Below are 144,179 nucleotides of genomic sequence, written 5' to 3' on the forward strand. Positions count from 1 at the left end.
TATCATTCCATTTGGGCTGTGGGGGGTGCTTAATGTCTGAAGGAGTTGACTGAAGGCTTCTTGTCCTCTGCAAAAGCATACAATTGGTCCACTGATGGATACATCTTGATATTTGTCTAGTCTAGTGTGTTCATTAGATGGGTGAAATCCTCTTTCAGTGCTTCTCTGCCTGTTTTCGTAGGCAGTTAGCCTCTGGTATGCGTTCCATTAGCGTTAGAGGCCTTTTTTCTTTTGGAAAGAATAATAAAAAATATATATATATTATAAAAAAAAAATTATGTATTCCACTAAGAGGTTGGCAGTCGACTACGGCTCCTTTCGACCGATTAATCGACTAATAGGGGTCAGCCCTAATAATTTCCCCCAATAGTATTGAGTTAACCTACAGTATGATTCCTTCCTATCCCTAGGTGTGTGAGGTGGGGCCCAGCAAGCTTACCGGACGGGGAGACAGAGGAAACCTTGGCGGCTTTGAAAAGGGATCTGCGGAACATCTACTCAGGCATGCAATCTACTTTACTTTTGGTGAATTGACACCTGAATAAACATCCCACATTAAGCAAAAAGGCCACCTTAATATTCAGAATGAGTAATGATGAGAGAGCATACAATTAAAGGTTTCCCAGATGTGGCAACATCAAATCTAATTGTTGTTACTTGGTTTGTATGTCTGTACACAGAGGAAGGGATGGGTGGGACAGCGAGAGCAGAACTTTTGATGGAGAGGACCTACGTCATCCTGCGGCGTTACTTGAACAAAATGCCTGCACCAACGATGGTGGAGGTCAAAGGAGAATGGCCTTTTCTCTTCTCTCAGACGGGGCTTTTCTCCCACTTTGGCCTCCTGACAGACACCGATGTCCTTCAAAAGATCAAAGATGCCCTGTGTCATCGAGGACGGACCATCCTGCAGTTCTGCCAGAAACTGGACAACACGAAGATCAGGGATGTTCTGGCCAGATATGATCCAGAGGTTTCGGAGATCAGTGCCTGCATCGTCCTGCTCCTTATGGTGTACTTCAAGGAGCCTACGGAGAAACTACTGCTCGAAGTTGATGTACGTTTTATTTATTTAAATATAAAAATATTTGAAATGCAAGTGATTACATTAGGGGCGACTGAAGCTCAGTTGGTAGAGATGGTCGTTCATCGACCGTAGGGTTGGTGGTTCGAATCCTGGCTCTGACTGTCCGCATGTCGGAAGTGTCCTTGAGCAAAACACTTAACCCCCAAGTTGCTCCAAATGGGCCGAGCTGATGTGTGGTGAGCTGTAGTGCGTGGATTAGCTTATCTTCATCCTTTCATAATGTTAAATCTGCTATTGTGTGTTACTTTGTTGCAGACCTGTGCCACTGCTGCTGATGTGAATACTGCAGCATTCCCAAGCACCCCCTGTTTGATAATTCAAGGTAATGTAATGTTCAGGGATGAGCTTGTGTTCCTTTGCATCGAGGGGGAAAATGTCTCCATTCCATCTGCGCTTGTAACTGGAGGGCTAGGAGTTGCTTTGTCCTTTAGCCGGATTTTCCTATCTGCACAGGGACTCTTTTACAGGCTGATAAGTATAGCCTAGCCCTATACCCATCTGATGGTGGAGTAGAAAAGTGCTGTCCACCTGAACTGCAGGGTTCTGTGTAGGGCTGACCTTCGATTTTTTTTTTGGAATTCGAAGCTTCGGAGCCGAGATTCAATTTTAATTCGAAGCTTCGAAATTAAAAAAAATATATATATTTTTTATTTTAAATTTAAATGTTTTAATGTTGTGGGACTTGTACAGCACTTTGTTCAACTTTGTCAGTGCTGTAAAGTTTAAACCTTTTAAAATCTTAGACAAACAAAACACTTTGTTTTCATGAAATATTGTAAGCCGTCATTTGAGGCTTTATAAAAGCAGCACAATGAACACAAATCTGAGTGCAACCTCATCTTAAATAACAGACAGCATTGCTTGTTGTTATTAACAAAGAGAGGCAGAGTTGATTTAGCACAAAAAAAAAATATATATATATATATGCATTTTTTATTTTTATTTTTTTTATAATCTAATTTTTTTTTCATATTCGAATCCCATGCCCATCGAACAAAGCTTCGAAGTATTTAAGACAGCCCTAGTTCTGTGTCATGTCCTTGCAGGAATGTATACCTATCCACAATAATGCATGACAGGGTATCTGTTCATTTCAGGTGACACAATGCAGCCTTCTGGATGGATGCTATCCATCGAGGGAGAAGTTGTGATGGGCCCACACCCATTCTTTTTGCATGGGGTAGCTGATTTATTCACCAGCTACTATGTCTTCAACCTGGAGTATCCTTCCGTTGGATCATCCACACTGGAGTTCATCCAAAGGTATTTTAACACTCTGAACACATGATCAATGTCATCAGTAAGACTTATCATGCAAAGACTATCTGGCTATTAAGTCCATTCCTTTCTACAGAGGCCATAAAGTAGATTAAATGCTTTGAGTATGAAGCCTGGAACCAACTATGTGAATTGGGACCACACCATCACTTGATGTTGCTGCTATCTTGTTAAGAAATTGACATAATGGTTTAATTCACATTATAGTATGGCTTCAAAATTCGGATAAGTAAACATTATGTTAGAGGTACCATGAGGCTAAACAAATATTTGTATTGTGAGGATGATCCAACAAGTTTGAACTAGTAGCAGTCTTCATCAGGGTGTGGTGTGGGAAAAAACACAGGTGAGCACCTTGATAAATGCTGAGTCTATTTAAAACTGAAACGTATCTTTGCTTATTAACAGGTGCTTCTTGGGCATCAACCCGGAGAAAGGCTCCAGGGCAAAGAAGCGAAGTGTCATCAACCCTCAAGTGACCACCCTTCTTCGTAAGCTCATAGACTTTGAATGGTCTGCATAGACAATCGTCCTTCTCCTGTCGTCCCCTGACGTGAACACCCTTCTTCGTAAGTAAGCTCATAAACTTTGAATGGTCTGCAAAGACAATTGTCCTTCTCCTGTCGTCCCCTGACGTAAACACCCTTCTTCGGAAGCTCATAGACTTTGAATGGTCTGCAAAGACAATTGTCATGCTCCTGTCGTCCCCTCACGTGAACACCCTTCTTTGGAAGCTCATAGACTTTGAATGGTCTGCAAAGACAATTGTCATGCTCCTGTCGTCCCCTCACGTGAACACCCTTCTTCGGAAGCTCATAGACTTTGAATGGTCTGCAAAGACAATTGTCATGCTCCTGTCGTCCCTGCGCCTCTTTTGTTATTTTGAGTGCCTCTTTTGTTCTTTTGAGTGAGTGCATAAAGTGTATTCATTAGTTCCATTTTCGGGTAAGACCTGGAAGTACTAGTTTCATGGCGACAGTGGCTTGGGAGGTAGAGCAGTCGTCTGGCAATCCGGAGATTCCCGCTCCTCCCCGGGCAGCGTGTCGATGTGTCCTTGAGCAAGACACTTAACCCCTACATGCTCCCGATGAGCAGGTTGTCACCTTGCATGGTTGCTACTGCCGTCGGTCTGTGAATGGGTCAAATGTGCACAAATTGTAAAAAATAAATAAAAAAAGCAGCCATTTACCATTTTACTTACGAATATTATTACTTTGTCTTAGTTCTGCCGTTTTGAGCAGTGTTGACCAGCAGTTTATAAAATAATATTTAAAATGTTTATTAGCAACGCCGAGTTTTCAAACCATTGCGTTTCTCTGTCCGAAACTCTTGTGCAACTGTGAGTACCTTTGAATTTTCTCTGCGATACTTGTACAACGAGCGGGATTTTCCTATGGGTAAAATGTGCACAAATTGTAAAAAAGAAAACAGCCATTTACCATTTCAAGAATAAGAATATAATTCTTTGTAATTTAATTCTTTGTAATAATTCTGTCTTTTTACAATAAAATCCCATAATTAACTCTGAAGAACTGGTGAAACGCTCGTCGTACAAGGCGCATCAGTCAGCTAAAGCTGTTTTGATCAGTGTTGACCAGCAGTTTATAAAATAATATTTAAAATGTTTATTAGCAATGCCGAGCTTTCAAACCATTGCGTTTCTCTGTCCGAAACCCTCATGCAACTGTGAGTACCTTTGCATTTTCTCTGCGATACTTGTACAACGAGCGTTTCGCAGAGGACCAGTTCTTCAGAGTTAATATGGGATTTTCCTATGGGTAAAATGTGCACAAATTGTAAAAAAAAATATTAAGAAAACAGCCATTTACCATTTCAAGAATAAGAATATAATTCTTTGTAATATAATTCTGTCTTTTGACAATAAAATCCCATAATTAACTCTGAAGAACTGGCGAAACGCTCAATGTGCAAGGCGCATCAGTCAGCTAAAGCCGTTTTGAGCAGTGTTGACCAGCAGTTTATAAAATAATATTTAAAATGTTTATTAGCAACGCCGAGCTTTCAAACCATTGCGTTTCTCTGTCCGAAACTCTCGTGCAACTGTGAGTACCTTTGAATTTTCTCTGCGATACTCGTACAACGAGCGGGATTTTCCTATGGGTAAAATGTGCACAAATTGTAAAAAAGAAAACAGCCATTTACCATTTCAAGAATAAGAATATAATTCTTTGTAATTCTTTGTATATAATTATTTGTAATAATTCTGTCTTTTGACAATAAATGCCGGCTTACCTCATGTAATTCTTTGTATATAATTATTTGTAATAATTCTGTCTTTTGACAATAAATGCCGGCTTACCTCATTTGTGCGTTTGGACTGTTGTTTTTAATGTACAATAGCCTACGTGCATTTTTGAAGTCGAGCTCCAGTATACTTCCTGGCAGAAGCTCACACTTTGGTTTCCTGTCGTGATTAAGATAAGATAGATAAGATAAGATATTCCTTTATTGATCCCCTTGGGGAAATTCAGGCATCATAGCAGCATGGGGGGGAGGGGGGGTACAGGTAGTAAAACAACACAGTGTACAGGTAGTAAAAACAACACAGGCAGTGTAAACATTTTGGTCAATATGGTCAATATAATTTACTATCTGACTAGCTGAAGAAATATTCACATTATTCACAGTGTCACATAAGGTGCAGTATGCGTGAGGTAGTGTTATAATTTACTATCTACTGAGTATACATTATTCACAGTATCACGGTATCCACTGAAATATACATTATTCACAGTATCACAGTATCACAGTGTCCACCTAAGGTGCAGTAAGCCTAAGGTAGTGTAGGTTGTCCTCCTTGGGTTCCTATAAGTCCCAGGTCAATGTCTGGTAGCAGTCGTTGTCGCTGCCCCCTGTTGTGGAGCCTGGAGGCTGCTAGTCGCTGCCCACTGTTGTGGAGCCTGATGGCCGCTGGTATGAAGGACTGTCCGAGGCGGTTAGTTGAGTGTCGTGGGGGAATGAGTCTGTGGCTGAACGAGCTTCTCATCTTGACTAGCTCGTCGTAGAGGGGGTGGTAGGGGTTCTCCATGATGGCAGCCAGCTTCCTTATCATCCCCCTCTCTGCCATCACCTCAAGTCTAGGTAGCTCGACTCCCACCATGGAGCTAGCCTTCCTCACCAGCTTGTTGAGCTTGTTGGTGTCCCTTGAGTTGATGTAGCCTCCCCCGCATGCCACAGCATAGAAGAGGATGCTGGCCACAACAGACTGGTAAAAAGACTGCAGCAGTCTGTTGCACACATTGAAGGACCTGAGTCTCCTCAGGAAGAACAGCCTGCTCTGTCCCTTCCTGTAGAGGGCCTCTGTGTTATCCGACCAGTCCAGTTTATTGTTCAGGTGTACCCCAAGGAACTTGTATGAGTCCACCATCTCCACATCCACCCCTCGGATGGAGATGGGAATCGGGGGGGGCCTCTTCTTGCCCCTCCGGAAGTCCACCACCAGCTCCTTGGTCTTACTGGTGTTGAGTTGGAGGTGGTTGCTGTCGCTCCACCCCACGAAGCTCTCCACCAGGGCTCTGTACTCCTCCTCATCATCGTCGGTGATGTAGCTTACGATGGAGGAGTCGTCTGAGAACTTCTGCAGGTGACACCCGCTTGAGTTGCAGCAGAAGTCTGAGGTGTAGAGGGTGAAGAGGAAGGGTGACAGCACAGTTCCTTGGGGGGCGCCGGTGTTGCTCACCAGTATGTCAGACTGACTGTCCTTTAGTCTGATGTACTGTGGCCTCTCAGTGAGATAGTCCTTGATCCAGGCCACCAAGCCGTGCTCCAGCTGCATCGCGGAGAGCTTCTCCGCTAGCAGTGACGGCTGGATGGTGTTGAAGGCGCTGGAGAAATCAAAGAACATAATCCTCACTGAGCTGCGCGGCTTCTCCAGGTGCGTGTACGCTCTGTGGAGCATGTAGATGATGGCATCCTCCACCCCGATGTTTGCCTGGTATGCAAACTGCAGGGGGTCGAGGGAGTCACGTACCAGGGGCTTGAGGTGTTGCAGGACCAGTCTCTCAAACGTCTTCATGACGTGTGACGTCAGAGCGACTGGCTTGTAGTCGTTGAGGGTGCTGGGACGTCCCTTCTTGGGCACCGGGACAATGCAGGAGGTCTTCCAGAGCTGGGGCACCCTCTCCAGCCTCAGGGAGAGGTTGAAAAGATGCTGGAGCGGTGCTGCCAGCTGCTCCGCACATACTTTGAGCACCCTGGGATTGGTGTTGTCCGGTCCTCTGGCCTTGTTTACACTAATCCTGGAGAGCTGCCTACTGACCTGACTGCTTGTGATCGTCAGGGTTGGGGGTAGTAGGCAGCCTGTTGATGTTGGCGGTGGGGTGCCGGTGCTGATGGGTGTGGGTGGGTGGGGGGGCTGCTTTGTAGGTGTGATCTGGTGCTGGTGTCGATGGGTGGGGGGAGGGGTGTGGGGAGGCCACTCTGGTCAAAGCGGTTGAAAAACAAGTTGAACTCGTTTGCACGCTCTGGCGGGCCCTCAACAGCTGTGCCCTGCTGTTTGAAACCAGTGATCTTCCTGACCCCCGCCCACACCTCCCTGGTGTTGTTGGCCTGTAGTCTGCCCTCCAGCCTGTCCTTGTAGCTGACCTTGGCTTCCCTTAGCTCTTTTTTGAGCTCCCTTTGGACAGCCCTGGCCTGCTCAGTGTCCCCTGCCATGAAGGCCCTCTTTTTCCTGTTTAGCAGGTGTTTAATGTCCTTGCTAATCCAGGGTTTATTGTTTGAAAAGCAGCGTACCTTCTTTGTGGGTACGATGCTCTCCTCACAGAACCTGATGTAGTCTGTGATGCAGTGGGATAGTCCATCAATGTCATCACCATGGGCCCTCTCAAACATATCCCAGTCTGTCGATCTGAAACACTCCTGTAGCTCCTCCTCGACGTCGTCAGACCACTGTGGGACAGACCTGGTGGTCGGAGGCTGTCTCTTAATAAGAGGCGTGTATGTGGATACGAGCCTCACAATTAATCACGTCATCCAATAGTATTTGACAGGAAACTATTGTATGAGCTTCCTCCAGAAGTATACTGGAGCTGGGGACTATACAGTTATGCATACCATTGTAAATTGACAGTTATTTTGCCAAATTATTTATAATTATATAATATAATAATTATTATTATTATTCAATTATTTTGTTGGCAAGTCTGAAAAGTAATGCAAAAGACTTGCCAACAAAATAATTGAAAAATAATAATTATTATATTATATAATTTGGCAAAATAACAGTCAATTTACAATGATAGACATGCATAACTCTATAGTCCCCAGCTCCAGTATACTTCTGGAGGAAGCTCATACAATAGTTTCATGTCAAGATACAATAGAATGACGTGATTAATCACGACAGGAAACCAAAGTGTGACCTTCAGGAAGTGTACTGGAGCTGGACTACAAAAATACATGTAGGCTATTGTAAATACACAATACATTGTTGTAATATATATACAACAAAATAATGTGATATCACAGTAATTTCTTACAATTTGATGTTGTGAAGTCACAATACATTGCTGTAATAATATACAACAAAATGTTGTAATATCACAGTAATTTCTTACAATTTGATGTTGTGAAGTCACAATACATTGTTCTAATATGTGTCACCTGGCAGCGCTAGTGACCACAACTCGGCCCGCCCCCTTTTAGTCTAGACGTGAAAACGTTTTTTTTTTTTTTGTGTGTGTGTGTGTGTTTTTTTTTTATATATTATTATAAATTGAATGTATAAGCACATATATACTATAAAAACGAACAGTTAGAATATTTAAAAATAGTAACAACCTTTGTTTAAAAGTAGGCTGTTCACAACATGATTTCAGTGGAACGGGGGCGTAATAACAATTTGCATTTGAATCGAATCTAAACCTTGGGGGGATAGGCAGCCCGCAGCGCAACGCCCACAAGACCTATACACCTGTTGGCATCTGGTGACACTTTTAATGTGTCTTGCGTTGAGATTGAGAGATGGATGCAAAGACGATCGCTGCTGAACTCAACAAAATATCTGCTGCAGGAAGAGCCATCGATGGATCGCATTTAATGAATGGGTACTTAATGGACTTTTTTCACCCAGGTCCAGTCCCCGAACCACCGCCCAAACCGGACTCTTCAGATGAAGAAGAAGATTCGGATGACGAAGTATTGCCTGATATCGATCCGATACAGCAGCGCGCTGATGATTTTGAAGAGGAAGATGAGCGTGCGGATCAATCAGATTTAGAGGATGATTCTATTCACAGCGGGACCGTCACACCGGGCTATTCAACGGAATTAACGATGAGACATGTCGCAGATATGATGTCTGTTGTAACCGTAGACAGTGACACCAATGAAGAATTGGAAAAAATAAGAACGTTTGATTGCAAATGCTATAAAGAGCGGAAAGAGAATTCCGAACGGCAGGCGTTGTCGTGTACAACAAAACTGTCGGAAGAATTGATATACAATAGCAGACTGGACATGGCCTCATTGACGCCGAAAGAGAGGGACATGTGTCTGCTCTCGGCTATACAAACAGGCATCAATGATTCTGAAGTCACACAAAGCACCAAGCGAGTAAACACCATTCGCAAAGCTTCACGGACAGTGTACAGATTCCATAACGTCGTGGTCTGCCGGGCAACATTCTGCTTTCTCCATGGGTAAGTGTGCCATTATTATTCTGTGTGCATGTGTAACTATGACCGGTTAGTACAGGCTAGTATACATTCTGGAACATTCTGAATTGTGTTGTCATAGTAGTGATGTCATAGCAGACCCTTGATTGATTAAGTTTATTAACAGATTGCAGAATGGGTACAGTACAGTACAGCTCAATACATACAATTGTTAAGAGGATGCAGACCTGAGAAAGACTTTCGTCTTGTTTCCATCAGGGTCCCCCATTTTCAATTCATCATATGACACACACAACATACAGATAGACAGTACTGCTACATCTATACATTTATGACATACCAGATTTTCAAATACAGTACTGTTTGTGATACTAAAAAATATACATTTGACATAGAAACATGTGCATTGGGGAGGTTGGGTAGGTGGGGTGGGGCTGTACATTGGAGGTGTGGGGGGGGGGGGGGGGTTGGGTAGGGGGGACACACTGTACATTGGAATACTCACATACATTTGACATAGAAACTGTACATTGGAGGAGGTTGGGTAGGTGGGGTGGGGCTGTACATTGGAGGTGGGGGGGGGTTGGGTAGGGGGGGGGACACTGTACATTGGAATACTCACATACATTTGACATAGAAACTGTACATTGGAGGAGGTTGGGTAGGTGGGGTGGGGTTGGGTGGGGCTGTACATTGGAATACTGACATTTGTAGGGGCCAGTTTTGAATTGCAGTCTCCCGTAGGTGTTCTTTGAGAACTATAGAGAACTACAGTACTATACAATAATATTCTATATAGTGCAAAGCACGTGACTGTATTGAAGACATTATCATTGGCTCTAGCTAGCAGGGACTGTGTGTATGTGTGTATAATAATTATTTCAATTTTTTTTTGTTTAGGATAAGCTGTGGACTTCTCAAAGCTATTATCAAGCACTACAAGACAAATGGAATGACACCACGTGATTGAAAAAAACAACCGAGAACTCACAAAAAGTTTCTCTGTAAAGACGACTGTCAACGTGTTGTGGATTTTCTCACCAATTATGCAGAGGTCCATTCTATTGTCTTGCCTGGTAGACATCCTGGCCACAGAGACTACACTGCCAAGTTACTTCCAAGCAATCTGACAAAAGCGGCACTCTGGCGTCAATACAAACCTGCTGGGGAGGAAGCAGGTATGTGTGTTTGTTATTTATTAATTTATTTCATGACATGAGGTACAGCCGCCTGGACTGCAACATTCCATAATGTTGATAATTTTCTACTGTTCTATAATAAGCATGATCTGTTCAACTGTGAAATGCAATGTTGAAGGAGCCAAGCTGCTTTCATCAAATATCCTTCTCACAATACAATCTCTCCAATGTACTTATTGACATCACTTAAGTTCAAGCCGCCCTCCATAAACCACTTGTGTTTATACATCAATTGTGTAAATTTGCAGCATAGACCAGTCCTGAGTAGCCATCCTCTGGCATTGTGTATATGTAATGTGTACTATTACCAAGACAAAGACATTAACGATCTAACATTCCATAAACCACTTGTGTTTACACATCAATTGTGTAAAATTTCAGCATTAAGAATGCCATTCTTGAGTAGCCATCCTCTGTCATTGTGTATGTAATGGGTACCATTCCATAAACCACTTGTGTTTACACATCAATTGATTAAGTACACCAGTCCTGAGTAGCCAATAGCCAATAGCCATCCTCTGTCATTGTGTATGTAATGAGTCATTTATTTTTATTTTTTATTTTTTATTTATATTTTATTCTAGGACATCGCGTTGTTGGTCAGGGGAGCTTTCTTCAGCTGTGGAAAACCCTTCTGCCCCAGATAACAATCATCAAACCGAGGACAGATTTGTGTTGGGAATGCTACAAAAACAACTACCAGTTGAGTCAAGCGGCTGGCAAGCCGGATAAATTGCAGACAGAAAAATTGCAGGTGCAATTACAACATCTGGCCCGTGTTAAGAGAGAGCGCAAGCTGTTGCAGGCTATGACTGCTTCCACCCAAAAGACCTGTGCGGAATTGCAGCTGAGTCTAGGCCCTGCCACACCGGCAAGCAAAGACATCACAATGCACTACAGCTTTGATTATGCACAGCAGGTGAGAATCCGATCCTATTACAATGTAGCTTTTTGTTGTTAACTTACTTGACAAAAATAGTTTGTTTGCTGTATTACAGCATTACATCATGTTGTGTAATATTTAAAATTACAATCACCATCACAATCACTACAGCACTACGGTACTACTACACTACAACATTATTTCAATGTATCATTTTTCTTTCTTCCGTCAGGTACACTACCCCTCTCACCCTCTTCAAGTTGGGCCGATGTATTTTGCAACACCACGCAAGTGTGGCCTGTTTGGCGTACATTGTGAAGGGCTGACAAAGCAGGTGAATTACCTTATTGACGAAGGGATGGCCACGAGTAAGGGTAAGAGACTCCAAGATACCAACATCTTCCCAGCCATAGCAGAGCTCTTGGTCACTTTATCTGTAAACTGTCCTTTCATTGTGTCCTTTAATATTTCCCATTACAGGTAGCAATGCTGTGATCAGCTATCTGCATCATTACATCAACAATTACGGCGTTGGAGAAACGCAAGTCGACCTGCACTGCGACAATTGCTCGGGCCAAAACAAGAACAACTACGTCTTGTGGTATTGTGCCTGGCGTACACTCCACCGACAGCACCTGCAGCTTGGTCTCCACTTCCTAATTACAGGCCACACTAAGTTTGGCCCCGACTGGTGCTTTGGTTTGATAAAGCAGGTCTACAGGAAAACTGCAGTCGATACCCTGGCAGGCATCGCCGACATCGTGAGGAAAAGCTCTGAGGTAACCTAGTAAGGTTTAGTCGATAAACCAATGTACAGTCCCCCCCCCCCACAATGTACAGTTTCTGCATCAAATACTCTCTTCTTCTTTTTTAACTCTTTTTGTATCACAAACCGTACTGTATTTGTAAATCACACACACACACACACACACAGATGGACCCTGCATCCATACACTCTGTAGACATTGACTTTTATTTTATCTTCCTAAAATTGTTTATTCTATTAGTCCTATACTGTCCAGATAGATGGACCATAGAAATGGACTATTTTATTGTATCTTCCTAATAATAATTATTGTTTATTAATTGTGCACTGTTGACAGCACTGTAAATCACACACACACACACACACACACACACACACACACACACACACACACACACACACACACACACACACACACACACACACACACACACAAAGGAGGGAGGAAGAGAGAGGGAGGGAGGGAGAGAGAGGGAGGGAGAGAGGGGGAGGGAGAGAGGGGGAGAGAGAAACACAGAGAGAGAGAGAGAGAGAGAGAGAGAGAGAGAGAGAGAGAGAGAGAGAGAGAGAGAGAAAGAGACACACACACAGAGACAGACATAGACTGTCTCCACTAGTGTTTCTTCATCAAGATAGAGAGAGAGGAAGAAAGAGAGGGAAGGGATACCACTTATTTTGCTTGATTACAGACAGATTACAGACTTCTGAATGATTGTATTGTACCCATTCTGCAATCTGTTAATAACATTTTCAATCAATCAATCAGGTGAAAGGAGTCAATATCCCCCAACTTGTGGGAAGCGAAGATGGGACAGTGTTTGTCCGAAGCTACGACTGGCAGCAACATCTGGGTGGCTTCTTCAAAAGGTTCCCACAGATAAAGAAATACCAGCACTTCAGGTAATTGTCTATATTTTATTGTATATTGTATATATATTTTATCATAATAAAATAAGTAGAAGAAAGCAGGAAGCCGGACCAGCACACTCAGGTTTTCGCAGCCGAATACAGACATGTTTCGGAACAGGTGTTCCTTCTTCAGTGTATTATTATTATTATTATTATTATTATTATTATTATTATTATTATTATTATTATTATTATTATTATTATTATTATTATTATTATTATTATTATTATTATTATTATTATTATTATTATTATTATTATTATTATTATTATTATTATTATTATTATTATTATTATTATTATTATTATTATTATTATTATTATTATTATTATTATTATTATTATTATTATTATTATTATTATTATTATTATTATTATTATTATTATTATTATTATTATTATTATTATTATTATTATTGTTATCATTATTTTTTTTTTTTTTTTTTTACGAATGAGGAAATGTTTTCCTCCTGTTTTTTCTGTTCTTATCTTAGAGAATTTTGGTTTGCAAATATTGCAATAGGCTAATTTACTTAGTCCTATTAGCTATGATGAAGAAGGTTTATTTTGTTTCTGGTAATCAATGTATGAAATGTGTTGACATGGATGCTTGACTCACAGTGTCCTGGGACCAGTGTTTTCTTTACGAAATAGACAATATTTTAAATGTGTTCTTTATTCTATTACAGCTTCGATGCCAGCAGACCTGGCATGGTGACGGCGAAATTACACCGTGATGATGCTGAACCATTCGAGTTTCAACTGCTGAAAGACCCAAAACGCTACCCGACCATCTCCAATTTTCCAGTGATACCCCCACCCGGACTTGACAATGACAGGCAGAATTATCTTTTTAAGGAGATAAGACAATACTGTTCTGATGCGGGAAAAGACATCACATGCCCGCGACCAACGTCTACAGCACCTCAGAACAAGACTGTACGATGTTAGATACCCTCAAGACCAACGTCTACAGCACCTCAGAACAAGACTGTACGATGTTAGAAGACCCAACACACACAAAGATACAGATAAGTGCTGAGATCACACACACACACACACACACACACACACACACACACACACACACACACACACACACACACACACACACACACACACACAGATGGACCCTGCATCCATACACTGTAGACATTGACTTTTATTTTATCTTCCTAAAATTGTTTATTTTTTATTGTGATGTTACCTACTAAGATAAGATGATCCTTTATTAATCCCCTTGGGGAAATTCTGGTGTCAAAGCAGCATGGGGGGGGCGGGGGGGGTACATAGAAATGGACTATTTTATTGTATCTTCCTAATAATAATTATTGTTTATTAATTGTGCACTGTTGAGCTATATAACGCTGTCTGTATAATGACAATAAAGACTCTAGAAATATTATATTCTATTTAATTTTATTAAAGCACTTTGGTTTGTGCTTAAGGTCAACGAGGTCAAGCTCCTGTCTGTACAAGCTGGCAGAAGACGAGCCAAATTAACTTCAATTAATATCTGAAACTACTAACCTTCATACCATCTTTTACTAGTATCCATCTTACTACTACTACCTACTATGCTAATAATGTCTATACTACTATGCATTGAAAACATTATTAACAGATTGCAGAATGGGCACAATACAGTACAGCTCAATACAAACAAGAGAATGAAGATCGGGTCCTGAGGAGAGATAACTGCCATGGCAGCACTTAATTATGTTAATGTATTCAGGTGAGGGGCGTTGCTGGAGGGGGTTTGTTGACGCCCAGTTGAAACTGTCTGAAGTGTGAAAAGTTGCCTTCCTTTGAGACACCTTTTCACCTCTTAGGTAATCTAGAACACAGCCAGTTTTAGAAGTTATAATTGAGCACATCGTGTTCAAAACATTCTCAGATTTCAACATATGACACATCATTTGAAAGCTTAGATTCTGTACTTTAGCAATCTGGAATAATCTGAAAAATGAAAATGTAGAGATCTGGCATAAAGCGCTGTGAGGTGACACATATATATACAACCAAATATTGTAATATCAAAGTAATTTCTTACAATATGATGTTGTGAAGTCACAATACATTGCTGTAATATATATACAACAAAATAATGTGATATTACAGTAAATGTCTTACAATTTGATGTTGTGAAGTCACAATACATTGTTGTAATATATATACAACAAAATAATGTGATATCACAGTAATTTCTTACTGTAAGAAGTTGTGAAATTACAACAATGTATTGTACTACCATTACTGTGAAATTACAACACATTGCTGTGAAGCCATTCACAGTAAATTATTGTGAATCTTACTGTAAAAGTCATGCAACACATTGCCAGTAAGTATTGTAATATCACAGTAATTTCTTACAATATGATGTTGTGAAGTCACAATACATTGCTGTAATATATATACAACAAAATAATGTGATATCACAGTAATTTCTTACAGTAAGAAGTTGTGAAATTACAACAATGTATTGTACTACCATTACTGTGAAATTACAACACATTGCTGTGAAGCCATTCACAGTAAATTATTGTGAATCTTACTGTAAAAGTCATGCAAAATATTGCCTGTAAGCTATTGTAACTTTTGGTGAAAAATCTCGGTGGCTTAGCAAAAAAAGTTGGACGCGCCGGACAAAAGCACCAAATTTTTCCCACGTGTTCCTCATCATCATAGCTTTCATTTGGGGGTAGGGGCCACGTCATCATGATGGATTTCAAGATGGCCGCCATGTAAAATCAAGGTTCTCTCCATTAATAAATATCTTGGTCCATAGCGTGCTCAATATTTGAGCGAACACAAAGGTATTGGTATCCCTGTACACTAGAGAAGCTAAGCTTTTCATTGGTATCATTTTCATTAAGCCCAACTGTTGGGAAGGGGGTTTTAATAGGCAATGATTCAAAGTTATGTTCAATATTCGCCTAGAAAAAACTGCCATGCTCATCTTCCAAAAGGTCCCTTGGCCGTTCACATGAATATATCAGAGTGAACATTGGTTTTATAGGTACCCACAAGCCTTTTCTTTCCAGACATACCCACTTTGTCCAACTTGCATGCTATTTGGGGAGATAATCAAGCAGGTTTGTGCATGTGGTACAAATGTGTCGAACATTCGAACAACTGCCAAAAATGTGAATGTTGGGTTAGGGTTTGTTGTTAGAATGTTGAACATAGAAGATCAATTTTGGTGTCAAACTACACATTTTCTGGGTCAATAAATGTGTTAATGCTATGAAGAATGTCACCAGATGAATATTTGTACCATTCTAACAACATATTTACATAATTTTTTACTTGTTTAACAGTCAGACATGCATGAATCGAATATACATTTAATTAGGATCACTCGTTACTATAAGAACAAATTATCTCGTAAAGTTATGGCGGAGGGAGGTGGCACAGACATAGGAACTTCAATAAATTACATGTATTATTATTATTATTATTATTATTATTATTATTATTATCATAACTCTTTAGCCTGTATAGGCGTATTTAACTGTTATGGAGTGTGGAACTAAGTATATGGTGCAAACACTATGTGGGAATGATGTTGCGTATGACCAATATGCATAGGTGTGTGCAAGAGTCACACACACAAGAGTGTGTGCAAGAGTCCAGCATGTGTGCATGTGTGTGAGCAAGAGTCCAGAGGTAGGAAGGCTGGGGTCTGTGAAGCACAAAGGAGTGGTCCAGGGAAAGTTGGTTGGAGGCGTCACTGGGGAGCGAGAGGAAATATGAGTAAGTACGAGCTTGTAGCGAATGCGAGGCACCACAAAATACAAAACACTGGAAAAGCTTAATAGAATCAAGACTGTACAGTATATATGTGTCTAGGTTCTGGCACTAGACCCATGGCATGCTGGCCTTGATCCTGGTCAGCATCCTCATCAGCGGGCAGGCGGTAGGAAGGCTGGAGTCCTGGAAGCATGAGGGAGAGGTCCAGGGAACGTCTGGTGGAACGTGAGGCTTGAGAGGGGTCACAAGGTGTCTTGACAGGTCCAGGGGAATCACTGAGGAGCAAAAGCAAACACTGGTAAGCGCGGGTTGTAGGTTGTAAGGCAGCACAAAATACAAAACAATAAAAGAAGCTTAAAGGTCAACCTTCACGTTGTATTTTTGTTCAATAAACAATGTGGACTAGGCCAACAGTGACTTTCATGAAGAATGGAAAAAAAAGTATTGAAATTGACCCAGTTTTAGTGTTTTTATCAAACATTTTGTCTGCCCAACACAATCACCACGCACGTGCATATTTTAATCAATGGTTCATAACGTGCGTGTGTAATCGAAATGATCGTCACAACAGGTGCAGGGCACCAGGGGGCTCACCAGGGGGCGCTGAGAGTCACACACAGCTAGTGGCAGGCACTGATATATGCTTGCTACTACTAGCCGAATGAAAATGTATCTGTTTCACCTAACACTATTGCTCCGTGATTATAGCCACCCATCTCTAAAGCCACAACCACGTTACCATATTTGTAATAATGTAAATCATTGTGTCGTTGTACACATATTGTGTTTATAACGTTAGTAGCTAACATAGCTTAGCTTGGTAGCTATTGTGCTAACAAAATATCCCGACATCCGGCTCGCTGGCCGGCATGAACGGCCGACCCAAAATGGTTCTCTCCTCTCTGTACACCCCGTCCCCACGGGTACCCTGCCAGGGGGCCATGGACGCTACAACGGCGACAATGGTGGCAGCCTGTAGGGTGCTCGAGCCCGTAAAGGCTAGTGGTACAAACACGATAGCTATGAGCTAACAACGGCCGCCGCTGTTGTCGCGTCCACAAGCTCCTCCGCAGGACACCCGCGAGGACGGGGGCACACAAAGAGGAGAGAACCATAGGCTAACGTCAGTGTAGTGGTCCCAACTGTAGGCAGCAGGGACGGCGGAGCTATATAGGCTAACTGTGATGCACCGAGTGGGCCACCATTGAACTAGTACTATGACCCGGACGGGCAAGGCATTTCCTGAAGTGACGTCACGGCCGTGCTAGCTTTTAGATTCGGCTCATTAATATGCACCTGTAGTGACGTCGGCGTTTGATAAGCTTTTTTGATTCGCGCGTGCATGTTATTCGTGCATGGACCTTTTTAACTCTTTCAGAGTGGCATTTCCGGTGTCAAATGGAAAAAAATAAATAATGAAATTATATACCAATGATGTAAACTACCCATAATTGATCAGTAGGGTTTAACCTGGAGGTTGGACTTTAATAGAATAGACTAGAGAACTAGACTGTAGCCTACCATATGTGGCCACGGTCTGGCACTGGGAACCATGGCACGCTGGCTTTAATCCTGGTCAGAATCTTCCTCAGCGGGCAGGCAGTAGGAAGGCTGGAGTCCAGGAAGCACGAGAGAGAGGTCCAGGGAATCTCCGGGTGAGTGCACAGAAGCTGTGACATATTTGCACAATGGCAGCTGCAAAGATCTGTGCATTTCCAATGTGCCTTCTTGCATGAGCACCTTGCACCACAACCACTTCAATTGCACTTCACAAGTTCATTGCAGGCTTTTGATGCCATGGGTAGATTGCTCCACACAGGAAGCCAGACCTCTCCATCCAAGGTCTATCCCCATCCTTCAGGACTAAGTGCCGGCTGTTGGGCCAGACATCGCCCAGATCCCAGACTGGTAAGCAATTCGCTTTACATTGCAGAAGTGCATCTTGGGTAGGTGGAATGTGTTCCATGGATCTGTTTCTTTGACAGAACAACACTCGCTGTGCTTCATCGACAGGTTTCAATTCACTAGTCTTGTCATAGAGGATGATGGTAAAGCCCTCCAGAAGGTGAAAGTGCTGGGCTTCTATGGTCACAGGAGTAAATGGATTTTCTGCCATGAAGTTGAAGGCCTCTGTGACTTGAGGGTAGGCATTCCAAGCCACCCATGCAAATTTTGAAGTTGTGTCACAGCCTGTGTATGAATGGAAGATGGGAAGTGCTGTGGACTTGTCTTTCCCAAGAGCATGGCAGATGGTGGAGGAGCCAAAGCTATATTTAGGTTATTGTATTATATGAATAACGTTTGTTTATATGTTTATTTATTGTTTATATGTTTATTTTTATAACCTTACATTGAAACGGCATTAGGAATATTGATTGGATTTAGATAAAGTCATTGAACCATCTTATTTGTCATAATAGAACATTCTAGAACAGTATGATGTCATGCCTGAACGTTCTAGAACATTTGTGATATCACAGTATGATGTCATGATCGAACGTTCTGGAACATTTGTGATGTCACTGTATGATGTCATAACCGAACATTCTAGAACATTTGTGTCTCTAGTCCACGACAGGGCAGCCAAGAAAGGGTGCAGGAGGGCATGTGGCAGAGAGGGTAGAGCAGGAGGATAGAGAGAGGGTAAGGGAGGAGAAATTAGGTATTGTGGCCTTCGTGGCAGGGGTAGTTACTGGTATGGCAGAGGCTAAGGGTAGAACAGAGATGGTGAAGATGATTGTTAGGATAGCGCAGGGGTGGCCAACCAGTCAGAGACTAAGAGCCACAAAAAAATTACTGTGGTACCACAAAGAGCCACACCATATACCAGCGTTTCTCAACTTTTTTTTCAGTCACGGCACCCTTCATGTGTTTATAGGTCTCACCCTCTGGCCTCTGAAGTTGCTAATGTCTTTTTTATTTGGGCCTCACAGGGTTAAAAGTACCCCGTGAGACCCACGGTTGCAAAATTACAAAATCACTTTTAGCCATTTAAAAAAATAATGTTTATTTAAAAAATTTTAAAGGGGAACTATTTTACTATTTCTTTCACTATTTGGGCACTTTTACACAATTCCTGTGAGTCTATGGAACACCTAGGTTTTTTTCAAAAAAAATGCATTGTTTTGTATTTCTAATCAAGTACTAAAAACCGCATTTTTCTACCTCAAGATCTTAAGCCGTTTTGAGGCTGGGCTCCAACCACTGTGTGGCCTGGTGCCAACTGCCACATCAACTGCCACATTATTATGCAGCTGAGAAATCTCTGACATCACAGATATGCACATTTTCAGATGACTCAGTTCAGTGAGGGTGAATATTGTGAGAGGAGAATTGGAAGAATTCGCCAATATGAGAATTAGAGACATATATCCTATTAATATAAGTCCACATAGCTAAGAAACAATGGTAAACACTGAAAAAAGCCATTTATAAGATAGTTCCCCTTTAAGCACATGTATAGTCAATTGGTCCTGTTTCACAATGCTATTTGATAGTAAATGTGTTTATATGTCCCACCCTCTGGCCTCTGAAGTTGCTAATTTCTTTTTAATTTGGGCCTCACAGGGTTAACCTCTTAAGCCCGAGATATACAGTAAAAGTGTATATTTTCAGCATTATGTTTGTTTACCAATTATTTTAACTGTTATTAGTGAAATATAAGATTATAGAAATCTCAGGGCATTGAGTCGGAAACCTGCGCATATTGACAGGAGGAAGTGGCACAGCCAAAAGTGAGTGTAGTCATTTGAAGGAAGAGACTCAGGGCTTTCAAATTTCGAAAAACTACCCTACCCAGCTCACACCAGCCCCTGTCAATCATCTGACTTCTGGATTTACTTTTTAATTTCTCTTATTTTTTGGGATTATCTCCCACAAACCTGAACGTTATTGCCATAAAACAGAACGCAGTTAGTTTCTCTACCTTTCTGTGAACGTCTTGCAAAAAACGGTGTTGCAATATGATGAAGAATGGTGGAGAAATTTACATTATAAAAAAGATGGCAGAATTCAGTACTGTATCTACAAAACCTTCTGTTTAATCATCTTCCCTTTATTCATTTGCTTAGATTTTTCAGGTCTGGTCAATTTTAGCATGGTGTTACTTACAGTCAAAGATATTTTTTTTTAAATAGAATTGATATTCTCCTTTGGTTCATTACAATTTACTCAAGCCTAGTAACAGACACACTATTTCTGACACTGATCCATATATGTCCCTAGATTCAGATACCAAGAACATGCAAATGGACCATTTAAAAAAAAATGTAAATGTTTATTCTACGTCCTTATGGAATGAGTGACATAAAAAAAAAAGTAAAAAAAAAATAAAAAGTAATTTTTTTTTTTTTTTTTTTTTTTTTTTAATATTTTTTTATGGATGGAAGAGCCGCACATTGACGGGCAAAGAGCCGCATGCGGCTCGCGAGCCGCGGGTTGGCCACCCCTGGGATAGCGGTTCAACATTTGGGAATGGAAGGTCTGGAATGGGAGGAGGTGGTTAGGGAATTGGGTGAGGGGGCTGAGAGGGACAAAGCAGCTCAGAATAAGATTGCAGGGGGCAAGGAGGGTCCCGCGGAGGGGGGCTCAGACAGTAAGTAGCAGCAGTAACTGCACTCCAATGGACAAAGTAGGGGATGACGGGTTCCAGTAGACTGCGGGAAAAGAAGAAGAAAAAGAAGAAGAGCCCATCAAAAGAATTGCGGAGGGCAGTAATACGCCACGATGCGTCTACACTGCCGGAAATTCAAATAAGAAGAAGAAGAAGAAGAAGAACAGGCAGTGTGTAGCTTGAAACAGGACTGAACAGGACTGAACAGATAGACTAAACAACATAGACTGAAGCCTGCATTTCTCAACCAAGGTGCCAAGCCTACCGTTTTGCTGTGGAAAGAGCCGGCAAGTTGATTTACGGCTTTCCAGTGTGACGTGAATATTTAGGAAAGTAGCTTTAGGACCACTTCTGTAAAGAAATACTTTGCTGTGGAACAGAAATAAACCATTTGGATATCTTTGTTTTACACTGGAGCGGCTGTGGACATTATTTTTTCTTTATCAACGAACGTACTACTCACGAGTAAGCAACTTTAACCAGTAGAGTGGAACGTCTGCCCTCATATTAGTAAGAAAACTCTGTTCCAAGAGGAAAAAGGAATCAACACAAACTACTGGAGCGCTGAAAGAAGGATAACAAAATGTCGGAACCTAAGAAGGTTGAGATGACACAAAGGGTCTATGAGGAAGATGTCCGTCAGGCCATCAATAAGAGGAGAGATAAGTTAGGATAAGATGAATCAATTAATGGATGAGGACGACGACAGTAACTTGGAAGGTGTACAAGATTGGTAGAATTCAACACTCTATTTGGAGAGTTCGGTGAGCTTAAACTTCGGTCCAGGTGGTACTAAGCAAGACATCAGAAGAGGAGAAGAAGAAAGATCAGGTTGAATGGTTCACGCCGAAGGCCGACACATTTTACAACTTCACAGTAAAGGCTGTCACATGGATGAAAGAGGTGCATCAGCGTATAGCGGAGTCTAGGAAGCACCAAGATGAGGTCAGGCCTGAAGACAGTGCATCCGGTGTCGTAAAAAGGAAAGGGTCTAGAGCACCATCCACTACATTTTCCAGAACATCATCTGCAAGCGTGCGTCTTAAAGTTGAATTAGAGAGGGCTGAGTTGCTAGCCCAGGCTTCCGCTCTAAAGCAAAAACCTTACCTCATCTAAGTTAAGAGCAGAGCGGGAGGAACAGGAGGCTCTGTAGAGGATTTACAGGTCCATGCTGCTTTAGCTGCCGCAGAGGCTAAGTTCAAAGTACTGGAAGAGTACGAGGGCCAGCGAGCCTCATCCAGAGTGTCCCGTAGGGATGGAATGAACTCTTACATAGAGAAAAAGAAGCCCTTCGAATCACAAGCTCACGAGCAGGCCGTAGCGATAAAAGGAGAACCTGCTTACAGTAGCAGCTCCAGAGCACCTGGCGGTGCTACACAGAAGGAACAAGAGTCTCCGCAACAAGAGTCCATACGAGCCATGGTGGATTTCCTAGTGAAGCAACAACACCATGCTACTCTGCCCCCTCAACAGATTCCTATATTCAAGGGAGACCCTATGGGGTACACCAAAATTGATCTTCTATGTTCAACATTCTAACAACAAACCCTAACCCAACATTCACATTTTTGGCAGTTGTTAGAATGTTCGACACATTTGTACCACATGCACAAACGTGCTTGATTTTTGCCCCAAATACCATGCAAGTTGGACAAAGTGGGTATGTCTGGAAAGAAGAGGCTTGTGGGTACCTATAAAACCAATGTTCACTCTGATATATTCATGTGAACGGCCAAGGGACCTTTTGGAAGATGAGCATGGCAGTTTCTTCTAGGCGAAAATTGAACATAATTTTGAATCATTGCCTATTAAAACCTCCTTCACAACAGTTGGGCTTAATGGAAATAATACCAATGGAAAGCTTAGCTTCTCTAGTTTACAGGGATACCAATACCTTTGTGTTCGCTCAAATATTGAGCGCGCTATGGACCAAGATATTTATTAATGGGCAGAACCTTGATTTTACATGGCGGCTGTTACAAAGGATCAGATTAAACCGAATATATATATTTATTGATTGATATATATTGCATAATATTTGTATATCGTTTGATATCCCTTGTATATTCCTTGTACATATACACGGAATATCCCTTTAGCCTAGTACAGACCATAATGTTTCATTCTCCTATTGGACAGCGGTCCACAGGCGCCAAGGCCATGCCTCCAGAGTCAGGTTCAAAGCCACCATGAAGACATGTCTGTACATGCCCGGCTTTGCCCAGGAATACGAGACAGAAATAAGGTTGGCACTAGATTATTCCCCGTACATATAAATATGGCGCAGGTGAATACAGAAGTAGTTCGAGTTCGAGTTACCCAAGTGAAGCCTCACCCACGATACGACGTGCGGTGAAGTGGGCCCGTTTTGCCCCAAAATAGAGTCTTGTCTTATCCTAATACGTTTGTTCAACGTATCGTTCGCTCCTTACTAGTAAAGCCTTCATCACGAGTCAACGACCAAGTGAAGTGAGCAACAGTGCGTCTAAATAGAGCACTTATAGCCGCATGCGAATAGGATAGTAAAGTGTCAGAGCTTAATGGAATAACGTCAAGTTCAACCTAGTTAATGCGAAGTACCGCGCACCGGAGTATCTACAACGGTGAATGCAGAGCCCTTTTCCGGCTGGATTATTATTATTATTGCTTTGGACCAGGCTGTTGGAGCGGAGAAGAATCGTCTACACCCACTACTGTGGGATCTACCCGTGAGGAACATCACTCAAGCCCGTCTCTATTGGAGAGGCTGGCCGGCTTTCACCTGTGCTGCACGCATACTGGGATTACAGCTGCTGCTTTTCGTCTGCCGATCAGGGAGTAATATACCGCCTCCCATAGCAGGAGCTTATTGAGTCTCCGCTGATCCAGACTTTGCATTCGAACATTTCCTCCCCCTGCTGGCTTACAACCGGTGGGAACCCCCTACCAGTATCCCCCGCTGCCTCCCCAGAGTACCATAGATATAATTCCCTAAGATTCAGGTTGTATAATTACCTCCTGCGTAACCAGAGAATGGACATTTATTATTGATTTGCCTACGCACATTCCTTTGCCTTATAAGTGCATTCAAAGTAAAATAGAGAAGTATATTATGTACCTTTTGCTGCAATAAATACTTAATTACAACTTTGTGTGGAACCGATTCATTGTGGGAAGTGTTCATCATATTTATATATCATGTACTGTATGGCCAGTAATTAAAGTACATAAGACGGTAGTGGTTTAATGATACCATACTTATCAATACAGTCAGGGAATTGTACCCCTCAGTTACAATTGGTCCTTCGAGCCGGATAAGAATTAGCGTAATATTAATATAATATTAATATTAACATGGCCGATGATGAACACTCCACAAACGGTTCTCCTAAGCTAGATCGCCCGGAGCGCAGACGGCAGCCACCTCTTCACCTAGAGGACTACGTTGTCAGTCCAATACCTAGCTTTAAAAGGAAGTTAAATACGGATAAAGTAACTAAAGCGGATAGTAAAATTATGTCCAACCCTACCGACCAGGCTACCCCGCCAGTAGAGACCCTAGTGGGTTCTAACGTAACTGACCAAGCTCACAGGGGGGACCAGGAGGGACATGACATGACTTTACCCCCCGACAACGCCAACGGGACAGTCCCCGGAGAGCTCCAGGATAAAGAAAGCCCTCCAGGGATGGAACCCGACCCACCACAAGAAGAGACGCGCACCCAGGAGATGGATCTCCTCGGTACGCGACAGGAGAACGGATCTCCAACGAGTACTGCCGGGAGCCGATCGCCTCGACCGGCGTCTTCCCCCAGCGAGGCGGACAAGATGCTGGCGCAGGCACTCATCGCCACCCTGGCAGCCTCCACCGAACGCGATCGACTTCAAGCGCAACAGACGCGCGAGCGCGAACATTCTGCAACCGAGCGAGAGCGCTTCCAGGCGCAACAAAGGAGTGAAGACGACCGCATAAGACTGGAGACCAGACGCCTTCAGACGGAAGAGAACATTGAAAGAAGCCGCGCCGATGCACAGCACGCCGCCGCCAATGCACAGCGCGACGTCGCAAATGCACAGCTCCACGCCGCCCATGCCAGCGCCAATGCCCAGCGCGACGCCGCCAACGCACAGCGCGACGCCGCCAACGCACAGCGCGACGCCGCCCAGGCCAGCGCCAATGCACAGCGCGACGCCGCCAATGCCCACCGCGAAGCAGCGCGCGACGCAGCCCATGCCCAGCGCGAGGCAGAGCGCGACCGGCTGCAGGTGCAGCTGATGGACAAATTGGTTGCCATGGCGACACCCCCTCTCTCCGCACGGAGCTCCCGGAGATCGTCGCGACAAGGGTCTAGGACACATTCCCCTACCCGACCAAGTGACCCGGGACCCCGCCAACAGGAGGATCCTGTCCACGTCTCCGAACCCCCTCCCCGGCCGGTCCATACGAGACCCAGCAACCGGGAAGAACTGGACCACGCCGAGAGACTGAACAGAAGACTCCAGGTCCTAGCAGAGGAAGAGGAAGAGGAAGAGGAGGAATGTCAAGCCGACCAGCAGCAACGTACTCTGGACCAGGAGGCCCAGTACAGCCCCGACCAGCAGCAACGTACTCTGGACCAGGAGGTCCAGTACAGCCCAGACGTCAGCCCCGAGGCCCTGCGCTACAAACCCCCGACTCAACTCACGGGTGAGTTTGACGCACCGCCGGCCCCGAGGAACAGCACCTGGGTACCCGACCTTCGGTACCCACCAAGTACCAGCCCAAGACGACACGCAAGAGGAGACTCGCCCAGGAGGCCTCTCCCCCAACGCTCACCGATGTGCCAGTCATCCATGGCATCGTACCTTGGCACACCGACGTTCCCGGACTTCACACACGAGAACATAGCACAGTACACAGAGCTACGAATGTGCTTAGAGACTATGCTGTCCGACGTACCAGATGAACCGTACAAGTATGCTATCCTACTCAAGCACCTGAAGGTGCCCAGAGTGCACAATATAGCGCTGGCATATTCCAGCTCTACTACCCCATACACCGCGGCTCTAGTAGCCCTCGACCAACGTTATGGACGCATATGGGACTATGTGATACAGGAGATAAGAGACATTGACCGTCTCCCCCCAGCCAGAGACAACAGAGCATTAGATGACCTCTCTATCAAGGTACAGTCCCTGGTAGGGATGCTGGGGTCCCAAAAGGAAAAAGGGATCTATGAACTGTACGCTAACTCTAATGTAGAGAGGATACTAGAGAAGCTCCCTCCCGCCCGACAAGAGCGCTTCAGGCGGCAGAGAGACCACCGCGACCCCAACGGCCCAGAGGCATCCCTCCTAGACCTATCTGAGTTCCTCGCCAAGGAGGTCAGTAGCCTACGACTCGACACGTTCGTATGGAGTGGACCAAGCCCAAGACCAGGACCTCGGGGATCAACAGATAACCGCCGGTTGGTGACCGTTATGCACCAAGCCGAATCAGTACCGCAGCACAGGAACCACAACACCCCCTTGACGAAAGAGGACCAGTGGAAGATTGAGTGCCAGTACTGTGAGGGAGAACATCGGCTGTACCAATGCGACACTTTCGGGAAGCTGACCACGGACGAGGTGAGTCAGTGGATCAAGGACCACCGCCGCTGCTTCCGCTGCGCGCGCAGCCACCTAGCAGCTGAGTGCCGCTTGAAGAAGAAGTGCAGCAGGTGCGGTGGCACCCACTTGGAGGTCCTGCATGACATCAACAGGCGTCAGCCAGGACACCAGAGTGGGCCCGTCGCGGTAATGTACCATGCCGAGGCGGTGGCACCAGTACCGAAGAGCCACCAGACCGCTCCCTACTGTACCTACTGCGACGGCGGACACTGGCTGGCACAGTGCGCCGAATATAAGACACTGAACCCCGTCCAAGTTAACCAGTGGCGTGAGGCGGCCCAGGCGGGCGCCGCTTACCGCGCAGCACTGTTCGGAGCCCACCAGAAGATCCAAGGCAACCGACCAACAGGAGTGCTCCACATTGACCAGCATAGCGGGACCCCCCGAGTGCTCCTCAAAGTGGTCAGAGTGCTCCTGAGCTACGAGGACAAGGTCCTGGACACTTACGCCGTCCTGGACGATGGGTCTGAAAAGACTCTCCTCCTCGCTTCCGCAGCAGCCCAGTTGGGCCTGCGGGGTGTCAAAGATACCATGACCATACGCACCATCAGAAGGGACCAGAAGACCATAAAAGGTGAAAAGGTCTCCTTCAAGATGGCAGCGGTGGACCAGCCCGAGAAGCAGTATAGTATAACCAACATCTTCACCAGCCACGACATAGGCTTGTCTCAGTACACCTACCCCATCCCACAGCTGATGGCTAAGTATGTGCACCTACGTCAACTACCTATACCGCTTATCGACGGCGCCACACCGACCCTGCTCATCGGCTCCGACCACGCGGACCTCATTCTCCCAATTGAGGCGGCCCACATCGGACCCAAAGGATGCCCAGTCGCGGTTCAGACCCGACTGGGAGGGACGCTCCAGGGCCCCCTCTACGGACTTGACAGTCAACCCACGTCTACACGCTGCCTACACACAAAGGCGAGCGACACCGGCCACTCCCTCGTACAGCAGAGGCTATTGACATTAAGCGAGAGGCCCGTGAGAGAACCGTGGGCACCAGAGGGAGTTCGGAACTCCACCCCCCTCAGCTGCGCTCCAGACGTAGCTGACCTCGAACCCAGCACCCCAAGCGACTCCTTGACGGGGCGGCCGGCACCGGCCCCTCCTCAGACGGGGTACAGAGCAAACAAGAGAAACAGACGGAGGAGGAGGAGGCACAGCCAAGCACAGATCAAAGCAGTCTCAGGCCCGCTTCCTCCTAAGCCCCCCTTCATCCCGTCCAGTCGTCATGACCATAGACCAGTCACTACCCAGAGCTGCGTGGCCGGCCGGCCGTGTAAGCAAAGTGACCACTGGTGCCGACGGAAAGGTCCGAGCAGCCGAAGTGCTCGTCCAAGGACGGATCTACACCCGACCCGTGGCGAGGCTAATAGAACTGCCAAGGCTCCACGATACTATCGATGACGACCATGACCCCATGACTTTGTGAACTGCCCGACCCCTCACAACAGACATTGAGTAGTGGACAGTGCGGTTAATCTGTCTCTGCTTATCTAATTAGGTGGGACTAATTAGGAGGCGGCTGTTACAAAGGATCAGATTAAACCGAATATATATATATTTATTGATTGATATATATTGCATAATATTTGTATATCGTTTGATATCCCTTGTATATTCCTTGTACATATACACGGAATATCCCTTTAGCCTAGTACAGACCATAATGTTTCATTCTCCTATTGGACAGCGGTCCACAGGCGCCAAGGCCATGCCTCCAGAGTCAGGTTCAAAGCCACCGTCAAGACATGTCTGTACATGCCCGGCTTTGCCCAGGAATACGAGACAGAAATAAGGTTGGCACTAGATTATTCCCCGTACATATAAATATGGCGCAGGTGAATACAGAAGTAGTTCGAGTTCGAGTTACCCAAGTGAAGCCTCACCCACGATACGACGTGCGGTGAAGTGGGCCCGTTTTGCCCCAAAATAGAGTCTTGTCTTATCCTAATACGTTTGTTCAACGTATCGTTCGCTCCTTACTAGTAAAGCCTTCATCACGAGTCAACGACCAAGTGAAGTGAGCAACAGTGCGTCTAAATAGAGCACTTATAGCCGCGTGCGAATAGGATAGTAAAGTGTCAGAGCTTAATGGAATAACGTCAAGTTCAACCTAGTTAATGCGAAGTACCGCGCACCGGAGTATCTACAACGGTGAATGCAGAGCCCTTTTCCGGCTGGATTATTATTATTATTGCTTTGGACCAGGCTGTTGGAGCGCAGAAGAATCGTCTACACCCACTACTGTGGGATCTACCCGTGAGGAACATCACTCGAGCCCGTCTCTATTGGAGAGGCTGGCCGGCTTTCACCTGTGCTGCACGCATACTGGGATTACAGCTGCTGCTTTTCGTCTGCCGATCAGGGAGTAATATACCGCCTCCCATAGCAGGAGCTTATTGAGTCTCCGCTGATCCAGACTTTGCATTCGAACATTTCCTCCCCCTGCTGGCTTACAACCGGTGGGAACCCCCTACCAGTATCCCCCGCTGCCTCCCCAGAGTACCATAGATATAATTCCCTAAGATTCAGGTTGTATAATTACCTCCTGCGTAACCAGAGAATGGACATTCATTATTGACTTGCCTACGCACATTCCTTTGCCTTATAAGTGCATTCAAAGTAAAATAGAGAAGTATATTATGTACCTTTTGCTGCAATAAATACTTAATTACAACTTTGTGTGGAACCGATTCATTGTGGGAAGTGTTCATCATATTTATATATCATGTACTGTATGGCCAGTAATTAAAGTACATAAGACGGTAGTGGTTTAATGATACCATACTTATCAATACAGTCAGGGAATTGTACCCCTCAGTTACAGCGGCCATCTTGAAATCCATCATGATGACGTGGCCACTACCCCTAAATGAAAGCTATGATGATGAGGAACACGTGGGAAAAAATTGGTGCTTTTGTCCGGCGTGTCCACATCCTTCTCAAATCTGGTTCTAAGCCAGTGGGCGTGTGGGCGATATGGTGTTTTTCTTATTTTTGACATTATAGAGATATGTAACGACATTTGGTTTTCCCTCTATGAATTGCATTGTCATATGATATTGTGGTGTAATTTTATGTGGAGGGGGAGATTAAATAAATGATTAAATAAATAATAATAAAAAATTATGTGTGTGTGTCTATTCTCTATGTCCCTCATGAATTATTTATTATTTAGTTATTTCATTATTTTCAAAGCATAAGCTGTGATTGATCATGGAATTGCAACAAAAGTGTCATAGATGTGAAGTACTGTACCATGAGTGAGCTTCCTTTAGGGGGCTGTGACGGATGCGTCTGTGTGCCGCACCCGCACATATTAACTTGTTCCCTCACCCTATCATTTGTTTGGTTGCTTCAACTCTACAGCCAGCCGTCCTAACTCTGGGCAACCAGAGCAGCTGCAACTGGTCCACCCTAAATAGCCGGATGGGGGTGGTGGACAAAACCATGTCACAGGAGATGTCGAGGGGGGGTTCCTTGTATTGTGATTTAGTTTATTATATGTATTTTCCTTATTACTTAAGATTATTGGTTGTTTAGTTCGGTAGATATGTTATATGTTGTATGTTTATTGTTTATTTGATTAATGTGCATTTTTAAGATAGTAGAGTAAAATATTAATTAATCAATTAGCCTGCCTATGTTTATGTGTCTGGCCAGGACCTATATATAGTTTGAGTTCTCTTTTGTGTGTGGTCTTCCGTTCTGTTCAGGTCTGTTTTTGTCCTGCTATATTATTTGGACCATTTATGTTATATTTAAATTATGTTTTTAAAATGGGTAAAATAAAACCCTTATTTTTTGCCAAAACCACTGTGTCCTCCTTGTCTGGCTGCTTGGTCCGTTACAAATGGTGACAGCGGTGGGATCAGCACGCAGAGTACACAGTGGTTTTTTTTTGTGCAATTCTTTCCCTTGCTTCCCTGAAGAAGATGCGGGAGGAAGGGGTGGAGCAAACCCCGGGCAGCAGTCTGATGTACCAGAAGACTCTGATGTAACCAGTGCTAAGGAAGGTCCAGCATGATGGGGGCATGTGAAAGCTGCTGGTGTGTCTTGTGGAGGAGCAGCGGAGCCCGGTTCAGGGACAGCTGGGAAACCCCTACAAAGAGGGGGTAGCTGTTCTGGTTGCGTGTACCACTTCCGCAACGGATTTGATTTCCGGGGTTGGCCTGATTGGCCGCGACGGCCACGTGGCACGCCCCCGCGGCAGCCGCAGCGGCAACCGCGCTGCTGCTGGAGTTCACTTCGCCTTTCACATCGCTGCTGTTTAATAATATTGTTGCGTTGGCGAAAGCAGGATGAGAGAGCGTAGATTTCGCTGTGTATCATTTAATCATTTATCATTTAACACTTTGATCGCCATGGTTCAAATTCATAATTTACCATCCCTAGCCAGCTCTATTTGTCTATGGAGAAGTTCCCCTTCTTTGCAGGGCTATAACTTTTTAAATTCTATTGCTAAATTGCCATTATTATGGCCCATTCAATGTCCTATATCCATTGTTCAGGGTGTAGCAACGATATACTTTTTCATTCACATATTCATACTAAAATATGGTCTAAAGTATAAGTATGTTTTTATCGTTTTCTGCAGCTTTCTCCAGAACTTGATTTATAGCTCCAAATGCATTATATTGATGATCAAATACAGTTTGGTAGCGATCGTTGCCAGATGAAAATTTTCAACTGGAGGTACTTCTAGAAGTTACTACGTATCATCTGATATTGACCGGATGGGCGAGGGGGCGTTTATAATTCCGTGGGCAACGTTAGATGATTCATCCAGTGTGGGTCATATGATCATCATAGCAGTTTATATGGAACACGTTAGAATATAACGCTGCAACTCACCGTGGCTTCCTCGCGCCGCTGGCAGATGAGCGTGGAACAGATTTTTTTTCTATTATGGGATGGAGAAATGCCCGATCCATTTCCAGGTTGTATAATAGTATATACGTCCAAATCATGTTGTTTTTTCGAGTTATTTGCACCGATCGATGTTCACTGTGTCAAGACGGAGTCTCTCTAACGATAGCGAGTGCCCGGACGACATATGGATGAGCACTTCCGGTCTGACGAGTCGCTTCCTGTTGGCGATCTGCCGATCGGCCACCAGATGGCGCTCTTGAACCGTTAGAGAGTTGAGTGGAGCTTTGTAGTATATCTCTGGTCCCCGGAGGAGAAATATGATTTCGATCACAGATTTTTGAAATATTGATATCAAAGACGAGTTACGGCGTCTTCGGCAGAATGAGCATGGCTAGGAATGACGTCTAAACACGTCATCTGCGATTAAAGTGTTAACATTTGAAAGGCATACATTGTTGTCATACAGAAGTACAGAATACTTTTATCCAAAATGCTTCTTACTGTTACTGTTAGAGACTGTGCTAGACAAATGAATGACTAATTCGGTCAGAAATTGCGTAACTAATAACGTTAGTTATTAGAAATCTGGAGACGCTGGGCTCGCCTGTTCGAGCCCAGCGCTCCATATTTGCTTTCAGTTTAGCTGGCCGTCCGTACTAATACACATTGGCCGTATTAGGGGGTGGGAAACTGATGGGTGGGGATCGGGCGTTGTGGACAGCGACTCCTACAGGTCGGTTGGTGCGCCTGCGCAGTAGAATCAGGAAGTGTCGGGGGCAGCGTGAGCCTCCCACGCGTTACTCCTCGCCACTGAGAGATCGAGCTGCGCAGGTGAAAAGATGCGACCGCTGTTACCTCAAGTACCGGAGGGGACTTGTGCTATGTATGACTTAGTCCACATTGCAGCCGGCTGGTGGGAGGCAAGAAACAGCGTTCGTGACAGGGGAGGGTTGAATTGGATGATACGAAATTGGGATGGGAGAAAATATAGAAAATGGGAGAAAAAGTGGATAAAAAATATATATAGTTTGAGTTCTCTTTTGTGTGTGGTCTTCCGTTCTGTTCAGGTCTGTTTTTGTCCTGCTATATTATTTGGACCATTTATGTTATATTTAAATTATGTTTTTGAAATGGGTAAAATAAAACCCGTATTTTTTGCCAAAACCACTGTGTCCTCCTTGTCTGGCTGCTTGGTCCGTTACAGGGGCAGAGTAGTGAACTGTGACATGACTGACTTTTCACTTTTCATTCAACTTGAAAAATGGCAAACACTCCTGAGCATACAGACATAATAAATACAGGATGAATTAAATAAATATACAATAAATGCAATCAATTACTGTAAAATACCAAGGTATTTATGTTCTGAGAATCACAATATCAGACCTATTCACAGTAGATATATGCAAGTCATTGTAAAGAACATCTTTAGAAAACAACTAACTGGGACAGGTTTAGGTTACCACTAACTTTCTTAAGATATTTAGTATTCAGCCAATCGAGATTGAAGTCACTGCATTAGAACACTGATAAAGTAAATCTGCTACTTTATCAATTGACTATCAGCAGATGGGGGGTCTGTAAATCCCAATCAAATATAAATAATTATTTGACCCCAAATCTACCTTTAACATAAGAAATTCGAAGCATTTTGGAACAGTAATAGATTTCATAACAGTAAGCAAGAGAGACAATTTCACATAGAAACTCCATGTGTTCTAAATACATTATACTGGTCCACGGCTGTGAAGGAATCACTATCAACTCTATCTGTTCTAAATACATTATACTGGTCCACGGCTGTGGAGGAATCACTATCAACTCTATCTGTTCTAAATACATTATACTGGTCCACGGCTGTGGAGGAATCACTATCAACTCTATCTGTTCTAAATACATTATACTGGTCCACGGCTGTGGAGGAATCACTATCAACTCTATCTGTTCTAAATACATTATACTGGTCCACGGCTGTAGAAGAATCACTATCAACTCTATCTGTTCTAAATACATTATACTGGTCCACGGCTGTGAATCACTATCAACTCTATCTGTTTAAAAATACATTATACTGGTCCACGGCTATGGAGGAATCACTATCACACTTTTTCAGCCAGGATTAAGGATCAACACTAATGTCTAGATCTGCCTGATTTTCAAATGGATTTTTTTTTTTGATGTTGTAGTAAGCTTCTTATATCTAAATGGATCAAACCCAGTCCCCTTTGTTCTTTAACCTCTTCCACCCGGAGCCTATTTTCTGAAAATCTATGGATCTCAGTGAATGTATTCCCAGTGTCAGAAATATTGTGTCTATTACTAGGCTTGCTTAAATTGTGATGAAACAAAGGAGAATATGAATTATGATTTTTCTTTGCATCTTTGACAGTGAATAACACCATGCTAATAAGGACCAAACATTAAAAACTGCCACTGATCTCGTTCAGTACCTTCTTGAGATCATGTGTACAGAAATAAAGGAAATTAATATGAATAAAGGGAAGATGATTAAACAGAAGGTTCTGTATAGAGTACTGAATTCTCCCATCCGGACCAATGCAATTTGAAATATTATTATAGAATATAGAATAGCAGGCTTATAAATTACATTATTATAGCCAATTCGCACATTTATATATATACATATATTATCTTTCAAATGGCCGAGTTCAATTTGGATTTAGTATCACCAGGCGTGCATAAGAACAGATAATGAAATCTACTGTAATCTACTGTACTTTTTTATTTTCACCACAGTGCAACCGTTTTTAAACAAATTTCAGATCAAATTGTTGCTGCATGCTAACAATAGGGAAGAGAAACTAACTGTGTTTAAATATTTGTCATATAACGTTACGTTTTGTGGTATATTATCCCGAATAATAAGAGTTATTAAAGAAATTCATACAGAACTATGAACCTTGAACCCGATAGATCCCTTCAGGAAGTGTAGTTTTGAAAAGTTCCAACGCTGATCGACAGCTAGTGTAGCGGGTGTATATATAATATACTGTTGTGTATTTCACGAATAATCCCTCCCTCACATTTTATTTTAATTTGTTTGTTGTTATTTTTGTTCTCAAAGTCTTTTATTTTGAAATCGTCACTTCCTGCCGAAGTGACGTATTTCCCCTTGCGCGTCCCTCTTCACGCCAGTCTATACTGGGTGTTTGAAGAGGTAAGATGGTCGCTCATCATCTCTGGACATGTCTTTGGTCTAGAAGAATGTTATGATGGTTTGAATGTGTGAATAAGTTGCCGGGCAATGACCCAGTTGTATATAATAAGTATCTATGTTAACACTTTGAGTGCCACTCACGAGATTTCTCTGGTTTTTAATAGTGACGTAGAATGCCACTCACGAGATTTCTCGGAATTATTTTTATTTTTATTTTTTTGCGATCTGAAAAAGTATTGCATCACCCGAGCCTACCCGAGTATAGCCGAGGGGCGCCGGCGATCACTGTGGAAAAAAGCGCCCCCTGTCGTCTCCCAGATGATATAAGTGATTTTGGAATGGACTCAATGAAAATGAATGGGGAAAAAAATCCGGTACTCCACATTTTCCAGTTCACTGATCCAGCCGGGGTTACCAGAGTTCATTCTGGAGCCTCAGAGCCCCGCGGATCATGGAGTTCTACTGTATCGCGTTGGATCCATACACGTATCGATTTTTTCGAATGGTGATCAGGAATTGGAATATACCAGTTGGATACCATCTGATGTCAGGTAAGGACTCTATGTTATCAGTGGTAGGATAATCAGAGTAAGTTTGATGAAGTTATAAGCTGTTTTGTGAAATGTCTTCTTTCGGTTTCACTGTAAAAGTCTGTGAGGAAATCAACGGAGCGATTATCAGTGCGTGGCCGTAATGTGCTTGCGTGCACGTATAATATTGATCATCTAGCGTTTATTTGAAAACGATTCATAAAAAGGCAGACGAATATCAACGTTGTGGAATATTCCACTAAAAGACGATTTTCATAGAATGCTCCAGAATGAGCTGTTTTTTATATCAAAACGGGGGCTTTTCTAACTGCTCTGAAACGGAAACGACGCGATAAAAAAACAATCTGCCTTCACAGCACTGACTGGAAAATAGTCTTTGATAATGCGATGGGCAGATTAGACACATAGCCATAATTTAAAACATAGATTAGGCGATATTAACGTTAACATTGGCGCCGATGGTGGCATTCAAGCGGTAAAACGGAAAACCAGGCGTGGCGCTCAAAGTGTTAAGGATGAGCAGTTGTGCACTTTTTGTAAAGCTATTTAGCAGTGGTGACAATCTTTTGTGTATGACACATGTTGTGTAGGCCTCGACCTGACTGTGTGACATATTTTCCCATTGTAGCCTGTGAGCTGAGGGCGCCATCTTGTGGCCAAGATAAAACAAGACAAGACATAACACTGTCTTGTGATATCTGTTTTAACAGGTAAATGAGTGACCCATATTGTTTATTTTGTATTGGTTTATTGTACTGTTTTATTCCATGTGTTATTTCAATGTTGATTCAAAATGGCAGTCTATACTGGGTGCTTGAAGAGCCTGTGAGCTGAGGGCGCCATCTTGTGGCCAAGATAAAACAAGACAAGACATAACACTGTCTTGTGATATCTGTTTTAACAGGTGAAATAAATGGTAAAATGAAATCACGGCCTGTCTTCACTTCCTATGCACGACCGACATTGAAGAGTAGGCCTTAAACCAGCTACATTGATGCCGTTGACCCAGACGACGAAAGAACCAACACCAGCTTGGTCACCGGGAGGTCGTCGAACAGAACTACAGAAGAACAGAAGAAAAATGCAATGAGGGTCAAGGCCAGCTTGATCATCGGAGGTCGGAGGAAGAAGAGGAAGAAGAAGAAAAAAAAGTTCCCTTGGGAGGTTTGTGTCAAAGTGACTGTGTCACAGTTGAGAGGACGTCGTGTTCTTTCTAAAAAAAACAGAAAAGAGGACATCGTGTTCTTTCTAAAAAAAAGAGGACATCGTGTTCTTTCTAAAAAAAAAGAGGACATTGTGTTCTTTTTGAAAAAAGAGGACAGTTGATGTAACTGAGGGGTTACAAAACCCTGACTGTATTAAAGATTGTGATAGATTAAACCACTGCTAGGTATGTACTTTAATTACTGGCCAGACAGTACATCAAATATAGATGGTGAACACTCATAAGAACACGGCATTGACAAAGAAATAGTATTTGAGGGTATTTTATTATTATGCAACATTAGGTTACAGAATGAGAATTAGGGTTGCGCTTGTATGGTGAAGAATATGCATAAAGTCAGTCAGTAGCATGAGTCACTGGGAATAGCAGGATTCCTACGATGGGTCTAGGTTGACGCCACCTGGCGTATAATAGCAATTATAGAAGGCAACGCTGGTACCACCTGGAGAACTGGGTTCCTCTCAGAGTTGTAAGTTCTAGAGGATAGAGGAATGTTCGGATACTCAGTCTGATTCAATGAAGAATAAAGGGACTCCACATACAGAAGTCAGTCCTTGTAAATCCAACGATCAGCAGCAAAAGCAATAACTGTAATCCAAATGCTCGATAGCAAACGATGACAGCTAGCCAGCCTCTGTCCATGAGGCCAGCCCGAGTGTAATCCTCACGAGGTTGAATCCCAAACAATAGTGGAAATCAATGAGGCTCTTCTCCGGGTAACACGTTCCAAATCAATATAATCCAACCAGTAATGGTTCTGCAATCGCCGCCGCTGGTTCTCCTGTGCACATGTCCAACGGTTCTCCGACTAGGCCTCCTCGGGTGCTGGCGACGTATTTAGGCCACACACCCTGGCTAAGGTTCACTAGCTAAACACGAACGAACTGCTGGGTAATGCTACACACGAACGAACTGTGGTTGCACGATATACAATAAATGAACGACTATTTACTTCACATTAAACTAGGTCGAACTTGACGTTACTGCATTAAACTCTGACACTTTACTATTCTATTCGCACATGTTCTCAACGCACGGTTGCTCACTTCACTACCCGCTGACTCGGGATGAACTTGATGAACGAACTGCTGCTGTGCGCACCTTGCGCCGTATATATACTTAAGTGGTTATCTAGTCCCAAACCTCAGTTCTTGTCTGGGATCAATACGCTGTCTCCGGGCATGTTACGACATGCCTGAGCTTGTCTTTGAACCTGATGTTGGGGGCTTGCGGGCTGGCGCCTAGGGCGCTATCCAATAAGGAGAGCGAATATTACTATGGTTCGAACGCAGGTAAAGGGATATACCGTGTATATATAAATAATATACAATGTATATAAAACAATATATGTAGATTCTCAGCTTTAATCTGGCCCTTCACAACAGCCGCCTCCTAATTAGTCCGCACCTAATTAGTTAAGGGAGACAGATTAATAGTCCAGTCAACTGCTCAATGTCTGTTGTGAGGAGTAAGGCAATCTACAAAGTCAGTGGGTCATGATCGTCATCAGGGGAGTCAGGGAGCTTCGGCAACTCTATCAGCCTCGCCACGGGTCGGGTGTAGGTCCGCCCTTGGACAATAACTTCTGCCGCTCTGACCTTCCCGTCGGCACCAGTGATCACTTTGCTTACGCGGCCGGCCGGCCACATAGCTCTGGGTAGTGACTGGTCTATGATCATAACGACTGTGTCCACTTGTAAGTTGTCTCTGTCCTTTACCCACTTCTGACGGGTTTGGAGAGACGGTAGGTAGTGGAGGAGGAAACTGTTCCAAAACTGGTCAGCCAATATTTGACTGTACCTCCACATTCTTCGGCCGTTCGCTTCTTCAGGTCTGTACACCGTCTGTGGAAGAGCAGGGTCCAGCCGCCCCATCAAGAGAGTGTTGGGGGTGACTGGGTCGACGTCTGCTACATCACTTGAGACGTAACCGAGGGGCTTTGAGTTCAATACTCCCTCGATCTCCATGAGGACTGTCGTGAGGACTTCTTCCGCCACGGTCTGGGCCCCAAGCACGGCGTACAGAGCTGTCTTTATGGAACGTACTTCTCTTTCCCAGGTTCCCCCGAAGTGAGGGGCGTTCGGGGGGTTAAACTGGAATTCGACCTGATAGGGAGCGAGGTGGGTCTTAAGTTCTGGGCCCATGGACTGGAAGCTCTCTCTCAGTTCTCTTTCTCCGCCTTTGAAGTTTGTCCCTTGATCAGACAACAACACAGACGGTTTTCCTTTTCTTGATGTGAATCTCCGGAAGGACATGAGGAATGAATCCGTACTCATGGTCTGGAGGAGTTCTATATGTACCGCTCGGGTGGTCATGCACTTGTATACAATGCCCCACCTCTTCTCTGTCCCTCTTCCTTTCTTCACGTAGAGCGGGCCAAAGCAGTCCACGCCCGTGGAGTGAAAGGGCTTCTCGCCGAGTCGGAGGCGGCAGGGAGGCAGGTCGGCCATCATGGGTATACTGGGCTGTGCTCGCCACTTGCGACAGTCTAGACAGGTCCGCTGGAAGCGACGTACTGCTTCTCTTCCTTGCAGTATCCAGTAACAACGTCGGATCTCAGCGAAGACTCTCTCTGCGCCAGCGTGGTGCACATCCTCGTCGTATTTCTTTATGATGAGCTCCGTGACCTTGTGTCGGCTGTTGAGGACGATAGGATACTTGACGTCATCCGTTAAGTCCGGGGCCCGTCTCAGACGACCACCCACCCTGAGGAGGCCATGGGTGTCGCGCTCAGGGGCCAAGTGGAGCAGTCTGCTATCTGAAGGGATTGGCTTTGTTCCCTGCAGGCAGTCTAGCTCATCTGGAAACGAGTATCTTTGGGCTCGCTGTAGCAGAAGGAGTTCTGCCTCTGCGTAGTTCGATGCGTCAATGTCTGTAGTGGGGGGAACCTCAGGGTGGTGCCACAAGAATGTTTTTATTTGCGCACTCTCAAAGGTTAGGCAGTCGTCTATGTTAGGATCAGTGGGTACTGGGATGTGCGTCAGCCCACAGAACATAGATTTCTTGATCTCTGCCTCCTCTTGACTAGCCTCCCGTGGGGTGGGGGTAGGCCACTCCGCCTCCGGGAGCTTGAGGAACTCAGGACCGTCACTGTAGATATTGGGACGTGTGAGGTCATCTAGGGACATCCCCTGTGTGATGACATCGGCTGGGTTCTGTTTGGTGTCAACGTACCTGATCCTACCAGGTCTTGAATCTCTGTGACTCTGACTCCCACGAAGACCTTGTATCTACAAGAATCGGACTGGATCCATGTGAGTACGGTCATGGAGTCTGACCACAAGATTGTTCTTTGCACCGGGATGGTGAGTTCACGTTGTATTAACGTGGCGAGTTGCGCGCCTACCAGAGCTGCGCAGAGCTCTAGACGCGGGATCGTTTGTTGCTTGCGGGGGGCTATTCTTGAACGAGCCAGGATGAAAGCTGTGTGTACTTCTCCTCCCTCCTCTCGGGCCCGCAGGTAAGCCACCGAACCGTAGGCTACTTCCGAGGCGTCACTGAAGACGTGCAGGTCCATCTGGCACGTCTCCAGCCGCACTGTGGGTGGGAAGTAGCTCCGCCGTATGTTCACATTTTGGAGCGAGCTGAGTTCTCTCTCCCACTCTCTCCAGGTGGAAGCTAGGTGGTCGGGTATGGGGTCGTCCCAGCCCTGTTCCTTGTCCCACAGCTCTCGCACAAGCATTTTCGCCCGAGTGGTGTAAGGTAGGATACACCCCAGCGGGTCGTATTGGCTTGCGAGTGTTCTGTATACGCTCCGTCTAGTGGTCGGTAGAGGGGTCGACCTTCCCTGCTCCGGGGTCAGGGGTGTGTGCTTGTAATGGAGCGAGTCTGTTTTGAAGCGCCAGACTAGGCCCAATGTCATTTCCTGTGCTTCACCTGGGGTGGTCGCCATCCAGGTCTCGCTGCTTGCTGCCTTTGTCTCTGGGGAGAGGCTGCGAAGTACTTGAGGGTCACTGCTGGCCCACTGCCGGAGATCGAAGCCGCCTTTGATCAGTGAGGCGCGGAGCTTGAGCAGGAGGGCTTCGGCTTCTTCTGGCGTCGAGACGCTTTGTAGACAGTTGTCCACGTAGAAACTCCTCTCTACGCTTTGTCTGACCTCCTCGTCAGCTTCAGGGTCTTCTGTCACATGTTTTTGTAGTGCGAACGTAGCACAGCATGGGCTGCATGTGGTGCCGAAGGGGAGGACCTCCCATTGGTAGATGGATGGTTGCTCATCGTTGATCCTCTCTCTCCATAGGAACCGCAGCAGGGGCTTGTCCTCCTCCACTAGTCGCACCTGCAGGAACATCCCTTTGATGTCGCCGCTGATGGCCACCTTGTCTTGGCGGAAACGTAGTAGTACGCCGAGGAGGGAGGGGCCGAGTGTCGGGCCGGGCAAGAGTTCTTTATTCAGGTTCTGTAGTCCGATCTGGTAGCTGCAGTTGAATACAATGCGGTTCTTGCCGTTGTGGTGGACCTTGTGGTGGGGCACGTACCAGGATTCAGTCGTCTGGTCGGCCTCTTGATTGTCAATTTTCTTTATGTGTCCCACTGTGATCAGCTTGTCGATCTCAGCGCGGTACACAGTGGCTTGAGTGGGGTCCTTGGCTAGACGCCGCTCGGTGTTCTGTAGATAGCGTTCTGTCGCTTCTTTTGAGGCGTGGAGGGTGGGCATCCCCTCTCGCCTCAAGAGTGGAGTTGCGTATCTCATCACTCCGTCGACCTCGACTCTCTTTGTCTTCTGCTCGAGGAGGGCTATGGCATAAGTGTCTTCCTTTGAACGAACAAGTTTCTTTTCGTTCTCAAAGGGCATCGCGTCTAATGTCCATAGCCTCTCGACGTGCTGCAAGAGGGTGGTGTCGTCTTCGTTTATCCTCGTGTAGAGGCAGCGAGTGGCTGTCGGTCGGTTGGAAGACCCGGAGAGGGGGCCTTGTAGTGTCCAACCCAGGCGGTCTTGACCGCTGCTGGACAGCCTCTGGGCCCGATGTGGACCTGGTCCGTTGGGACGATGAGGTGTGCGTGGTCGGATCCTATGAGCAGGGTCGGGGTGGCGTCGTCGATGAGCGGTATAGGTAGTTGACGTAGGTGCACGTATTTCTCCGTCAGCTGTGTGATGGGGTAGGTGTACCGTGACAGGCCTATGTCGTGGCTGGTGAAGGCGTTAGTGATGCTATACCGCTTCTCGGGCTGCTCGACCGCTGCTATCGTGAAGGAGACATTTTCACCCTTTATGGTCTTTAGGTCTCTTCTAATGGTACGGATTGTCATTGTTTCTTCGGTACCCCGCAGACCCAGCTGGGCTGCGGCGGAAGCGAGGAGGAGAGTCTTTTCTGACCCATCATCTAGGACGGCGTAAGTGTCCATGACCTTGTCCTCGTAGCTTAGGAGCACTCGGACCACCTTCAAGAGCACTCGGGAGCTCCCACTCTTCGCAGGGTCTATGTACATGACGTTCACTCTCGAGCTGCTTTGGGGTACGGGTCTCCTCTTGTTGCTGTCGTGCAGGACCTCCAAGTGGGCGCCGTCGCACTTGTTGCATCTTTTCTTTAGGCGGCACTCAGCTGCCATATGGCTGCGCGCGCAGCGGAAGCAGCGGCGGTTGGCTTTGATCCACTGACTTACCTCGTCAGCGGTCAGCTTCTTGAAGGTGTCACATTGAGACAGCCAATGTTCATTTTCACAGTACTGGCATGCAATCTTCCACTTTCCCTTCACGTGGGGGGTGCTGTGGTTCTTGTGCTGCGGCACTGACTCGGCCTGGTGCATAACTGTCACTGACCGGCGGTTATCATTGAACCTCCGCGGTCCATCTCTTGGGCTAGAGCCACTCCACATGAATGTGTCCAGTCGTAGACTGCTAACTTCCCTTGCGAGGAAAGCAGCCAGGTCTAGGAGGGATGGTTCTGGGCCGTTGGGGTCACGGTGGTCTTTCTGCCGCCGAAAACGCTCTTGGCGGGCTGGAGGGAGCTTCTCCAGTATCCGCTCCACGTTAGAATTTGCATACAGTTCATATCTCCCCTTCTCCTTTTGGGACCCCAGCATCCCCATGAGGGATTGTACCTTGATAGAGAGGTCATCCAGTGCTCTATTGTCTGTGGCTGGGGGGAGGCGGTCGATATCTCGGATTTCTTGGATCACGTAATCCCATATGCGTCCATAGTGCGCGTCGAGGGCCACCAGAGCAGCGGAGTATGGGGTGCTTGAGTTGGAATATGCCAGCGCTATGTTATGCGCTCTGGGCACCTTGAGATGCTTGAGGAGGATGGCATATTTGTACGACTCGTCGTGGACATCGGACATTATAGTCTCTAAACACATGCATAATTCTGTGTACTGTGCTCTGTCCTCGCGCGTAAAGTCTGGGAACGTTGGTGTGCCAATGTAAGATGCCATGGATGGCTGGGACACCGCTGAGCGTAGGGGGAGAGGACTCCTGGGCGAGTCTCCCCGTACTGGTGGTCGTGGGTTAGTACTGGGTGGGTACCAGAGGCCGGGTCCCCAGGTGCTGTTCCTCGGTGCTGACTGTACATCAAACTCACCCTTGAGTTGGGTCGGGGGTTTGTAGTGCAGTGACTCGGGGCTGAGGTCGGGGCTGTACTGGGCCTCCTGGTCCAAAGTATGTTCGTGCTGGTGGGCTTGATATCCCTCCTCTTCCTCCTCTAGGTCTTGGAGTCTTCTAGTTAGTCTCTCGGCGACATAGGCCGGTTCTTCCCGTTGGCTGGGTCTCGTATGGACTGGTCGGGGAGGGGGCTCGGAGACGTAGGCAGGTTCTTCCTGTTGGCCGGGTCCCGTGTAGCTTTGTCGGGTAGGGGAAGGTGCCCTAGACCCTTGTCGTGATGATCTCCGGGAGCTCCGTGCGGAGAGAGGGGGTGTCGCCCTGGCGATCAATTGTTCTATCATCTGCGCCTGCAGCCGGTCGCGCTCTGCTTCGCGCTGTGCATTGGCGTGTTCTCGCTGGATGTTCTCTTCCGTCTGAAGGCGCCTCTCCTCCAGTCTGATGCGGTCGTACTCACTCCGTTGTTGCGCCTGGAGGCGCTCTCGTTCCGCTGCAGAGTGTTCGCGCTCGCTTAGTTGTTGCGCCTGGAGGCGCTCTCGTTCCGCTGCAGAGTGTTCGCGCTCGTTTAGTTGTTGCGCCTGGAGGCGCACTCGTTGTTCGCGCTCGCTCAGTTGTTGCGCCTGGAGGCGCTCTCGTTCCACAGCAGAGTGTTCGCGCTCGCTTAGTTGTTGCGCCTGGAGGCGCTCTCGTTCCACAGCAGAGTGTTCGCGCTCACTTAGTTGTTGCGCCTGGAGGCGCTCTCGTTCCGTAGCAGAGTGTTCGCGCTCACTAAGGGCTTGTGCTTGGAGTTGCGCGTGGAGGCGCTCTCGTTCCGTTGCAGAGTGTTCGTGCTCACTAAGCGTCTTTGCTTGAAGCCGGTCGCGCTCACCCTGGAGTCGATCTCTTTCGGTTGAAGCTGTCAGCGTGGCGATCAAGGCCTGCAACAGTCTCTGGTCCGCCTCGCTGGGGGATGACACTGACGGAGGTAATCGGGTGCTGACAGGGCTTGGTGGAGACCTGTTCTCCTGGCGCGCTCCGAGGTCTATCTCCTGAGCGCGGTACTCTTCTCTTGGTTGCGCGCCGAGGTCTGTCTCGGGTACGCGCTCTTGGGTAGGTTGTGCGCCGGGGTCTATCCCTGGAGCGCTTTCTTTATCCTGGAGCGCTCCGGGGTCTATCCCGGTGACGCTGTGTGGAGGTATAGTCACGTCATGTCCTGCTTGGTCCCCCCTGTGAGCTAAGTCAGTTTCGTTTGAACCCACTGGGGTCTCTACTGGCAGGGCCGCCAAGTCGATAGGAGTGGGCATGCTTAAACTATCCGTTTTATCCGTATTTAATGTCTGTTTAGATAAGCTAGGGGGTAAAACGACAGCGAAGTCCTCCAGATATGGAGGTAGCTGACGTTTGCGCTTCGGGCGTTCTAGCTTGGGGGAGCCGTTTGGAGAGTGTTCACCGCTGGCCATGTCAATATTAATATTATATTAAATATTACTGATACCCTCCGGCTCGAAGGACCAATTGTAACTGAGGGGTTACAAAACCCTGACTGTATTAAAGATTGTGATAGATTAAACCACTGCTAGGTATGTACTTTAATTACTGGCCAGACAGTACATCAAATATAGATGGTGAACACTCATAAGAACACGGCATTGACAAAGAAATAGTATTTGAGGGTATTTTATTATTATGCAACATTAGGTTACAGAATGAGAATTAGGGTTGCGCTTGTATGGCGAAGAATATGCATAAAGTCAGTCAGTAGCATGAGTCACTGGGAATAGCAGGATTCCTACGATGGGTCTAGGTTGACGCCACCTGGCGTATAATAGCAATTATAGAAGGCAACGCTGGTACCACCTGGAGAACTGGGTTCCTCTCAGAGTTGTAAGTTCTAGAGGATAGAGGAATGTTCGGATACTCAGTCTGATTCAATGAAGAATAAAGGGACTCCACGTACAGAAGTCAGTCCTTGTAAATCCAACGATCAGCAGCAAAAGCAATAACTGTAATTCAAATGCTCGATAGCAAACGATGACAGCTAGCCAGCCTCTGTCCATGAGGCCAGCCCGAGTGTAATCCTCACGAGGTTGAATCCCAAACGATAGTGGAAATCAACGAGGCTCTTCTCCGGGTAACACGTTCCAAATCAATATAATCCAACCAGTAATGGTTCTGCAATCACCGCCGCTGGTTCTCCTGTGCACAAGTCCAACGGTTCTCCGACTAGGCCTCCTCGGGTGCTGGCGACGTATTTAGGCCACACACCCTGGCTAAGGTTCACTAGCTAAACACGAACGAACCGCTGGGTAATGCTACACACGAACTAACTGTGGTTGCACGATATACAATAAATGAACGACTATTTACTTCACATTAAACTAGGTCGAACTTGACGTTACTGCATTAAACTCTGACACTTTACTATTCTATTCGCACATGTTCTCAACGCACGGTTGCTCACTTCACTACCCGCTGACTCGGGATGAACTTGATGAGCGAACTGCTGCTGTGCGCACCTTGCGCCGTATATATACTTAAGTGGTTATCTAGTCCCAAACCTCAGTTCTTGTCTGGGATCAATACGCTGTCTCCGGGCATGTTACAACATGCCTGAGCTTGTCTTTGAACCTGACGTTGGGGGCTTGCGGGCTGGCGCCTAGGGCGCTATCCAATAAGGAGAGCGAATATTACTATGGTTCGAATGCAAGTAAAGGGATATACCGTGTATATATAAATAATATACAATGTATATAAAACAATATATGTAGATTCTCAGCTTTAATCTGGCCCTTCACAACAGTTGAGTTGTTGGAAAGGACTGGTGGTCAGTTTTTGTTTTTCTGTTTTGTTAAAGGTGCTGAAGCATTTGGAGAAAAATTGTGATTAGTGGAATATATATAATTTTGTTTCCTTCTTTCCTGATAGCTCGTTTTGTAGTAAGAGAAAGAAGATGGATCCCTATGTCGTAGAGGGGAGTTCATAATTTTTTTGATATTGGTTTAAACTTTATATACATGTACATAGTATAATTGGGAATATGGTTATATGGCAGTGAGCAGAGCCTGGAATTTTATTGTCGTGTCACTGGAACTCTCTGCTTGGTGCAGAGCTGGTGCCCTGCAGCATACAGAGTCGGGAACTCTCTGGCGTGTCACAGGAACTCTGTGCTTTGTGCAGAGGTAAATATTTTTTATTTCACGTCTCCTTGATTTTCACGTCCTGTGTTTGTATCTAAGTGTTTAGGTTGCAGGGCAGGTTGCCGTAGTTGCTGCAGTTACTGTAGCTCACACCGTAGGAGCCGATGCTATGTAAGGTCAATGGGCAGTGTACTGTAGTGACTGCGGTTAGCCTTTGCAGGGCAGTGTACTGTAGCGGCTGCAGTTAGCTCACACCGTAGGAGCCGATGCTATGTAAGGTCAATGGGCAGTGTACTGTAGTTGCTGCAGTTAGTGCATATTTGTTTAGTCTGTGTACACTTGTATCTTGCAATGTGTCACTGTAAGTAGCGTATTTACTGCATGTGTTCACAAATGAGATAGGGGACTCGTATAGGCCGGGTATAGGTTTGGTGTATAAGGCACCAAGCGATTCTAGGAAGAACATAGGACTGAGCACCCTTTTCTTTTCTCTGAACCTGTTTGACAGGTAGCTTCTAGCTGATTGTGAAGATATGTTTCTTCATGTAAACCCGTGCCGGTTCTGACGTGTGTTGGAGGTCCCTGTTAGTGTGTGTCATGTCTGTCGTTCAGGATTTTAGTGAAATTCAGGGGGGGTGTATGTAGCGGGTGTATATCAGTGGAGGTTTCTCTATGACAACACGTGAAACACAAATTCACTCATAATTCATAATTATTATTAATTTACATATACCTGATATATATATATATATTTTTTTTCTTATTATTATTATTATTATTTTTTATTATAAATGTTTTCCTCTGTAAAAAAAAAATGCCAGTGAATTTTTTTTTCTTCAAAAATGTCCAAAATTGACAGCTCTGAGCAGGCCTGCACTGCAGTATTGCCTGCAGTAATTATTCGTGAAGAATAGCTGCACAGGTTGACCCATTGTTAAATAAATAATAAATAATAGCCAATCAAAATAGGCTATTAATGTCATCTAAGCACGGTCTGTGCATTTAAACTCTTGCCATTGAATGGAGGATTTAATGATTGACAGCCCTTGACATCCAATACACGGAGGTTGAATGATTGGCAGCCTTGCAAATCCAATCAGAGTATGGCTCCTACGTCTGCAGCTCTGTAGCTACACGGCTGTTTCTCCCCTCGCGGGATTGATTGATTGATTGATTGAACATTTTATTAACAGAGCACTGAGAGCAGCCACGTTCGAACCCTCTATATTAGTGTATCTAACATTTAGTACTTTAATAGCAACTTATTTTTTGTGGCGGGACATTTACGGAGGACCAGCACAACACACCTGTGGATATTATGATTTAACAAGTCTATCTGTCCAGGAGGATGACAACATTATTGCAGGTATAAGCAGGCAGCCTAGCAGTTTCTAGCTTGGATGCTAATAACTACTAATGTTATCACGCTAGCTTGGATGCTAACTAACGTAATTAAGCTGGTCATGGTTCATGGTGAGCTGTTTGTGTTATAACGAGACAGCAAATTAATGAATGAATGAAAACTTTATTTGGGTGAATCGCTTGGGTGACTGTCTGAGTGACCACCTGTCGGGAGTCGGAGTCCCAAAAATGGAACGTGTGTCACGCATCAACAGAACAATGTTTAGTGGATTTCACAGCATCCTCACGCAAATGAAGGATCGATTAGATCACAAAAGTTTGTTGCATTGCTGGATTTGCAACGGCAGAGGAGGTCATTGAACGTTTCATCAGAAAAGAGCGAAGGATGGATTTCATTTACAAGGAGCGACAGGGACTCTATTTCCTCCTAAGAAGTAACGTCGTCAATGGTGAGTGACATTTTTTTTTTTATATTTAGTAGCTGTGTGGGGCGGGTCTGTGTTGATTATGATTATACAGCCTGGTCCTACAGTACACTATACAGCCTGGTCCTGCATGTACACTATACAGCCTGGTCCTACAGTACACTATACAGCCTGGTCCTACAGTACACTATACAGCCTGGTACTGCAGTACACTATACAGCCTGGTCCTACAGTACACTATACAGCCTGGTCCTACAGTACATTATACAGCCTGGTACTGCAGTACACTATACAGCCTGGTCCTACAGTACACTATACAGCCTGGTCCTACAGTACACTATACAGCCTGGTACTGCAGTACACTATACAGCCTGGTCCTACAGTACACTATACAGCCTGGTCCTACAGTACACTATACAGCCTGGTACTGCAGTACACTATACAGCCTGGTCCTACAGTACACTATACAGCCTGGTCCTACAGTACACTATACAGCCTGGTCCTGCAGTACAATATACAGCCTGGTACTGCAGTACACTATACAGCCTGGTCCTACAGTACACTATACAGCCTGGTCCTACAGCACTCTACTAATCTCTCTCTCCTCTCTCCTCTCCTCTCCTCTCCTCTCCTTAATCAGAGTTTCCAACGCTATAGGTCTATATGACAGGCGTTGTACTCTTAAACAGTAATGTATATTTGTAGATCTGGTATGTCATAAATGTCTGTATGTAGCAGTACTGTCTATATCTCTGTATGTCATATATAGATGTAGCAGTACTGTCTATCTGTATGTCATGTTATGATGAATTGAAAATGGGGGACCCTGATATAAACAAGACGAATGTCTTTCTCTGGTCTGCATCCCCTTAACAATTGTGTGTATTGAGCCGTACTGTATTGTACCCATTCTGCAATCTGTTAAATAAAGTTTTCATTCATTCATTCATTCATTGTCCTTGTGTTACATAAAACCCATCTGTGGCCTCGTGCAGAGGAAGGTGGTAAATACATGTTAAGATATTCCAATGTACAGTTTTGCATACCATTGACTGAGAATGGTCTGTTTTATTGAAATCGTCACAGCAGTATAGTTTGTTTATACTTCAGAAGTATGATATTTAAACATGGTCCCCAAAATGAATGGAAGCGAATGAGGAGCCTGACACCTGGGAGGAATGGGGGTGTTGCAGCGTTGGGGATGTTTAAAAAATATAATTTAATATATAATATAATATAATAATTTGTGCTTCACCTAAAAATTTGGTCAGCAGCCTCCACTGGTGTATATATAATATACTGTTATGTATTTCACGAATAATCCCTCCCTCACGTTTTATTTTAATTTGTTTGTTGTTATTTTTGTTCTCAAAGTCTTTTATTTTGAAATCGTCACTTCCTGCCGAAGTGACGTATTTCCCTTTGTGCGTCCCTCTTCACGCCAGTCTATACTGGGTGTTTGAAGAGGTAAGATGGTCGCTCATCATCTCTGGACATGTCTTTGGTCTAGAAGAACGTTATTGTTATTGTTATTGTGAAAAATGGCGCCGCAACGAACGGCTGCCTCTCTGATCGCTCCGTCGAGACTGTGCTTTCTTTTGTTAATTTTTATAGTATTAAGAGTTTTATTTGCACCTACTGTTGGTGCATTATATGTGTATGACCGTCAGTCAATCATTGACATTGGATTAAAGAAAATTTACCGATTGGATTGCTCTCTGGATCGGATTGCTGAACAACAACAATGGCCAGCGGAGATCCTTTGTTGTGGCCGTGGCCAAAGCCAGGAGACGCCGCGATGAAGAGGGAAGAGAGCCGGGGTCCGGAACAGACTGAGGTCCAAACGACACAGAACCACATTGCCCAGCATATTGTTGGCCAATGTGCAATCGATAGGAAATAAACTGGACGACATCAGAGCACGGATCCAATTCCAGAGGGACATTCGGGATTGTAACGTCCTCTGTTTCACAGAAACTTGGCTGAGTCCAGATGTCCCGAATCACGCAATAGAACCGGCAGACCACTTCTTCGTTCTTTGAACTTGTCTGGGGGGCGCGACCGCTGGCGCCGCCAGTGTCAAGGGCGGTGTCCAATGAGGCGAGCGAATAATGCTATGATTCAAACGGAGGCTTAAAGGTATATAGCTTATATATATAAATAATATACAAGTTATATAAAATAATAAACGTAGATTCTCAGTGTTAATCTGGCCCTTCAGAACAGTTATGATGGTTTGAATGTGTGAATAAGTTGCCGGGCAATGACCCAGTTGTATATAATAAGTATCTATGTTAAGGATGAGCAGTTGTGCACTTTTTGTAAAACTATTTAGCAGTGGTGACGATCTTTTGTGTATGACACATGTTGTGTAGGCCTCGACCTGACTGTGTGACATATTTTCCCATTGTAGCCTGTGAGCTGAGGGCGCCATCTTGTGGCCAAGATAAAACAAGACAAGACATAACACTGTCTTGTGATGTCTGTTTTAACAGGTGAAATAAATGGTAAAATGGAATCACAGCCTGTCTTCACTTCCTATGCACGACCGACATTGAAGAGTAGGCCTTAAACCAGCTACACTAGCGATGTCTATTACAAAATGGCCACAAAAAACCTACAATTCCCATGATTCAAGGTTTTCCAAAATGGTCGCCTCTCGCGGAATAGAACAGACATTTCGAAAAGGAAAATCTATCTAATAACACTTTAACCTATTCCTAAACTAACATATTGATGATAATATACATTCTAAATGCTGTTGTGACATGGTTATGATGTTTATTGTCACGCTTCCTCCGGTCCTGCGGGACCGGACGGCAATCCCCCTCCCGGTTCGGCTAGATCAGGTGTCGGACCGTCTCAACTCCCCTTCCATACACCCCTTCAAAATACAACATCAGCCCACCGGTTGGCAATGTTGTATTTTGAAGGGGTGTATGGAAGGTGAGTTGAGACGGTCCGACACCTGATCTAGCCGAACCGGGAGGAGGATTGCCGTCCGGTCCCGCAGGACCGGAGGAAGCGTGACAGTTTATACTTGAATACATTTGAAAATAAAAACGCTACTTTAATAGAACAATCTGGACATATTGATTTATGACCAGATGTCATTTGAGGAAGAGGTTAAGGGTTGGGGGGATAAAGGCTGAGATTGTGCACCCACACATGGCCTTTTGCCACACCAGTGTCTTATGCTGAACGGTTGTGTCAGCTTTATGCCACTGTTCTGTAGGACTGTGTGTGCGTTTTGTTCAGCATATGTTTTTTTTTTTTTATCCACTTTTTCTCCCATTTTCTATTTTTTCTCCCATCCCAATTTCGTATCATACAATTCAACCCTCCCCTGTCTCGAACGCTGTTTCTTGCCTCCCACAAGCCGGCTGCAATGTGGACTAAGTCATACATAGCATGAGTCCCCTCCGATACTCGAGGTAACAGCAGTCGCATCTTTTCACCTGCGCAGCGCGATCTCTCAGCGTCAGGGGTCTGCGCTTTGGAGGGGCGCCACCCCCATCGCTTCCTGATTCTACTGCGCAGCCGCACCAACCGACCTGTAGGAGTCGCTGTCCACAACGCCCAATCCCCACCCATCAGTTTTGTTCAGCATAAGTTTTGAAGTAATATTAAACAGCTATTTGTAAGGTTTTTGGTTGTTTTACATTGATTGATTGATTATATGATTGTAGTTTTTGTAGTGATAATATTTACTAGTTATTTTGTATCATGATTATGATCAAAGATGAGGGAATGTAGTAATTGTTATATGTTACATCATTTGAACAGCTTATTGGACATGTTTCATAGCTCTGTGTTAAAATACATATTCTCTTACAGACTAATATGGGTCAACTAGTATACCGCTCAAAGACACTAGGGCGACAGTCTGGCGGATGTTCTTAAACAACCTCAAGGGCAAGGACAGTTTGACTTAGATATGACATTTCCAAGTAAATCACATCTTGTTCTTTTCTTGTTTAATCTTGACTCCAGTCTTGTGTCAGGGACGACAAACCCCTAGACCCATCTTTTGTTTTTTATTTTCGCTTCTATGTTAATTATTGTTTACCTGTCTTGTCATCTTATGTACGTCATGTTCAGTTATGTATTTATTAATTGTAAGTCTGACCAGGGCTCTTTCTCATTTCCTGGTCAGACGCTTGTGTACACTTGTCTCTGATTGGTAACTGAGGACTTTTTCTGTGATCACGGAAAATAAATCTATGTTAATTTTTTACAACTCGACTCTGAATTCCTACAGCTCATCGTCTCGACTCTTTTAGAATATTCCATAACAGTTTGTTAACATGTGTGTGCGTTTTGTGCATTTATCTTTGAATTTTTAAAATGTTCTATGACCAATAAAATGTATTTAATCTTTTTGTTATTAGGATTATGGATTGCTTGATTATGTATGTGTTTATGTTTTATGTTTGTGTATGTCTGTCTTGGACCCCAGGGCCCTGTTCCTCGTACCTGGCTAACTGAGTTAGCCGGATAATTTTCAGGATAACTTGACTTAAGCTAGACCTGTCGGTTCCCCGACGCGCAAATGTCTAAATCACTATGGCAACAGATCAAAAAGTTTGAACCTGCTCCAGCGCAGGGTTAAGTTCAGTTAGCTGGATAACCTACATGGCCACGCCCTCGCAAAGAAATGCCAGATCCCTTCCTCACAGTCTAGATCCCATTATACCATTCTGAATTATGTTTTTGTGCTTAGTTTTTCTAGAGGGGGCTTTTGAAATGTAAAATAATAGACCTAAAATTCTGATAATAAATCATATTCAGCCTATGGATTTACTTTGTCCTAAATAATGCACGTCATAGTTATACGGATACGGCGCTCGCGAGTCGCGAGTCGCGACACACACTATGTGGTTATTTTAATAATGGATCATTGCAAATGTGAATCCTGCAGGGATATTTTTAATGAATGAAACCTATCGGGCGTTTGGCTCTGATTCGTTTCATATTCTCCGCTGTGGATGTATTTGCGTTAACGGAGCGCCCGGATTGTGTTTCATTCAAGCATAAATTGAAGCGTCTATGCGTGGATTGTGGATGTGAATTACGACGAATCTGAATATGTGGATTGTTGAATTGTATCACTGTCACTCACACGTTATTGTGATATTGTAACTGGGATTAAAATGTCTGAGGAGATGCGCTGTTTGACGGATTTGATGACGTGGACGTGACTTGAGAAAATGAATGAGAAATTGCAAGCTTTTGACGTTTTGATGAATGAATTTGAGAAAATGCATTTATCTGTTCAAGCACTGTTATCTGATGATGAACAAGAGGGTGATGAACATGAGGTGTCACTGGTATAAACCAAAGGTTAATCAATTCAATGCATGTATGGATGAGTCCGAAACAGATTAAAACCTGATTAATAGTGAAACTGTATAGCCTCCAACTCCCGCTCTGACACGTTATTTTGGGGGTTGCGCGTTGAAAACTTTGGGAACCATGTATTTATATAGTACATGATACCTAAGCACATACAGTACAGATATCCGCATAAGTATCTATTAATTCGTATCAATTAGATACTCTTTGGGCTTGTTTTTATCTACTTATAAAAACGACTAAACTACTAAAAATCTACTTGTTCTGAAAGAGTTGAACTCATTCGATTATTCATTCCATTAAGCCTACTTGTGAGGGTTCGCCTGTCCCTGGACCTTTTTTCCCTGTCTCCTCTGCTCAACAGCCCCCACCCTTGCGAGGACTTTTCTCCTCTACTCTTCACCAGCCCCCACCTTTGGACATTCTTGTACTCTTGGCGTTTGTATTATCTCCTGTGTGTTTTAACTGTGTTCTGTTTGTAGTCTCGTTCCCTTTGTAATTGTTTTATTTGTCCCTTGTATGGTGTTCCCTCTGTAATTGTAATTTTGATTCTAGTCTAGTTTATTCCCCAGTGTGTGTTTGGCCTTTTGTTTTCCTTACCCCTGTGTGTTAGTTCAGCTTTCCCCTTCAGGTGTGTCTCGTTCCCAATTACCCTCTTGTGTCAATCAGTGTGTGTATATCTGCCTTGTTTGCCATTCTCTCTTTGTCGGTTCATTGTTTGGATTCCCTACTAGTGTTTGCTGTCTAGTTCCTTTGTTCCTGTGATCCTGTTACTCCTTCCAGTATTTTTGTAGTAAGTGTTCCTAGTGTTTATTTTGTTTGTTCCTCCCTTCGTTGTTTTTCGTGGAATGTTCATTTTGTTTGTTAGGGTTTTAATTTGTAGTCAGTTGTTCATGTTTTTTCCTAGCCTGCCTTGCAGTGTTTTGTTTGTGCCTTTTGGACTTGCTCTCTTTATGAGATTATTATTTGTTTTTCGTATTTAGCCCTCTGCCAGTTCTTCAGCTGTGCTATTCTTTGTTTTTGTATTTTTGCTGCTGCCTTTGGATGTATTTTTGTAAATATCTTTGTTGCTGCCCTCTGTTTGAATTGGATTATTTTTGTTACACTTCACCCCTGGCTCGAAGTGTTCAAGATTAAAGGAGCAGTGCTCACTTTTGACAATCCATATCTACCTCTCCCTCGTATCTGTTTGCGCTTGGGCCCTCTGCCAACACATCCGTAACAGAATGAACAGACCATGTTTGGACCCAGCGAACAGAACGAGGGAGGCCCTGAGCACCCTGGCTACCCTAGCCATGAGTGATGTCCGAGCCTTCTCATTGAGGGAGAAGGGGGCTGCCCAGCAGCTAATCCACTCAGTCATGGATTGGAACCCTGAGCCGGCCCCACAGCTGGACATTTACCTAAGGACCTGGTAGGAGTACCTATTCCCAGTTTCAGTCTCCAGCCAAGCCTCTACTGCCAGTCCAGTCTTCAGCCTAGCCTCTACTGCTGGTAAGGTATCCACCACCAGCATGGCCTCTACTGCTAGCGTAGCTCAGGCAGCTAGCACTAGCCCGATAGCTAACCCTGCCCATGTGTCTAGCCTAGCCCTTGTAGCTTCGACAGCTACCCCGCTAGTCCCTACTGCTACCAAGTCACGGAGAGTTAGAAAGTCTAGGAAGGCTAGCACTAGCCCGATAGCTAACCCTGCCGCTGTGGTTAGCCTAGCCCTTGTAGCTTCGACAGCTACCCCGTTAGCTCCTACTGCCAGCATAGCCTCACCTGCTAGGGTACCTACTGCTAGCACCTCAGCCCTGCCTGTTAGCCCTATAGCTGACCCTGCCCCTGTGGTTAGCCTAGCCCTTGTAGCTTCGTCAGCTAGCCTGTTCCCTACTGCTAGTTCAGTCCCTACTGCTAGCGTAGCTTCGTCAGCTAGCCTGTTCCCTACTGCTAGTTCAGCCCCTACTGCAGGGGTGGCCAACCAGTCAGAGACTAAGAGCCACAAAAAAATGACTGTGGTACCACAAAGAGCCACACCATATACCAGCGTTTCTCAACCTTTTTTTTCAGTCACGGCACCCTTCATGTGTTTATAGGTCTCACCCTCTGGCCTCTGAAGTTGCTAATGTCTTTTTTATTTGGGCCTCACAGGGTTAAAAGTACCCTGTGAGACCCACGGTTGCAAAATTACAAAATCACTTTTAGCCATTTAAAAAAATAATGTTTATTTAAAAAATGTTAAAGGGGAACTATTAACTATTATACTACTATTTACTATTTCTTTCACTATTTGGGCACTTTTACACAATTCCTGTGAGTCTATGGAACACCTAGGTTTTTTTTTTTTTTAAATGCATTGTTTTGTATTTCTAATCAAGTACTAAAAACCGCATTTTTCTACCTCAAGATCTTAAGCCGTTTTGAGGCTGGGCTCCAACCACTGTGTGGCCTGGTGCCAACTGCCACATCAACTGCCACATTATTATGCAGCTGAGAAATCTCTGACATCACAGATATGCACATTTTCAGATGATTCAGTTCAGTGAGGGTGAATATTGTGAGAGGAGAATTGGAAGAATTCGCCAATATGAGAATTAGAGACATATATCCTATTAATATAAGTCCACATAGCTAAGAAACAATGGTAAACACTGAAAAAAGCCATTGATAAGATAGTTCCCCTTTAAGCACATGTATAGTCAATTGGTCCTTGTAACTGAGGGGTACAATTCCCTGACTGTATGGTTAGATATGATACTTACTACCACTACCTCTTGTACTTTAGACTCTGGCCACCCAGTACTAGGTATGAATATGTTGAACACTCCCACCTGATAAACGGATCCAACACAAATGTACCAAATCGAACGTTTGAGTTTTAATACATAGCAAAAGGTATGTACAACGATCACTTAATTACATTTATGATTTGAAATAGTATGCACTTTTATGGCAAATGAGTATTCGTAGGTAGATCAATATCGAATGTCCAATCTCTGATTGCGCAGGAAGCAAATATACAACCTGGAATATTTAGGGAACAATAGCAATGATACTTGAATGATTATATAGCTGGATACACTAGGGGAAGGTTCCGACTGCTTGTAGGACAGCTGGAGGGGGGGGGGGGTAGAGTCTGGCTGTATCCCGTCTGGCCGAGGGTATCCTGGGAGAGCCCACAGTCGTGCGACCCGGTGCCCAGCGATCCTCGATCCACAGATGAAAGCAGTTGGACTCTCTGTGGCCGGCGTCCTCCGGTCCACGATGGAGAGACGTGAGGCGACCTCGTCGTGTAGAGCGTCTTCTCACCTGTCGTCCTCTCCGGGGGGGGGTATTTCCAACACACCGCAGTGTTGGCCTTTATCCATAGAATAATCAAAGTACTCAAAGCATAATCCAAGCCGGGGAAGGCTAGCCGTCGTCGGTAGAATAATCCAATATACAGGTCCACTCGCTCTTTGGCCTGGAGCTCCTCGGGTGCAGCTTCACGTGGGGTCAACCACCCTGGATAAGCGTCCAGCTGATGCCCGAAACGATGGGGGTGCTGATTACTATAGAACTCTTACCGCACGAGGCACTACATATGAATAGACTATTATTAGCTTAATAGAATACGTCCAACTCGACGATATAGTGCCAAATATGACTATTCAAATATTAATATACACGATGTCTCAATGCCGATACTGGGCCGAATTGGCCTTACTGCCCACACGTGGTTCGCGGGGAGGCTTTTGCGTCTGTCACTCTGTTGGAGGGTAAGGAACTGGACTAAAAGAAAGCTCTACTTTAATAGCGCAGTATATATACGCACTATGAACAAATAGTACCATTAGTGGTGCGGTAGACATATTCCTACGCGGAACTAGGACTTGTCCATACATGTTGAGCGGCACGATTGAACCTGGTCTGAGGGGTATGGCGACCTGGCACCAAGGTCTCGTCCAATGGTAGAATGGAGACTATTATGGGATGTTCAGTAGACTAGAAGGGATATTCAATGCATATTGTACAAGGAATATACAAGGGATATCAGGGGATATACAAATACAATTAAATATATATATATAAATAAATATATATATTCGGTTTAATCTGATCCTTCAGAACAGTCCTGTTGTTCAGCCTCACAATGCTATTTGATAGTAAATGTGTTTATATGTCCCACCCTCTGGCCTCTGAAGTTGCTAATTTCTTTTTAATTTGGGCCTCACAGGGTTAACCTCTTAAGCCCGAGATATACAGTAAAAGTGTATATTTTCAGCATTATGTTTGTTTACCAATTATTTTAACTGTTATTAGTGAAATATAAGATTATAGAAATCTCAGGGCATTGAGTCGGAAACCGGCGCATATTGACAGGAGGAAGTGGCACAGCCAAAAGTGAGTGTAGTCTTTTGAAGGAAGAGACTCAGGGCTTTCAAATTTCGAAAAACTACCCTACCCAGCTCACACCAGCCCCTGTCAATCATCTGACTTCTGGATTTACTTTTTAATTTCTCTTATTTTTTGGGATTATCTCCCACAAACCTGAACGTTATTGCCATAAAACAGAACGCAGTTAGTTTCTCTACTTTTCTGTGAACGTCTTGCAAAAAACGGTGTTGCAATATGATGAAAAATGGTGGAGAAATTTACATTATAAAAAAGATGGCAGAATTCAGTACTGTATCTACAAAACCTTCTGTTTAATCATCTTCCCTTTATTCATTTGCTTAGATTTTTCAGGTCTGGTCAATTTTAGCATGGTGTTATTTACAGTCAAAGATATTTTTTTTTTAAATAGAATTGATATTCTCCTTTGGTTCATTACAATTTACTCAAGCCTAGTAACAGACACACTATTTCTGACACTGATCCATATGTCCCTAGATTCAGATACCAAGAACATGCAAATGGACCATTTAAAAAAAAATTGTAAATGTTTATTCTACGTCCTTATGGAATGAGTGACATAAAAAAAAAAAGTAAAAAAAAAAAAAAAAAAAAAAGATTTATGGATGGAAGAGCCGCACATTGACGGGCAAAGAGCTGCATGCGGCTCGCGAGCCGCGGGTTGGCCACCCCTGCCCTACTGCTAGCGTAGCTTCGTCAGCTAGCCTGTTCCCCACTGCTAGTTCAGTCCCTACTGCTAGCGTAGCTTCGTCAGCTAGCCTGTTCCCCACTGCTAGGACTGCCCCTTCAGCTAGCAAGGTCAGTTTCCCTGGAGTCGCCCTGTTGGCTAAACTCTTGGTTTCAACAGCTAGTACAGCCCTGTCTGATAGCTTAGCCTCTGCAGCTAACCAGGCCTCAGCAGCTAGTACAGCCCTGTCTGATAGCTTAGCCTCTGCAGCTAACCAGGCCTCAACAGCTAGTACAGCCCTGTCTGATAGCTTAGCCCCTGCAGCTAACCAGGCCTCAACAGCTAGTACAGCTCCGTCAGCTAGCTCGTTCCCTATGGCCCCAGTTTATCTGGTCTCGGTTCCTTGGTCTGGCCCTCCAGCCAGTGTTAACTACCCTGCTAGAACTGCCCCTTCAGTTATCAGGATGGGTTATTTCCGTGTTACTCCGACTAACACCTCAGTCTTGTCTGCTAGAGCCCCTGCTGCTAGCACCTCAGTCTTGTCCGCTAGAGCCCCTGCTGCTAGCCTCTTAGTCTTGTCTGCTAGAGCCCCTGCTGCTAGCACCTCAGTCTCATCTGCTAGAGCCCCCGCTGCTAGCACCTCAGTCTCGTCCGCTAGAGCCCCTGCTGCTAGCCTCCTAGTCCTGTCCGCTAGAGCTCTTGCTAATAGCGTTTCAGTCTCGTCTGCTAGAGTCCCTGCTGCTAGCCTCTTAGTCCTGTCTGCTAGAACCCCTGCTACTAGCACCTCAGTTTCGTCTGCTAGGGCCCCTCCTGCTAGCACTAGCCAGGTAGCTAACCCGGTCTCTACTGCCAGTTTAGCCCCTGCTAGAGCGGCTCTTGCTGCCCCTGTTCCTCCTCCAGCTCCCGGGGAGGTCCTGACGTCTGGTCCCGGCTCATCTGGTCCCGGCTCCTCATCTGGTCCCGTCTCCTCATCTGGTCCCGTCTCCTCATCTGATCCCGTCTCCTCGTCTGGTCCCGTCTCCTCATCTGGTCCTGGCTCGTCATCTGGTCCCGGCTCGTCATCTGGTCCCGGCTCGTCATCTGGTCCCGGCTCGTCGTCTGGTCCCGGCTCGTCGTCTGGTCCCGGCTCCTCATCTGGTCCCGGCTCCTCATCTGGTCCCGTCTCCTCATCTGGTCCCGTCTCCTCGTCTGGTCCCGTCTCCTCGTCTGGTCCCGGCTCGTTATCTGGTCCCGGCTCGTCATCTGGTCCCGACTCCTCTTCTGGTCCCGACTCCTCTTCTGGTCCAGTCCGACGCCGTGGTCTACGCCGTGGTATACGCCGTGTTCTGCGCCGTGGTCTTCGGCTGCAGGGAACCCCGTCCGGGGTTCTGCGTCCGGCCCCAAGTCCGGCGTCTGGTGGGTCCCCCATCCGGGGCCCTGCTCCGGGCCTGTCACCCTCGCCCCTTTGCCCTCAACCCCCTCATCGGCCCTCTGTCCCTGCTTCCAGTTCCCCTCGTCCCCCTCATCAGCCCTCTGTCCCCGTTTCGAGCCCCCCTCACCGTGTCCCTGTCCCTGTTCCCATCTCTAGCCCCCCTCTCCTGGCCTCTGTCCCCGTCTCCGGTCCTCCTGATCCCGTGCCCCGTTCTCCCCTCTCCAGCCCCCTCTCCGGCCCCGTTCCTCTGCCCCGTTTCTCCTGTGCACCTCCTGTGTTTCTGTCGCCGCTCCCCTGCCCCGGTGTCGCTCGTCCCGGCCTTGTCCGTCCTGACTTTTCTCCCCGGACTCTCCCTGTGTTCTCCCGGCCCCCTGTCCTGCCCGTTCCCAGACGGTCCCTTTTGACGTCTGGGAGCCGTCCCTGGAGGGGGGGGTACTGTGAGGGTTCGCCTGTCCCTGGAAATGTTTTCCCTGTCTCCTCTCCTCAACAGCCCCCACCCTTGCGAGGACTTTTCTCCTCTACTCTTCACCAGCCCCCACCTTTGGACATTCTTGTACTCTTGGCGTTTGTATTATCTCCTGTGTGTTTTAACTGTGTTCTGTTTTTAGTCTCGTTCCCTTTGTAATTGTTTTATTTGTCCCTTGTATGGTGTTCTCTCTGTAATTGTAATTTTGATTCTAGTCTAGTTTATTCCCCAGTGTGTGTTTGGCCTTTTGTTTTCCTTACCCCTGTGTGTTAGTTCAGCTTTCCCCTTCAGGTGTGTCTCGTTCCCAATTACCCTCTTGTGTCAATCAGTGTGTGTATATCTGCCTCGTTTGCCATTCTCTCTTTGTCGGTTCATTGTTTGGATTCCCTACTAGTGTTTGCTGTCTAGTTCCTGTGATCCTGTTACTCCTTCCAGTATTTTTGTAGTAAGTGTTCCCAGTGTTTATTTTGTTTGTTCCTCCCTTCGTTGTTTTTCGTGGAATGTTCATTTTGTTTGTTAGGGTTTTAATTTGTAGTCAGTTGTTCATGTTTTTTCCTAGCCTGCCTTGCAGTGTTTTGTTTGTGCCTTTTGGACTTGCTCTCTTTATGAGATTTATTATTTGTTTTTCATATTTAGCCCTCTGCCAGTTCTTCAGCTGTGCTATTCTTTGTTTTTGTATTTTTGCTGCTGCCTTTGGACGTATTTTTGTAAATATCTTTGTAGCTGCCCTCTGTTTGAATTGGATTATTTTTGTTACACTTCCTCGAAGTGTTCAAGATTAAAGGAGCAGTGCTCACTTTTGACAATCCATATCTACCTCTCCCTCGTATCTGTTTGCGCTTGGGCCCTCTGCCAACACATCCGTAACACTACTGCCAGCAGGCACATTTAAAGAAATATAATCTGATTGATTGGGGTAATGAGGGACTTAAAATTAGCCTATAGATTATGCATTTAACTTGTCTGCGAGGCTATTGAGACGTACTGTATTGTACCCATTCTGCAATCTGTTAAAGTTTTCAATCAATCAATGCCGTTAGAAAATCAGGATTTCTGCGATCGACACCTGCTGTCTTTTCAGTTGAGGCGGCCGCGCGCAATTATCCTGAGTATCAAGTCTGGTTCGAATGAACGAGACTGAATCAGCGTTCGAGGAACAGGGAAAGCCTGGATTCAAACATCGCGTTAATTGAATCTGGATAATGGGACTTTTGATCGACTTAGTTGAACCAGGTACGGGGAATAGGGCCCAGGAAGACTAGCTCGACGTCAAGGCGTCCAGCTAATGGGGATCCTTTTAAAAACAAACAATAAACTGCTACTCGTAGTAGCTTTATTGTGTCCTTACTGGTGTTTCTACCAGGTAAGGTTTATTGTGTCTTGTGGCACTCCTGTTCTTAGTAGTAGCCTTGTTTTCTCTTGCTGGTGTTGATTGCCATGTAAGTTTGTTTGTGTCCTGTGACACTTGGGTTACTTGTGTTTGTTTAGTGTTTACCCCTTTGCCTAGTGTTGTTTGTCTTATCGTCTATTCCTGTTTTGTTCTCCCTTACCCTATGCCTTGTTTGTGTGTTTACGGGTTTCATTCCCCTTTGATTCAAGATTCAAGAGGTTTATTCATCACATACATACACAAGACATAGTGAAATGAAGGTGGCCATACAATATAATAATTGAATAGAATAGAATAGAATAGAATAGATAATACAATTTTGTTTTAATAAATATTATTTACTTTGGAAAACATGTTATTCTTTCCTCCTGCCTGGGACTGGTGCTACATGCACATGCTGAACGGGTTGGATTCACAACAACCCGGTTCAGATATACAGTTATGGGTCATCTGTAAAGCATTTTCATCATCATTATCAACCTTTGTATGTGACAGGCTTGACCCCCGGCTTGACCCCAGGCATGACCCTAGAACGACCCCAGGCTCGAGTTCTCTGGTTTCTACTGTTGTTCACAAATATTGCTTGGCCACTCCTTGGCCATATGGATAATATATCAATTCAGCTGAGTGGTCGTCCAAGTTCAATTATCTGAAGATTCTCCTGAGGATTTTAAATCAACATTTCAACATCTGCTACGATGCCGTAACACCTCTGCCCTGTGTCTCTCATTCTGTTCTCAGTCACACCCTCTTCTTCTCCACCTCTCTGTCTTGATCCTCTTCTCCATCTGTCTCTGTCTGATTTGTTTTAGGACTGTCTCCTTGGTCAAAGTCTTAAATCTTCTCTCTCTGCTGTCACCTTCCTAGTGTTTAGGCCTCCATAATGCTTTAGGAGTTTACAAATGAAAAGACAAAGATATACATAAATAATAAAAGTCATACATTATCTCCACGTGGCTCAGTTTGCTGCACGTTTTCATCACAAATCATAATATTCACGCTTTCATTGGAATTCTGCTGCTGGAGGCCCAGCTTGGACCTGTGTTTATCTCAGTTATTGATATTAACCATTTCACTACCACACTACCAAATGGTTAACCCTTTCACTGTGACAATACAGACAAAGGGTTAACCATTTCACTACCACACAACAGAAGGTTAACCCTTTCACTACCACACTACAGAAGGTTAACCTTTCACTACCACACTACAGACGGTTAACCATCTGTAGTGTGGTAGTGAAAGGTTAACCTTCTGTAGTGTGGTAGTGAAAGGGTTAAGCCAAAAAGTAAACCACTCAGAATGTTTACGTTGTCAAGTTGAACCCGTCTATATACTTCAAAATGTAATAGTGTAAAAACATGAATGTGTAAATCACAAAGAATTACATGCACATGCACGCACTCATGCTCCCACGCACGCACTCACACACCCACTTCCCATGAGCAACTCCAAATCGCCCAGTGCCAAGCGATGACTGTCTCCGTCGTATTTTTCTCTGGTTTACCGTCTTTAAGGACACCATTCTGTTATAATTACTGACTCCTAACAACACTAGAGGATGCCAGCTGAGTAACCCCACAGCAATCACATTCTGGCAAACCTCACCACTTGAAGCAATATTTGATGTCAGTCCAAGTGTGACCAATGTTTTGGCGCTCAGCATAACGCCTCAGCATCACGCCTCAGCTAGCCAGTGAGAGGGCGGACAGTGCATCTCCACGCAGTAGATCCGGTATGTCAGAGGCTCAGTTTTCAACTGATGAGGGGGTAGGTGACCTATTTCAACCCGTCTCTCTATAAAACCTATACGCCATTATTAACAACGCTTCTTCATTAAAGGTGACTTGTAAGTAGTCTTCTCGATATCACTCCTGAATGTCACTCTGCGTAAATTCATAGGGAAGCTAATCCAGGTGTCATAAATACCGATGTGTGTATGGTATTATATGTTATTGGCTTCAGTGTTCTGCCCAGGGGAATAAACAGAAATGAATATGTTCTGTCATTCTGGAGGATCATGTATTATACAGGTGTCATCACCAGTGACTCAGAGTTGGAAAGCAGGATAATAAACTCTGGTTCAGGCAAATGACGTATTTCACAACCTACATATCAGCTATTCATCATCCCTTACTGAAACCCTGCAGTATTTTCTCACCTCAGTGTGGAGTGACCTAGTGACCCTGACTTAAAGCTGAAAGCTGTGAGATCGGTACCCTGCGGCTGTGACAGGTGAGTGTTTAGACATGAAGGGTGAAGGAAAAAGGCAACAGAAAGACTCTTTTTTAAATGGTGTCGTTCAAATGTTATGCTCCGTAGCATTTTAGATCGTAGCATTTTAGACTGTAGCATTTTAGATCATAGCATTTTAGACTGTAGCATTTTAGATTGTAGCATTTTAGACTGTAGCATTTTAGACTGTAGCATTTTAGATCGTAGCATTTTAGATTGTAGCATTTTAGATCGTACCATTTTAGACTGTAGCATTATATATCGTACCATTTTAGATCATAGCATTTTAGACTGTAGCATTATAGATCGTACCATTTTAGATTGTACTATTTTAGATCGTAGCATTTTAGACTGTAGCATTTTAGATCGTAGCGTAGGTGTGAACTCTCAATGGTGTGAACTCTCAATGGTGTGAACTCTCAATGGTGACTCACTGGGGTGTAATGGTACACAAAAACCACGGTACGGTACGTACCTCGGTTTTGAAGTCAAGGTCGGTACGGGTTTTTGGTACAGTGGCGAAAGTTTGGCTTTCCATGTTCTACTCAGGGGTGATGTAGTGTGCAGTAACTAATTGTACTTGTAGGGCTGTCAACGAATATTCTATATTGAAATTAATAAATCGACTTGTAAAAAAAAAAAATAATAATAATAATTGTTATGGTTTGTAATGCGACCCCAATTGCAAGACACAGACAGGTATTCAGAGTTAGCCAAAACCAAGAGCGTATTTATTAAACAACAGAAAAAGGCAACACTGTTCCTTTAAGGGTACATTTCACTAGAGTCCAGGAATCATGAACAACAAAAAATGCAGCATTGTTCCTTTAAGGGAAAAATGTACGTGAAGAAAAAACGAGTCCTCTCAAGGCAAAAACAGTCAACGTAATAATTTCACGGTTCGGAGTGCCGTCAGTAAGGACTCACCAGGGGGCAACTGCCGAATGGGCAATTGAAAACACGGATCCCAGGAAAGAGAGCGAGCGCCCAGGGAAAACATCCATGGGATGGTGGGGAGCGATGCAACGTCTCACACAGGAGACACGGGAGTATACGGCACAGGGAATCTCCACAGGAGCGGGAGAACGCCGCCGACATCTCACACAGGGGACGCGGCAGCAGGACACAAGGAACCTCCACAGGAGCAGCAGAAAAACGCCGCAGACATCTCACACAGGGGACGCGGCAGTAGGACACAGGGAATCTCCACAGGAGCAGTAGATGGTGGTAACAAGATGACCCGGCAAGGAGTGGAAGGGAGTCTGCAATACTTGTACTCTCATCCGAGCTGATTGCAAACTCCTCTCAGGTGCGTGAAGCAGAAAAACGGCACGCCCCCTCGTTGGGCAGCATGCAGTCCTTTCCAGCCCTCACAGTACCCCCCCCCCCCCTTCACGGGAGCCGCCCGGCGACCAGCCAGGCCCGCAGGGGCGGGAGCGCTGGAAAAAAAGAATTTCAGAGAGGCACCAGGGAAACTGACCTTGCTAGCTGAAGGGGCAGTCCTAGCAGTGGGGAACAGGGTAGCTATCTGGGCATTGCTAGCTACAGGGCCTATGCTAGCTGTAACGCTACATAGCATAGAGGCTGCGCTAGCTGCCGGAGCTAGGCTAGCAGACAGAGCTGGACTAGCATGAGAACACATGGGGTTAGCTGCAGGGGCTAAGCTAGCAGATGGCTGGACTAGCTGAGGAAGCCGATTAGCTGCAGGGGCTAAGCTAGCAGACGGCTGGACTAGCTGAGGAAGCCGGTTAGCTGCAGGGGCTAAGCTAGCAGACAGGCTGGACTAGCTGAGGAAGCCGGTTAGCTGCAGGGCCTAAGCTAGCAGACGGCTGGACTAGCAGAGGAGAACAAGCTAGCTGAAAGGACAGTCCTAGCTGTGGGGAAGGTACACATAAAGTGGAGGCCATGCTAGCTGGGAAAGCTACACGTCTAGTGGGGCTAGCAGAGGGACAATGTTAGCTGCCTGGGCCATGCTGGTAGTAGAGGCCTGGCAAGCTGCAGGGGCTCTCTCATACACTGTCTGTGCCGGCTGGGGTCGTCGACTGGCCGGGTCATACTGTTATGGTTTGTAATGCGACCCCAATTGCACGACACAGACAGGTATTCAGAGTTAGTCAAAACCAAGGGCGTATTTATTAAACAACAGAAAAAGGCAACACTGTTCCTTTAAGCGTAAATTTCACTAGAGTCCAGGAATCATGAACAACAAAAAATGCAGCATTGTTCCTTTATGGGAAAAATTTACGTGAAGAAAAAACGAGTCCTCTCAAGGCAAAAACAGTCAACGTAATAATGTCACGGTTCGGAGTGCCGTCAGTAAGGACTCACCACGGGGCAACTGCCGAATGGGCAATTCAAAACACGGATCCCAGGAAAGAGAGCGAGCGCCCAGGGAAAACATCCATGGAACGGTGGGGAGCGATGCAACGTCTCACACAGGAGACACGGGAGTATACGGCACAGGGAATCTCCACAGGAGCAGGAGAACGCCGCCGACATCTCACACAGGGGACGCGGCAGTAGGTGGTAGGATGTAGGTAGTACGACGTCTCACGCCAGAGACGCGGCAGTAGATGGTGGTAACAAGATGACCCGGCAAGGAGTGGAAGGGAGTCTGCAATACTTGTACTCTCATCCGAGCTGATTGCAAACTCCTCTCAGGTGCGTGAAGCAGAAAAGCGGCATGCTCCCTCGTTGGGCAGCATGCAGTCCTTTCCAGCCCTCACAATAATAATTATATTAGATTGTGAAAAAAACAGCCCCCGGTGGGCGGTCGTTAGTCGTACAACATGCCGTTGTATTCGTTCGGTACACTACACAGCCGTTCGGTACGGTACGGTACACACTGAAGCGGTTCGGTTCGGTACGGATACGTGTACCTTTACACCCCTATGACTCAGTGTTGGAAAGTAATTGCTTAACTTAACATGACACACTAACAAAACAAATGTTTCAAACAATGTAAGCATTATGCCGACAGTTTCTATACAGACCAATACAATGGCGGTCAATGGGAACAGTGTTTGTGTTTTCCCTGAATGTAGGCAGTCAGTGGTTTAAAACCTTTTTGCACAGGGGCACACATCTCAAGAACCAAAATACATTTGGCTGGCTGTCCTGTTACAAAAAAGTATACTGTTAGATTGATGATGTTTTTACCAGGGTACCAGCCTAATGAACCATGGTGCTGCCATGGTAAAAGCTATGTATAGATCGCCATGGTACCACTTTTGTAATAATATGATATATATCCAACATCCAATTTCAACCATGATCCCGATACCATTTTGGTAAGTGATCTTTCTGCAGTCCTGTTTTGGGTCCTGAGTTTTAACCCAGCACTTTTTTCTCCTTGCTGGGAAGCACTCTGACAGTGGCTTGATCAGGGCTGAGTGGAAATGGAGCATGTGTCGTTGTCATTATTGTCTGATGGGTTAGCGAAAGTGAAAGAGCAGACAAAAGTGATTCATACACAAGAGACAGGGGCTCCCTGTGCCACCCAGACACAGCTTAGATGTTATACTTGTATATCTTGTATGTCATAAATGTTATGATGAATTGAAAATGGGGGACCCTGATGTAAACAAGACGAAAGTCTTTCTCTGGTCTGCATCCCTTTAACAATTGTGTGTATTGAGCCGTACTGTATTGTACCCATTCTGCAATCTGTTAATAAAATGTAAAATCAATAAATCAATCAAACCATACAAGCTAGCTGTCTAGTTAGCTTGCGCTAGCTCACTCTAATCAGCTCGCTAGCTAGATCGCTACCCAGATAGCAAAAGATGTTAATTCAATGTTGAGTTATGGTCAAAATGCTTGATTTTTGGTTAAGGTCGACGATTGATGGTGGATCAACCATTAACCGATGAACCACTTGACCAATGTTGAAAACATGTCATTGAATCAATATTGTTTTGTGGTTGAATTTTAATGATTGAAATGCCAAGATCTAATAAATGTTGAATCAACGTATGCTGCTCAACGTATGCTGTCGTCATTGTCTCATCACCCAGACTGCACTGCACTTGTGCTGCCCCGCCTCCCAGAATGCACCTGTGCGGCAGCTTCCTGGCTGCTACCTCATGTCTCTCTGCATCGTTAAGACTGGTGAGTACTGCATGGCAATAATGTCGATTATGTTGTATGTTGTATGTTGTATGTATGCTTTCGTTTGCAAACGCCAGCGGAGTAGTGCCGTGTTCGTTTTTACATGGTAGAGAATATTATATTAACCGTTATTCATGCCTGCTAGCTGAAGCTAATTTAGCTAGTAGCGTTAGCAGTTAGCTATGATGAATGTTTCTTGATTTTGGTGTTTAGTGATATCCACCTGTTGCATATACTGTTATACATTTTATGTAGGCTAACGTCAGTAACGTTTCAAAATGTGGCTTATGATGTATTCTTTAACAGGATACACTGGCACAATCAGTTAGCTTAGCATTGCTGCTACCTTGCTTGCTAAAAAGTCATGGTAAACCAACAACATGGCAGGGTGCAGGCATACAGGCCGGGCCTGTCTCTCTCCCTCCCTCCCTAATGTGTTTGTGCTTAAAACAGTGAATGATGACCGCATGTTCTCAGAGCATTTTCAGAGCACTGTTAAACTGTTAAATGGTCATTTTAAAACTAATATAAGAAATTAATGTATATAGTGGTATATTTATGAGGGAAAAAAAATATTTGCAACAACTTTTAACATTTATACAGGTAGGTTATTGATAACTAATTCTGCTATGAGTGTCATATTACAGTGACATTCATACAGTATCCTTTGATTTCACATAATTTAATTATTATTTCACAATAAAATACTGTAATCAAAATCCTCTGTAATATCACATCAGATTTTGTAATCTCACAATAACATAGCAATATTTCACATTTAATTATTATTTCACAATAATAGTAATCAAAATCAAAAGGCCCATTTGCATATTATTGGTATCTAGGGACATCTATGGACCTCAGGGAATGTATTCACATTGTCAGAAATATTGTGTCTATTACTAGGCTTGCTTAAATTGTGATGAAACAAATGAGAATATGAATTATGATGTTTCTTTGCATATTTGACAGTGAATAACACCATGCTAATAATGACCAAACATTAAAAACTGCCACTGATCTCGTTCAGTCCCCTCTTGAGGTCATGTGTAAAAAAAATCGAAGGAAATTAATAAAGGGAAGATGATTAAACCGAAGGTTCTGTAGATGCAGTACTGAATTCTCCCATCCGGACCAATGCAATTTGAAATATTATTATAGAATATGATGCTTATAAATGACCTTATTATAGCCAATTCGCACATTTATATATATATTATCTTTCAAATGCCTGAGTTCAATTTGGATTTAGTATCACCAGGCATGCATAAGAACAGATAATAATCTACTGTAATCTACTGTACTTTTAAATTTTCCCCACAGTGCAACCGTTTTGAAACTAATTTCAGATCTAATTGTTTCTCCCACTTTGGCCTCCTGACAGACACTGATGCCCTTCAAAAGATCCAAGATGCCCTGGGTCAGAGAGGACGGACCATCCTGCAGTTCTGCCAGAAACTGGACAACCCGGAGATCAGGGAAGTTCTGGCCAGATATGATCCAGAGGCTTCGAAGAACACTCCTTATGGTGTACTTCAAGGAGCCTACGGAGAAACTGCTGCTCGGAGTTAAGTTTTATTTATTTAAATATTAAAATATTTGAAATGCTAAACGAGTGATTAGAAACCCTACAAACACTGTGATAGACCCTCTAAACACTGTGATAGACCCGACAAACACTATAAACACTGTGATAGATCTATCACAGTGTTTAGAGGGTCTATCACAGTGTTTAGAGGGTCTATCAGTGTTTAGAGGGTCTATCACAGTGTTTGTAGGGTCTATCACAGTGTTTGTAGGGTCTATTACAGTGTTTAGAGGGTCTATCACAAACACTGTGATAGACCCTCTAAACACTGGGACAGACCCTCTAAACACTGTGACAGACCCTCTAAACACTGATAGACCCTCTAAACACTATGATAGACCCTCTAAACACTGTGATAGACCCTCTAAACACTGTGATAGACCCTCTAAACACTGTGACAGACCCTCTAAACACTGTAACAGACCCTCTAAACACTGTGACAGACCCTCTAAACACTGTGACAGACCCTCTAAACACTGTGATAGACCCGACAAACACTGTGATAGACCCGACAAACACTGTGATAGACCCGACAAACACTGTGATAGATCTATCACAGTGTTTGTCGGGTCTATCACAGTGTTTTGAGGGTCTATCAGTGTTTAGAGGGTCTATCACAGTGTTTAGAGGGTCTATCACAGTGTTTGTCGGGTATATCACAGTCTTTAGAGGGTCTATCAGTGTTTAGAGGGTCTGTCAGTGTTTAGAGGGTCTATCACAGTGTTTAGAGGGTCTATCACACCCTCTAAACACTGATATACCCTCTAAACACTGTGACAGACCCTCTAAACACTGTATCAGACCGTCTAAACACTGTGACAGACCCTATAAACACTGTGATAGACCCTCTAAACACTGATAGACCCTCTAAAGACTGTGATAGACCCTCTAAACACTGATAGACCCTCTAAACACTGTGACAGACCCTCTAAACACTGTGATAGACCCGACAAACACTGTAAACACTGTGATAGATCTATCACAGTGTTTAGAGGGTCTATCACAGTGTTTAGAGGGTCTATCAGTGTTTAGAGGGTCTATCACAGTGTTTGTAGGGTCTATCACAGTGTTTGTAGGGTCTATTACAGTGTTTAGAGGGTCTATCACACCCTCTAAACACTGATAGACCCTCTAAACACTGGGACAGACCCTCTAAACACTGTGACAGACCCTCTAAACACTGATAGACCCTCTAAACACTATGATAGACCCACTAAACACTGTGATAGACCCTCTAAACACTGTGATAGACCCTCTAAACACTGATAGACCCTCTAAACACTGTAACAGACCCTCTAAACACTGTGACAGACCCTCTAAACACTGTGACAGACCCTCTAAACACTGTGATAGACCCGACAAACACTGTGATAGACCCGACAAACACTGTGATAGACCCTCTAAACACTGTGATAGATCTATCACAGTGTTTGTCGGGTCTATCACAGTGTTTTGAGGGTCTATCAGTGTTTAGAGGGTCTATCACAGTGTTTAGAGGGTCTATCACTGTGTTTGTCGGGTCTATCACAGTCTTTAGAGGGTCTATCAGTGTTTAGAGGGTCTGTCACAGTGTTTAGAGGGTCTATCACAGTGTTTAGAGGGTCTATCAGTGTTTAGAGGGTCTATCACACCCTCTAAACACTGATAGACCCTCTAAACACTGTGACAGACCCTCTAAACACTGTATCAGACCCTCTAAACACTGTGACAGACCCTCTAAACACTGTGATAGACCCTCTAAACACTGATAGACCCTCTAAACACTGTGACAGACCCTCTAAACACTGATAGACCCTCTAAACACTGATAGACCCTATAAACACTGTGACAGACCCTCTAAACACTGTGACAGACCCTCTAAACACTGTGATAGACCCTACAAACACTGTGACAGACCCGACAAACACTGTGATAGACCCTCTAAACACTGTGATAGATCTATCAGTGTTTGTCGGGTCTATCACAGTGTTTAGAGGGTCTATCAGTGTTTAGAGGGTCTATCACAGTGTTTAGAGGGTCTATCACAGTGTTTGTCGGGTCTATCACAGTCTTTAGAGGGTCTATCAGTGTTTAGAGGGTCTGTCACAGTGTTTAGAGGGTCTATCACAGTGTTTAGAGGGTCTATCAGTGTTTAGAGGGTCTATCACAGTGTTTAGAGGGTCTATCACACCCTCTAAACACTGATAGATCCTCTAAACACTGTGACAGACCCTCTAAACACTGTATCAGACCGTCTAAACACTGTGACAGACCCTCTAAACACTGTGATAGACCCTCTAAACACTGATAGACCCTCTAAAGACTGTGATAGACCCTCTAAACACTGATAGACCCTCTAAACACTGTGACAGACCCTCTAAACACTGATAGACCCTCTAAACACTGTGATAGATCCTCTAAACACTGATAGACCCTATAAACACTGTGACAGACCCTCTAAACACTGTGACAGACCCTCTAAACACTGTGACAGACCCGACAAACACTGTGATAGACCCGACAAAAACTGTGATAGACCCTCTAAACACTGATAGATCTATCACAGTGTTTAGAGAGTCTATCACAGTGTTTAGAGGGCCCTCTAAACACTGTGACAGACCCGACAAACACTGTGACACCTCTAAACACTGATAGATCTATCAGTGTTTAGAGGGTGTGATAGACCCTCTAAACACTGTAATAGACCCTCTAAACACTGTGATAGACCCTACAAACACTGTGATAGACCCTACAAACACTGTGATAGACCCTCTAAACACTGTGATAGACCCTCTAAACACTGATAGATCCTGTCACAGTGTTTAGAGGGTCTGTCACAGTGTTTAGAGGGTCTAGCAGTGTTTAGAGGGTGTGATAGACCCTCTAAACACTGTGATAGATCTAGAAGTGCATGGATACACATTGTATTGCCTAGATGGTGTCAGGCTAGGCGATTGCTTCTCTTTCCTGTCCAGTCTAACTGGATGCTGACTGTAGCTTGTTACTGTAGACCTACAGAGTGAGTAATTGAGTGATTAAAAAAAATCGCACTCGTGTGAAGTGAGGGGTGCTCTTCCTCACTTTTTTATTTTTGTGTCTATCAGCTGCTGCTCGACAGTTTGACCCCAAGCTGACCGACCAGGACTACAGCGAAACTGTCAAGAAGTGGCTTCGTTATGCGCCAGACCGGGAGGGAGGCATCTCAAGGAACCGAAGTGACCCAAACTTAAGTCAAGCGAACCAGAGTCAAACTTAGGGTACCCCAGCACACACTGTTTCCCTGGTTCATACAGTACAAGGAATTACCCTCATGGACACTGTTCTTCCATGGACGGCATCTACTTGAATGACTTGCTGCTTCAGCCTGTTCTTGGAACCGAAGTGACCCAAACTTAATTGTCAAGCGAACCAGAGTCAAACTTAGGGTACCCCAGCACACTGTTTCCCTGGTTCATACAGTACAAGGAATTACCCTCATGGACACTGTTATTCCATGGACGGCATCTACTTGAATGACTTGCTGCTTCAGCCTGTTCTTGCAGTGTTTATTTTTTTTATTTTTTATTTTTATTTACCCAGGGTAGGTTCGCTGAGCAAGGATGCTCTTTTTCAGCTACGCCCTGCTTCACATTCACAGAGTTCATTCACACCTGGGAGCTGCCCAGGCCTAACAAAATTAATAGTTGGTTTCAGGTTGCCGACCGACCCTGCCGATTTAGGTGCGACCCAATATATTTTATGAGTTTTTAGAAAAAATTATAATTTTTATTTTTATTTTATTTTTTTTTTAACACTTTGGTTGCCTTGGGTTAAATTAATGATATGCCATAGGTTGCCGGCTCTATTTGTCTATGGAGAAGTACCCCTTCTTTGCATGGCTATAACTTTTTAAATTCTATTGCTACATTGCCATTATTAGGGCCCATTCAAAGTCCTATATGTATTGTTCATTGTGTAGCAACGTTAAACTTTTTCATTCACATATTCATAGTAAAGTATGGTCTAATGTATACGTATGTTTTCATCTCTTTCTGCAGCTTTCTCCAGAACGTGATCTATAGCCCCAAATGCATTATATTGATGATGCAATACAGTTTTATGGCAATCAGCGCGATATAAAAAATTCCAACTAGACGTACTTCTAGAAGTTACTACACGTCATCTGATGTTGACCGGATGGGCTAGGGGGCGTTTATAATTCCGTGGGCAGCGTTATACCAATCATCTAATGTGGGTCAAATGTTGATAATAGCAGTTAGTATCGAAGACGGTAACGTTACACGCTGAAACTCACCCCAGTCTCCGCGCGCCGTTGGGCGATCATCGTCGAGTTGAAATCTTATCATTATGGGATGTAAATTTACCCGGTCCATCTCCAGCTTGTATAATGGTATATACGTCCAAATCATGTTGTTTATCGAGTTATTGGCAATCGATCACTGTGTAGTGTGACGAGCCAGAGTCGCGGGACCTATAGCGAGCGCCGGAAGTACTACGGTCGTCTAGGACAACCTCTATTCAACATCCTGTTTGGCGATTGCGCCGATCGGCCACCAGATGGCGCTCCTGAACCGCCAGAGAGCTCAGTGGGTCCTGCTGGTGGATCTCAGGCCAGCGGAGGGGACATATGAATCTGATCGCAGATTTTTGAAATATTGATATAAGGACGCTGTACAGCGTCCCCCGGCAACTTGAGCATGGCCAGCAATGACGTGAAAAGACGTTTCATGGCAGTCAAAGTTAAAGTTTCATAGAAATCTTAGTCAAACATTTAGTATTATGGATATTAAACATGCTGGCAGAGTACATGCATCCATGTTGTTGTGAACATTTTAATTAAATAAAGACATTCCCTATCCATAGTCGCCGTGGGAAAGAATAAAATAAAAAAATTAAATAAAATAATCCAAAAAAAATTGCTTTTCATTTATCTATTTATTTAACTGTATTAAACAATATAAAACGAATTGGCCATAATTGACTGAGCAAACTAATGCTTACTGCTGTAACCTACTAATAACACTTAAGTAAATCTGAAGATTATTATATAGCAGATGCCTTGGAGGATAAGTCGTGGACAACTGTAGATCATCTAAGCTCCACTGTGTTTAAATTCAAATCCTCTGCCATTGTTATTTAACCCTTGTGTCTGAAAACTAAAGTATTATACTCTTATTAGGGGACTAAATTGAAAAACTCCATAAAAAGATAATGTTTTTTTTTTAATACTTTATTTCTCAGTTTACTAGACAAGAACAGACAGAACAAAAATAAACAGACATAACAAAATGACAAAAAAAAACGAAAAAGACTGCCAGACAGGAAAATAAAATAACAGTGTGACTTAACTCAAAGCATTAAAGTGTGTTGTATAGCCAGGTGTTACAAGAGTACAGGTAAAACAAGAGATATACAGGGGTGCGTCTCTGCAGAATGCAGTTATTTGTCCTTCAGATATTCAATGAATGGGCTCCATATGTCCGAAAACCTGTTGTGCTCTTTGGCTCTGTAATAGCGGATCCTCTCCATCTGTATGATTGCGATCATTTCATTGAGCCATTTCTGGAAACACGGGGGTGTAGGTGATTTCCAATCGGTTAGAATCATTTTTTTTGCAGCTACCATGCCGAGCATTAGCGTCTGTTGTTCCTCCCTCGTGTACCTTAAGGCAGTCTCTGAACACCCAAAGAGTGCCAACTCTGGATCAGGGGGAATGTCCTTTCCATAGACCCTGGAAAACCACTGGAATATTTCACCCCAGAATTTTTGTAAATGAGGACAGAGCCAAAAGAGATGTGTTAAAGAGCCCTCTGCAACTTTACACCTGTCACATAATGGAGAAAGAGATGGATAAATTCTATGTAGTTTGGTCTTTGAATAGTGGAGTCTATGGATGACTTTAAATTGAATCAATTTGTACCTAGCATTGATCGAGCAAGTTTGGATTCTAGTCAAACCTTCATTCCATATGTTCTCAGACACCTCTAGATTCAACTCAGTGGACCAGGCATCTCTCAGATGGTCAGTGGACACAGAGGTGGAAAACAGGGACATAAAGCGAGATATCAGGTGTCTGGAGTCTGGAGGGAGCTTCAGGAGATCATAGAATGGGCAATTCTCTGGCATGGTTTCAAAATGTGGAATTTTTTCTTTGACATAGTGTCTGATTTGAAGATATCGAAAAAAGTGGGAGTTAGGGATGTTAAATTTTGTTTTCAGTTGGTCGAATGATGCAAACTGTTTGTCTATGTACAAGTCTCCAAGGGTCGTGAGTCCCTTGTCCCTCCAGACAGCAAACGCCCCATCTGTCCGAGATGGCAAAAAGGAGTGGTTATGACATATAGGGGTATACATACAGACATTTGGTGGCTTGTGAACACCTCTTATCTGATTCAAAATCCTAAGTGAGTTCCTTAAGATAAAATTGTCACCAATTAGCTTTTGAGGGGATTCTGTTTTAGAAAAAAGTAAAGTACAGAGAGAGGAGCCTTTTACTGCTGTGGCTTCAATGTTTAGCCACAGGGGGGAGTTATTAGATGGTGTCTCACCCGAGAGTCCCCTCTGCCAATAGGTCAAAGCTCTAGCATTGGCTGCCAATAATAATTCCTGAATACAGGGAGGCCTAGGCCTCCCTCCTGTGTTGGCTTCTGCAGATGCCCTTTTGATATGCGATGGGTTTTATATCCCCATACAAATGGGAAAATAATAGAGTCTAGTTTCTTAAAGAATGCTGCAGTGAGGAAGATTGGCAGATTTTGAAATAGATACAAGAATCTAGGAAGAGACACCATCTTGATTGCGTTAATACGCCCCACCATAGATAAGGGCAGGGTCCTCCACTTCTCTATGTTGAGTTTTAACTTTGTGAGCATGTCAGCATAGTTAAGTCTAAATAAGAGTTTGGGATTTCGAGATATTCGGAGTCCTAAATATGAAAAATGGTCATTTACTACTTTAAATGGTAGAGCCTTAAGAAAGTCTGAGTTCAGGCCGCCCGAGAGAGGCATGAACTCACTCTTACCCCAATTGATTGTGTAGCCAGAAAGCTTACCAAATGATTCAATGAAATCTAACAAGGGAGGAACAGAGGTTTCTGGGTCTGAAAGATATAACAATGTATCATCAGCGTAAAGGCTCACCCGGCTTTCCATGTCCCCTATCTTAATGCCTCTGATATTGGGGTGGCTCCTGATTCCTATCGCGAGGGGCTCCAGAGCAACGTCGAATAGTAAGGGAGAAAGCGGATCGCCCTGTCGGACCCCACGTTGCAAGTCAAAAGGTCCAGATTTATCATTATTAGTGAGGATGGAGGATGTCGGGCAGAGATATAGTATTTTGACCCATGCAATAAAAGAGTCTCCAAATCCAAATCTTTTAAGTGCCTCGAGCATGTAGGGCCACTCTATTTGATCAAACGCTTTGGCTGCATCTAAGGACAAAATGGCCGCTCTGGAGTTGTCCTCGTGGTTGGTATAAACATTGTTCAGGAGCCGACGCAGATTACAAAATGAAAATCTGCCTGGGATAAACCCTGTTTGGTCAGGGTGTATAATTGATGGAATATGTCTCCCTAATCTATTGGCTAATACTTTTGTGATCGATTTTTGATCAAAATTAAGGAGGGCGATGGGCCGGTAGCTCCCAGGCTCTGTTTCCTCCTTGCCCTTCTTCAGTATGATACATATATTTGCTTCGTACAGAGAGTTCGGAAATCTGTTATTCTTAATGGAGTCATTGATCATTCTGAGTAGGATTGGGGCAAGTGTCTTGTGAAATGTCTTGTAAAATTCACAGCCAAATCCGTCTGGGCCTGCTGCCTTACCAGAGGGGAATGACTTAATTGCCTCAACTAGCTCACTCTCTGAAAAATCTGAATCGAGTTCTAACCTGGATGACTCATCCAGTTTTGGCAGGTTGAGAGAGTCAAAAAAAATTGTAAAGTCTGCGTTAGTGGCCTGAGACTTTGTTTTGTATAATTCTGAATAAAATTCTTTAAAGCGGTTGTTTATTTCCTTAGGGTTAGTTAACAAATCACCTGTTTTAGATAAAATTTTGTGGATTGCACGGCTCGCCTGTGCTCCTTTCAACTGTCTGGCCAACAGCCTCTCTGGTTTGTCGCTCAGTTCGAAATGTCTCTGTTTGAGCTTCAATAAGAGTTTACCGATGTTTCCACTAAGAATGCGGTTATATTCATACTTTAAATTCAAGATCTTATTATAGTCTTCTTGCAAAAGAGAGTTCCTGTAAGTCTGTTCAAGGGTCGGGAGTGTGTTTTCGATTTCCACCAGACGATGGCGCTGTTCCCTTTTTTTTGAACTTTCAAAGGAAATTATATGACCTCTCATTACTGCTTTAAGAGTCTCCCAGAGTATGGAGTCTGAGACCTCCCCTGTGTCATTGAACTCAAGGAACTCCTCCAAGTGAGCTGTCATACAATTAATAAACTCTTGGTCTGTGAGCAGCCACGGGTTAAAGCGCCAACAGTAGCTTTGTTTGGGCAAAGCAAGCTTTATTTCTAATGAAACTGGACTGTGATCCGATATTATTATATTATGATATTTGGTATTCACAATGTTAGTTATTAATTTTGCATCCACTAAAAAATAATCAATTCTCGTGTATGACTTATGGACATGCGAGAAAAACGAATAGTCTTTGTCCGTTGGGTGTTGTAGTCTCCAGATATCTACTATGTTTCTAGATTTAATTAAATTATTTAATGTTAGGACAGAAGCTATTGCTGTTGGGGTGCGGGAGGAGAGTCTATCCAAATATGGGTCAAGGTAGCAATTAAAGTCTCCACCCATTAATAAATTAGTGGTGCCTAGGTCTGGAATTAAATCAAATACTTTGCGGAAGAAATTTGGATCATCAGTGTTTGGGCCATATATGTTCAATAAAGTGATAGGGAACGAATGTATGTTTCCAGTAATCATAATATACCTGCCATTTGGATCTGTGACTATTGAGGAAAGCTGGAATGGGATATTCTTGCGAAAAAGAATAGCGACACCTCTAGCTTTGGATGTGAAAGGTGACTGGTAAACTTGAGATATCCAGTTAGCCCTCAGTCGCCTCTGTTCTGTAGCTTTTATGTGAGTTTCTTGTAGAAACATTATGTCAGCGTTAAGAGACTTTAAATGCGCAAACACTTTGCCCCGCTTTAGAGCATGCCCAAGACCGCGTACATTCCACGAGACCAGCGTTAAGTTATTCATATCTGTCTGATTTATACGAGTGAATCCTGACATATAGGCTATACAATTGAAATAATGAGAACAGCCTGGAAAAGCACACTAGAATGAAAATTAAACAATGAGTCTGGCAGCTCTGGACAACATTCAACACAAATAACCCCCCCCCCCCCCCCCCCATAGCATTACTCTCCTTACCCAATATAATTTACCATAAATTAAAGAAGGAAAGAAAAGGAAAAATAATTGATCTCCCTGTCTCCCCTCAAATTTAGTTTTTTGATAATGCATTGGATAGTTACTAACACAGGGAGACCAGTAGAAAAAAAAATTCATATTAAAGCCATGTTGTCATTTTTGTTCACACATTTTGGGAAATATGGTCATATAAGAATTTTATTATTATTTATTTAACAATAGTGTGTTTAACAGCAGGAAAAAAACATGTAATGATATGATGTATACATATCAGCAGCAATATTTTAATGTAAAATGTACATTAATCAGTATTGATTCCTTAACTTTACAAGTTACAAGTATAATAATAATAATTTAGGACCTGCTCCGAGGTCATCAATTGGCACACATGCGATGCATGTATGCAATTCGTATCTGCGATTAACCCATCCCGTCGTCCTTCCCCCCCAAGGGCAGCCGGGAGCAGACAGGCGTCAACGTGAGCCGCGCCAGGGGACCAATCCAAGTGCTCCTGTCCGTCTTCGTCAAGGACGCCACAGCGTTAGCGATCTTGTTGTTGTGCATGTTTTTCCATTGGGTTTATCTTATCGGGGGGGAAACCCTTGCGAGCACGGGGAGAACATGCAAACTCCACACAGAAAGGCCTGGGAGATACCCCACCTGGGTAACTGGCATCATGGAAACCTGGTCCCCAAGCGGGAATCGAACCCTGGACCTTCTTGCTGTGAGGCGACAGTGTTAACCACTACACCACCGTGCCGCAAGTAGATGTACAAGTTACAAATGTACAAGTAGAGTACCATTTAGATTATGGTTGAATAAACATTGATGTCTAACATTGATTCAATATAAAATCAACTAAAATGTGCATGTAGATTACCATTTAGATGATGGTTGAATCAACATTGATATAGTATCAGTTATGGTTGACACCTAACGTTGATTCAACATGTAAGTCATAGACAACGATTTGTATAATTTCGATGTCAGGCTTCAACATAGATTCAATATTTCTGCCTAACCCTATTTCAACGTTGCAGCACCAAGCAGGTGTAATTGTAACGGCGTCGCCTGTATGATCCCGCGGCCCGCCTCCTGCTGCTCTGTCAGCTTCACTGTCTTCGTGAAACCAAAATTGGTTAGGCTTACTTGTTTTCGTTTAGACATTATGCATTCCTGAGTGACCTTATTTACTGGCTGTCAAAACGATCACTGTGTCAACAAGTCACAGCCACAGGTTACAAAGTGGGTCAAGTTTGATTTGTACCGTGCAGGCTGCAGCGCCGCCGCGCTCCGAATGGTAATTGCAAGAATAGCATGCATGTTGCCATATTACGTGTGAATTAGTGCGCAAATCATTAATCATACATCCAAAATAGCATACGTTTATTATTATACACGGTGATGATACAGAAAAATTAGAAATGCATGGCAAAAGTAGCATTTATTTTCAGTAATTTAGAGACCCCCAGGGGAGCTTTAGAGACCCCCAGGGGAGCTGATGTCTGATCTAGGGGAGCTATAGCGGACCGAGCTCCCCCCGTGGATCGCACCCTGGTGCAACAGTGTCTTCAAGAACTGTGCTTCGGATACTGGGAGAACAAGGACTTTACTTTACAAAGAAACCATTACAGAGAGAGACAAATATAGTGAAACACCTGAAATTTGCAAAAGAACACAAAAAATGTACAAAGGAAGATTGGTATAAAGTGTTGTGGACTGATGAGTCCAAGTTTGAACAGTTTGGCAACAAGCTATCTGCAACAGAGGGAATCTGTTGGAACATTGAAAATGATGGACTGGCCCCCTCAAAGTTTGGACCTCAACCCCATCGAGCAAATTTGGGGCGAGTTGGACAATAAACTGTATGGATCTATTGTACATTCAAAGGGAAGCTGTAGCAGCCAATCAACTATAGATGTAGGCAAAGAAGTTATGCTTAATTCAAAAATTTTAACTGTGAGCATGACACATTTTTTATATTATTATTAGCCTATTTTAAACTGAATCAAACCGCACTTTTCTATTGTATCTATTATATTATCTAATCTATTGTATTTTATTATCTGTATTACTGAAAAACTGTGATTTACCTTATACCTTCCTACCTCTATCTTTTTGTATTACATTTTTTATGCTCGCTTATGCCTGTATTTTTTACTGTTGTGAAGCACTTTGAACTGCAATTTCTGTATGAAAAGTGCTATACAAAATGTTTTATTATTATTATATTATTATTATATTACTATGTAGTGCTCCACCTACACAAATCGTTTTTTTTGTTTATTGAGCACATTAACTGTACGTAAAACTCTCCAAACAAACAAGCACACGTCGTTCAAGAACATGTCCTCACTTTTGCAAATATACTGAATTATGTGGACCCCAGGTTTACCAACGTTCATCGCCCATGCTCTCGGCATCTGCCCATCCCCCCACCACAGGTGCATTTGATTCAGTATACTGACAGACTAGCGTGGGACAGCAGAGGGGCTGTTGTAGCAGGGCGCAGCAGTACCACATGCCGTACAAACATATCGATATAGGCCAGAGGAAAAGATGAAATGGATACGACGAGGTAAGCAAATTAAAAAAAATAAGCACATTTTGAACTGTTTATTAATTACACTGAGGCTAACGTGTTTCCCGGCTATGAAGCTAATGACATGCTGATGTTTGGTGCTAATGCTAGCTAGACGTAGCTTGTCACCAGAACATGTCCTGACTTGCGCAGCCCAGAGCTGCTTAAAAATATACGGACTTATGTTGGACCCCAGGTTTACCATCGTTCATCGCCCATGCGCCATCCGCCCATCCCCCCACCACAGGTGCATTTGATTCAGTTGGTGCTAATGCTAGCTAGACTTGCATGTGCTAGGTAAGGTAATCAGTGATTCCCGCAGAAATGAAATATACTTTATGGGAACAAGGGGGGGGGGGGGGGGGGGGGTTATGGAAAACTGTAGAAAGCTATCTGGCTTTTTCAAATCTTGCATTCTAGTGAATTTTCATAGTAATACTGCACTTCAGACAACTTACAAACCTCTGTACCCTTGAAGTGCAAAAAGAAAGGATTAGGATTTTCATTCTGCCACCTTGTATGACCAATTTTACCATTTTGAAACCCAAAATTGTTATGGTTTGTAACTGACCCCAATCGCACAACACAAGACAGGTATGAGAGTAAGCCAAAACAGGGCAAATATTTATTATAGAACAAAAAGCGGCACAGTCCCTTTAAGGGAAAACACAAAAACACTAGAGTCAAGGAAATATGGAAAATGCGGCACTGTGCCTTTAAGAGGCGAACAGGCTAAGGGACTAAGGCTAAGGGCCAGGGCTAAGGACCAGGGCTAAGTGTCAGGGCCAGGACCAGGGGCACTGGAGAGGGGGACAGGGACAGAGGCCCGGAGAGGCGGGCTGGAGACAGGGACAGAGAACAGGGTAAGGCCTTGGACAGGGCGAGGGCCAGAGCTGCTTACAGGGATGAGGACAGGGTTCCGACGGCGGAGGCCTGGCACGGGGACAGGGGCCCGACGGCGGAGGCCTGGCATGGGAACAGGGGCCCGACGGCGGAGGCCTGGCACGGGGACACTCCTCCTCCTCTTCGGATGCTGCAGACGGGCAGCGCAGAACAAAGGGGGTCCCAGGGGACCGGGATGGGAACACGCCATCCTCCCGTGGAATACTAGGGAGTGACGACGAGCCTGGGTCCAAGGGGAACGGGATGGGCACACGGCGTCCTCCCGTGGAATACTAGGGAGCGACGACGAGCCTGGGTCCAAGGGGAACGGGATGGGCACACGCCGCCCTCCCGTGGAATACTAGGGAGCGACGACGAGCCTCACCCCAGGAACGAGGATCACGAAGAGACGCCTTCCTCCCGTGGAATCGGGAGCGATGACGAGCCGCCTTGACGTCTGGAGTGGGAACACTGGAAAACCTCCCGTAGAGAATTAGAGAGCGAAGACGGTGTCCCACTCCAGGCAAACGGCGACAGGTGGTGATGGCTGGGCCGTCGTCTCACGCCGGAGACGCGGCAGGTGATGGTGACGTACGGAATGGTAACGTCCAGAACTCCATGAACACTGAACACAGATACAGATACCGAGTCCAGAACACAGAGTCCAGAACACAGAACGACCTGACCAGGACTGGAGGGGAGTCTGCAACCTATGTACTCTCCCGAGGTGATTGCAAACTCCCAACAGGTGCGTGAAGGTAGAGGATCAAGGATGTCCAAGGGTGGGGGCTGGTGAAGAGTAGAGGAGAGTAAATCATCGCAAGGGTGGGGGCTGTTGAGGAGAGTAGACAGGGAAAACACAGGAAAATGCCTACAGTCGGACAGCACAATCTACCAGGTGGAAGATGCAGCATCACAAGAAATGCTTATCCGGGGACATGGAACACGTAATGTAATAGGTCTGTTTTTCAAATGTTGCACATTTAAAAGAAACAATAATGTTAGCGCCACGCATGCAGCCATAGCAGACTATTTCATTCCTTAACCTCTTACAGAACTGAATTCTCCCATCCGGACCAATGCAATTTGAAATATTATTATATAATATAGAATAGCAGGCTTATAAATTACCTTATTATAGCCAATTTGCACATTTATATATATACATATATTATCTTTCAAATGGCCGATTTCAATTTGGATTTAGTATCACCAGGCGTGCATAAGAACAGATAATGAAATCTACTGTAATCTACTGTACTTTTTTATTTTCACCACTATCAATCGTATTGGAGAATTCTGTGTTCACGCCGAAGAGGACAGATATTAGGCCATTATTATTATTATTATTATTTTGTCACGGTCGCAATGAAGACTGAGCAGGCGAGCGGAAGCGAGAGTGAATCCAACGATGATGTCGCCTAGCTAACCCGCACTGTCCGCTTCCATTCATTGTGCTAAGCTAGGCTAATAATAATAACGACTTTGGAGAAGTCAGCCAGATAGCTTTCTACAGAACGGGTCAATGAATGAATGAATTTAATTGAAAATGGGGGACCCTGATGTAAACAAGACAAACGTCTTTCTCTGGTCTGCATCCCCTTAACAATTGTGTGTATTGAGCCGTACTGTATTGTACCCATTCTGCAATCTGTTAAATAAAGTTTTCATTCATTCATTCATTCATTCATTCATTCATTCATTCATTCATTCATTCATTCGTTCATTCATTCATTCATTCATTCATTCATTAATTCACACGCTAGAAATAAATAACGCCTACATGCTGGCTTTGTGTGTCTCTGTCCATTCAGTAGAAAGCTATCTGGCTTCGTTATTAGCCATGATAATGCCCAAGACATCACATGCAACTGTACATATCCCTTACCTACTCTTACTACTAGTTATTATATCTATCTGTACATATCCCTAGCCTACTCTTTCTAGTTACTATATCTGTACATATACCATAGATTTCTATCCCTAGCCTACTCTTTCTAGTTACTATATCTATATCTGTACACAGGGACGTGCACAGGACTTTAGAGGGGCAGGTGCTCAAAGGCTGAAAAGGGCACTATACCTGTGTGTCTTTTAACCGAGCGCGCTACCCGATTTTTAAGGGCCCTTTTCGGGCGGGGGGGTTCATTCATGTTAACTCTACACAAAACGTATACTCAGGTGAAATTGTAATACATATCCTGTCTGTCTATGTTAGCCCTCAGAAAGTCCAGAAAAAGACGGCGCCACAACCTCGACACCGGAACATATATGTGAGCAACGTGCAGCTTCCAAGACATTAGTAAGTGTCAATCAAGTATTTTTTATCTTACTATTAATCTCCTTAATGCCAACACTAAATCGCTAAATTGCCCATTCAGACAGACCGATATGGAATAGCCCATATCCAGGATCACTATGCAAAAAAGGGGGTACAGACAAATGCCTTTTCCTTTAAAAAAGTGACAGAGGAGACAGTGCTTAAAACGCTTCTGGTCTCAACCTTACTAAAGCTACAGGAGTAGACAACATGCCCGCTAGGTTCCTTAGGGATGCAGCTCAGGTTATTTCCCCCAGTATAACGCATATTGTGAATCTTTCCATTGAATCGGGAACGTTTCCAAGTGAGCTTAAGCTGGCCAGAGTAATACCACTTTACAAAAAAGGCAGCAAGCAGGACCATGGTAACTACCGGCCTGTGTCCATCTTATGTGTCATGTCCAAGGTCATAGAAAAGATTATATATGAACAAATTGATCAATATATTACATCCCATAACTTGCTATATGAATTTCAATCAGGTTTTAGAAAGTCCCACTCCACAGACACCTGCCTTCTGTTTCTAACAGATCACAGAAAGAGATAGACAGAGGAAATCTCTGTGGCATGGTGATGTTAGACCTACAAAAGGCATTTGACACAGTGGACCGCAATATCCTCTTAAGGAAGTTAACAGCGATAGGTTTTAATGATATGGCCACAAACTGGGCCAGCTCATACTTGAGGGGAAGGGAACAACGTGTAGAGGTGGGATGGGTCCTTTCAGATCTCAGGACGGTGGACTGCGGGGTCCCTCAGGGAAGTGTGCTGGGGCCCTTGTTCTTCCTCCTTTATATAAATGACATGCAGTCAGCCTGCTCATGTGATCTCCTGCTCTACGCGGATGATTCGGCTCTCATGGTGTCCAGTGATGGGAATAACAGCGCTATAAGTAATGGCGTTACTAACGGCATTAGTTTTTTCAGTAACGAGTAATCTAACGGATTACTCTTCCAATCTTAATAACGCTGTTAGCGTTACTGCAAAAAAATGCGGCGCGTTACTATGAATGAACCCGTTTCTTTCATCAGACAGATCTCTGTGCCAAGAGGCAATAATATGTTCTTCCTTGTTTAGTGGGCAGTGCGCGAGCCAAGCATACATGCTGACGATTGGCTGAGGTTGAATAAAATGTCATGGTAAGCCAATCAGAGGTGGAGGTGGGCGGGTGTCTAAAGCATCCAGAGTCTGACACACAGCGCGACAAGACAAGCGATCACTGATCAGTCAGTATGAGACCGCGGTCCGTGTAGTGTACGTTTTGAGCCCAAATAATCCAAAACGAATCCAACGAACAACACAAGCGACTCAGTCAACATGAGACCGCGGGTCCATGAGCGTTTTGTGTTCACTCTTTGCAGCGCAGGGCACTGAGTGGCTCTACTGCAGTGCCTTATCAACAGTGCTGCACTTCCTGGTTTAATAGCACAGGCTTCAGGTGCTCAGAGATATATATATCTCTGTATGTCATGCATGTCTTAAATGTCATGATTAGATTAGTTTAGATGATTCGATTAGATTCTTATATCTGTATGTTGTGTATGTCATTGATTGATTGATTGAAAAGTGTATTAACAGATTGCAGAATGGGTACAGTACAGTACAGCTCAATACATACAATTGTTAAGGGGATGCAGACCAGAGAAAGACTTTCGTCATAAATGTCATGAATTGAAAATGGGGGACCCTGATGTAAACAAGACAAAACTCTTTCTCTGGTCTGCATCCCCTTAACAATTGTGTGTATTGAGCCGTACTGTATTGTACCCATTCTGCAATCTATTAAAATGTTCAATCAATCAGTATATATTTGTTATTTATTTTTGGTATAGTGCTTAACAAGCATAATTTAATGTTGCCCAGTTGTGGCCTGTTGAGGGGCAATACATATCAAAAGTTCCAAAACATCTATTCTGTTTGTATTTGTATGATCCACTATATAAACATAGTAATTATAATATCTACATACATGGCATTTGATTGGAGGCTAGTCTCACTTTGTCCCACAGCAACATTAAAATAGTTTAGATTTGTGTATGTTGTTTATGTAAAAAAAAATCTTGAAAGTAACGCAATAGTTACTTTCTGAAGTAACTAGTTACTTTTATAATTTGTAACTGAGTAAGTAATTTAGTTACTTTTTGGAAGAAGTAACTAGTAACTGTAACTAGTTACTTTTTTAAAGTAACTTGCCCAACACTGATGGTGTCAAATAAAAGCAAAACGGATATTGAAAGCAGTTAGGGAATGTCAGTCAGTGGCTGTCAGAAAACTGTCTCTCCATTTAGGTAAAACAGAATCCATTTTATTTACTACCACTAGGAAACAGAAAACACAGGAACGTTTCAAAATACAGTTAAGTAGCTAAATGGTCACCAGTACCAAATCAGTGGTGTATCTGTACTTTAGAAAACACACTCTCAGGGGAAGGCATGGCAAAAAAAGTAATAGCCAAGGTCAACACCAGAATAAAATTCCTAGCTAGAAACTCAAAATACCTAGACAGGAAAGCTGGTTCAGTGTAATTTTGACTATGCTTGCTTGTCCTGGTATGACAGTGCCCCCAGCAACTTGAGGACTAGACTTCAAACTGCCCAGAACAAGCTAGTTAGGATAGTCCTGCTGCTCCCCACTCATACTCACCTAGACCAGCCCCACTTCAACAGCCTGGGGTGGCTCAGGGTAAAGAGTATCAATGATAAAGCTATGCCTAGTATATAGAGTTTATAAAGGGGAGGTGCCAAGCTACCTTCAAGATTACTTTCAGTATGTAAGGAACAACCATAGCCATGAAACCAGAGGTAGAGACACAAACATAGTTCCATTTAGATTTAGACTCATTTCCTACGGCCAGCAGACCTTCCTTTACTCAGCAGCAGTACTGTGGAACAACCTGCCCAGCAGCATTAAACAGGCCCCCGGTTTAACTGGCTTCAAAAAGCATGTACGATCATGGCTATCGGCATAGGAAAGAGAGGGTAGCATTTTTATTTATTATTATTTTATCTTCAACTGTATATGCATATTGTATCTTAATGTTTTATGATGTTGTTTTTATGTTGATGTTTTTATGATGTTGTTTTATGTTGATGTATGTCCTGTTTTTTAATACCAGGGACCATGATGGAAATAAGTGCTTGCATTTTATCATGTTTTTATCCCTTGGATGATGTCTCTAAACCACAATAAAATCAATCAATCAATCAATCAAAAAACTCCGTAATATGACTACAGACATGCAAAGCTTCATTCCAATTTCAATTCAAGTGTATTGTTTTTCACCCTTAGGAAAGAAGCCTGGATTCTGAAAGCGACACAGACATAATCAGTGCTGATGGATCACATTCTGGTGAAGCTGATGATGACCCAGATGTAGGACTGAGAAGGACTGACAGCATATTTGTAAGTTTGCATATTGAAAGTGGGACGAATAATGGGGAGCATAGCATACTTTGTTTTGTTTATACAATTACCAGGGATGCAAACTTGTCACCTTTCTGCGAAATATGAGTCACTGTGGCACAGACTGGACCGCTGGTGAACAGCTGTTAGAACGGGCCGTTCAGGTGTTCAGAGCAGAGCGTGATGTGCACTGAAAAGTGTTTGTCGCAATATTATTTAAAGGGGACATGTATTATAAATGGCTTTTTTCTGTGTTTAGCATGAAAATAATCGGGACGTTCGCGAACAAAACATCACTAGCAGCTAGTTTGAATAACTTTGTATACTCCAGGGTAGCTTTACTCCAGGTGGAACTAAAGTCTGATTTAACACTTGATTATATTGACCATCATTCATATAAATCATTCATATAAACTGACTGCTACACAATTAAAATAAATGCTTTAATATATTTCTATTAGATGTAACTCTTTGGCGTTTCTGTTATTATTACAACTTCTGCTTTAGTTATTCTGACTGCTAAAATAATCTGTTATTCCTAATTTTAAAGCCGATATTCCGTGGGGTCGGGGGGGGCTCGGATCCTTGTCACCTTTTGCATCCCTGATTACATTAGTTTGTATTATACATCAGCTTAGTTTGGGATATCACAAACAATTATTCATTAGTGGCTGCCCTAATGTGTACCCAAATCCGAACAGCTGTTGATCTTCCACAGCCACACAATACGTTTTTTTGTTTTTATCAAACATTAAATTACTGGGAGGATTTAATAAGAATTTCAACACATACGTATAATACAAAATGTTTTTAAAGAACATCAACCTTAAACTTGAACTCTGACAGAGCATGTCATAGCCTTACCCTGACCAGTGTTGTCTTCCTGCAATAACTCATGCATCGCAGGATTTCAGCAGTGGTGAAGAATATATTCTGCCAAGTTCCGAGGAATCTCAGTCGGGGGAAGAGGAAACACTTCCCCCACATCTTAAAAGTGAGTTTGATGGAGACATTGTAGATACCAATAAGGGCTTTAAAAATAAATAAATACCAGTGTTTGTTGCGCCTTTCTGTAAGAGAAGGCCAACCCACCCTATCATACAGGACACAATGGTGAGTATATATATCTACATACATATCTGTCACCAGTAATACATCTAAGAGCTGAGTGATATGCAGAATCCAGAGGTTTAAGAGTTGATGCCTATATGATATGGTTGATGACATCACCATAGTCCAAAACTGATAAGAAGACTGATTCAACAATAATTGTTCTACTAAATAGAGGAAAATTGGATTTGTTTCTGTCAACAAAAGGTGATCACTCAAGATGCACAAGCTGTCCTCTTCGGATCGGATCACTAAAGACGGATGTTAAAGTCGGGTCTGAATAGGGCCTAAGTGATAACACCTGACAGCAGGAGATAGTCTGACAGCAGGAGATAGGGGCCTGTAAATATTTACTACATGTACTTTAGCTTTTTAAATCTCCAGTTAATGTTGAATACATATCAGGTTGGCTACCAAATGAGTCATACAATTGATGCTGTTTTAAAAATGTATGTTTGACCTGGTGTCAGAATATCGGCATTCAAGATATTTCTTTAAGAAATTACACCTTTGATCAAAATAATAAGCTCATTGGTCCCTCAATAATGTTTTATGTCACTTGTCTGTATGCCTGATTGTCTTTTCTTTCTTTCACTAGAAACCAGAAAGAAGAGGAGTTGGACTCGTGCGGAGGTCAAAGCTGTTGAAAATACACTAATGACATTTATCAAATCTGGTAAAGTACCAAGAAAGTTGGACTGCATTGCTTGTATTACAGCTTCTCCAGAAGCACTGATGGAAAGAAGCTGGACAGTGGTGAAGTTTTACATAAAAAATAGGATCACTGCCCTTCACATCTGAAATGAAGAAATTGAAGGAATGGTTTGATAGAAACAAATTATCATTGAACTTGAGCAAAACTAAAATGATGTTGTTTGGAAACTGTAGATTGGATACTCAGGTACAAGTTAAAATAAATGATGTGATTATTGAAAGAGTTTATGAAAATAAATTCCTAGGTGTAATAATAGACCATAAAATCTGTTGGAAACCTCACATAAAACATGTCCAATCTAAACTCTCACGAAGCATTTCAGTCATGAGTAAAGTAAAGCACATCCTGGATAGAAAATCACTCTACATTCTCTACTGTTCACTAGTTTTACCATATTTAAATGACTGTGCTGAAGTCTGGGGAAACAATTATAAGTCTACACTACAACCACTTTTTATACTCCAAAAAAGGGCCATAAGGATAGTTCACATTGCAGGTTGTCGTGATCACACTAACATATTGTTTCTGGAGTCAAAGACATTGAAGTTAAATGATCTTGTGGAATTTAAAACGGCACAATTAATGTATTGCAAAAAGTCATGCACTTCCAAGAAACATTCAAGAATTGTTCTTTGAAAGGGAGGGGGGTTATAATCTGAGGGGAGAACACAATTTAAAGGTGCTAAACGTACGCACTACCATGAGAAAACACTGCATCTCAATATGTGGAGTGAAACTGTGGAACAGTCTAAATGTGGTGCTAAAGCAATGTCCAAACATGAGACAATTCAAACTGATGTATAAGGAAATTATGTTCACAAGGTACAGGGATGAGGAAGGGACTTGATATTCACGGGTGTTTACATTTTTATTTTGTTTTCTATTTTATTTTATACATATATAGTTTTTGTTTTTTGTTTTGCATATATATATATTTTTTTTCTTTTCTGCACACACACCATTTTAAATCGGGTGATGTTAGGAGTTTCGAGAATGCTGGCTAGCAAGCTATGCGCCCCGGCATGTTGATACGATAGTAGCCCCTTTGGCCCCACTCGGTGCATCAGTGACGATAGCTATGAGCTAACTAATGCTACAAGCTCAAACACCTTATAACTACTACTATTGTCGTGTCCATAAGTTCCCTGGCATAATACTTGTGAGGACAAAGGTATACAAAGAGGAGAGAACCATTTTAAATCAGGCATTGTTATGAGTTTCGAGAATTCTGGCTACCAAGCTAAGCTAAGCTATGTTAGCTAAATTAGCTAGCTTCTAACGGTGTATACACAATATGTACAACGACACAATGATTTTCATTATTACATTATTACGTGGTTGTGGCTTTTACAAATAGTGGTTAGCTTTAGAGATGGATGGCTATGATCACGGAGCAATAGTGTTGTTAGGTGAAACAGATACATTTTCATTCATTACTCCTCGGCTAGTAGTAGCAAGGCTCTCTGCCTGCCACTAGCTGTGTGTGACTCTCAGAGCCCCCTGGTGCCCTGCACCTGACGTGACGACATCATTTCGATTACACGTGCACGTTATGAACCATTGATTAAAATATCCACGTGCGTGGTGATTGTGTTGGGCAGACAAAATGTTTGATAAAAACGCTAAAACTGGGTCAATTTCAATAAAGAAATATTTCCTTCTTCATGAAAGTCATTGTTGGCCTAGTCCACATTGTTTATTGAACAAAAATACAACCTGCAAGTTGGCCTTTAAGTGTCTGTAGGGCACGTGACGAAACACACACATTCCACTTCTTTTCATATAAACTACAACTCCTTTCCAGGTTCCGGAGAAACGCCTCATTGTCCGATTCTGCCATATTGGCTTCACACTCCAGAATGTCTGCAATCTTCTTGAGACTATGACCTAGCTTTAGAGCTAAGTATGGAGTTTTGTAGGTGTTTTTGTCTTGATCAAAGCCAGCAACATCATTTACTGCTTCGACCACAAAGTTAAAGTTGGAAGGTACAAATAAGTCCTCAACTCGGCTCAGTCGGCCATTTTTGTCTGCCTTTTTTTGTGTGCTTGCCGAATCCATCTTCCGATTTCTTGAATTGTTTGTCTAATGTACTCATGTTTGGTATTGTCATGTCCATGCTTTGCATAAAAATGTTCCCCTAGTCTCAAGATACTTTTCTCCTGTCTGATGATGCATCAGGGGCAGGCTGTGCAAAGGCACAGATAGATTGTATTCGACTTCTTCCTGGTTGGGTTGAGCTGGATTTTTGTGAAAGTCTGCACCTTGACATGTGCCTCCATAATGATTTTCTTTTAAGCAAAGCCTCACAATTGATACAGTGCATGTAATCACTTGCTTTGCCTGGTTTCCCAGCTTGCTGACTTGGGATTAGTGTTCCACTACCCGTTTTTAGGACTTCATTATTATGGGCTCGGTTTCCTTTGTTTCTTATCAGGTCAAAATGCAATTTTCGTTCCTTTGAGTGCAAAGGAAAAGAGATAGCTTTTACTACAGATATTTCATTTGTGTGCTTGCGGATTAAGTGCCTTGCCATTTTATGGCATTGCATGGCACAGTACAGGCAATAATGTTTTTTACTGTAAACTCTGGCACCATCCTTTTTTTGCAGCTTCATTACTGACACTTTTCCCAGGTTTGTGTCAGCGTTTTCACTTTCTTCTCTACTATCCGAAGAACTTGTCTTTCTTCTGTAAGTCCTCTGTGACTTCTTCTGGTTTTTACTTTCCGTTAATGTAACCTGGCTTTTAAGATGTGGGGGAAGTGTTTCCTCTCCCTGGCAGGAGCACTCATTCAGGGGTACTACGACTATGCTTGCACCTCATGGTACCAAAGCACCTCAAAGGCGCTAAAAACAAAATTACAAACATCTCAAAACAAACTGGTCAGACTACTGCTTGACCTTACTCCTAGAACCCACCTCACCCCTGCCCACTTCGACAACCTAGGATGGCTTAGAGTAGACGACAGAGTACAACAACTTGCAATGGGCCTGGTCTACAAGATACACTACACGACCAAGGTACCCATGTACATGTCAAAATACTTCCCAAAGGTCAGTGAATACCACGATCACAACACCAGAGGGAGCTCCACAAATCATGTCAAACCCAGATTCGGCTCAAATAAGGGACTAAACACGTTTCGCAATTATGCCACATCAATGTGGAACGCCCTACCCAAAGCTGTAAAGGAATGTGGATCACTACCCACTTTCAAAACCTCTCTCAAGGGACACCTACGGGAGACTGCAATTCAACACTGGCCCCTGTAAATATCCTAACCCAACCCCCTCCAATGTACAGTCATTTACCTAGTATGGTTTTGTCAATAGTTCAATGTACAATTGTGTTTGTTTGTACAGTGTCTCCTCCCCCCCCTCCCTCAATGTACAGTGTTACTTGTTTATACAGTGTGCCCCCCGCCCCCCCCCCCCCCCAACCACCTCCAATGTAAATTACCCAGTATGGTTGTCAATATCCCAATGTACCCAACCCCCCCCACCCAACCTCCAATGTACAGTTTCTACGTCAAATGTATATACTCCCTTTTCTTGACTCCTTCTGTATCACAAACAGTACTGTATTTGCAAATCTGGTATGTCATAAATGTATAGATGTAGCAGTACTGACTATCTGTATGTCATGTATGTCATATATGTCTATATGAATTGAAAATGGGGGACCCTGATGGAAACAAGACAAACGTCTTTCTCAGGTCTGCATCCCCTTAACAATTGTATGTATTGAGCCGTACTGTATTGTACCCATTCTGCAATCTGTTAAATAAAGTTTTCATTCATTCATTCATTCTCCCCCCACAGAGATTCCTCGGAACTGCTTCTATGTAGGGACCATGATTGGTCATCTATGTATCTAAGTTCTGGTTTCCTGTATTTTTTTTTTGCAAATTAAGAGGAAGAGATAGTTATTGAGTCTCATTCTCTAATGGACTTAAGACAAAAAAGTTGCTCTTAGGGCCATTTAACCGTGTTAAATATCTGTTTTATTGATTAATTATACATTTGAAAGAATGCAGGTTATAGCTATATAAAACGACAAATGTCTGTCCCAATGGGATGTGTGTGCGTGTGCCTGTGCGTGTGCGTATGCATGTGCGTGTGTGTGTGTGTGTGTGTGTGTGTGTGTGTGTGTGTGTGTGTGTGTGTGTGTGTGTGTGTGTGTGTGTGTGTGTGTGTGTGTGTGTGTGTGTGTGTGTGTGTGTGTGTGTGTGTTTCTATCCTGGTGGGGACCATGACCTGAATACAGACCAGATTTTCCTGTGGGGACCCAGAGCCACGAGCATTATAATCAATAGGAAATAGCTTTCTGATATGCCCACCACAATTTTCCTTGAAAAAAAACGAAGGGTCCCCACGAAGTTGGTTTTCCTGACAAGGTGTGTATAACTGTGTACAGTAGTCCATCCCCAGTGGCCATGGGTGGTATTTCAGTGTGTCCCCAGTGGTTAAGGGTGGTATAGCAGCGTATAAACCTTTCACCAATCTAACTATAAATGAAGAATCTCTGTCTGTCTGCGTGTCTGTGTCGCATATCCTCAACTGGCTTCACACTTGGCAGGTGTATTGCTAAGGACCCAGGGGAATGCAGTGTCAAATGTGGCACCATTTGACCAGTTGGTGGCACTATAACAACAAACTTTATGTTTCACATATTCTTGTAGTTTGGGTCAAGCCTAACAAAAATAATGGTTGGTTTCAGGTTGCCGACCGACCCTGCCGATTTAGGTGCGACCCAATATATTTTATGAGTTTTAAAAAAAAATTATATATTAAAAAAAAAAAAAATCCGTTTTTTTTTTTTTTTTTTTTTTTTTTAGAATAAAGTTTCATAGAAATCTTAGTCAAACATTTAGTATTATGGATATTAAACATGCTGGCAGAGTACATGCATCCATGTTGTTGTGAACATTTTAACCCTTTCACTGCCACACGACAGCCGGTTAACCCTTTCACTGTGACAATACAGAAGGTTAGCCCTTTACTATCACACAACCGACGGCGATGCTCCATCATTAGCATCATTAGCTCCGCATCCGCGGAGCTAATGATGCTAATGATGGAGCATCGCCGTCGGTTGTGTGATAGTAAAGGGCTAACCTTCTGTCGTGTGGCAGTGAAAGGGTTAATTAAATAAAGAAATTCCCTATCCATAGTCGCCGTGGGAAAGAATAAAATAAAATAAAAATAAAAATAAATTCCCTACCTACCCATGGGGCCAAACTGACAACCAACCTGAAACCAACTATTATTTTTGTTAGGCCTCAAGTCAAGTGTTCCTTTATTAATCCCATTGAGGAAAGTCAGGCGTTATAGCACCACACGCTGCAAGAACAGAGAGACTCCGGCTCAGCTTCTTCCCCCGGGCCATCAGAACACTGAACACACTGAACTCTCCACTCACAAGTACACATGAGCACACACAGACACACACAGACACACACACACACACACACACACACACACACACACACACACACACAACACTCATGCGGCAACCACTAAAACCATCACTTTAAAACAAAATGTCACTTTAAAAAAAAATAGAAAGTCACTTTAAAGGAAGGAGGTACTGTATAGTATAGTTTAGATACTTTAAGGAGTTAAAGAGTTAAAATTGTAAATTGTATATTGTATAGTAGTGTATATAGGAACCAGTTTCTCAGGAACTTAGCATGTCTTTTTTTACCATGCATATCTTGTGTCTTACGTATTTTATTTTTCTATGCCTATTTTATTATTGTATTTTGCGCACAATCAATGCAGGCATGACCACCCGCATTTCACTGTATGCCCTGGTATGTATGTGACAAATAAACCTCTTGATTCTTGAACATGGGGGGGGAAAGATAACCTGTTAACTCATTCCCGCCAATAACGTTATTGGCCGTCATCGCTTGACCGCCAATAACGAGTATACTATCAATTTTTTTTATCCACTTTTTCTCCTCCTATTTTTTTGTATTTTCCTCCCATCCCAATTTAGTCGTTATGCCAATTCCCCCCTCCCCTTCCTGGTCATTGCCCGCATTTGCCCCCTACTTGCCGGTCTAGGGAGCCCTGAAGTCTATCACATGCTTCCTCCGATACATAGAAGACAGCCAGCAGCCTCTTTTCACCTGGCAGCGAGGACCTCACCCAGATCCTTTCCTCGCTGTGCAGGTGCCCTGACCGACCTGTAGGAGTCGCTGTTTACAACAACCAGAATACTACCTCCCTTCTATGGTCTCATACCACCCTCTAGTGGTCACTAGCAGATGGTGCAGACTTTCTTGTTACCTGTGTTAACAAATATGATTAGTGTAATTAATGCTATAATTAATGTGATTTCATTATGTGTGTTGTCGTTGTAGGCGTTCCCTTCCCTGGTGTGATGTTGTTCCCCTGTCTGGTTGTGTTTTGTATAATGCTATTGTGTCTAGTTGGTTGTTTCTCTGTTTTGGACTGGTTTGCCAGCTGTTGTCAATTTATAATTAGTCTGGTAATTAAGTGTGTGTCTTTCCTCACTTCGTTGTGGTGTCATACCTCCGGTTTCCCCCTGTTCCTGTCCACGTCGTTGTTGCACCGTGTTATTCATACTAAGTAAGTGTTAGTGTTTTGATGTTGCCTGTTTATTTTCTGTGTCTTCAGTTCATTGTTATTAGTGCCAGCACGGCTGCACCGTTTATGTTATTTTTGTTTTGTGTAGTGTTAAGTTGAACTAGTAAAGTCCTTATCTACACGAATCCTGCCGTCTCTGCATCCCTCATTCTTTTCCTGCAAATTGGGTTCTACTCTCCTTCCCTCACTACCCCACCAATCCTAACAGAGCAGAGATGGGGCGTGGCTATGGTGTTGAATGAGTTAAGGATCGGGTGGAAGATAATATAAATAACAATAACCATAATAAATATAATATAAACATAATATAAATAATAATATAATATAAGAATTATATAATAATAATAATAATAATAATAATAATAATAATAATAATAATAATAATAATAATAATAATAATAATAATAATAATAATAATAATAATAATAATAATAATAATAATAATAATAATAATAATAATAATAATAATAATAATAATAATAATAATAATAATAATAATAATAATAATAATAATAATAATAATAATAATAATAATAATAATAATAATAATAATAGAATGGCAGCATATTCTATTGATAATGCATAGTGAGTATAGATGGTGAGATTAGAGACAGACATGCTCCGCCTGGTGGAGATAAGAGAAACGGTATCATCATTATGCACCATGATCATAATCCAGTCACTGAATCTTTGTCTCATATTCTGAATGTCTGCTATGTGTATGTTACGTATTACTTTCACATGGTGGAGGGATAGTTACTGTCTGTGGTGCATATTCACATTGTGTTTAAGTGTGCTGTCACTAATTGGTGGTCTGTGATTGACACACTGTTTCTTCCTGTTGTTTTTGTTTTCCATGTAATTAAAATGGCCGTTCTTGTAATTGTCCCAGGTGTGGTGATGAGGCACCACGCCCTACAAAGCAGAGCAGAGTGCAGGCTGCAGTGTCTCCCACTTCACAAGAGATCTCAGCTCTCCAGAGTCTCACCTGCTCTCACTGCTTCCCTGTCTATTTTTGCTGTTTGTTCTCTTTTGCCTATGTGCATTAGTTCTTGTTATTGAACTTTGGAGTCTGGAACACCCAGCTCCCACTCTTTTTGTCCATTTAGATAGCTGTTCAAATAAATATTGTTATTTTTGATAAACTCTTGTCCAGTGTCCTGTGTGCGTCCACCACTTTACATTCAAGGCCTACACGAGACATATTTTAGGCTTGAATGTAACAGTGTATAAGGGAATGTACATTGCAAGGCGTGACAGGAATGTTGAGTTATTAGTTAAGGACATAATTCCACATGCTCCATCTTTTGGTAATAATGTACAAAAACTATTGTGTTTCAACTACTATGTTCAAACTGTATAATACTGAAAATTATGTATTTTCAAATGTTACAGCTAATACACCAGATGTGGTTGATGAGGACAGTAGAGAGGTCACCATTTTAGAAGTAAAATGTACATTTGATTACAGCCTGGAAGAGGCATTTCTTAGCAAGGTTTTAAAGTAACTGATCAAGGATGCTTCTACACAGCTTGGGTACAAATGTAAATTGCTAGTGTTTATATTTGGAAGCCTTAGTAATGTCCACAGACTATTTGTAATCAGGCTACAGGTGGCAGGAATGTCCAAGCCAAGAGCTAAGCCATTGGCAAAGTTCTGCTCTATATCTGTGACAATTGGCAGTCACCACATTCAGAGGAGAAGTTGCTTCCTGTATCCATAGACTCAGACTGGATACATATGTCATTTTGATATTCCAAGATTCGTTTCAAGGATTTGTCTAAAATGTGAACACAAATAAAGTTATTAAAATCTGTGTGTGTGTGTGTGTGTGTGTGGTTGGGTGTAGGGGAGCACGTGTGAGTGGACATGTGTAAGGCACCTTTCAAAGACCAGAAACAAATTTGTATTATTAAAAGAAGAAACACACAGTCACAAGGTCACCGTCCAGAATGTTGATAAGAGAAGTGCTTTGAAATCTCTGACTGATGGAGGCTTTTCTTTGTCACTTGATGCTTCCATTTTAAGCTCTTGGCTCCATCGCTGACTTGTCAGGGCAAACTAACAGCTTGACCTGTATACCTCTCCTCTGAGACTCCCCTATTTTTACAATATAATGGCCATTACTGCTTTTAAGAGACCGCGTTTAGTGTCTACCAGACTTTATTATCTCAGAGTTGGGAGGTGGGGGGTAGCAGTGAGAGTAATTAAGTGAAATTACTGTCAACTCAATGTAAACATTTAAGACGGTAGAGGACGAGCGTGGCGAGGCAGTGCAAGTGTCATAAAGCCATCTACCTTAACGTTAATATCAACAATGGAGCCGTCTGTTACCCCTGGCAGCTACTGGAATCGTTGTCATTGACGACGCTGAAAACTAAATCTTCACAGGCAGTGCAGCAGGAATCACAGTAGTGTGACATGATGAAGATGCCGTGATGGTGATCTCACTGGTTCCAGACTGTATCTGTACCATATCACAGCTGGCCAAATTAACATAGACTGAAGTTAACTGATCTCCCGGGCAACGGTACGTCCTGTAATAAAATGTTTACTTCTTACTCAGAAGCATTTTTACCTAAACATAAAATCTGGGCCACTTATTTGTCAAACATTTACCCCGACGTTGCAGAGTTCAACCAGGCCAATGCTCTACGGTGAATAAAGTGTTTAGCAAAAGATTGTCAGGTGCTCTAAGTGCTGAACAGGTAAAAACCAAACCTAATAGGAAATCAAATAAAATCTAAAGTCTTCTTAAACGCGTTGTAACTGACCAACCTCAAACCTGAGGAAGGTCCTCAAAACACGATTTATAGGTGTTAAAAACTCAACTGTGTTTGTGGATGTTTAAAACTTGTGTTTGCATGTTGTGGTGCGGCTTACAGTACAACCTTTTTGTTCCGAGTCCCGTTGTGTTCATGTTGATCAACCCTATACAGAAGGAAAATATTTTAAAAAGCCTTTAATTGTGTCGTGGTTACATAGTTAAAAAAGCCAACATGTTTGGACCAAGCTGGTCTTCGTCAGCATTAGTTGCTACAGGTTCACACTTAAAATACAGGAGTTCATCAACACACGTGTCAGATGGCAATCCTGTCATACATTGGTGATTGATTGATTGCTCAATCAGTCAATCAATTATAGACAAGCACATCAATAGAATCACAACATGACATTAAATACTGAACAAAAACTAAAACATTTGAATTGAATGTATTCATTCAGACCAGGGACATTTAAAGCATCAAGACAGTGAATCTCAGTGAACAGTGAATCTGTCTGTTGAATCCAATGTGGCTTTCAGTGAAAATAACAAATCTAACATTCTCATCATTGGAATCTTGAGAAGTTGGACTATTTCAACAACTTTGTGGTAAGTGGCCCGGATTCTATGTTTAGTTTCATTTAAAATGCTAAGTAAAATGAAATGACATAATAATAACTTTATTTGTACAGCACCGTCACCCCGGGAGATCTAAAGTTAGTTTCAGTCTATGTTCATTTGCCCAGCTGTGATATGAAGCAGGCACATCGTAGTGGTACAGATGCAGCTGGGAACCAGCGAGTGGAAATCTAGATTTTAAACCAGGGGAACTACAGGTTTCCTCCTGAACACCTGACAATCATCTAATAGTCTTTCTTTCAGTTGCTTTTTTTCTGCTCCATGAGAAACAAGAAATCAATATCCACCCATAAAACCACAGACTAGCAGCAGTTATTCACAGTTTCCTGTGTGCAAGCGCAAGCCATTTACACTTAACCACCAAGGCACCTCAACAAGTTAACATTCCTGAGGTATGATTGGGCGTGAGCTATATTATGAACCCACCCCTCCCACCCCCTGTCATAAGGGCTGTTAGCCAGTCATTTAGTAAGGTATGCCGTTAGTCAGGAGTATATTTTACCCTAGGGAGGACTGAGTGTACACCTACATAAACATTTGATGGATAGTGTTTACGTAGGTGTGCACTGAGAAGCACGGTGCTCAGCCATAGCTGGGCTTGGTCCCAGTGTATTTGTACCCAACATGTCCTGGTTCTGGAGGGGGAGGTGGTGACCCCCACAGTCCAACCTGCATGCTCAAACACTCACATACTTTCCATCAGTGGATCTGGGTGTGAGCAGCAACGTTATATTTTGCAATTAAAGAACAACAGTTTTCTGCAGATTCACCACTGACAAAAGTTTCGATTGTACTGTATCTGAAAATGTGTCTTAACCCTTTCACTGCCGTACTACCAAAACGGTTAACCCTTTCACTGCGACAATACACAGAAGGTTAACCCTTTCACTACCACACGACCGTCGGTTGTGTGATAGTAAAGGGTTAACCTTCTGTCATGTGGCAGTGAAAGGGTTAAAAACATCACATAAACCCTTGAAAGTCTACAACACCACGCCAACATCTGAGGTGCGTTCGTTTTCCTGAAAAGGTTTAGCTTTTCCCCTGAAATGTTGCTCTCTCCATTTCCAGATGCACTTGAAGCCAATGGCAGAAAATAACGTCTTTCAGCGACGGTAAAATATTATGAACATTTTAAAATGTTTGTATCAGGGCAAGAATGACCTGGAACCCACATGTCAAAAAGTCTGGTATGGTCCTTTTAATTTTTTTTTTTTACAAATAATTCCTTGTACTGTACCTGTACATGTTCTGACAGGTTGTATACGCACAGTGTACAGATGAAGCTCTTCAGATTCGGTGCTCTTCTACTGCTCTTGTACCACCATTCTACCACTTTAGAACTAGCACTCAGGTGTTATATTTCGGGGGTGACTGAGCTGACCCTGGGTCCCCAAGAGAACAAAGGGAGGGTACTTGACTCAAGTGCTCTCCCAGAGAGGGGGTTGGGGGCTCCTGCCCCCAGACCTCCAGAATATTTTAGAAGACAGATTCTGGGAAGTCTGGTTTGGGGTACTGCCCATATGGAAGTGACTCAATGTGTAATAATAATCGTGTGAAAAAATCTGAAAAGACACAAAGGACACATGTATAATACCGACCCTGTCCGAAATCGCCAATAAATCACCCCGTAGCTAATGCTTCTAGGCCTGCTTCAGATCAATAAGCACAGAAGAGTAGTTAGTGTCACAAAACATGAGTCACCAATTAGACCAGGTGTGGCCTGGCCTCCGCTCCGACGTGATGTGTTGACACAGTGAGGATTAAGGCTGATCGGACTGATCCGGCACTCCTCTCAGGAATACCACACATGCCTTATCGGGCCGCAGTTCAAATTTCGGAGAAGTAGAGAGTCAATGTTATTCTTGGAGCCAGCAAGAGGTCCAGGGTTCTTTGTGGGTTTGTTTGTGGGGTTCTTTCAGGAGCTGGAACTTATCAGCCAATCACATCTCTGCTCAGACAGAGAGGTTTTCTGTTTCTGTCCAGAAATAGAGACGTCTGCTCTCTCCTTGACCTGGAGTGACACACACATACACACACACGTGTACGCATGAACACACACGTGTGTATACTGTACACATGTGCACATAAACATGCACACGGTCGTACACACATACACATACACACACACACACCTCCCTCTAAATCTACATTTCAATATCTCTATTGTCCTTATTCCCAATGGGAGTCGTTGAATAGAAGCAACACACAAAGTCACACAAGAGACAGACAGACAAGCTGCATAATATATTCGATTATACCTCCTTGATATACATTCATTATAGCTAGAAACCGCTCTTGAAATATTAGAGCTGTCACGTCACGTGCAATAGACACAAGGCTGAGTTCACAACGTGGGCCGGAGCTGCTGGAGGACAGTGTGTTCATGACACTGTGATTAGAGAGACAACAACAGAGGAGAGACTGTGAGGTACATGGAAAGAGAACAGGATGATCAAGATGCTGCGAGGAGCGAGAGAGAGAGAGAGAGAGAGAGAGAGAGAGAGAGAGAGAGAGAGAGAGAGAGAAGAGAGAGAGAGAGAGAGAGAGAGAGAGAGAGAGAGAGAGAGAGAGAGAGAGAGAGAGGGAGAGAGAGAGAGACACACACACACAGAGTGTACATTTACATTTACATTTACATTTAGTCATTTAGCTGACGCTTTTATCCAAAGCGACTTACAAGTTCTGTACGACAAGCCATCAGGAAGGGCACAACTCTATCAGCTGAGTAACAATGTTCGTCAAAGTGTTGAGTGCTACAGTGTAGGTTAGTTTATTAGGACAAGTGCATGACAGTATGGTTAGTTAGGGTTAGATAATACATTTTTATTTTTAATTCAGATAATGGTTGAAGAAGTGCGTCTTTAGTAGACGGCGAAAGATTGGACGTGTTTCGGCTGTCCTAACTGGGGTGGGTAGTTCATTCCACCATTGTGGGGCAAGGACTGAGAATAGGCGACTTCTCTTTGATGACCCTCCCGGAGCTTGGATAGGAGTAGGTCTGAGGCGGCCAGAAGAAGCAGAGCGTAGGGGTCTTGAGGGTGTGTAGTTAGAGACCATTGACCGGAGGTAGGCGGGAGCAGTTCCCTTTGCCGCACGGTATGCTAGGTCGAGGGCCTTGAAGCGGATTCGTGCAGCAATGGGGAGCCAGTGCAGGTCCCTAAGAAGTGGGGTGACATGGGCCGACTTCGGTAGGTTTGAGATCAGGCGGGCCGCTGCGTTCTGAATGAGTTGAAGAAGTGTAGGTCTGAGTCTTTCCATCCTCAATGGCCCAAACACATGAGTGTGATTCTGTTTGGAAAAGTGCAGCCGGTAAACGTGACTGATGTCCTCTTGCATCGTCCTGATCAGCATGCTGGGATTTATATCTGATATGTGAAGAGTTAATTTGCAAAAACAGATAAAAGCCATTCTTAAAATAAATGAATGAAATGAAAATGAAATGAAAAAGAAATGAAAATGAAATGAAAAGGAATTTGAAATAAAAACATGATTTAGGATAATAGAAATATAATAAATACATAATAATAAAAGGATAAGGATAATAATATATAATAAAGAAAGACACAGATAACTGTTTTTGCAAATTAACTTTTTAAATTTGATTATATTTGGAACAGCTGGTAATCAAAGTAGCCATGGATAAACAAAATAGCTGTATCCAGGTGGGGGAGAATAAGGACTTCCAATGTTATTTGACTGCAAAGGCGAACATTCATCAATTGCTTAGTTAGCGCATGACAAAGTAACCAACAAAGTAATACGCATCAGAAGCAGAAGAAATGGTTGCATTTCAGATTATGGGTATGTCTCACCATATGGAAAATATGTAAGTTATAGCATGCAAATCATGTCATATCTTCCTTCATGTCATTACCGTCCTCATTTCATCTCTGTTCTTCATACTGTTGTATGCTAGATTCATATTATGTATGTTAGATTTGGCTGGCCAGGCTTTATATGGCAGATTCTTTCAATTCCTCATACTGTAAGAATCATACGTGGATTTACTGCCATATCTTTAACTTGCGTTTTTTGGTGAAAAAATTCGTATGAAACCTTCTGAAGGGTTGAACTACGTGTCTCATACAGCCTAATCCATTTCCATACGGATCTCTCTCTTAGTCAGTCATATTTTTTCTCTTACTTCTAATACTCCATTCCTCTATCTGTCTTTCACCTCTGTCCTCTGATGCTCAAGCTGTTTCCCAACTCCAGACGTTGTCGTGACGACTCATGTGACTCAGGTCTCCGGCTCAGGTTTCTAGCTCAACTTTAGAGAGATTCAGGGAAAAGGGACAGGGACAGTAAAACTTGCACATTAACAAAAAGAAAATCTTACAGTGACAGGCACACATACAACTGCTGCACACACACACACACATATTACATTCTATAACTATATGGTGTTTTCAATTATACACAGACTCAGATTCCATCTACCCCAATTTGATTTTATATGCCGTACAGGTTTTTATTGCCACTATATCCTCCCCATGCTGCTTCCTAGCGTGTTGCTGACCTAATTTAAGAGCAGTAGATTTATGCCTGTTGGATGGCAGCCCCCATAGCTGACATATGATCGAGAGTCTCATTAATCTAATTTATTAACAGCAATCATCGTGCTACAAATTAGCTTACCCAGGCCCCCGCTGTGTGAGCGCTTGGCTCTCTGGCTCAGTGCCAGTGGGGGAATTAGTGATCTCTGGCTAACTCGGTTAGCCCGCACGCCGTAATGAGGCCCATTCATCTCTGCACTGGAGGCATGCTAAATATTGTGTTTCTTAACAATCAATCGGCCACATGACGGCTAATCACTCAGCGTGCATATATGTAGACACCTGAATATGTCTAACCATAATTCAATGTGTCTAACCTAATTCCTTGTACTCTACTGTGTTCAGGATAATGTTGTGTAAACTCCCCTTTCTAACATTGACAGTTAATAGTGGAGCGTGCACTGGACTGCCGCCAGGGGGAGCTGGTGTGACGTTGGGCAGGACAGATGACAGAAGAGGAAGAGAGGGCTGAAGGCAGAACTCAGACAGCGGAACACCCTCTTCGTCGTTTCTACACAGAAGCGAGCGGACGTGTAGAGCGGAGCTCTAGACACTAAGGACACGCAAGATATGACCCCGCCACGGGGCGGGTTAGTAATGTCGTATGCGATAGCTTAGTTTCCAGTTAATGCTAAAGAGGCATTGTGAACAGAGAAGCAGACGAGTAACTGCCGAAGAGTGTGGTAGATATTGCACACATTGCGTTTTAGTTAAAGTATAGGCGACAGGACAGGGGATCGTTTCGATCCACAGCTTAGCTTCAGTTAGGCCTAGGGCCACAGTTTAGCCCGCGTGTCGCAGCAACGGACTCCCCAAACGGACGTCGCCGGACTACACCCACCTCCAGCCGTCGCCTGCCTAACGTCAACCCAGCCCGCCCCTGCCTGTCACAGGTGACAAACACGGGACCGTTCGGCGGCCATCTCGCAACGCGGACATTCGTTGCGGGAGCAGGCCGGCCTGGGTTAAGTACACACGAGCCAGTTACAGTGAGCACTCTGAGTGCTGGAGCCTGGGGTAAACATTCTCTCCCCCCTCCCTCTGCCTACTTGGGGATACTACTGCTATCAATTTATTAGTCCAGAACACCAAACCCCTACTCGTTTCTCTAGCTGTTGACAAGAAAACTATCCTCTTAAACTGGAAGACAAGAACATTTTTGAATTCTCTCAAATTACATATCACAGGAAACAATCTCAACCGTGGATCACATCGAAGTCACACAATTTAATAACATCTGGGAATTGCTTGTGGATAATCTAGGCTCCTAATCATAGGAGATTGACCTGTGAGCCATCCACTCCATAACCCACCCTTCTCTCAATCCCCCTCCTCACCCGCTACTTTACTTACTCCCCTCTCTGCCCCCCCTCCTTTCCCTTGTCATGTGTATTCGTTGTTGTCCTTCATTGTCCTTAGTTGTATTTGTTTGTCAATGTCTAGTCTGAGTTCCCCCCCTCCGAGAGGGCAATGAAATATATTTTTTTTTATATTTTTCTTATTTTACTCCACTTTTTTTTTGAATTTTGTACTGTAAATAGTTAAAACGTATAATAAATAATAAAGTTGTCCCGCGAAGGGGGGGGGAGGGGTGGATGGAGTGCCCTCAAAAAAGGGCCGGGAAAAAGGCAGAAAAAAAAGAAAAAAACATTCTCTGCGTGCGGCGCATGCACTTTTAGAGGCGAAGAGAATCAGTACTTTGAACTGGCCCGTGTACCATTGATTAGGGGCGCCCGACGTTTGTTATTTTGGGGACTGCCGGCTTAGATAGGACTTTTGTTTTCAATGTGGGCCAACTGTCTTTTGGTTAAATGTGTTGTGTGATAGCCCAGCATTTCAACCCTTAAAGGGACGGGTTCCATTACTGTGTATTGACCAGTGTGGGAAGAGCTGTACCTATTGTGTTGCGTAAGCGGGAAGAGCTTTAATCATTGTGCCTTGTGTAAGCGGGAAGAGCTTTGGTCATTGTGCCTCGCGTAAGCGGGAAGAGCTTTGGTCATTGTGCCTTGGGTAAGCGGGAAGAGCTTTGGTCATTGTGCCTTGTGTTAACCATATAGTAGTTTCAATAAAGAGAACTAAAAGGGATCACTGTGTGCGTGTCTGTTAATGTGTTGTCTTGTTTAACCCCTTCCTTTCGGGTAAGGTATATTATTGTTTAACCCCTGGGACAGGTCTCTGCTCATCAGCAAGGAGAGGTACTGCTTTGGGGAGAAAGTATATCATCTATTACTACTGCCACCGGGTGTGGGAGGGTGCGGGAAGTATTAGGAGAAGTGTGGGTGTGTGGGGAATTACTGCGAGTCGCCCTGGAGGGCAAGAAGGACCAGCGCACCACCCCTAGGTTAGTAAATCCTAGGCCCCATCCACTCCCTCTGCTAAAGCTCCACTCTAATACTCCTGCACTACAGTCAGGGATTCAGCCGGACTCAGATCTGCTGCGTTCCCACTACCTGGTGACAGTGTACATCTACTCTCATAAAGTAGGGATAATCCACCCTGCTACATATAGATACCAGAGATAAGCCAACGGAGAGGACGGGTAGCCAACTCCAACTGTTCCATTGGGCTGAATCCAGGTTGAATCAGATAAACCTATTTTTTACAGTAAGTAGAGTGTGGCTGCAGATACATTGATCCATTGTGTCTGTCCATCTACGTCTGTTTTAAATTCATTTTCAGTGAAGAGTATCCCTCTCCGCCAGATTTGTGTCCGTTGATGGACACGTTACCATCCACAAAGCTGTCTGCAAAGGCACAAGGCTAGGCTATCTTGCAGCCGGATAGCTTTCTGCTAAACGCGCAGAGGGGACATTGTGTCTTCTTGTCTGACTCTGGAGAAAATGGTAAGTGCATTGTTGGCATCTCCCTTTAATAGGCAGAATCGGGAAGAAACCTCAGATGGGCAATTCAATCAGAGATCCCCCCCCCCGCCAACAGGGACGGTCAGGCTGGTTGAGGTGGGCGACCGCATATACAAGGGAAATTGTCTCATGAGTAAGCAGAGGTAACAGGCGTCTGTCTGTCCGAAACCCTCATGCAACTGTGAGTGCCTTTGAAAATTCTCTGTGACACTTGTACGACGAGCGTTTTGTTGCCGACCAGGTCTTCAGACTTAATTGTGGGTTTTTCCAATGATAGTTTAAGGGACTGTAGAATCACGAGAGCTTTAGCTCGTCCAACGATGTTGGCGTGACTACAGTACCGAAAGGGGCTAGCTGGGGCTGTGGGTCTCCAGTATGATGAACAGCATGGACTGTGCTGATGAAGGACTCTGATCCACAACATCATTGGTAAGTAGGAGGGCTAGCTGTACAATATTCTGAACTGTGTAGTGATTGTACATAATTCACACAGAACTGTTGTTGGGAACATTGGTTCCCCCCGAACGTTATACCCGGTGGCACTTACTTCCACCGGCATTCATTCTATCCAGTAACGTACTGTAGCATGTTGTTTATCAATGCATATTAAATATGCTTCGTTCAGCTTTGAGACACCGCCTCCGACTCCCATCTATCGGCGCTACACTGGTGACCCTCGACATTAGTCTCGTAGAAGTTTCCGAGACCGAGACGAACATGGCAAACAACGCCGTTTTTCTTCGATTGCCAGAGTTTTGGTAGCAGTCGGCAGCAGCGTGGTTTGCTCAAACGCAGGCGCAATTCGCCCTGTGTGGGATTGTTGAAGACGCCGCAAAATATTTCCACGTAGTCTCGAGCCTTGACAGCGCTACAGCAGTCTCCCACCTTGACCGTCAGAAGGGGGGCTATGTGAGACTGTTGTTCATTGACTACAGCTCAGCGTTCAACACCATAGTCCCCACCAGACTTGTGGACAAGCTGATCGAGCTGGGTCTGAGCTCCGCCCTGAGCGCCTGGGTACTGGACTTTCTGAGTGAAAGACCCCAGGCGGTCAGGGTGGGGGGTCAGACCTCCAACACCATCACCCTGAGCATCGGGTCCCCCCAGGGCTGTGTTCTAAGCCCCCTGCTGTACTCACTCTACACACACGACTGTGTGGCCAAGTTCAGCTCCAACTCCATAGTGAAGTTCGCAGACGACACGGTGGTGGTGGGGCTGATCTCGGACAACGACGAGAAGGCCTACCGGGAGGAGGTTGAGGTACTGGAACGCTGGTGCCAGGACAACAGCCTGCTCCTGAACATTGGTAAAACCAAGGAGCTGATCGTGGATTATAGGAGAGGACAGCAGGAGACACACACACCACTGATGATTAACGGGGCTACCGTGGACAGGGTGAGCAGCTTTAAGTACCTGGGGGTCCACATCTCAGAGGATCTGACATGGTCAACACACATAGACACAGTAGTAAAGAAGGCGAAACAGCGCCTCTACCACCTGAGACAGTTAAGGAAGTTCAGAGTATCGGGGAAGATACTCCAGTCCTTCTACTCAGGAGCTGTAGAGAGCATCTTGACCGGAAACATCACTGCCTGGTATGGAAACAGCACGGCACAAGACAAGAAGGCCCTACAGAGAGTGGTGCGCTCAGCCGAGCATACCACTGGTATTGCACTACCTCCCCTGCAGGTTCTATACAACAAGAGGTGCAAATCCAGAGCCTGCAGGATAATGAAAGACCCTCACCACCCCAATAACAGCCTGTTCCAGCTGCTGAGGTCAGGCAGACGCCTGCGAACCCCAGCTACTAGGACAGAGCGGCTTAGGCTCAGCTTCTTCCCCCAGGCCATCAGAGCCCTGAACAATGAACATTGAGTGCCACAGAACACTGAACTATCCACACACAAGCACACATGAACACACACACAACACGCACGCTGTGCACGCTCACACACTAGCAGCCACTTAACACTTTAACATGAGCGGGCACACACTCATGCCGCACACTTATGGCCAAAAGGAAAGGCCACTTTAAATCAGAATAACAGGAACAGTGTATTGCACTACCAAAGCTACCTAGCATGTCCTATATGCTCTGTAAATAACTATGTACAGATACCGAGATGTCACACCATGTTACCTGTTACCTGTTTATTGCACAATGTTGTTTTTTTATTGGATTCTATTATATGTTGTACCACTGTATTGCACATCGTTGCGGGCAAGACCACCCGCATTTCATTGTATACTTGTATGCCGTGACAATTAAAACTCTTGACTTGACTTGACTTGATGGTAGGATTCATTACAGCTCCACCTGCCCAGAACAAATATGAGGCGTTTAAGACGCACCTTCTTAAAATGTTCTGGCTGTCGCAGTCAGAGCGAGCCCGACGCCTGTTTGCTATACGAGGCTTGGGAGACAGCAAGCCTTCGAAGCATATGGAGATGATGCTAAACCTACTGGGCACTGAGCAGCCTAATTTCTTGTTTATCAAGCTGTTCCTCAGACACATGCTGCCACAGGTGCAGACAGCACTCGCCAATACAGCGATTACTGATCCCCGTGCTTTGGCAGAGGAGGCAGACCACTTCTACCTAGCCACTCAACACTTAGCCCCAGAGGTGCTAGCCCCGACACGAGCACACACGTCCAGAGGGGGAGGGGCGAGGATGGAAAGAGGCGCCACTGCCACGGCCGACGACAATAATAACACAGGCCTGTGTTATTATTACCATGCGCGTTTCGGCGCGAGAATGACAAAATGCTGCCCACCTTGCACTTTTATCAAAGCGGGAAACGCCAACACCTGCGCCCAGTAGTGGCCATGGGAGCAGGTACGTTGAACAGGCTACTGTTTATTAAAGACACACTCTCCGGTCGAAAATGTCTCTGCAACACTGGAGCGCAGAGGAGCGTCGTGCCAGTGACAGTGGAGGACACCGCCGGCGGTGATGGAGGTCCACGTCTGACGACCGCCAACGATAACCCTATCCGCCAGCGTCACGGCCGACATTTTGTTCCCACTACTCGGGCGGATTTCCTTTGTGCACACGGGCTCCTCGTGGACGTTAGACACGGCCGCCTAATAGACGCCCGGACATATGGTTCGTTGACATGCATACGCGATGAAGTGCTATACAGCAGGCTAGCCAGCTCGCTCGCAGAAGATGACGTGTACCAACACCTACTACGGGAGTTTCCCAGCTTAACACAGTTTACATTCTCTGCCGCGACCACCAAACACAGGGTCGAGCACCACATCGAGACTGAAGGAGCTCCTGTGTACGCTAGGCCCCGCCGGCTCAATCCCCCCTTTTTTTTTTTACCTTCTCTTTCTCCTATTTTTCTCTGATTTTCTCCCCGTCCCAATTAGTCGTTGTGCCAATTCCCCCCCTCCCCTACCTGGTTGTTGTACGCATGTTCTCCCACGAGTTGGTACAAGGGTGTCCTGATGTCGAACGCACGCTTCCTCCGAGACGTGCGCCGTCAAGCCAGTGACGCTCTTTCCACTTGGCAGCGAGGACTCTCATTGGTGAAGTATAACGCGTGGGAGGGCACGCTATCTCCACCAAGTCCTGCCCCGCTTAGCAAGCGCCGAGATCTGACCTGACCTGTAGGCGTCGCTGTCCACAATTCCAGATTCCCACCCGCCAGCTTTCCCACCCCCTAATACTGCCAATAGACCTATCTCAAACCCTGCCCTCTTTTCTTGATCCTCCAATCACAACTGTCGCTTACCTCGGACAAACTTTGAACATATGAACAGTATGTTAACGGTGCCTGGCAACCGCTAGCGTTTTTCAGCCGTCAACTGACCCCCAGGGAGTGCAAGTACAGCGCATTTGACAGAGAAGTCCTAGGCCTCTGGTTGGCGGTGCGCCATTTCCGATTCATGCTGGAGAGTCGGGAGTTTACGGCCTTCGTCGACCACAAACCCCTCACGTTCTCCATGTCCAAAGTGGCTGAGCCGTGGTCCGCACGACAACAGCTAAGCAACAGTTAAGCTGCACCGTACCACCGCATACCACCCTCAGGCCAACGGGCAATGCGAATGCTTCCACCGGTCCATGAAAGCAGCGCTGCACGCTGGCTTGTCGGACAGCAACTGGGTGGACAAGCTGCCGTGGGTCATGCTCGGGCTTAGGAGTGCCCCCAAGGAGGACCTGCAGTCCTCGTCCGCGGAACTGTTATACGCCCAGATGTTGCGCATCCCGGGGGATTTTATCCCGGACGCGACGACCCCCCTGGTCCGCGGCTGGCCAACGCTCCTCCCTGCGGGAAGCCGCTCAGACTTTCGCCCCGATCCCCACGATCCCCTGTTTCCCGGGTGCCGTGCGGCCTGCACACGGCGGAGTACGCTTTTGTTCGTCACAACGCGCACCGTCGGCCCCTACGCCCCCTTTACGATGGCCCGTTTAGGGTCCGGCAGCACGGTGATAAGGACCTTATGGTCGACATGAGCGGTAGGACGGAGACATAAGTTAAACATCTCAAAAACCAAGAGCCTAATATTGGGATCCAAGCATGCTATAAGAAAAGACGTGAAGCTAAGTATATCTTTAGACGGAACAGCTATTGAGCAAGTTAGAGAGGCAAAGCTGTTGGGTGTCACACTTGATGGAACACTCTCATGGTCAACTCACACCAACAATGTGGTTGCCAAAATGAGCAGAGGTATTTCAATTATCAGAAGGTGTAGGTATTTTCTAGCCGATCTGATATTGAAGCAAGTGATACAGTCATTAGTTCTTTCTCACCTTGACTACTGTCCAGCTGTCTGGTCTAATGCCTCAAGACAAGAGCTCAATAAGATCCAGCTCACTCAGAACAGAGCGGCCCGTCTGGCCCTGAACTGCTCAATGAGAAACAGTGTGGAGGGGATGCATACCAAGCTGTCGTGGTTGAAGGTGGAAGACAGACTGGATTGCAGCCTGATCTTGTTCATGAGGAATATATATATCTCAAGAGAACCTATCTGTTTGTATTCACAGCTAACATGTACACATGATCGACATAAGTATAATACTAGGCATGTCTGTAGGGAAACGTTCACACTGCTACTACCAAAAACCAATGCAGCAACAACAGTGTTATATAGAGCCATGTCATATTGGAATAAACTGCCAGTACATCTTACTCAGATAACCAGTAAGTTTTAAAAATAATTTGAAAAGAGCATTGAGAGAAAAAGAAATTAGTTTATATTAAAGAAAAACACAGATACTGTAGTTTACACTGTAAAGATATGACTGTCTGAGAGTTTAATCCCTTTTATTGTATTTTCTGTGATCTGATACTCTGTTTGTGTACTGTAATGCTATTTGGAATTATTTTTATATGTAGGAATATTGCAATATATTTTTAAATGTATGCTACTATAATGTTATGTATGTATGTACTGTTTTTGTTGTGTGTGGACCCCAGGAAGACTAGTTGTTGCTGCGGTGATGACTAATGGGGATCCGTAATAAAGATAAAGATAAAGACCGTGTCAGTAGACAGGATCAAGCCCACTCACGTGTACGTTTCCCAACCCTTAGAGTTGGCCCTACCCCCCCGCAGAGGCTGTCCACCGTTACCCCGTTACCCCGGGACCCGCCTCCCACTGAGTCACCGGCGACCTCACCGATGTCAGTGCCCCCGGGTGTCGGAGAGGGCACGGGCGCTTGCAACGCTCCCCCTCCCCGCCCCCGGCTTTCCGTGCTCGCCACAGCCGTTTTGTGCCCCCGGTCCAGTAACGTACTGTAGCATGTTGTTTATCAATGCATATTAAATATGCTTCGTTCAGCTTTGAGACACCGCCATCTCTCTGCGCTACAACTTACACTTTAAAGATTCAAATGTACAGTAGGTAGTAGTATGTCATACACCCAGACTTCACATGGCCAATACTATACCAATACTATACAATACTATAGCATTATGGGCTGTGGTTTTGAGTGCAGTAGCTGATAAGAGTATTTTCAGGTCTGTTCCAGTTTGTTCCTGTCTGTTCTCTGTTAAAATTCCTTAAAGCGATGAAGATTGAAACATCTCACTTGCTATGAATCGTTGGCCCCAGGGTATTGGACGGCACTGTGTCGAGAGGGTGACTGAGTGTGTAGGATCACAGGAGATGACACTGTAGATTAAGCTGTTGATGAACAGGTGGAAGGAAGATGATGTATGTACTGACCTGTGAATCCCCACACCTGCACCTCTAATATGCCGTACAGCGTGCGTGCGTGCATGCGTGTGTGTCTGCATGCGTGTGTGTATGTGTGTGTATGAGTGTGTACAAATATCTGTTGTACAGCCTAGAGCATCTTTGTTCCTACCATGCCAACGCTCTAAAAGATAGGAATAAGTGGCAGTGTTTGCAGGGCTATATATATATTCTGTATTATAGCTACGGATACTATACTATGGCCCATTTGACATCACCTATCTATCGTTCAATATGTGAAGAAGAAAGAAAAATTCATCAATACGTTTGCGTGTTATACCGTGGTGAATATGAGTATAGTTTTGGAGGGATCCTGTCTAATCCCAGAAAACAACGATATGCAGCAAAACGTGAATTTCACTAAAAGTGTTGCCGTTTCTCGCCTGGACACGCTACTATTTCCAAATCAAATATATATAATAGGTATTATGCATGAAAGGGGGGGGGGGTAGTTTTTTGATGCTTTGATCGTCACCAACGTTGTGGAGTAACGTTACACACACACATTGCAATCGAGGTGAAATCATGGTTGGATCAAAGCAGGATTGATATAATTTAATCTTTACCTTCACTAGGAGGTACCCCAAAAAGAATATTCCAATTGTCTGATCGCGAGTCCAAGTACCGGTGTCCATCGTGTCGCCAACATAATCCACCACAACAGATGCATTGGAGGCATTTGACGCTACTCAATGGGATAGGGATACCCGCCCGCCTCGCCCGACAAAGAAAAGTGGGCCCGGAGACATTCATTTTGATCGACGCACAGGCCAAGATATAATGTTTCAAAGGGTGCTCGATACTGCCACCTGGGTGAATGCGGCCGGTATTGCGCTTTGGCATTCTCAGGATGATTCCCCATGTTAACCCCGAGTCCGTGTGCCTGTAATGAATGGAAATCTTGAATAAAAGAAATAACGATGAAAACCCGCCTATACTCTGGTTTTCGGGTGTCCGGGCGCTCAACGCATGGCGAGATAACCCGACTATCATCGGGTCTGGCGTCCAAAGAGTTAAGCATGTTGGATGTGTGTGTGTGTTAAGCATGTTGGACATGTGTGTGTGTGTTTTAAGCATGTTGGACGTGTGTGTGTGTCACATGGCCAACAGACGCCACAGGACATGGAGCAGCAGCTAGGCGTGACATTGGTGAACCAGGTCGGCTGGAAGTCAGCTACCATCCTCCTCTTCTTTCTCCTCCTCATCCTCCTCATCCTCATCTCCCTTCATCTCCTCCACTCCCTTCATCTCCCCTCTCCATCCTCTTCTCTCCTCTTCCTTCTTCTCTTCTCTCATCTCCTCTCCCTTCATCTCTCCTCTCCTTTCTCCTACTCTGCTCCCCTTTCTTGTCCTCTCTCCTTTCCCTCTCTTCCTCTCTATCCATTCCCCTGTTCTCTCTTCCATCTCTTCCTCCTCTTATCTATCTCACCTCCTCTTCCTCTCACTTCCTCTCCCTCTCACCTCTTCTTCCTTACCTCTCTCCTCTTTTTCTCCTCTTCACTCTTCTTCATGTATGTCTGTCTCTATTTCTTCACTCTTCTTCATGCAGTCTCTATTTCTTCACTCTTCTTCATGTATGTCGGTCTCTATCTCTTCACTCTTCTTCATATAAGTCGGTCTCTATCTCTTCACTCTTCTTCATGTATGTCATTATGGTCTCTATTTCTTCACTCTTCTTCATGTATGTCGGTCTCTATCTCTTCACTCTTCTTCATGTAAGTCGGTCTCTATCTCTTCACTCTTCTTCATATATGTCATTATGGTCTCTATCTCTTCACTCTTCTTCATGTATGTCGGTCTCTATCTCTTCACTCTTCTTCATGTATGTCGGTCTCTATCTCGTCACTCTTCTTCATGTAAGTCGGTCTCTATCTCTTCACTCTTCTTCATGTATGTCATTATGGTCTCTATCTCTTCACTCTTCTTCATGTATGTCGGTCTCTATCTCTTCACTCTTCTTCATGTATGTCATTATGGTCTCTATCTCTTCACTCTTCTTCATGTATGTCGGTCTCTATCTCTTCACTCTTCTTCATGTATGTCATTATGGTCTCTATTTCTTCACTCTTCTTCATGTATGTCATTATGGTCTCTATCTCTTCACTCTTCTTCATATATGTCGGTCTCTATCTCTTCACTCTTCTTCATGTATGTCATTATGGTCTCTATCTCTTCACTCTTCTTCATGTATGTCATTATGGTCTCTATTTCTTCACTCTTCTTCATGTATGTCATTATGGTCTCTATCTCTTCACTCTTCTTCATGTATGTCATTATGGTCTCTATCTCTTCACTCTTCTTCATGTATGTCATTATGGTCTCTATCTCTTCACTCTTCTTCATGTATGTCATTATGGTCTCTATCTCTTCACTCTTCTTCATGTATGTCATTATGGTCTCTATCTCTTCACTCTTCTTCATGTATGTCATTATGGTCTCTATCTCTTCACTCTTCTTCATGTATGTCATTATGGTCTCTATCTCTTCACTCTTCTTCATGTATGTCATTATGGTCTCTATCTCTTCACTCTTCTTCATGTATGTCATTATGGTCTCTATCTCTTCACTCTTCTCGTGTGTGTGTGTGTGTGTGTGTGTGTGTGTGTGTGTGTGTGTGTGTGTGTGTGTGTGTGTGTGTGTGTGTGTGTGTGTGTGTGTGTGTGTGTGTGTGTGTGTGTGTGTGTGTGTGTGTGTGTGTGTGTGTGTGTGTGTGTGTGTGTGTGTGTGTGTGTGTGTGTGTGTGTGTGTGTGTGTGTTAGACTGCTTTTGTGTCTGTATAATTTGTCTTGTTTCTCTTGATGCTTTGGGAGCAACAGAACCAAACAGAGACAACGCTCTTCTCCTCTGACTCCTACAGGTGGTCCAGTGATGTTACTGGAAAAAACAAACACAACTTCAATCTCAATTAGGCCTACACTGCGGTCTCAGCTGTGGCATCATCTAAAAAAAATAAAACTAATGTATTGTATTCCCTGCATCAAAACATTCAGAGATTAGGTAACATAAGCTTCTAGACGGGAAACATTCAGAGATTAGGTAATATAAGATTTGAGACGGGAGGTTGTGATACAAACAAAAGTCATGCTTTCTGAGGTTTATTGTAGAATGCTGCCATGATGTTTGTTTGTTATCAGGAGATGCCGACTATTCAACTTTAAACACAACAACCTGGACTTCATCAGCAAATGTAGGATAACGAGCAGGAGGGTGAGGAGACTATGCTGAAATGTAGGTTACATCGTCCATAAATTACTGATTTAGAGAAACGTCTACGTTTACGCCCCCTCGCTGGTCTTAAATCCTTCCAACAGTTCATTAAGCATGTTTAACAACTAGACCATTCGTAAAGTCGTACTTCAAAAAGATCTTATCTTTCTGCTGTGTAAATCTCAGGTGGAACTTGGTGAGCCTGTGTGGATTCCAGAGGTTGTTCCAGGGGTTGAGCATGTGAGCCTCCTGTGGGCCTTGGGGCGAGAGGTTTACACAAAACAGTCAGGGTTGTTTTCTGATATGCAGTCGCTGTGCAGACTCAACAGTTGCCATAGAATATCTTAACACCAAACAGCTCTGCTTGTATATAATATATCAAAATGTGTCTGCTTGTATAATATATATATATCAAAATAATAGGGTGGCAAGCTATTCTTCAACCATTCTTTATAGTGTTTATGTTTGACCTAAATTCCTAAATTTATTGGCTTTTTTTTATCATAAAATCTACCATTAAAGATGATAAACATGCTGTGCTGTATAGTCCTCTGTGTAACACTGCGTGTGCGTGCGTGCGTGTGTGTGTGTGTGTGTGTGTGTGCGTGTGTGTGTGTGTGTGCGTGTGTGTGTGTGTATGTGTGTTATGTTATGTGTTCAAAAAACTTTTACTATCATTACATTTACATTTAGTCATTTAGCTGACGCTTTTGTCCAAAGCGACTTACAAGTTCTGTACGACAAGACAGCAAGAAGGGTACAACTCTATCAGCTGAGTAACAATGTTCATCAAAGTGTTGCGTGTTACAGTGTATGTTAGTTTATTAGGACAAGTGCATGACAGTAAGGTTAGTCAGGGTTAGATTTACTTTATTTTTTATTGAATTTTTTTTATCATTTCAGATAATGGTTGAAGAAGTGAGTCTTTAGTCGACGGCGAAAGATTGGACGGGATTCGGCTGTCCTAACTGGGATGGGTAGTTCATTCCACCATTGTGGGGCAAGGACTGAGAATAGGCGGGTTCTCTTTGATGACCCTCCGGGAGCTTGGATAGGAGTAGGTCTGAGGCGGCCAGAAGATGCAGAGCGTAGGGGTCTTGAGGGTGTGTAGTTAGAGACCATTGACCGGAGGTAGGCGGGAGCGGTTCCCTTTGCCGCACGGTATGCTAGGTCGAGGGCCTTGAAGCGGATACATGCAGCAATGGGGAGCCAGTGCAGGTCCCTGAGAAGTGGGGTGACATGGGCCGACTTCGGTAGGTTTGAGATCAGGCGGGCCGCTGCGTTTTGAATGAGTTGGAAAGGCTTGGTGGCAGTGGCCGGAAGGCCAGCTAGCAGTGCGTTGCAGTAGTCGAGGCGGGAGATGACTGTTGATTGGACAAGGAGTTGGGTGGCTTCTTTTGTCAGGAAGGGGCGTATCCTTCTGACGTTGCTCAGGAGGAATCTGCAGGTTCTGGTTGTCGCTGCGATGTGAGCAGAGAAGTTCAACTGGTCGTCGAGGACAACACCAAGGTTCTTGGCGGTCGGGGACGCGGTCACAGCTGCATTCTCGACTGTGATGGAGAGGTCGGTCAGGGGGGAGGATTTGGCCGGCAGGTGGAGCAATTCTGTTTGGCTTAGGTTCAGTTTCAGGTGGTTGGTCGTCATCCAGGCGGAGATGTCGGACAGACAGGCCGAGATCCGCTCAGAGACATGGATATCTGAGGGAGGGAAGGAGAGGAAGAGTTGAGTATCATCGGCATAACAATGATATGAGAAGCCATGAGACCAGGGGCGGGACTAGGGGGTGGCTACTTGGGCTCAAGCCCTGAATGTTTTCTGAAAAGTCCTGAATCTATTAAAAAAAAATATATATATATAATTTTTTTTTTTTTTCTTTTTTTTTTTTTTTACAATTCATCATTGCTACATGAAAATATGTTTGCACCAGATTTAGCAGAAGCTAATTTCCATCTGTGGTCTATCCAGCTGCTAACTGTATTTGAGTGAGTTAAGTCTTGGTGTTATGGGAGACTCAGACCTAAGCTTTAAATCACAATCAACATGTTGACAAAAACTTAATTCTTCCACCTTAGAAACATAGCTACAGTACGGCCATTTATAAATCAAAAGGACGCTGAAAACCAGATCCAGATTTTACAAACCCTTCATCAGTCAATATTATGACTGCCAGTAAGAGAGGTTTAAACTGGTCTGTATTTAGTTCAGATTGCGCGCAGCCAAGTGAGAGATTCGTGCCAGGTTGCTTAACAGTAGGGCTTTCTTAGAATCGGTGCGCAAGACAGTTAACGTTGAGAGACGTCTCATATGCGAGTTGTCAAGACGCAATCCGACATCATTCAGGCTCGGATTCGCCTTTGTCCGAATCTGAGAAATATCGAGCTTGTGGAAGAGAGATAACGTATGAAATAGGAGGTTTGTGGTCAAACTGAGAGCACGATTTGGCAACAAACCTCCATTCAAGCCGACAGGTGGCTCCTACAAACTCTCCGCGAGCTACTTTGTGTGAATGGAGAGGGCCCTCGGGAATAGTAAGACGAATTTCAAAGACCTTGGTATCAGGGACGCGGGAAGGGGGGGTGCGGGGGGTGCTGCAGCACCCCCTCTCAATTATTGCAAAAAAAAAAAAAAAAAAAAAAAAAAAAAAATCAGTATTTATATATTTGTATATACTGTAACTGTATAACTGTAACACTGCATATTATAAGTTTATCCTGCTCAAAGCACGTCACCATTTTAATATTGTGTGTATTGAGCCGTACTGTATTGTAGCCATTCTCCAATCTGTTAAATAAAGTTTTCATTCATTCATTACACTACTGTATGTACACAATCATACGTGTAAAACCGAGTAGATTTTCGAGTGATGACAGACTGTCACAGACTGATTGAATGACAGGTGAAACAACTAATTGTATTCACCTCCCGTCTCCCGCCCTTCCCACGCGCCACGAACCACTGAGCTACTGTGATACAGTGCTTGCGCAGTCAGTCGATTTGAGCTAGTAGTCAGACTTTGCTAGCACAGAATGTCTCACTCGCAGAAAAGAAAAATATCAGATTTATTTTCGAAACGTCCCGCCGGTCCCAGTGACAGTCCCACTAAATCTGATAAACGTCAGAGAGAGACAGAGACGACAGGTTCAGCCTCAGCATCAGGTATTGAAGAGTTAACTGAGTCTGTTCCCCTATACCCCCCCTCGGGCGCCAGGGGCTTCCACTGAGGGGTGATGCAAATAGGGATGGGGTGTTATGGCAGCTGAGCTCATGATGGAAAGAGTGCGCACCGAGTCTGATCCCGAGTTGAAGAATTGGCTCCAAAAGAGAGACAACTGGATGTCCAACAACATCCAAAACGAAATCTTACAGCTGCTTGCCCATGATATTCAGCGACAAATTAGAGGCAAAGCATCCAAAAGCCCAATCTTTGGCTTGAGCGCTGACGGAACCACTGATGTCACTCACTGGAAAAGAACAATTCTCGTGTAATATACAGTTAGCCGATGACAACTTGGAAGCTCAGAACTTCTTTTGGGGTTTTTACAATGCCCGGCCCAGACACAACAGCCGAGACACTGTTTTTGTGTATAAAATACTTTTACGCCTCAACCTGCCCATGGAGAGGCTGATAGGATACTGTTTTGACGGGGGCCAGCAACATGTATGGGGGGTACAGGCTAGACCAGGGGTTCCCAAATTTTTCAGGCCGCGACCCAAAAAAAACGGTGTCAGAGAGCCGCGACCCCCACTATTATAGGAGGTAAAAAAATTATTTTAAATGGAAATGTATGGTTGAAATATGCAAACGTTCAAACGCACACACACTAATAAGCATTGGAGGCTTTTAACCAGGGCTGGACTGGGGAAATCATTCAGGCCAGGAAATATAGCCCCAGTCAGGCCACTTTTTAAGCAGGGGGTCTGGGGGTCCCCCACCAGGATTTTTTTTGTTACAAAGACTTAATTTTCTGCATTCTGGTGCAGGCATTTTTTTTATTTGTACCCTTTAAATGCCAGTGTTTGTGATGGCATCACAACTTATTGTTAAAAAACAGGCTAGCATAATTATGTATGATTAGCAACAACACAGATTTTTATGGATTTTCAGTTTTTTGTAATTGATAAATACAATATTTTATTCAACTTCAGCCCTGATTATAACACCACATATTCATTTTATAATTCTAACCCTTTAAATGCCAGTGTGTGTGATGGCATATATTTGCAATATATCAAATGCAAAGTACATTTTTCTGGGGGGGATTATTACAGGCTAGCATGTGTCAATGAGAGAGAGAGAGAGAGAGAGATAGTTCTCCAACTTGTGTGAGTTGCAGTGATCTCCTGGTTGTTCCCCACCTAGGTTATCTAACTATTGCGCTGGTGCAAATAGAAACACTGGCCTGGCCTGCTTCTAAGTTCAGTGGCCTGACCGCAAAAAAAAAAAAAAAACGTTTTTTTTTTTTTTTTTTTTTTTTATCTGGCGACCCCCCAGCACCCCCTGCCGTTTTATAGTTCCCGCGTGCCTGCTTGGTATATAAAGCACTTGCTGAAGTTGAATGAATGAACTGCACTTATGATTAGGACAAGTTGCATTGTATGGGCGAGGTTTAGGTTAGGAAATGCACTGAGGACGGATGTGGCCATGTGAATGGTATGTTTATAACTAGGACACTGTGTTTTGCTAAATATATATGATTGATGGATGTCTGCTAGAGGTTATGAGTGAATGTCAATGTGTGGGTGAATTTTTGTATCGTTATGAAACACTAGTGACCAAAACGGCCGCGGAGAAACCATAACATTGTCCGTTGTATAAGGAATGTTCGTTTTTTCAAGGGCCGTTGGAACGCAGAAAAGGTTAGCTTGCTAGTTAGCCGCGAGGACAAGCAGGATTAAATGTGGACGCTGCATTGCGATATCAAGTATATTGGATGAATGGCGAGTGTGATGGGGCCAAAATGATGTGTAGTGTACGTTGGAATTTTTGAATTCGGTGGTATTAAGGTCGTTGTGTAATGAAATAGGACTCAAAAGAAGCTATCTTTTGGGAACTGATGACGTCACTAGAAACGTCTGGTCGGAGCGGCTTTGGGAGCGTTGGGTTTCAAATACTGTGTATTTCGGCCAGGCGGGGCCAGACGGACGAGCGGGCTAATGTAAAATTGATAATATATGATCTGTAAACTAGAGCTTAATGAGATTAAAGTTATGTTGCGGGGTATAGCTGTGTTGCGCTAACGTCGCTGTGTGGTGTGCCGCTCGAATCAACGGGATAATGGGCCGTATAGGAGACGTTATTATGGAGGCTAAGCTAAGCTAACTAGCCGCGCTAGGTTATCGGACAAATAACGTGATTGGGCTAAGCTAATTGAGCTAGCGATGCTAAGCTAACGAAGCTAAAAGTGCGAAGCTAACGAAGCTAATATGCTAAGCTACATGTGCTAACAATGTAGCATGATGGAACTCTCGGTAAATATTGCGTGATGCTACTAAAGCAACTTTGCATGTAAACAGGAAGCGCGACCATCTTGGGTAGGGGCGCCGTGGCGACCATCTTGGGACAGGGCGCCGTGGCGACCATTTTGAATTTTTTTTAATTTTTGCGGTTTTCCCGTTTTTGCATGATGGCGGTTGAAGAACGAATGTATATACTATTTGGTTATCAATCTATATCTATTGTTAGCCCAGTATGATGGCAATAGTGGGGTAGGAACGAGACGGATGTGTGGGTTTGTTTGTGGCTTTACTAGATGTTTTATTCCAATAATAAGCAGTAATAAGAAGGAGGTGGGTATGGTTAGAACGTGTAGAGGTATGTGTCGGTTTGCGCATGCACGCCACGGGGCCGTCAGTACAAGGGAGATGGTTGATGAGGTTGGTAGTTGAGCTTTTTGGTAGGACAGTGGACAGTGAAAGTGCGATAGGGGGCGGTATTGATCGAGACGAGATCAAGACGAGTGGAGTGAACAGCGTGCTGTGACGGGAGGCTGCGTGAACCCCCCCCTCCCCTCCATCCTTCTGTCTGTTTCTCCCCCCTCCTCCATCCATCCCTCTCTCTCCCCTTTTCCTTCTGTATGTCTCTCCCCCCTCCTCCCTCCCACTTTCTCTCCCTCTCTCCCACTCTCTCCCTCCCTCCCTCCCTCCCTCTCTCCCTCCGTCCCTCCCTCCCTCCCTGCCACCCTCTCTCCCTCCCTCCCTCCCTCTCTCCCTCCCTCCCTCCCTCCCTCCCTCCCTCCCTCCCTCTTTCCCTTCCTCTCTCTCCCTCCCTCCGTCCCTTAGGGTATAGTGGTAGCTTTTAGGAACTCCATGCACAGACATTAGTTATATTAATGTAGTGTTTACTTTAAGTTACAGTTATGCAGCGAATGCTGATGATAGTGTTTAAAGCCCTGTGGGTTAACTGGACCAGGCGATACGGTAAGGTCTGCTAGTTAATTCTAAAGTTTTGATAATGTTAATGTTCATTTGGGAGGTCCCCCCCCCCCCCTCCTCCGTCTCTCTATCCCTCTCTCTCTTCCAAATCAAATCAAATCAAATTTATTTATAAGGCCCGACAACACACGTTAATGTCCCCATGGGCCGTACAGGTCTTCTTTAAACAAGTCAAGAAGAAAACATAACAATAAGTCAAGAACAGAACAAGAACACCATAAGGTCCAAAAATGTTTAGATGAATGCAAATAAATGAAAGAATGCAAACACTCCCAGACATACCCCACGCGAAGGTAAGGAAAAACTCACTAAAACCTAACAATAGGGGAAAAAAGCTCCACAGGCAGTGTAGAGGAGAGAAACCTTAGAAGGGCCATTCAAGGGGGGATCTCCCTTCTTAGATGTTGGTGATAGTAGTGTTGCAGACGGACAGTTGGTAAGCATGCACTCATGTGTGTAGTGAAACACAGATGAGTGCATGCAATAGCAACTGAACATTTTGAAAGATTAAAGATAGAGCTAATAGCGATAGCGGATCTATTTGAGGCACAGGGGCGGCGCAAAGAGGGTCACGTCCTCCCCATCTTAGTCACGGGACATTCAACACTCCGGTCATTGCTCAGGGACAGCCGGAGACAGGGAGATAGGGGGCGGCGCAGAGAGGGTCGCGAACTCCCCGACATCATCGCGGGACGTCCGGCACTCCGGTCACCACTACGAGACCTCCGGAGACAGGGGGCACGCAGAGGGGGTCGCAACCTCCCAGCCTTCATCACGGGATGTCCGACACTCCGGTCAGCATTCCAGGACAGCAAGTCATAGGGGGACAGGGAGACGGGACAGGCGTTAGACAGCTCATGTGATTGTAGTGGGCGGACATAGCAATAGATACAAGTGGTAAGCATATATGTGAATGGAGTAGATATATGAAGTAAGCATATTATGTGAATAGAATAGAAGTACTTAACCCAGCAATGAAACCGCATTGACTGTTAATCTGTTAACAGTCTGTTAATACTGTTAACAGTCTGTTAATACTGTTAATCAGTTGACAGGACCACGGACAGACAACGGTAAATAACTGATCCAAGGCCTCGGAGGTGAATGTAGAGCAGTCACTACAATCTTGGCCAAGACCCCGAGGCATCCATCACCTTAGTCAGCGCCAGGAGACGGGCACTCAGAGAGATGGGGGAGGGAAGGGGGGGGGGAGGGGGGGGGGAAAGAGCAGACATGTAGTACCCTGTAGTGCCATGTAGTACCATGTAGTACCCTGTAGTGCCATGTAGTACCCTGTAGTACCCTGTAGTGCCATGTAGTACCCTGTAGTACCCTGTAGTGCCATGTAGTACCCTGTAGTACCCTGTAGTACCCTGTAGTGTCATGTAGTACCCTGTAGTGCCCTGTAGTACCATGTAGTACCATGTTGTACCCTGTAGTGCCATGTAGTGCCATGTAGTACCATGTAGAGCCATGTAGTACCATGTAGTACCCTGTAGTGCCATGTAGTACCATGTAGTACCCTGTAGTACCATGTAGTACCCTGTACCCTAACTAAACTAGACAGATTAATCTAAAGGTCAGTCCCCGACCAGGTGAGATCAGGGTAGGTTGAAGGAGAGAGAGAAAAGATGAGTCTTAAGCAGGGATTTAAAAGCTTCGACAGAGCAGGCGCCCCTGATGACGGCAGGTAATTTGTTCCACAGGTAGGGAGCGCGGTAGACAAAGGCTCTGTGGCCGGCGGATTTCTTATTAACCCTAGGGATCGATAGAAGCCCCGCATTTTGTGAGCGCAGAGCACGAGCGGGCGAGTATCGGGAGATGAGATCGGATAGATAGAGCGGTGCAAGCCCATTTAAAATTTTGTAGGTGAGGAGTAGCACTTTAAAGTCAGATCGGGCTTGGATAGGAAGCCAGTGTAGGGCGGACAAAACTGGTGTGATGTGATCAAATTTTCTGTTTCTAGTTAGTATCCGTGCAGCCGCATTTTGCACAAGTTGAAGATTTTTGATGCTTGAATTAGGTAGGCCTGAAAAAAGTAGTCCAGACGTGATGAGACAAAAGCATGAATCAGGGTTTCAGCATCAGCCAGAGTTAAAATGGGGCGAATTTTGGCGATATTACGAAGATGGAAGAATGCAATTTTGGTGAAATTTTTTATATGTGCATTAAATGAGAGGGAGGAATCAAAAATGACTCAGAGGTTTTTTATTGTGGAGCTCTGGGATACATGACAGGTATCAAAGTTGAGGGAGATGTCCTGAAACAGGCCTCTGGGTTTGGGGGGCCAACAATTACCTCTTCCGTCCTTCCTCTGTCTCCCCCCCCTCCGTCCCTCCATCCCTCTCCCCCTCTCCCCCGCCCTCCGTCCCTCCATCCCTCTCCCCCTCTCCCCCTCCCTCTGTCCCTCCCTTTCCCCCCCCCTCCGTCCCTCCATCCCTCTCCCCCTCTCCCCCGCCCTCCGTCCCTCCATCCCTCTCCCCCTCTCCCCCTCCCTCTGTCCCTCCCTTTCCCCCTCCCTCCGTACCTCCCTCCCCCCCCCCCCTCTGTCTCTCCTTGTGTTTCTCCCTGTGTCTCTCCTTCCCTCCCCTCCACCCCCTTCTCCGTGTGTCTCCCCCCCTCCGATGCTTGCCTTTCGGATGGTTGTGGGTGCGTTGCTGAACATTTCCATTTCGGGTGGTGGACTGCTAAATTGGGTATAGGATGTTTTCTTCCATTTAGGAGTCCCTCCATCTCCCTGACTGGCCCTGGGGGTAATATCCGGCCTTGGGTGTGGCGTGTATGTTTCAAATGGGTGTGTGAAGTCCAGAAGGGTTTGTTATGTAGGGGATGGTTTTACAATTAGTTGGTTTTGTTTGAGGTAGTTGAGGTGTGGGAATTGGGTGTATTTTTTCATTTTAGACAAGGTGTCAGTCCCCTATTTCCCCCTCCTGTTAGGGTCCTTGGAAACAGGGTTGGCTTTACGTCATGTTGTGTGTTATTAGTTGGATGTTTGTTTTGATCTACGTTGTTATTATGTGTGTGAAGTAGGTACCGGATGGGCGCTGGCCTGTCTAGGTACGGATATGGTGGGACAGTATTTGTGATATTCCTTGAAATAGGGGCCTGGGGTGTTTTCGTTCAGGATCGATACTGAGGGGAAAATGCTTTAGACTGAGAAATGGCAGGTCGTTGAGGAATCAAGGATCTGTGAGGATATTGCTTAAGTATAGTACGGGTGTCTATGAGTTTATGACATGGACAGCTGCGCTGTGCAACGGTCAAGGGTTTGGTGATCTAAGTCACTAAACATTTATTTTTCCCTTGGTAGCAGTTGGAGGAAAAGTCAACACCAAGATTTTTGGTGTTGTAGAGGGAAATGTGTTAATGTATAATGAAAATGATGTTATATGAAGAATGTGATGAGATGTTAAGATGTAAATGTGGAAGGTAATGTAGGAAGAAGTAACATTTTTGATTTCCATAGTAGGGTTTGAGAAGCAAACAGAGAAAGCAAGAAGGGGGAGGTAATATTACATAGTAAATACGCTGAGTTGTCATTTAAAGTATAAATTGAGATCAGAATGACAAATTCATCGAGGCAAAAAGAAATTGGAACAGATGAATGACCAGGTTTACCAGAATTGTTAGATATTGATAGGCTGTGTGGAACTAATGTTTGTATTCCCCAGAGAATCATGTGAAAGGAACACGCAAGTGATTGGAACCTCCAGTTTTTTCCGCTTGGACGAACGGACATAAAGAAAGCTAAGGCCGTATCGTTATATTCAAACAAATCACACCAAATCTCTCTAGAAATATTAGTATAGAGATGCCCGACATTTCCAATACGTAAATATTGAGGAAATGAAAAGGGAAATGCCACTGATATTAAGTGTTGTTTTTTCTTTCTTTCTGCACAGGCTCGGCGAGGACAGGTGGGGCTCTGACGATTTCGATACCAACTGGGGAATAACGGCTATATAAGCCTTGGTATAAGTATGAATGATAAGCGATTTATCAATCCCTGTCTGCACCGGTAGAAATCTAATAGTGTGAGTGATTTTTAACTCAAGTAAGGTAAAAATAGCTTTAGACACAGAGAAACCTGTTCTTCCAAACGGTAATTGCAGGAGTGTTTGAAAGTGGAGAGAATGTCGGATACACAGGAGGTTCACCTTGGTGAAACATTGATAGAAACAACTGAAGGTTTAGATGCAATAACAATAGCAAAAGTAGACAATCTGTCTATTTCAATAACTGGAGATGTCACAATAAAAGTGAAAAAGCGATGGCCAAAGATATTCAGGCCTTTACAAAACCTTGTATTTAAGTATAGGAAGGGAGGTCGTTATAGGCTGCATAGCCAACTCAAAAAACAGAAAAATAAAGCACGAAGGGCGATGAAAAGAAATAATGCCGGTGGTGGCAGCATGCTGACATCCTTTGCAGACACGCCCGTAGAAAGATTGGTACCTGAAGTTAATCTGATTAATTTGGATGTGATGGAATTCCCTCAGGTGACCAGTATGACAGAGGGACTGGAAATAATGACTTTGATTCCAATACAGGAAATCGTTCAGGAGAGAGAACCAGAGACAACTGTTTTACTCCAACTAGAGCCGATCCACGCTGGAGTGTCCATTGCAGGTGACTGCAGTTTAACCAAGGGACAAAGAAAGCGACAGAGGAGAGCGGCGTTGTTACAGCAGTCCCACGAAGTCCACTCTGGCCGTACGGCTGGAACAGAGACCGACAGCAGGTATGGAAATATACACAAACAGTTTCCACAGCCCACCAGTTTCCCTTGTCCAGACGTCCCCCGACACCAGAGCCAGAGTGAGGGGCGTGGGCCGGTGACGAGGAGCCAGCCAGCGAGGGCCAGGGTGGAGGAAGAGAGGATGACGTGCCTCTCTCCAGAAAGACAGAGAGCATTCACGGAAGCGTCCGAAAGACATGAGACAGTCCGTAGAAAGCTGGTGGAGAAGCAGCTGGCGGTTGACCGAGTCACACACGAGAGGGAGATGCTAGAACGAGAACTGGCGGAACAGACTGAGATCATGAGTGATGTAATTTTGGAAGTTATGTTCCGTACTGCAGAACAAGGACTCGGTGAACGAGAGATGTCACTTGCTCCGTTACCTGAACGGGGAGCTGAGCAGCGAGGGCATGGAGAAAACCGCAGGGGGGGTGAGCTTCCAGGCCCCTCCCAACAGAGAGCCAGAGGAGCGGTGGCTGGAAAGAACAGGTATGCCCCTCTCTCCTCCATAAAGCAGGACCTGCCAGGAGGGGACCGGAGAGGGGTGGACCTGTCGAGGACTGTGGGGTACCAGCTGAAAGACTGCTGGAGTTGTGGTGAACTGGGACACCTGGCCCGATCATGTGGCAACGGGTGGCGGGCTCAGGAAGAGTCAATCAGACAGGCAGAGTCCATCAGACAGGCAGAGTCCATCAGACAGGAAGAGTCCATCGGAAGACAGACATGTTGGACATGCGGGATGTTGGGGCATTTAAAGAGGTCGTGTCTGCAAAGGCCACAGGCTGAATAGAACGTGGAGGAAATGTACAGGAGAAGCTATAACGCGCAGGAAGGAAATAATAATAAAAGTAATAAATTAAATAAGGAATGCGACTGATTAGAATAAAAATAGAAAAGACGATATATAGATAGGTTAGATGGTTAGATTATGTGTGCAAGTTACTAAAACGGCTTGGAAGACTAACAACTGGTAAGTTGGGGCTGTAAGGGGATGAAGTAACTGGCAATTGCATGAGCTAATCGTACTAACAAAATGGTGGTTTTACACAGGAACAATGGACATTTTTTTAATATTAGACAGAGTAATAACAAAGGACTACTTCAGTAGTGATTATACATACTTGATCCAAGGGTGGTGAAGGAGACTTAAAAAATATATATATATATATATTTTATTTCTTTTTAATTTTTAATTTTTCTTTCTTAGTTTTTACGGGGGTATTTATGCCTATAGGTGGTAGTTTAATTATGTTTGATGGGTGTGTTGCATGAAGGCACACTCACAATTTTTTATTTATTTTTTTGCAATTTTATTTGTTTTTGTTTATATTCTCAATTTTTTTAGGAACTGACTGGCTGGGAGGGTTCTCTCGCCGGTCAGGGATAGCAGGTGGTGGTGACACAGCGGGACTGGTAGGAATGTCTAATATAATGGGCTGGAAACATGGAGGGTGGACGAGAGCTGGTTCATCACGTGTTTCTCTGTCCAATATGTAAGCTCTATAGGTTTTGGTCGCCATTGGCCAGGTAGTTTTCATGTAGGGTGCAGACGTGTGTAATTGATAATTGGCTTATGGGGGACTCTGCACCGGCTTGTTGAAGGCTGGCGGAGTATGTGGGAGATGTGTGTTTAAGGGGACTGTGGTTTGTTACCATGCATATAGGATCTGTTGGTGAATTGGCCTCGTCAAGAGCTGGCTGTCCGGACCGAGGAGACTGTCTGGAAATAAGGTATGATAGTGTAATAAATGGTTATTCCACGCTCAAGGGTGGATGTAGTTAGTGTTGTGTTGAACTTGAGATATTTGATCTAGTAATATAGTACAGCACAAAAATAAATGAGATAAAGGTGATTTAATTGAATGATAACTGTAACTGAGGGGTACAATTCCCTGACTGTATTGATAAGTATGGTATCATTAAACCACTACCGCTTTATGTACTTTAACTACTGGCCACACAGTACATGATATAGATATGATGAACACTTTCCCACCTGATGAAACCAAGTCCACACAAATGTATCCGTCGAATCTTTAATATATAGCAAAGGGTATATACAACGTTCACGTAATGACATTTATGATTTGAATGCACTTGTAAGGCAAATGAGTATTCGTAGGCAAATCAACATTGAATGTCCAATCTCTGGTTACGCAGGAAGCAAGTATACAACCTGGTTCTTTAGGGAACTATAGCGATGGTACTTAATGATTATAGCTGGATACACTAAAGGGGGTCCCGCTGGTTGTAAGTCAGTAGGGGGGGGGGGGGGGTTAGGAGAGCCGCTGGCGATATCCCATCTGGCCAACGATTTCTTGGGAGAATTCAGAGTGCTGAACACGGTGCCCACAGAACCTTGGTCCACAGATGAATACAGTTGGGCCCTCTTGTAGACGGTAGCTGCCGGTCCACAACGAAGAGACGTGATGCGACCTCACTCGGGTTAGAGCGCCGTCTCACCTGGACTCCTCTCGGGGGTAGTTCCAACACTTACCAGTGTTGGCTGTTATCCATGGCATAATCAAAGCACCCAAAGCAAGTAGATAATCCAAGCCGTGTAGGGCTCGCCGTCGCCCGGGTAAGGTAATCCAATGTGCAGGTCCACTCGTCCTTGCCCAGAACTCCTCGGATGAAAGCACCACACGTGGTCTGCCCAGCCTGGTTAAGACTCTAGATAACGCGAGGAAAACGATGGGGGTACTGCTCACTTTATAACTCTAACCGAACGATGCACCATACATAATAGACTATTATTAACTTAATAGAAATACGTCCCACTCGACGGTATAGTGCCAAACTATGACAATTCAACTATTAATCCACACGATGTCTCAATGCCATTCTGAGGCCAAGTTGACCATACTGCACCACACGTGTATCGTGGGTGAGGCTTAACGTCTTGCCACTAGGTTGGAGGGTAAAGAACTAAGGGCTAAGGGAAGTTCTACTTTACTTGCGCCATATATATATGCGCTGTGAACAAATAGTACCATTCGTATTTCGGCAGACGTATTCCTACGCGGAACCGGGGCTAGTAACGACATGTTCGTCGGCACGATTGAACTTGAACCAAGGGGCTTGGCTGCTGGCGCCAAGTTCTTGTCCAATAAGAGAATGAAACTATTATGGGCTGTTAGTAGACCAAAGGGATATTCAGTGTATATGTACAAGGAATATACAAGGGATATCAAACGATATACAAATACTATTAAATATATATCCATAAATAAATATATATATTCGGTTTAATCTGATCCTTCACAACAGCCGCCCCCTAATTAGTCCCACCTAATTAGCTAAGCAGAGACAGATTGACCGCACTGTCTACCACTCAAGGTCCGCTGTAAGGGTCAGTCAACTCACAAAGTCATGGGGTCATGGTCGTCATCGATAGTGTCTGGGAGTCTGGGCAGTTCTATTAGCCTCGCCACGGGTCGTGTGTAAGTTCGCCCTTGGACGAGCACCTCAGCTGCTCGGACCTTGCCATCGGCACCGGTGATCACTTTGCTTACGCGGCCAGCCGGCCACATAGCTCTGGGTAGTGACTGGTCGATAATCATGACGACTGTTCCTTCTGTCAAATTGTCTCTCTCTTTTACCCACTTCTGGCGGGTCTGTAGAGACGGTAGGTAGTGGAGTAGAAAGCTGTTCCAAAACTTGTCAGCTAGTACTTGACTGTACCTCCACATTCTTCGGCCGTTCGCTTCTTCAGGCCTGTACATTGTCTGGGGTAGCGCGGGGTCCAGCCGCCCCATCAAGAGTGTGTTGGGGGTGACTGGGTCGACATCTGCTATATCACTGGAGACGTAGCCGAGGGGCTTGGAGTTCAATACTCCCTCGATCTCCGTGAGGACTGTCATTAGGACTTCTTCCGCTACAGTCTGGGCCCCAAGCACGGCGTACAGGGCTGTCTTTATAGAACGTACTTCTCGTTCCCAGGTTCCACCGAAGTGGGGTGCGTTCGGAGGATTAAACTGGAAGTCAATCTGGGATGGAGCGAGGTGGGTCTTAAGTTCTGGGCCCATAGCTTGGAAGCTCTCTCTCAGCTCTCTTTCTCCGCCTTTGAAGTTTGTCCCGTGATCAGACAACAATGTAGACGGTTTTCCTTTCCGTGATGTGAATCTTCGGAAGGCCATAAGGAATGAGTCTGTGCTCATGGTTGGAAGGAGTTCGATATGTATCGCTCTGGTGGTCATGCATTTGAATACAATACCCCACCGCTTCTCGGTTCCTCTTCCTTTCTTTATATACAACGGGCCAAAACAGTCCATGCCTGTGGAGTGGAATGGCTTGTCGCCGAGTCGGAGGCGACAGGGAGGTAGGTCAGCCATCCGGGGTATGCTGGGCTGCGCGCGCCACTTTCGGCAGTCTAGACAGGTTCGCTGGAAGCGTCGCACTGCTTCTCTCCCTTGAAGTATCCAATAGCGACGTCTGATCTCCACGAAGACTCTCTCTGCTCCTGCGTGGTGTACATCCTCGTCGTATTTCTTTATGATCAGCTCTGTGACCTTGTGTCGGCTGTTCAAGACTATCGGGTACTTAACGTCATCCGGTAGATCGGGGGCTCTCCGCAGACGACCACCCACTCTGATGAAATTATGGGCGTCGTTCTCGGGTGCCAGGTGGAGCAATCTGCTGTCTGATGGGACGGGCTTTCCTCCCTGTAGACAGTCTAGCTCGTCGGGGAACGAGTCTCTCTGGGCTCGTTGTAGTAGGAGAAGTTCTGCTTCTTCGTAGTCAGCTGCTGAAATGTCGGCAGTGGGCTGAATCTCTGGGTGGTGCCACAGAAATGTCTTTAGTTGCGCACTCTGTAGGGTGAGGCAGTCATCTATGTTGGGGTCTGTGGAGGCGACTGTGCTCAGTCCACAGAACATAGGTTTCTTGTTCTCAGCCTCCTCTTTACTCGCCTCCCGTGGGGTGGGCGTAGGCCACTCTCCTTCCGGGAGCTTGAGGAACTCTGGTCCGTCACTGTAGATGTTGTGACGGGTGAGGTCATCTAGGGACATTCCCCGGGTGATGACGTCAGCTGGGTTGTGTTTGGTGTCCACATACCGCCAGCTCGCTGCTTCTGTTAACTCTTGAATCTCGGTGACTCTGACTCCCACGAAGACTTTGTATCTGCATGAATCAGACTTGATCCATGTGAGTACTGTCGTGGAATCTGACCGGAATGGTGAGTTCACGTTGGATTAACGTGGCTAGATGCGCTCCTGCTAGGGCTGCGCAGAGCTCTAGACGCGGGATAGATTGTTGCTTTCGTGGGGCTATTCTTGAGCGAGCCAGGATGAAAGCAGTGTGTATCTCTCCTCCCTTCTCTTGGGCACGCAAGTAGGCCACCGATCCATAGGCTACTTCGGAGGCGTCACTGAAGACGTGTAGATCCATCTTGCATGTCTCTGGCCTCACTGTGGGTGGGAAGTAGCTGCGGCGTATATTGACGCCATACATAATAGACTATTATTAACTTAATAGAAATACGTCCCACTCGACGGTATAGTGCCAAACTATGACAATTCAACTATTAATCCACACGATGTCTCAATGCCATTCTGAGGCCAAGTTGACCATACTGCACCACACGTGTATCGTGGGTGAGGCTTAACGTCTTGCCACTAGGTTGGAGGGTAAAGAACTAAGGGCTAAGGGAAGTTCTACTTTACTTGCGCCATATATATATATGCGCTGTGAACAAATAGTACCATTCGTATTTCGGCAGACGTATTCCTACGCGGAACCGGGGCTAGTAACGACATGTTCGTCGGCACGATTGAACTTGAACCAAGGGGCTTGGCTGCTGGCGCCAAGTTCTTGTCCAATGAGAGAATGAAACTATTATGGGCTGTTAGTAGACCAAATGGATATTCAGTGTATATGTACAAGGAATATACAAGGGATATCAAACGATATACAAATACTATTAAATATATATCCATAAATAAATATATATATTCGGTTTAATCTGATCCTTCACAACAATAACCTAAGAAGCCGTGAAATATATATATAACTAATTTGGAAAATATGTATTGTCAATGCAGAACAGTAGAGATGTATCTGAGCAAAAATGTGATCTTCCAATCAAAATTGTGTGTTTGTAAATAACAAATCCAAAAAGGAAAAAAAGGACAGAGGGAAAAGCGTTTCCTTCTGTGGAAAATCGGAGCAGTACCAAGACTGCCCACAAACCAAGAAGAAACTGTGGTTAGCACAAAATACAACGAGGAGTAATGGTCAAAACAATTGAGCAGTAAAGACCTCAGGAGGTTTGAACAGGGATAACTGACAGGGATGAAAGCTAATGATAGATCTCAGATTTCAGATCTCAGATCTCAGATTTAATTTTCGAGGAGAAAAATTATTTATGTTTGCTTGTTTAAATCTCCCTCGATTTTTTAGAGTGTTAATCTTTTCGGTGCAATGTATTAATCTTTTCTTGCAGAGTCAATTACACAAAACAGACACATTGAAGCTAAGAAAACACGATAAAATAGACTAAACAAAAAAGCTGTTATTGAAAGGGTAGTTCCTTGGAAAAACAGGAACAACTTTCTTAGTCGTGATGTTGTATAATAACTGATAAATGTGTGTGACTGGAGGAGTTTAACGAGGGTGGGAAGGAGTGAATGATGATTTTGTAACTGTACAAGACGGAAATGGGTTTTGTAGTGTGATTTGTGGATTTTTTGGATTTAAAAAAAAAAATTGCAATATTATGGTAAATATATTGTTAAAGACATGTTTAATTTAGAATTTTACTGTTTGTATGTGAGGATTAATCCTCAAAGTGGGGAATGTCGTAAATAATCTAAATTAAACAATAGAAAATATGTACATATTTGTAATAGCAAAGAAATAGGATGGCCAAAAGGACTAGGTTAATTTCTCTTAAAGACAGAGACTCACAGACATTCCAAATCACATGTTAGGTTAACCATACATTTGAGTCAACAAAGATGCTGTCAACTGACCTCAGTCAAAATGGTGACAGATGGCCAAAGTTACCTTGGAAATGTGCGGAGAAAAACAAGGAACACAAAAGCACGAAGGCCAAAACTGCAAGAGTCAGCCTTGGTAAAAGCTGTAACAAAGTCGCACGTTATTTGTGGAAGTTAATTAGTTATTAAGTCAGGGAAGGACAAATGTGTCTAGCCTTCAAATAAGCTGAGACCAGCAGAAAAACATGTTTGTGTAAGGGTTAGAAGGTATTTTATGACTACACAGCACCACAGTTCAAAGGAAGGGTGATCTTATCTCTTTTCAAACAGATATACTGAGACGGAGCAGGATGCAAATCATACAGGAGAACACTCCTTAAATTACTGAAAAAGTGTCTTAAATGATCTATGCATATAGGCACACAAGTCAATATCTATGGCAAGGCTAAATATTTATAGTCTAAAATGTAAAGTACAAGTTAAAAATGGAATAAATAATACTCTTTGGTTACTTATAGCACCAAGACTAGGAGAATTCAGGTATCATACTGACTACAAAGTCGGGGAAAAGACTAACTTAATAGTCTAATTAAGTTAGGACATAATTACTAGTTTGTAAGTTAATAAAAGCAAAGCAAAAGTACCTTTATGTTAAAACTAAAGAAATGTAAATGTCCCCTGGTCAAAATAGGATGGATTACCTCTAGACTCCTGGAGAAAAGAATGGAACTAATATAGTTTACTAAACAGAAAGTAAGCTGTACATATAAATCCTTATAAAACAATGCAATCAATAGGAAGTGATTTGAAGTAAAATGGCTGATGGATGAATGGTAATTATAGTGACTGCCCTTCAGTCACGGCAAATCTTGGCCTAAACAAACTCACAGGTCACCTTGAAAGGTGATTTCTCAGATTCAAAATGGCAGAGATCATGTTTAAGCCAATAGGAAAACAAGTGACGCCCCTAGCTATCGTCACCAGGATGACGTAGGAAAAGGGAGGAGAAATGTCTTTATATACAGATGCACAAGAGGAGAACAGCATCGCAGCAGGGGATCCAGAGAGAAAGACGAAAACGAGCGCTCCCGGCTCTGAGCGCTGAGATCACTGAAGACCAGAGTTGCCTTGGCAACCCGCAGCAAACAAAGGACGGGGCCTGTGTTGTCGGGACAACCTGAGACCACAAACACCGGAGAACGAGTCTGAGGGCATCAGCCGATCAGACATTGGACCAACAGCCAAACCGACGACGATGATTAGATATAGGAAGAAATCCAATACTTGTTTGATTCATAGTTTGTGTTTATTGAAATAGAATAAACACAGCTGCTTTATTCAAAACATCTCGTCTGCGCTTCCTTCCTGAAACCGAACAATTGAAATGCAAACAACGCAGAGTAGAAGGGTAATTTCCACTATACGATCACAGAGACTATAGATATTAATGAAGAATACTTCACAGGCAGCTACAGGCACTCGAGGAAGAGCTGCTGATTTTAATCGGCAGGAGAGAGAGAGCTCGTCAAAGCCGTATATCCCTGTGGCTGTGGTGCAGTCGTAGGCACAAAAATGCAGCTCAAAACTACCTGTTGTAGGCGGCTGAGTGGCATAGTGGGCAAGGCGTTGCTACCGGCTTGGCCGGCCGTCATACTAACACAATTGGCAGTGTTAGAGGGTGGGAAAGCCGGTTGGTGGGGATTGGACGTTGTGGACAGCGACTCCTACAGGTCGGTTGGGTGATGCCGGTGTGGCGGAAACAGGAAGCATCAGGGGGCAGCACGAGCCTCCCACGCGTTACTCCTCGCCACTGAGAGTTTGAGCTGCTGCGGTGAAAAGATGCAACAGGCTGCCTCCTCATGTACCGGAGGGGACACGTGTTGCAAGGCTGCAAGTCTAGCAGCGTTCAAGACAGGGGAGGCTAGAATTCGAAATATGAAATTGGGATGGGAGAAAAATTGAAAATGGGGAGAAAAAGTGGATCAAATTATGTTTTTTAACTACCTGTAAATTAATTGATTGCTGTTTAACTTGTCCCTGTGTCCAGTCCTTTCGATTAGCCCCACCCGTTCATTGTAAACAATGATGCATGTAATTATATTAACGTTACTGTGTTGTAGTTATGTTAATAAATTCTGAATGACATTAACGTTAGTTGGGTATGATAGCATTGAATAGCATCAACGCTAGCTGGCTGGCTACAACAAATTCTCACAAGCTGGCATCGTAAAATATCAACACCAGCCATGGGAATACTGTTTACTAAATTGTGGAGGCTTTTAATCGTCAAGGTAAGAGGATTTGAAGGCGTATGCTATGGAAGCCTTCCCCTGCAGATCCACTTTGTTGAAATGTACATATAACTAGGGCTATAGGATAACCACCGGTTAGTCAAGTCAAGTCAAGTCAAGAGTTTTATTTGTCACGGCATACGGATATACAATGAAATGCGGGTGGTCTTGCCCGCAACGATGTGCAATTGGTACAACATATAATAGAATCCAATACAAAAAAAATTGTGCAATAACAGGTAGCAGGTAACAATAATTTGCGGTTAATTTGCGATTTTCTATTGGTTTGTCATGACAAACCAATTACATAATCCAACATATTAAAAAACTAACATATTCCAGTTGACTGTATATTTTTTGAATGATTCATTACGAAGGAATCAATACTTCCATTTGTATAAATTACGTTAACTATCGAGGATAGTATTCCTGTCTGCGGAACCAATATTATATGACAGCCCCATTTGCTAACCAACCAATCAATGCTACGCAACATCCACGCAACATCTAATCTAGTTAGATTTTTGTGATAGGTACGTGATAGTGATAGGTACATCCTCTGCAACACTGATTCTACTGCGCAGGTGCACCAACCGACCTGTAGGAGTCGCTGTCCACAACGTCCGATCCCCACCCACCAGCTTCCCACCCCCTAATACTGCCAATTGTATTAGTATGAACGACCAGCCAAGCTGGTAGCAACGCAGAGAGCTGGGCTCGAACCCAGCATCTCCTGCGTTGGTGGCGAGCGCCTTGCCCACTGCGCCACCTAGCCGCCCCTTGCTCAGTGTTTTCTTAGAGGGCCAAACTAAAGCATCTGCCATGTTCCGACCCAATTATTCCCGGTGTGAACGCGCCGACCGGTTCGAGATTATGCTCGGGAACCGGCTCCGGCACGGTGTGAAAGGCCTATAAGAGAGAGACGTCACTTCCTATAGAGAAAACATACGGTTATCCTATAACCATAGTTATATGAGTATAGCGAGCGCTCTGCTCGTAGTGGAACGTATCCCTTTCAATCTAATTCTGAATAAAATGTCTCCACATGTACACACCCATCCGCCTGGCCACACCCACATGCACTCCTCTACATAAGTGGGGACGTGGCCATACTAACAGCTCCTTCACAAGTCTTTCACCACTGAAGGCGAAGACCACGGGGTCCTCAGTGAGTCCGAGCAGAGCGCTAGCTACAGTATACTCATATAACTATGGTTATAGGATAACCGTATGTTATATTATCGTATAGCTTACGCTCTGCTCATAGTGGAACACAGGAGCTGAGCAGAGCGGAAGCTCGACAAATGTACCCGCTGAGACCCCCCACATCCATCAGAACCGGGGAGGACCCGAGCCCCCGGACCCCCCTAGAGGGGGACGGGAATGAATCGGATCCGACTGTGCGAAGAGGGTTTAGCAACTCAAACGCACAGGGTGAGCAGATCGTGGGACTTACCTTCACACAGAAAAACCCGCGACTACATAGGCGCGCATCCCACATGCCACCAGGGAACGAACAGGAAGGAAAAAAAACGTTACAATCCCTAAGAACACGGGGTCAAGGTCAAGAACCCAACCCTGTGGCAAGGCTGTAGCAGCGGAGCGCGAAGGAGGACCCAGCCCCAGGAACAGCCGGAGGGTCAGGACCCCCCGGAAAGGGGGCCTGGTGAGGCCAACGATGCCGCAGCATCGAGACCCCACCAGACGGTCACTAGTGACACCACCCCCCACATCGCCAGCGTATCGGACAGGGCCCATCCAAGCGCAGGCCCTTCCCCCCTACAGCACGCCGCCCTGAAGCACTCCAAAGAGGCTACACCCCCACAACACAGTGAGACCAGGCAGCGCACCGGGGAGACAACCCCCAAAGAGGTTGATCCCTCAATCCAGGCAACAGGTCAAAAGCATAACTCGACCTGTGCCCGGAGCACTGCGGACTAGACAGGCGCCTAAGGGGTCTGCTGAGAATAGCACCCCGGCGGAAGGGGCGTTCGGTATGCTGTGCACCATGTCGCAGCCGCCACAAAAAAACCAGACCCCCTAGGCCGAGGCAGAGAAGGCTGACATGATTGGCAGACGTCATGAAAGGTGCGGGGACACACTCGCAGACAGACGGGGTCAAGCCCGGCCTAAGCCGAGAGTCGACTCCGCTACCAACACACCGGGGAACCAACCACCTCCCTATGTTTAGTTTAACAGGAGGCGGTTGTTCCCATAACCCCCCCAAGAAAAAACTCCAAAACACAACTGCGGGTATTCACCGGCTATACAGCAGTACAAGTGTTTCAGTTCTCAAGAAGGGGTTAACCCAGGCCAACAGGTCGACGAGAACGAGTCCGGACCTGGGCCCGGCGGACCGGGACGTACACAGGGATGCCAGAGGGGTACAAAAGAACCACCTTGACAGCCCACTCCCAGCCCCGCCAAGCAGGGGAAGAGAGGGGCGAAAAAGAATGGAGAAGGACCAGGCTCCTTAGCACAGCGCAAGGTACAACACAATATGGACCAAGCAACAGTGAAGGATAACCCGCAGTGACATAACCACGAACACCTCCATAACATCAAACCCTGCAACGCCCGGGCCATCCCCGCTTTTTCCCCCCGAAAAAGCACAAGTCCTTCAGGGTACCAGAACAGCAGATCTGCGCCCCGGCAGACAACGGGTTAACTGACCTGGTCCAGCGCGACCAGAACCAGTCCCGTGTCCTAATCACGCCACCATCCCCAGTCCTAAGAGGGGGGTAGGTACGCGTGTCGATCTAAAACATCACAGAGGGCGCCACCAAGACGGTCAGAACATGAATGCACCGCGCCCGCTGGCCCACCCCAAGGGCGTGAGACCCCTCCGCCAATGCTTTGATCTATTCCGTCATCTCCCCCCAGAGATGAACAAGAATTCGTCGAGACTAACCTAGTACACTGGCGCTCGGAAGAGATAAAACTCCATCCTAGTTGCTCCATAAAAAACTTTGTTTCCATGATGAGCAACCAAGGCGTGCCAACCCATGCGTGGTTCCACACAGAAGCACCCAGGGCCAGCACTATGTACACGTCAAGACCCAAAACACATCAATGGTAATTCTAACAAGAACCCAGATAACGTTCCCTCCAAGGCGCCTGGGAGAGCGGCAGGAAGCTGGCCAAGAGACACAGATATGGGTCCCATATGACGCGTCTGAGGGAAAACACCCCTGTTAAAAACCTGCTCTGTATAAAAGAGAGGAGACAGGTGAGAGAAAACGGTGCTTTTTCAATGTATGTGATGTATAGATTTGGGAGAGATGACAGCTAAAACGGTGGTAACGAAATGTGCATGGTTCGCTTTAGAAAACGGTGATAGAGGAAGAGGCAGTAGCCAGCACTGCAGAATGTTTAGCAGCCAGCCCAATGTTTTGCATTCCTTGGAAGAACACAGATAAGAGCAAGTGTACTGTAGGCCCAGAGCGAGGGAGAGGGGTGACCTCTTTAATGCAACAGTAGAGAAACGTTTTGAAGTGTGTGTAAAGGTTAAACGCAGTTGTCATGACAACACGTCGCATGACAACCAGAAGGCGGGGCCGTAGTTGCGACGACGAACATCTATGAGTCTGTAGCGGCAACATGCCAGAATGCCGCTTCTTGGTGTAGACGGGGAGTGAATCCATACGCGCTCAACGTCCAAAGAAATAGTTTTCCACACATTAAGCTCCGTTATCAGACACCGATGTGGTGACCCGATTTAATTAGAATAAGTAGGTTACATGGGAGGGTTGATCACAGTGATCCTAAAACGTCATATAACCTGGTCTAATTGCTTAAAGTGTAATCTAAACAGTTTCCGAAAGCGTCCTGAAGCGGTAAGAAAATCATATGGTTTCCCCATCGGCTACCGCCCAACAGCTGATTCCTATCACCTATCTAATGATCTCCGCTGCGCTGTGCCCGATCACCCGACAGGTGCAGGTGATCCACTCACAGCGCCACAGAGTCCACCCAACAGGCTACACAGAATCATAACCTTCCCCTCAATCATAACATTCCCCTCAATCATTACATTCCCATAAATTGTAACCTTCTATTGATAAAAATAATGATAATGATAATAATAATAATAATAATAATAATAATAATAATAATAATAATAATAATAATAATAATAATAATAATAATAATAATAATAATAATAATAATAATAATAATAATAATAATAATAATAATAATAATAATAATAATAATAATAATAATAATAATAATAATAATAATAATAATAATAATAATAATAAATAACAAAAAACACTCATTCGGCCTTTACACCGGCCCCTAATTGTGCCTACACAATTACAAAATATGGTCGGGCGAGTGTTCATTACAGCTGGCAATCCTCCTTTGACTCCAGTAGTAGGCAAAGCTTCGTGATTGGCCTCTGTAGCACATTGGTCTTGGTCTTCACCCTGACACTTCGTACCAGGCCCTTGTTATCCGGAAAGGTTTCCAGGATCCGTCCAAGCGGCCAGGAATTCCTGGGCGCTGTGTCGTCCACTATGACCACCAAGTCACCAGGGGCGAAGTTCTCTTTCTGGGTCTGCCACTTACATCTTTCCTGCATCATGGGCAAGCACTCCCTCACCCAGCGTTTCCAGAAGATGTCGGCCAGGTATTGTGCCTGTTTCCACCTTCTGCGGGTGTACATATCCTCCTTCTCAAATACACCTGGAGGCATAACAGGTTGTCCCTTCAAGAGGAGTAGGTGGTTTGGTGTAAGGGGTTCTAAATCTTTGGGGTCGTTGGACACCGTGGTAAGTGGGCGATCGTTCATAATGGCTTCCACCTCACACAGTGCTGTGAGGAGAGTCTCATCATCCACCTTTTGTTCCTTCAGGACCGACTGGAGGATCCTTTTTGTCGACTTGATCAACCTCTCCCATACCCCACCGAAGTGGGCCGCAGAGGGGGGATTGAAAATCCACTTTACTCCAGAGTCCGCCATTATGGTGCTAATTTTAGTTTGGTCCAGCTGCTTGAGGGCCTGGTTTAGCTCTCTCTGGGCACCAACGAAATTGGTCCCTTGATCCGTCCTTATGGAGCGTACTGGACCCTGAAGCAGTTCATCATTGAGTGATGTGCCTTGGAATGATGATGTGCAATCAAACACCACTCGTAATTTCTTCTTTCTTTTGTGATACACCCCGTGATGGGGTATGTACCAGACATGGCCATCTTTTTTGCTTAGCTCTTGAAGAGGTACCTTCTCTGCGTAGTCCTGGCTGATTACCTCTTCCATGAAGCTTTTGTACTCTGCATGGTACTCCTCATTCTTCCTGAGCTTCTTTTGCAGGCCTATGGCTCGTTGTGTCGCCACCTGTCTGTTGTTGGGCATCATCACATCTCCCTTTCGAAAGGGGAGTGGCAAGTGATAATGACCATCTTTTAAGGTTATTGAACTGGTGGCGATTTTTATGAACTTTTTGTCCTCTACCGATGGCTCATTCTGCTCATCATGGTGCTTTTCAGAAAAGTCCTGATTGTATTGTTCCACAAGCAGGTCCTCCAGTTTCGCGATTGATATTCTATTTGCTGTGGCTTTGGGTCTTCCCATCTCATCCACCGCGTTGATGTTAAGTGGACCACAAACCGCCCATCCCAAGAGTGTCCTCACCGCATATGGCCCGTCGTCCTGACTGTTTATGACCTGCCAAGGTTCCATGGCTCTTGGGGTATTGACTCCAATCAGAAGTTCCACCTCTGCATCAATCTGAGTGGTGTGAACATCTTTCAGGTAGGGCCATCTTTTCAATTCCTCTTGAGTAAGGATGTTTTCCTTTGACACAGGGATGGCTGGTTGCGTGTAAATTGTAGGCAGTGCAAGAAATGTGTCGTCATCGATGTTGCCTACCTCCAGGCCTGATATCTCATATGCCGGGACTGGTTTCTCTTGTGCCATGGTTGTAAGGAGAATTGAGGTTTTCCGGCCCTTAGCATTCAGCTTCCTCATGAGGCTCTCTGTGCAAAAGGATGCCGAGCTGCCATGGTCCAGGAAGGCATATGTAGTTATATACCTACTTCCGTCAGCTTGTTTCACCTTAACTGGCACGATGGCTAAGGCACAGTCCTTACCGGCCCCATTATCTTCACCCAGCCTCACCAGAGCACTACCCACAGTTTTCTTGGTCACGGTTGGTGTCCTCACCTGTTGAGGTGTTTTCACCTTCCATGTCGTAGACCTGACTGTTCCCTTTTGATGGCCTGGTCCTTCTTGGTCATTTGTCTCTATGTGTAGCAGAGTCAGGTGTTCTTTCTGGCAATGCTGACACCTCATCCGCTGGCTACAGTGCCTACTGAGATGTCCCTTGGTGAGACAACCAAAACAAAGTCCTTTCACCTTTAAGAACTCTATTTTGTCTAGATGTTTCTGAGCTCTTATCCTCCTGCAGGCTTCAAGTGAGTGATCGCCTGCACAGTACAAGCAAGGAGTTCTAAAAGCCACAGAGCCATCTGCCTTGCATCCTACATTACCGACGGTTGACGGTATGTTTGTGGCCGGTGTCACTGTCGTGGCAAAGCTGCTTCTCTCCTTTCTCTCTTTAACCGGTGCGGCTGATGCTCCTGCTCGTGCTTGCCATCCAGAGGCTGCCGTCTTGAGGTACCTTGGGGCAGCTCTGTCAGTACCATAGTCTTGAATATCACCGAACAATGGGTCGGAGGCCATTTTGGCTTGTTTTTCCAGGTAAGCCACAAGGTCCTTGAATTTGGCTCTTTGCCCAGTGCGCTCCTGGATGTCGTAGGCTGTTGACCTCCACCTTTCTCTGATCCTAAAGGGTATCTTGGATAAGATCAGTCGTAGGTTAGATGGATTGTCCAGCTCATCCATATAGTGGAGCTCCTGCATTGCATTACTGCATCCTCTCAGGTAGAGGGCGTAGGCGCGCAAAGCCTGACTATCCT

The sequence above is a fragment of the Notolepis coatsorum genome, assembly GCF_963971535.1.
Source record: "Notolepis coatsorum genome assembly, chromosome: 5".
Taxonomy (NCBI): Eukaryota; Metazoa; Chordata; class Actinopteri; order Aulopiformes; family Paralepididae; genus Notolepis; species Notolepis coatsorum.